At 40.1% G+C, this 104,652-nt stretch overlaps 8 protein-coding genes across 14 annotated transcripts in view; all 8 read right to left on the reverse strand.

Annotated features, from left to right (window-relative positions):
* The window catches only part of LOC119022490 (L-rhamnose-binding lectin SML-like), a 6,148-nt gene extending 3,467 nt beyond the window's left edge, over positions 1–2,681 (reverse strand). For both annotated transcript variants that reach the window (XM_037103444.1, XM_037103443.1), the window contains exons 1-4: positions 825–2,681; positions 564–596; positions 399–461; positions 1–98 (exon numbers count right to left, since the gene is read on the reverse strand). The exon at positions 1–98 is cut by the window's left edge and continues 38 nt beyond it. In XM_037103444.1, coding sequence (XP_036959339.1) covers positions 1–98; positions 399–461; positions 564–596; positions 825–858 — 228 coding nt within the window. In that variant the 5' untranslated portion in view covers positions 859–2,681. The remainder of the gene's footprint in view (positions 99–398; positions 462–563; positions 597–824) is intronic.
* Positions 2,682–2,846: 165 nt separating this feature from the next.
* Positions 2,847–11,212, reverse strand: LOC119022496 (galactose-specific lectin nattectin-like). Its single transcript, XM_037103452.1, has 7 exons — positions 11,194–11,212; positions 6,325–6,368; positions 6,082–6,097; positions 5,100–5,179; positions 3,568–3,702; positions 3,370–3,481; positions 2,847–3,178 (listed from the first exon to the last, which is right to left on the reverse strand). The coding sequence occupies exons 2-7, from the start codon at positions 6,364–6,366 to the stop codon at positions 3,114–3,116; spliced, it is 450 nt and encodes a 149-aa protein (XP_036959347.1). The 5' UTR covers positions 6,367–6,368; positions 11,194–11,212; the 3' UTR covers positions 2,847–3,113.
* Positions 11,213–12,373: 1,161 nt separating this feature from the next.
* On the reverse strand, positions 12,374–15,494 carry LOC119022495 (galactose-specific lectin nattectin-like). The gene is made up of 7 exons (XM_037103451.1): positions 15,427–15,494; positions 14,500–14,543; positions 14,257–14,272; positions 13,420–13,499; positions 13,115–13,249; positions 12,917–13,028; positions 12,374–12,730 (listed from the first exon to the last, which is right to left on the reverse strand). Exons 2-7 carry the CDS (start codon positions 14,539–14,541, stop codon positions 12,666–12,668), a joined length of 450 nt encoding a protein of 149 aa, XP_036959346.1. The 5' UTR covers positions 14,542–14,543; positions 15,427–15,494; the 3' UTR covers positions 12,374–12,665.
* A 4,903-nt stretch (positions 15,495–20,397) lies between these two features.
* Positions 20,398–24,728, reverse strand: LOC119022494 (galactose-specific lectin nattectin-like). The gene is made up of 7 exons (XM_037103450.1): positions 24,600–24,728; positions 23,664–23,719; positions 23,408–23,423; positions 22,305–22,384; positions 22,001–22,135; positions 21,808–21,919; positions 20,398–20,763 (listed from the first exon to the last, which is right to left on the reverse strand). The coding sequence occupies exons 2-7, from the start codon at positions 23,715–23,717 to the stop codon at positions 20,699–20,701; spliced, it is 462 nt and encodes a 153-aa protein (XP_036959345.1). The 5' UTR covers positions 23,718–23,719; positions 24,600–24,728; the 3' UTR covers positions 20,398–20,698.
* Positions 24,729–29,008: 4,280 nt separating this feature from the next.
* On the reverse strand, positions 29,009–32,458 carry LOC119022497 (galactose-specific lectin nattectin-like). The gene is made up of 7 exons (XM_037103453.1): positions 31,890–32,458; positions 30,963–31,006; positions 30,720–30,735; positions 29,876–29,955; positions 29,569–29,703; positions 29,371–29,482; positions 29,009–29,203 (listed from the first exon to the last, which is right to left on the reverse strand). The coding sequence occupies exons 2-7, from the start codon at positions 31,002–31,004 to the stop codon at positions 29,139–29,141; spliced, it is 450 nt and encodes a 149-aa protein (XP_036959348.1). The 5' UTR covers positions 31,005–31,006; positions 31,890–32,458; the 3' UTR covers positions 29,009–29,138.
* Positions 32,459–46,128: 13,670 nt separating this feature from the next.
* acss2 (acyl-CoA synthetase short chain family member 2) lies at positions 46,129–70,476 on the reverse strand. Of its 3 annotated transcripts, none has more exons than XM_037104363.1 (19): positions 69,636–70,476; positions 67,328–67,523; positions 60,740–60,831; positions 60,546–60,649; positions 60,379–60,451; positions 57,752–57,827; positions 56,863–56,965; positions 55,746–55,790; positions 52,598–52,735; positions 52,099–52,269; positions 51,284–51,417; positions 51,018–51,150; positions 50,776–50,832; positions 49,889–49,969; positions 49,668–49,776; positions 49,313–49,381; positions 49,015–49,191; positions 48,802–48,876; positions 46,129–48,602 (listed from the first exon to the last, which is right to left on the reverse strand). In XM_037104363.1, the coding sequence occupies exons 1-19, from the start codon at positions 69,760–69,762 to the stop codon at positions 48,475–48,477; spliced, it is 2,088 nt and encodes a 695-aa protein (XP_036960258.1). In that variant the 5' UTR covers positions 69,763–70,476; the 3' UTR covers positions 46,129–48,474. The 3 variants fall into 3 exon arrangements, with proteins under 3 accessions (XP_036960258.1, XP_036960257.1, XP_036960259.1); XM_037104362.1 differs by having other exon boundaries at positions 55,746–55,793; XM_037104364.1 differs by lacking the exon at positions 55,746–55,790.
* A 1,857-nt stretch (positions 70,477–72,333) lies between these two features.
* On the reverse strand, positions 72,334–86,524 carry mapre1b (microtubule-associated protein, RP/EB family, member 1b). 2 transcript variants are annotated; one of them, XM_037103911.1, is made up of 7 exons: positions 86,337–86,524; positions 84,439–84,572; positions 82,381–82,526; positions 79,078–79,279; positions 78,855–78,964; positions 78,557–78,709; positions 72,334–77,924 (listed from the first exon to the last, which is right to left on the reverse strand). In XM_037103911.1, the coding sequence occupies exons 2-7, from the start codon at positions 84,557–84,559 to the stop codon at positions 77,880–77,882; spliced, it is 777 nt and encodes a 258-aa protein (XP_036959806.1). In that variant the 5' UTR covers positions 84,560–84,572; positions 86,337–86,524; the 3' UTR covers positions 72,334–77,879. The 2 variants fall into 2 exon arrangements, with proteins under 2 accessions (XP_036959806.1, XP_036959805.1); XM_037103910.1 differs by having other exon boundaries at positions 84,439–84,569; positions 86,337–86,522.
* A 1,013-nt stretch (positions 86,525–87,537) lies between these two features.
* On the reverse strand, positions 87,538–102,654 carry LOC119023197. 3 transcript variants are annotated; one of them, XM_037104942.1, is made up of 26 exons: positions 102,461–102,654; positions 100,684–100,824; positions 100,212–100,357; positions 99,941–100,091; positions 98,018–99,531; positions 97,593–97,757; positions 97,292–97,390; positions 96,798–96,996; positions 96,572–96,634; positions 96,364–96,461; positions 95,712–95,849; positions 95,196–95,303; positions 94,949–95,090; positions 94,082–94,603; positions 93,936–93,980; positions 93,536–93,615; positions 93,324–93,436; positions 93,001–93,184; positions 92,111–92,195; positions 91,575–91,720; positions 91,302–91,392; positions 91,022–91,173; positions 90,746–90,831; positions 90,385–90,454; positions 90,107–90,228; positions 87,538–89,815 (listed from the first exon to the last, which is right to left on the reverse strand). In XM_037104942.1, exons 2-26 carry the CDS (start codon positions 100,805–100,807, stop codon positions 89,605–89,607), a joined length of 4,854 nt encoding a protein of 1,617 aa, XP_036960837.1. In that variant the 5' UTR covers positions 100,808–100,824; positions 102,461–102,654; the 3' UTR covers positions 87,538–89,604. The 3 variants fall into 3 exon arrangements, with proteins under 3 accessions (XP_036960837.1, XP_036960839.1, XP_036960838.1); XM_037104944.1 differs by having other exon boundaries at positions 91,022–91,170; positions 102,461–102,652; XM_037104943.1 differs by lacking the exon at positions 102,461–102,654 and adding an exon at positions 101,060–101,195.
* Positions 102,655–104,652: the final 1,998 nt, after the last annotated feature.

Genomic DNA, 104,652 nt, shown 5'->3' on the forward strand with positions numbered 1-104,652 from the left:
CTTTGTATTGGTGAGCTGTTGTGGAGGTCTGCCTTCACTGCAGGTGTCTCTGTCTGCTCGTCCATACAGAGCTGCCTGCACACTGATCACACCGCTGTCTGTTACAGAGAGCGCAAAAAATAAGACTGAAAGGGTGACAGTAATGACTGCATATAAGGAACTATGATCTATGAAAACAGACTTCTTTTTATGTCATAAAATACAAGAATTAAAAGAATATTTTTGGTATGTTGCAACTCCCTTTATCCAGCCCACAGAGCTCTGATCCTGCATATGATCAAGAAAATAAAAGCCACTGTGAAATATTCAACTAGGTTCCTGCAGAAAGTCTCTGCGGGCCTCGACATGGTTTGATTGGTTAATTCAGGTCATCCACCAAATGTACTGTTGAGTCGTACCACAGCTGAGATGTTGAACACTGACTCCGTTGTCACAGCTGATGACACTCTTTGCAGAAACATCTAAAAAATAAATAAATAAAAACAAGTTTGAGTTTAATGATGTTCACTACATGTATGAAAAGAAATATATATATATATCATCATTGTAATATTGATATTTACCTGCTGTCATGAGCAAACAAGTTGTTGCCAGCACTGAAAAAAACACATCATCACTGTCAATCTGTGTTTATCTTGTTTTACAAGACACACACACACACACACACACACACACACACACACACACACACACACTGGACGTCCCATCAGACTCAATGACAAAAAAAAAAAAAAAACATGCCTCCTTTATAGACTCCAATCGTTTATCATGAAAGTATTCATAAGTATTAACATCATCTAAGAAGAATGCAGCCGTGTACTCACACAGTGTGCTGATGGGAAGCCTGAAGCCCAACATGGTGTTTGCAGCTCAGTAGCAGGTAACAACAATGGCAGCTGGATCAGTCACACCTGTATTTATTGTGTACTATATTGGCACCTATCCAGTACATTTCTTTTGTTTTTTAAATGTAAACACACAATCGAGGTCAGATTGTCGGACTTGTTGGGTGTAGCAGACCGTAAGAAAGGTAATGATTTACTTTCTGCTCCAAGATTATCAGAAGGAAGTAAAGACTTCTTGGAAGATCTTTACCACGTTCTCATGAAGGATATTTACAAAGTGCATCACTCACTGCAGATCTCTTCCTGTTATCCATACATTTTCAACCTAATAACCTTTAATGATTCACAGTTTCCTTAAGGAGAGTGTTAACAGACTCTGTCAGGACATGTGCAAGCCTCTGCATGTCTCTCTCTCTCCAGCGTATATAACGGGAACCAGTCTCTGTCTTTCTTTGTATCTACATTTTATTTTCTGTTTCTTATCTTTTGCTGCACTTCTTCCTCCCTTTTATTACCATAGTTATTGTGAACTGAACACCAAATCAAATTCCTTGCATGTGAAAACCTACTTGTCAGTTTTTCTGCTGACTTCCTGGATTATTTGGAAGCACGTGTAGGTACTTTTTCTGTTGACTTTTCCTTGATAATTCACTAGCACTAAAACTTATCTGATAACCTGCTCTGACAGCACTGAGTAGCTCTGCTGGTTCATACCGGTTCATAATCAAAGTGTTGGGAATCGATTGAGAATATTAATTGATTATTGACTATATTAAATTGTTATTTTCAATTAATGAAATGATTTATTAATGAACACGGAGAACCACCTTGAAGGGATCAACAGCGGTGCCCTGTGTGAGGCAGCACACAACAAAAGCTGTGCCAGCAGTCAGATTACAGACAATACGGTCACTTTTTCAAATGGTTCAGGTAACAAAAAACAAAGCCAAGTGGGTGTTTTATTAATTTGCACTGCACTGCCTTAAGCCCTCATTCATATAGAATTATTGTGTTTATAAAATTAAGTATTTTAGTCTTTAGTCTTTAGTCTCTTCATTGATCAGAGTTGTGACTAAAAGCTTGTGATGTCAAAATGAGCGTTTTTCGCCCCAGGAGCCAGTATATTTAATTAGAACATCATCTGTGCAGTGTTAATTTTCAGTCATATTGTTAGTAAATTACAACTTGGGCTATTTAAGACTATATGTTGTTTACAGCTAATAGGGGCAGCTACAGGTTGGCTGCAGGCTTCAGTGTGTTCAGACTCCTATTGATCAGTGATAGAAGCATTTACAGAGCTTCTGACATCTCGGGGAGGAACAATCAGGGTATAACCTTTAAAAAGAGCCTAAGAAAATGGTTTAACAACCAATCTGAATTAACTTTGGGCTGGATGGGGATACACGTTTTAATGTTTTGGATCCAGGACTTTTACTTTTCCTACTTAAAGTCAGTCAGTCAGTTTTTCTTCCTGACTAACACTCAACGTTCTTCCTGAAACAGAGAGTGGGGGTGTGGTCAGTCACTAACATCACTAGCGTGGATTAGCAACATCATCAATATTAGCATGGACAAGCAGCATGAATATTAGCAGGAATAGTGCTAGCTGTCACTCAAACTGAAGCTCTCCTTGTGTATTGACGGGCTGCAGAGTTTATTCATGGTCAAACTGTAACCTGTACTGTACATTTACTGCTACTAGACAACTTGTCTGCTAAAGTTCAACCTCTGCTCTGGTCACTAACACCGGTCTGCTCCAGGTCTCTTGCTTGACCACTAACACACTGCTCACCGCCCTGATTCTTAAAGGAGCTGCACAGCTTTTATAACCCTGTTGGAATGATGTATGACTCACAGATTCTACTACAGTCATATATCATTATTCCATATCAGCAACAGCTTAAATTTAGGGACTTTGAGCACGAAATGATGTTAAGTGTCTACAAACATTTGCATTTAAAGAGACGTATTTTGCTTAAAGAATATTTTTATTTCAGTGTATTTTATTTTTTGTATTGATTGTGATTGAAATGAAAGATAGTGAATATATGACAGTAAATGAGAAAAAAATCAAAAATGTTAAATGATTTCAATTTCCTATGCTGCCATTTACTGATTTGCTGGATTCTGATTTGAAGGATTAAATGAAAAGTGAATCATCAGAGAAAGTTGCTCTTATTTAAGTGTAACATCAAAGACAAAGTAACGTCGTCATGGTGGAAGTGGCATCATGTCGGTACACAGGAGGGCAGATGGAGGACGGAGGCATCAACGTCTCCTCACACAAACAGAAGCATACCTATTGGTACATCGTGTATCATTCCAATAGTTCCCTGTGGAAGGAAAAGAGTGACTGAGTACAATGAATGTCTTTGCAGTTAATGACTTGTTGAACTGATCAGAGTACATTTAAATATAATGCTTGTTCCACAGACAAATAACATGAATACAATTTGTATCAAAACAAAAAAGACAACAACAACAACAACAAAAACATTGTGAAGTTTAGAAATAATATTCGTACCTCTGAAGATGATCTCGGTACAGTCTTCTCTTCCTCTGTCGTTGTTGGGCTCCCTGCGAGCCCAGCGAGTGAACCAGACCCTCGACCCATCCGTCCACATCCACTTTCCCTCCTGGAAGAGAAAGCTGGTTGCTGAACAGCTGCACTGACTGCAGGTTACAGATTTGTCTGTAGTCTGCACGTGTAAAAATGACTCACCTGAATTGCATCAGACAGCCCGATCCAGACACGCGCATGAAAGTGAAGGCCTCTTCTAATCAGACTCCTGATCACGAGGTGTTCCCTGTAGCTGTGGACTGAGGCCAGGTTCCCACCAAGACGGATGCAGTTGAGCTGATAGAGGAGACAATAGGAGAAAACAGAGATACTAAGGCCCCGTCCATACGGAAACGCTCTTTAGTGTAAACACATGTTTTGCATCGTTTTGGCTGATAGTCAACAAGGATCCTGAAAACACACTTTTTTGAAACCGGGTGTCAGGGTGGAAAAATCCGAAAAACTCAACCCTCGCGTTTTCATGTAGACGGCGAATCCGCATACTTTCCGCATTGATGACACCATCGCCCCACCCCTCGACATTTAGCCTTTGACCTCTGAACCCCGCAACAAGAAAAACAATGGTGGACTACAGCTTGTGCTCGTGTTTCTTGCAACTTACTCGCCTTGTAGTTGAGTGTGAGTCGCAGCAGCAGTTCGACCTCATTATCGGTCCACACAAACGATGCTGGTTTCCTTACACTACCCATTTTTGTCTTCTTCTTGTTGCGTTCGGTTTCTCCTTCTACTGCATAGACACATATACATAGATGCTGCATTGACTGCTGCCGCCCACTAGAGCGGCGTGCCTACAGGGCAGCCATCTTGGAACAGGCCCACTTGCTCCTACAGTACGGAATATATATCTACATAGACATAATGTCCATAGACATAATATACGTAGACGCCTCATAGCGTGCTGGAACGTAATCCCGCGTCTCCGCCATCTTGGTTGGGTCTCCTCACTGTAGGCTAGCACCAGAGTCAATCGGAATCAACGGAGATGAGCAACTATGACCGTATTTTGTGCAGTTTATGGTTGCAATAGCCGGCGCAGTGTTGTACCAGATCGTGGGGGATTACCTTTCACAAGTAAGATTTTTTTTTTTTTTTTAATAATCTTTGTGACAGCGCCCTGTGTCATAACTAAATCTCTGCCGTTTGTAACTGTGTGAAAATCCGGTACAAATTTGGGAGGTTATGATTATTGTAGTTGTGGATACACCTTCCTCAGTAGAAATAAATGCAGGGGGGTCGCATTGGAGACCCATCCAAGATGGCGGCCGCGCTGATACGTCAGCTCCAACAGGCAGCGTCAGTCTATGAGGCATCTACGTATATTATGTCTATGTGTATGTCTATGTTCTACTGTCTGTCTTTGTACAGTGCACAAGCTTCACGCGTATGCTCCATCTCTTCTCCGTTTTTGGTGAATTTCAAGCGCCACCTAGAGGCCTGGAATATGAACTACAGCGTTTTGAGTCTTTTTCAGTGGATACGTTTGGATGCAAATATTCTTGAAACGATGTCGAGGAAGATGGAGGAAAAAAAAGACTGTTTTGGTACGTGTGGACGTGGCCTGAGTCAACATGGAAGATCTGTGCACATGTACGCAGAGAAGAATAAGACAGAAGAGAGAAATACAAACAGGTTCTGAAAAGCTAAAATGTGATAAAGAGTTATTAACTACGCACCTCTGCATCAGCCATCGTCAGTCTTCTGCGTTGAACAATGAAACAGCGCGCGCCAAGCCGAGACCAACCAGGAGGACAGGCTGCATCACAGTTTTCATGTTAGACAGACAAACAGGATGAGGCTCAAATCTGAGTCAGAAGTTTCACATCATATTCATTGGGGTTGGCAAGACACTACAGGTGAATTAGATAAATAATTCAACTGATAGACATCACCATGAAAATTCACTTACATCAAAGCTGAAATATGTCAGAATCTTTGTTATTAAACCATTCAAACATTAACTAAAATTATCAACAGAACGTGAAATAATGTTGACATTATGTCAACTATGTTTATGTATTCAATTAGAGAGATCACCAACATTCCCCCAGTTGTCTGGCTAGCTCCATGGCTAACTTAGCTAACACGGCAACAGTATCATGGATGTAACAGAACACAGTTAGCAGCAGTTAGCAGTAACTCTGGTTAGAGGCTGACTGTATTTGTTTGTGCATAAATTGAACAGGTGAAAAATTCTCACATATTGCACCTTTCAGACAATTATTTCAGAGTTTTCAGAAATTGCGGGCTTAAATATGCAAATAATAAAACTATTGTAGAACTTCAGAAATAAATGATACATTTTGGATAAATGGATGAAATTGTTTAACTAATTAATATCACGACAAAACGTATTTTTCTGGAATAATATCAAATTAAACATGCAATAATTTCCATTTAAATGTCTAGAACAGAAATCTGGACTAAAACAGACACATAAATGTGTATTTTAGTTGTTTTGTTTAGTCTGAAAGAAGACATGTGATGGATTAATGTATGAATATATGATGGCTTCTCCTGTAGTGTCTCCCCTTTAAAAGAAATCAACTTGGCGTGGCGTGTTGGTGAACTGCTCTGTGTAATGACTCGAGCAAACCACATGATGTGTTCTGGATGAACTTCCATCACTGGACAGAGCTGAAAGTTGCAGCTACCTACCTGCAGCAGCAGACACCTGTGAACATGAACAAGACATTCATTAAATCAGCTCAGAAGGTGTTTGTTGTTGTTAAATTAAGAAGTAGAAGTAGATGAAGAATTATTACTGTGAAGACAAAAGGGACAAAGTGAGAATGTCATACTGCTGAAGATGAAATAATAATTTCAGAGAAGTAGAAAAGGTTTAATGAAGGTCTAAATAAAGCAAATGGTTTAAAAACTGTAAGATGCATCATCACTTACGGCCAAACAGAGGAGCACAACGAGAGGAAGAGCTGACGCCATCTCTAGAAAGTTACATTAAAGAAGTTAGACTGTTCAGATTTTAACTGTCAGTCAAAATTACAGTAACTGGTTATATACTTCATTTTGTGAAAGTGCTCTCATTAAACTTCTGGTTCAAAAGTTTTATACTGCAGGTAAACTTTGCCTCTTGAAATAGCTCAATATCAACATATGTTAAAGGAAAACTGTAGTTTTGGTGAGGAATTTTAAATCAGAAGAGAAAAATCTGCCTTAACAAACGTAATAATCAAACTCTTTGTTTACTGAATAAACAAACTGACTTTAAAGAAAAAAACACAATTCGTACTGTTTTACTTTGTTTATATGTGGCGGACCCTGCTACCGCTCTAGTTTTACAAACAGTGTTCTGGGACCTTATTTCCCTCTGAGAACAGCTTGTTTATTCACTTGAGGTAAAAATCAATATTTCTGAGATGGTATTTTATCTCAATGTTGTAATATTGAAATTCTGCGTTCCAATTTCTACATAGTGCCCCTTTAATATTTGTATCTATCATTTCATACTTTAAAAGTATCACAATTTATTTAGGTATAATTTTATTTTCTTATACACAAAAAATAACTGGATACAGTGAAACACACATAAAAAATCAAATTCTTAAGTTTATTCTGGAGCAAAACATTAAGTAATATATACGATCCAAATATTTGTAAACTCTTCTATATGCTTGTCAGTATAAACTGAGTATACTTATGTTGTTTTGATACATTTATCTCTGATAAGTGTATGAAAAATAAACTTTTAGTTACTTTTAATTTAAAAGAAGAATATTATTTGCACACTCAAATAAACTTATATCCTGGAAGGGAAGGTAGCACTGTAAATAAGTACAACCTAGAGAGAGATTGCCTCATTAAGTGGACACCATGCAATCAGCTGATATATTTTGTTTTTCTATGACAGGGGTACTCAAATACAAATCTTAAAGGGCCACAACATTTTTTTCAATGATTCAAAGGTCCATGTATTGAGGTCGGTTAGGCCACATGCAATAATGCTGTAATATTCAAAACAAAATGTCCTTTTCATTCATAACAACAAAATATGTACTAAAATAAAATGTCATTTCCATTTTAACATAACTTAAAATACTCAGTTGAATATTTCCTCTTTTTGTTTGTGTCCATCACTTCAGTCATGCATTATTTTATTTCATTGTGTTATAGATGTGACTCGAATCCTGCTTGCAGCTTGATATGACGATTTCAGTGCATTTATTTGTGTTGTGCTTACCTCTGAATTTTGAGGAAATGTCCCTTCAAACGTCCTATGCTTCGTCTCATTTTGCCATTTTAAGTTGTAAATCTCCATCACAGCTTCTCATATTGTAACGCCCCTCGTGGACTGTGGCGCAATGACTCTTGGGTATTCTGTTGGTGTTGGTGTAATTATGGTTCATGAATGTGTTTGTGAATAAGATGATGTGTAAGATGGTTGTGGGTTAATTCACGTCATTTGCTCTGTGATTAAATGGTGCTGAGTTTTAATGTTGGCACCATGAGTGAAAGAGTGTTTACCGGGAGAGACAGTCCGTCTGGTAGGTTGTTGCAAATGAAGTGTATGATCGAAGATTAGGAATGAAGAAGATTGATTTATATAAAATCTAGTATAAGTTATTGCTGATTGGTCAGATAAATGCGCCTCGTCTGCGTCAGAGGGCACGTGAATGCAAACACACAGCTGATTCTTCTGACTGTCACTGTCTACTTTGTTAAAGCGGTTTTACTTTGAACACGCTGTTTTTAATCCCTTACAACCGGCAGAATGTAAATATGTGAACTGCTCCGAAAACGAAAGTGAGAGTTAAAAGTTTCGCTCGCAGCAGTGAGCGACCCAGCTGTCTGTGTATCGTTGGCATGGAAACAAGTCCCGGTGTGTTCACGCACTGACCGAACCGGAACACAGAGTGAAGGAATAACAGTTCTGGGGCCACAAACAGGAGGCCGGCGGGCCGGATGTGGCCCGGGGGCCACTGCTCTATGATTATCTGTAAATCAGCACTGGGTAACTGTCCTTTTCTAACAGTCTTTTCTGTGAAGCTGGTGCTGTGATGAAAGACAAAGTTAAAAACTTACCGTGTTATGATGATCAGATTCAAGTCGCTCGTGCAGCAGCAGGTTGAAGGATGTCTTGACAAGAGAACTCAGCCTTTATATAGTTTTTCTGGGCGTTTCTTTATCTTGTTTGTCATCCACTGACCATGAGGATGTCTATTGTTTTACTAAATATCGTTTTACATATTGCCACAGCCTTGAGTAAATTTGTTCATTAAACAGTTCTATAAAAACAACCTAGTTACTTGAGACATCAGCTCCACTTGATACAGCGTAAGAAACCGTGGTGTTAACCGTCTACAGTTACACATCGGGATGTTTCTTTTGAAATTTGACCCTAATGTCAATATACTTGCAGAGAAAATAAATAAAGTTTCCTCTTCTGGAACAACCTGTTGCCTTTTTCATCATCAGGAAATAAAACTAGAATTACTCCCTTACATTTGTATGCTTCCACGCGCCAGTTAAGTAGCAGTTTACATCCAAGACTTTCCAGACTCATAATATTTTGGGTGAAATAGAAGTTGTCACCGTATTGTTCGAAACCTGTTTTATGACATCACAAAGACATTTGACAGCTAAAGTCAAATCACTTCATCCTTGGGTCCAACTGGACGCTTCTGCCCAATCTGAGGAAATTCCCTGGAGGTGATCATAAGATGTTGGGTTCACAATCACCAGCGCAGGCATAGAAATACTTTCAAATGTAATTCTTCTGGCTTGTCATCAGAATCATCCAAACATGCATCTATAGAAAAAAATTGATATAAAACATTTACTTTTACAAAGCTGGAATCAGAAAATGCGGATTTTTTTTCATGCAGTGAATATTGTAACTCAATGAAGTAGTTTCATCACTGTTTGTTATATTGCCATGTTTGATCCTGTAATCTAGCTGTCTGATCAAACCTTCACTGTCATCACTGCAGTAGACTGCATGCTACTGCAAACACATCATATGAAGAAGAGCATGAAAATGTAAAATATAGTCAAACAAATCAGGAACATGACTACTGTTTGGGTAATGACACACCCATTATACCAGGAAACTCTTTTTACCTGAAAACAAATCTAAAACAAACATATCATGAGTGTTCTGTCCTGGATTCATTCCAAGCAGTCAAAGCTGTTGGCGTACTGTCCTCCCTTATCTCTTAAAGCCATGTTTAATCTTCAGTTCAGTCGTGGCATCTGAAACTAGTCAAATGCTTTTCAGCGTTATTATATTTTTTATATTTCCAGTAACCACTAACAATATATGCCTGTTTCAAATATGGAATATTTGATGAGATGGAATAAACAGATTGAGTATGTGGAACACAACTTAATTGTTTGTTGTTTTCATGCTCTCATTCACATGATGTGTTTGCAGTAGCATGCAGTCTACTGCAGTGATGACAGTGAAGGTTAGTTCAGCCAGTTAGACTACAGGCTCAAACATGGAAATGTAACAAACAGTGATGAAACAAGATTTTTTAGTTACAATGTTCACTGTAAATACATGTTTGGATGATTCTACATCACCACAGCAGATGCTTTGATGACAAGCCAGAAGAATTACATTTGAAAGTATTTCTATGCCTGCGCTGGTGACTGTGAACCAAACATCTTATGATCACCTCCAGGGAATTTCCTCAAATTTGGCAGAAATGTCCAGTTGGACCAAAAGATGAACTGATTTGACTTTGATGGTCAAATGTCTTTGTGACTTCACAAAACAAGTTTCTAACAATAACACTTCAAATGTACGATTTGAAAAGATTTCCCATAAATGTCTTGGGTTACACCTCTGACACCCCCACCTAACCAGAGAAAATGTGCCTCAAAGATTTCAGTTTTCAGACTGAACATGCCTGAGACAGATTGAGGTGCCAGGACACTCATGAAGTTCCACTCAGAAGAGGCTGAGTCATGTACGCCACCTAGTGATAAAATTCTGTATCACTAGTCTGGTTTGGAATTTGGCTTGACGTCAGATTTCTACATTGGGCCAACCCCTCTGTAGGATGGGCAACAAAACCAGGCTCAGCAGCCTCTACAGACATCATGACAGAGATGAAAAGACCAAAGACGACACGATGTCTGAGGAGAGAAAGAGAGTAACCAAGCAAGAGACACGAGTCTCAGACCAGCTGTAAATCATTTGCACAGCTTCGCTGAATAAAAGCCCATTTCAAAAGTTAATCAGCTGTCAGCACGTTAAAGCCAGGTGCGGCTGTAGCAGGTCGACTAGTGATCGGAAGGTCCCTGGTTCAAATCCCGGCTCCGGGCAGGGCTGAGCGGCATGCTGAAGTGTCCTTGAGCGAGATACTGAACCCCACATTGCTCATCAGTGAGGCCCTGTGATGAGCTGGTGACTCATCCAGGGAGCACCCTGCCCTCGCCCTGAGACGAGGCTGGGACTGGCTCCAGCAGCAACACGCCACGACCCCATGGAAAGGGATAAGCGGTTACGGACAATGACATGACATGACATGACATGTTAAAGCCAGATGTTTTGGTCGATGGTTCAGGTTACATTACTATTCTGAGTGAAAAGTTTTTCAAGACATAGCATTGTTACTACATGCTGCTGACTGTTGTTTGTAGTTAGCACGTAAGGTAACATTTCATCTGAAAACTGTTACCATCACCTGGTGTTTGTTTTTCTGACAGGTGTGTTGCACAAAATGGAACAAAATACAACATAATGTTGCTTTAATCAAAAATGCAGCAGCCACATGAGGACATTTTGGACTTCATTGTGCTTACCTCCTCCTGAAGACGTCCACAGTGCCCTGCTGAGAGCACTTTGTACAGGTGAGCTGTTGTGGAGGTCTGCTCTCACTGCAGGTGTCTCTGTCAGACCAAAAAGGGCAACAGCAATTAGTAGATATAACACACTATGATCTATGGCGATAGACTTAAAATACAAAATAAAAAATACAAAAGTTAAAAGAACATTTTTGGTATGTTGCAACTCCCTTTATCCAACCCACAGAGCTCTGATCCTGCATATGATCAAGAAAATAAATGTCACTGGGAAATATTCAACTAGGTTCCTGTAGAAAGTCTCTGCATGCCTCCATATGGATTGATTGGTCTATTTAGGTTGTTCAACACGCCGTCATTTGAATAGAATTATTGTGTTTATGAAATTAAGTATTTTAGTCTTGTTCTTTGATCAGAGTCGTGTATAAAAGCTGGTGTGAGCATGGGGATACACATTGTAATGTAATAATGTTTTGGATCCAGGACTTTTATTTTTCCTACTTAAAGTCAGTCAGTCAGTTTTTCTTCCTGACTAACAGTCAACGTTCTTCCTAAAACAGAGAGTCGGGGTGTGGTTAGTCACTAACATCACTAGCATGGATTAGCAACAACATCAATATTAGCATGGACAAGCAGCATGAATATTAGCAGTCACTCAAACTGAAGCTCTCCTTGTGTATTGACGGGCTGCAGAGTTTATTCATGGTCAAACTGTAACCTGTACTGTACATTTACTGCTACTAGACAACTTGTCTGCTAAAGTTCAACCTCTGCTCTGGTCACTAACACCGGTCTGCTCCAGGTCTCTTGACCACTAACACACTGCTCACCGCCCTGATTCTTAAAGGAGCCGCACAGCTTTTATAACCCTGTTGGAATGATGTATGACTCACAGATTCTACTACAGTCATATATCATTATTCCATATCAGCAACAGCTTAAATTTAGGGACTTTGAGCATGAAATGATGTTATATGTCTACAAACATTTGCCTCATCAACACTGCCAATAAAAGGACTCAAAAATTTGCAAAAAATATCAAAATACGACGGATGGAGGCTTTAAGTTCAAAATACTTGTTACATCACTGCTGTGAGTTTTGTCTGTCATCAACTCTCTGTGACAGTCTGGTCACCAAATACAAGTCTCACACACACACATACAAAATTAAAGAAACGTATTATGCTTAAAGAATATTTTTATTTCTGTATATTTTTATTTTTTTGTACTGATTGTGATTGAAATGAAAGATAGTGAATATATGACAGTAAAAGAGAAAAAAATCAAAAATGTTGAATCATAGTTTAATGAGGCAATTTCCTATGCTGGATTTTGATTGAAGAATTAAATGAAAAGTGAATCATCAGAGAAAGTTGCTCTTATTTAAGTGTAACATCAAAGACAAAGTAACGTCGTCATGGTGGAAGTGGCATCATGTCGGTACACAGGAGGGCAGATGGAGGACGGAGGCATCAACGTCTCCTCACACAAACAGAAGGATACCTGAGATTACAGGGTACGTCATTCCAATAGTCCTCTGTGAAAAAGAAAAGAGTGACTGAGTACAACAAATGTCTTTGCGGTTAATGATTTGTTGAACTGATCAGAGTGCATTCAACATTTGCTTGCTTCACAGACAAATTAAAAAAAAACATGAACACAGTCTTTATCCATGTTTCTTCTCAATTAAAAATACCATTAGGTTTAGAAATAATATTCGTACCTCTGAAGTTGATGTGGGTACAGTGTTCTTTACCACCCTGGTTGTTGGGCTCCCCGCGACCCCAGCGACTGAAGACAAACTTCGACCCATCAGTCCACAGCCACTTTCCCTCCTGGAAGAGAAAGCTGATTGCTGAACAGCTGCACTGACTGCAGGTTACAGATTTGTCTGTTGTCTGCAAGTGTAAAAATGTCTCACCTGAATTGCATCAGACAGCCCGATCCAGGTGAATTCATTGGAGCCACAGGTTCTTCTGACCAATCCCCTGATCCAGTTGTGATAACGGATGTTGTGGATTGAGGCCAGGTTCCCACCACGGCGGATGCAGTTGAGCTGATGGAGGAGACGGTGGGACGAAAACAGAAACATAAAATCAATATGGAACATCTGACAGCATGTATGCAGAGAAGAATAAGACAGAAGAGAAATACAAACAGGTTCTGAAAAGCTAAAACTTGATAATCGACTACCTGAAGGCCAACAGAGAGTTATTAATTACGCACCTCTGCATCAGCCGCCGTCAGTTTTCTGCATTGAACGATGAAACTGCGTGACCCAAACCGAGTCCAGCCTGGACGACAGACTGCACAGTTTTCATGTTAGACAAACAGGATGAGGCTCAAATCTGAGTCACAAGTTTTACATCATATTCATTGGGGTTGGCAAGACACCACAGGTGAATTACATAAATAATTGAACTAATAGACATCACCATGAAACTTCCCCAGTTGATCACTTACATCAAAGCTGAAATATCATGCATGCAAAGCAGCTAGCACTGAGCCTGAAAGCATCTAAAGCTCCTGTGCAGGCGGCGTAAACACCAACATTCCCCCGGTTGTCTGGCTAGCTTCACGGCTAACTTAGCTAACACGGTAACAGTAGCTACAATCATGGATGTAACAGAACACAGTTAGCAGCAGTTAGCAGTAACTCTGGTTAGAGGCTGACTGTATTTGTTTTGTGTAAAACTTAAACAGGTGAAAAATTCTCACATATTGCATATTTAAGACAATTATTTAAGAGTTCAGAAATTGTGGGCTTAAATATGCAAATAATAAAACTATTGTAGAACTTCAGAAATAAATGATACATTTTGGATAAATGGGTGTAATTGTTTAACTAATTAATATCACAATAAATCAAACTGTTCTGAAATTATATCACCAATGAGGATTTATCTATTAAACATGCAATAATTTCCATTTAAATGTTTAGAACAGAAATCTGGTCTAAAACAGACACATAAATGTGTATTTCAGTTGTTTTACTTAGTCTGAAAGAAGACATGTTGAGGATTAATGTATGAATATATGATGGCTTCTCCTGCAGCTACCTACCTGCAGCAGCAGACACCTGTGAACATGAACAAGACATTCATTAAATCAGCTCGGAAGGTGTTCGTTGTCGTTAAATTAAGAAGTAGAAGAAGACGAAGAATTATTACTGTGAAGAAAAAAGGGACAAAGTGAGGATTTCATACTGCTGAAGATGAAATCATAATTTCAGAGAAGCAGAAAAGGTTTAATGAAGGTCTAAATAAAGCAAATGATTTAAAAACTGTAAGATGCATCATCACTTACGGCCAAACAGAGGAGCACAACGAGAGGAAGAGCTGACGCCATCTCTAGAAAGTTACATTAAAGAAGTTAGACTGTTCAGATTTTAACTGTCAGTCAAAATTACAGTAACTTAAAGGTATTGGTGATATACTTCTCTTTGTGAGAGTATTTTCATTAAACCTCTTGTTCAATAGTTTACCTGATACCAAAATACCAACATGAAGGAAAACTGTAGTTTTGGTGAGGAATTTGAATCAGAAGAGAAAAATCTGCCTAAACAAACTTAATAATCAAACTCTCTTTGTTTTCATGACTACAAACAAGATTTGTACTGTTTTACTTTGTTTATATGTGGCGGACCCTGCCATCTTTCTAGCTTCAAACAGTGTTCTTCTCTAATTTATTACAATTCTGCGTTCCAATTTCTTCTCTGAAACGACATTTTGCCCCTTTAACATTTGTTTGTATCACAGGGTTTTATTTAGGTATAATCTCATATTCTTATCCATAAAAAATAAATGGATACAGTGAAACACACATAAAAAATAAAATTCTAATCCAATTCTTGAGCAAAATATTACGTAACATGCATGATTCGAATATTCTTCATCTCTTCTATATACTTGTCAGTATAAAATGTGTATACTCATGTAGTTTTGTTAAGTTTATCTCTGATAAGAGCATGAAAAATAAACTTTTAGTTACTTTTAGTTTAAAAGAAGAATATTATTTGCACACTCAAATAAACTTATATCCTGGAAGGGAAGGTAGCACTGTAAATAAGTACAACCTAGAGAAAGATTGCCTCATTAAGTGGACACCATGCAATCAGCTGATATATTTTGTTTTTCTATGATTATCTGTAAATCAGCACTGGGTAACTGTCCTTTTCTAACAGTCTTTTCTGTGAAGCTGGTGCTGTGATGAAAGACAAAGTTAAAAACTTACCGTTTTATGATGATCAGATTCAAGTCGCTCGTGCAGCAGCAGGTTGAAGGATGTCTTGACAAGAGAACTCAGCCTTTATATAGTTTTTCTGGGTCCTTGTTTCTTTAATTTGTTTGTCATCCACTGACCACAAGACTGTCTACTGTTTTACTAAATATCGTTTTACATATTGCCACAGCCTTGAGTAAATTTGTTCCTTAAACAGTTCTATAAAAACAACCTAGTTACTTGAGACATCAGCTCCACTTGATACAGCGTAAGAAACCGTGGTGTTAACCGTCTACAGTTACACATCAGGACGTTTCTTTTGAAATTTGACCCTAATGTCAATATACTTGCAGAGAAAATAAATAAAGTTTCCTCTTCTGGAACAACCTGTTACCTTTTTCATCATCAGGAAATAAAACTAGAATTACTCCCTTACATTTGTATGCTTCCACGCGCCAGTTAAGTAGCAGTTTACGTCCAAGACTGTCCAGACTCATAATATTTTGGGTGAAATAGAAGTTGTCACCGTATTATTCGAAACCTGTTTTATGACATCACAAAGACATTTGACAGCTAAAGTCAAATCACTTCATCCTTGGGTCCAACTGGACGCTTCTGCCCAATCTGAGGAAATTCCCTGGAGGTGATCATAAGATGTTGGGTTCACAATCACCAGCGCAGGCATAGAAATACTTTCAAATGTAATTCTTCTGGCTTGTCATCAGAATCATCCAAACATGCATCTATAGAAAAAAATTGATATAAAACATTTACTTTTACAAAGCTGGAATCAGAAAATGCGGATTTTTTTTTCATGCAGTGAATATTGTAACTCAATGAAGTAGTTTCATCACTGTTTGTTATATTGCCATGTTTGATCCTGTAATCTAGCTGTCTGAACAAACCTTCACTGTCATCACTGCAGTAGACTGCATGCTACTGCAAACACATCATATGAAGAAGAGCATGAAGATGTAAAATATAGTCAAACAAATCAGGAGCATGACTACTGTTTGGGTATTGACACAGCCATTATACCAGGAAACTCTTTTTACCTGAAGACAAATCTAAAACAAACATATCGTGAGTGTTCTGTCCTGGATTCATTCCAAGCAGTCAAAGCTGTTGGCATACTGTCCTCCCTTATCTCTTAAAGCCATGTTTAATCTTCAGTTCAGTGGTGGCATCTGAAACTAGTCAAATGCTTTTCAGTGTTATTATATTTTTTATATTTCCAGTAACCACTAACAATATATGCCTGCTGAGATGGAATAAGCAGATTGAGTATGTGGAACACAACTTTATAATACTGAAGCATTCAGTTGAGAGGAGTCTGAGTCACTTTGTTTTCTTGTGTTTGTGTGGAGGCATGTGCAGATGGTATGTATAATAAATAAACATATGTAAAGGCTTATGGATACTTCATATGTATGTATATACAGTAGGCATGTGCACCACCATACTAACAGGTTATTTTTCTCATCCCTTTCATCATTTTAGATTTTGCATCATCTTCATTGTTAATATTATTTCTAATAATCTAGAAGACTTCTGCACCAACAATGAAGTATTAAAGAATAAAGCATGTAGAGGGTTTTTCAGAGTACACTGTGGTTCATGAGTCCGACCCATTGTTGTGCAAACACACTGCTCAAGCATTCATTAATGATCATGGGGGTAAGATAACTTGTTAAGCTGTTTCCAAAGCTTTTGGTTGTATCCCATGGCCTTCTTCCATTGATGAAACATGATGACAATCCTCCACTGAGATTCAAGACCAGAGCTGAGACTACTAACCCAACAGAGACTGTTTTCAGACTGGACAGTCAGAAGATGTAGCCAAGATCTCCCAGATCCACTCATGATATGTTTGTTATAGATTGTTATCAGGTAACTTTTCTTCCTGGTACAGTGGCTGTGTCCATAGCCAAACAGTAGTCCTGCATGAGCAGACCTAGCTCCTGTTTTATTTGACTATATTTAACTCTTTCATGCTCTCATTCACATGATGTGTTTGCAGTAGCATGCAGTCTACTGCAGTAATGACAGTGAAGGTTAGTTCAGCCAGTTAGACTACAGGCTCAAACATGGCAATATAACAAACAGTGATGAAACTATTTTATTGACTTACAATATTCACTGCAGGGACGCACCGATCCACATTTTTTCGCTTCCAATCCAATCCCTGAATTTGGATATCTGCCGATACCGATACTATTCTGATACTAGAGCTCTGTTTGCTTTAATGTTATTATCATCATTGTTGTTGATTTCATCTGAAGCTGAAATATACTCCTCTCTTCAAGCAAGTATGACATTGGGCAGACATCTGAAGTGCAAATATCTGTAGTAAAGAAAAGGGCTGGAACTCCTTTTAAGTTCTCAGCTAAACTGGTTGACACTCGGTTGTATAGTTCAGGTAGCGCAGTCACTGATAACCATCTCCTGGATGGTAAACTGTACCGTGGCTGCATGTTTTCCACCACTAATAACAGTTGGTCAAGCTGAGTAACTTCTCGGTATTCCCTTTAGCTTTCATGTTGTCTGTTGGGAGCTCACCTGCTTTTGGAATGAGTCCAGAAGTGATTCCTGGCAGCTCCTTGTGCTCTTTCACGTGATGCTTTTTTTACTACTACTTTTAATAATAATAATAATAATAATAATAATAATAATAATAATAATAAATTTAATTTATATTGGCTCAGGAATGACAGGTGAACAGACAGCTCAACACCTGAAGACCCTGCCAGCAACTGCGGAGCAGCGTCCATCCAACATCGCCGTGAGCCGGGGGTGTCATGGCCTTGTGGGGTGCCCCTGTCATTATGCCCTCATGGGAGTGCAGAGTTCCACCAGTGCACCAGGTGTCTCTCTATTGTTATGTTTCAGGCTGAGTCCAGGTAGGCAGCAGAGCTGGCTGCTGATTGGCTTACACCAAGGGCCAAGTGTAGCCTAACTTTTTAAATCTGAGGAGCTGCCAGTCTTTTCTCTCTCTCTCTCCACCCTGATGCCAGCCTTCTACTTGGTGCCTGGCTGATTGCAGGCCAGATGCTGGCTGGGCTTTTTGGTAATTTACTTGTATTATTCCTCATTTTCCTTAGTTTGTAGATTTACAACTTTTGTACGGTTTATTTTGTAAATAAATTAATCATTGTTATCCCGCAACCCCTCGTGTGTCCTCCCATTTCTGTCCAGTTTATGAGACTATGACTGGGGAGAGACCACAGCAGCAGAGGAGACAAAGGAGTCAGGCGGTGAATAACCCTGAGGTTGTGGTGGAGGGAGGACCAACGGAGCAACGATGGACAGAGCACCGAGCAAGTTGGTTTGAAAGTTAGTGTTGGCTAACAGCTGATCAACGGAGAAAGGTGAGTACATGGGGCCAATTGTTCAGGTGTACAGCCTTAAAAGTTGGTAGCAGAGCTCCGGAGCTTGAAGGGACAACTTGGCTTTCCTTTTTCCACAGAAAAAAGCCGCTTTGCCACGGAATGAGAAGCGCCAATATTCACGCCAGCGTCCTCTCGCATCCGGGTTGCTCAATGCTAGTCTACTAGCTGGCTGCAAACTGTGGAATGGATTTCCTGAACAGGGGCGTGTCTCATAACTCTGTGTCTCATTGAGCCATGCCTCTGTTCAGGAAGTCCATTCCACAGTTTGTAGCCAGCTAACAAACTATCCGACAGGAATCTCTTTAGGAGTCATTTCAGCAGATATTGTTAAAGCACAGACATGGCTCAGAGATCGGAAATCTCTGTGGGTTGGATCAGAAATTTCTGATCCATGAATCACGTTGGTATCGGAGTCGACACTGGATTGGATCAGCCCCATCCCTAATTCACTGTATGAAAAACATTTTTCTGTAGATGCATGTTTGAATGATTTTGCATAACTACAGCAGATGCTATGATGACAAGCCAGAAGAATTACATTTGAAAGTATTTCTATGCCTGCGCTGGTGACTGTGAACCCAACATCTTATGATCACCTCGAGGGAATTTCCTCAAATTGGGCAGAAGCGTCCGCTTGAACCCAAGGATGAACTGATTTGACTTTGGTGTTCAAATGTCTTTGTGATGTCACAAAACAGGTTTCTAACAATAACACTTCAAATGTAAGTTTTGAAAAGATTTCCCATAAATGTCTTGGGTTACACCTCTGACACCCCCACCTAACCAGAGAAAATGTACTTTAAGATTTCACAGTTTTCAGACTGAACATGCCTGAGACAGATTGAGGTGCCAGGACACTCATGAAGTTCCACTCAGAAGAGGCTGAGTCATGTACGCCACCTAGTGATAAAATTCTGTATTACTAGTCTGGTTTGGAATTTGGCTTGACGTCAGATTTCTACATTGGACCAACCCCTCTGTAGGATGGGCAACAAAACCAGGCTCAGCAGCCTCTACAGACATCATGACAGAGATGAAAAGACCAAAGACGACACGATGTCTGAGGAGAGAAAGAGAGTAACCAAGCAAGAGACACGAGTCTCAGACCAGCTGTAAATCATTTGCACAGCTTCGCTGAATAAAAGTCCATTTCAAAAGATAATCAGCTGTCAGCACATTAAAGCCAGATGTTATGGTTGGCGGTTCAGGTTACGTTAGCTTGACATGCTGTTACTATTCTGAGTTGTGTGTGGAAAGTGTGAAAAGTTTTTCAAGACATAGCATTGTTACTACATGCTGACTGTTGTTTGTAGTTAGCATGTAAGGTAACATTTCATCTGAAAAACTGTTACCATCACCTGATGTTTGGTGTACATTTGCCTCCTCAAAACTGCCAAGAAAAGGACTCAGAAATATGCTAAAAATATCAAAATACGATGGAGGGAGGCTTTAAGTTAAAAGTACTTGTTACATCACTGCTGTGAGTTTTGTCTGTCATCAACTCTCTGACAGGAAGTGTGACAGTCTGGTCACCAAATACAAGCCTTAAACACACACACACACGCGCACACACACACAAAATCAAAGAAACGTATTGTGCTTAAAGAATATTTTTATTTCGGTGTATTTTTGTTTTTTGTATTGACTGTGATTGAAAAGAAAGATAGTGAATATATGACAGTTAATGAGAAAAAAATCAAAAATGTTAAATGATTTCAATTTCCTATGCTGCCATTTACTGATTTGGTGGATTCTGATTTGAAGGATTAAATGAAAAGTGAATCATCAGAGAAAATCTGCTCTTATTTAAGTGTAACATCAAAGACAAAGTAACGTCGTCATGGTGGAAGTGGCATCATGTCGGTACACAGGAGGGCAGATGGAGGATGGAGGCATCAACGTCCCCCCACACAAACAGAAGCCAACTTGGAATCACATGTGAAATCATTCCAATTGTCCCCTGTAAGAAGAAAAGAGTGACTGAGTACAACAAACAGGGTTCTTGCAGGTTTCAGTAAGTCAAATTTAAGACCTTTTTAAGACATTTTAAGACCACAAAAATGAAAATGTAAGACCTTCACAACGCATTACCAAAAAAAATTAAAAATCAAATAAATTCTGAAAAAATCTTTTTATTACAATGAGTTCAGTCATTAACAGATAAACAGGCAAAAACAAACTTGCCGTCAGACAGAATATATTTAATTCTATATTAATTAAAAAGCGCACTGCAACTTACAAATGCAAGAAAAAGAAGCAAACACTCACACACTCTCTCCCACACACACACACCGGTAAAGTACCAGTGGAACCACGAAAGACTAAGAGGTCAGAGAATGAACAGATCAAAACAGAGTAAACGGCAGCTATCCGGCCTCAAATCCACCTGCGGCCGCGGCGTCCCCTCCTGCTGCCCCAGCCAGCCGCCCCACACATACTGGCCTACCGCCTGCGCAGCCACGCGAGAGGGGACGGGAGAGCCGTGGACTGCGATCACTCTGAGCAGCACGTGAACTGCAAGAGAATATTTTCTCGCCTTTCCCCTGATGATCTGGATACGTTGCTAAGTGTTTCACTAGTCGCTTTTTAGAAATAAAGTCGTTAAGAGGGTCTGAAAAGTCTCTAAATCTAGCGAGAAAGTTGCCAAGATGGCAACACTGTACGTACATTCCAACACGAATATCCCCCAGAAACTACACACAGCCAGCTTCTCTGTGGATGAACGAGGGTAAAACAGATTTTAGACCTGACTAAATGACATTTAAGACCTCAAATGAAAATGTGGCCCTTCTTAAGACGTTTTAAGGCCTTAAATTTAAGGTTCAGTATTTTAGACTTTTTAAGACCCCGCGAGAACCCTGAACAAATGTCTCTGCAGTTAGGATAAGGGTGAGGGTTAATGTTGTGCTTGTTTAACAGACAAATGAAGAAAATATGAGCACAGTTTTTATCCATGTTTCTTCTCAATTAAAAATACCATTAGGTTTAGAAATAATATTCGTACCTTCGTAGTTGATGTGGGTACAGTGTTCTTTACCAGCTTTATTGTTGGGCTCATTGCGAGCCCAGTGACTGAAGACAAACCTCGACCCATCAGTCCACAGCCACTTTCCCTCCTGGAAGAGAAAGCTGATTGCTGAACAGTTGCACTGACTGCAAGTTACAGATTTGTCTGTAGTCTTCAAGTGTAGACTCACCTGAATTGCATCAGACAGCCCAATCCAGGCCCACACATCAGAGCCAGAGGCTCTTCTGACAATTCCCCTGATCCAGTTGTACTCATTGACATTGTGGATTGAGGCCAGGTTCCCACCAAGGCGGATGCAGTTGAGCTGATGGAGGAGACGGTGGGAGAAAACAGAAACACAAAATCAATATGGAACATCTGAAAGCATGTATGCAGAGAAGAATAAGACAGAAGAGAAATACAAACAGGTTCTCAAAAGCTAAAACTTGACCATCAAGTACCTGAAGGCCAATAGAGAGTTATTAACTACGCACCTCTGCCTCAGCCATCGTCAGTTTTCTGGTTTCAACAATGAAACAGCGCGACCCAAACAGAGACCAACCAGGAGGACAGGCTGCATCACAGTTTTCATGTTAGACAGACAAACAGGATGAGGCTCAAATCTGAGTCAGAAGTTTTACATCATATTCATTGGGGTTGGCAAGACACTACAGGTGAATTACATAAATAATTCAACTGATAGACATCACCATGAAAATTCCCCAGTTGATCACTTACATCAAAGCTGAAATATGTCAGAATCTTTGTTTTTAAACCATTCAAACATTAACTAAATTTATCAACAGAATGTGAAATAATGTTGACATAATGTCAACTATATCAATGTATTCTATTAGAGAGTTCTACTGAAGTTAGCATGTAAAGCAGCTAGCACTGGGCCTGAAAACAAACTCTTTCTGCCAGCAATCTAAAGCTCCTGTGCAGGCGGTGTAAACACCAACATTCCCCCAGTTGTCTGGCTAACAGGCTGTAACAGTAGCTACAATCATGGATGTAACATAACACTATTGTAGAACTTCAGAAATAAATGATGAAACATTGGGTAAATGGGCGTAATTGTTCAACTAATTAATATCACAATGAAACTATTTTTTCTGAAATTATATCACCAAGGAGGATCTATTTATTAAATATGCAATAATTTCAATTTAAATGTCTAGATCAGAAATTTGGACTAAAACAGACACATAAATGTGTATTTCAGTTGTTTTATTTAGTCTGAAAGAAGACATGTTGAAGATTAATGTATAAATATGATGGCTTCTCCTGTAGTGTCTCCCCTTTATAAGAAATCAACTTCCCTAACATACACCCACACCATCAGAATCATTTAAAAGGTGCTGTACTTACTTGAGCTCACTTCATATAATTTGTGTCAGTGGTTTATATAAACAGTCTGATGACATTGTGTAATTTTATCGCTCCGTCTCAGAATGATAACAGCATTTATTTGCATTGATCAGAGTGTTTGGTGGCGTGTTGGTGAACTGCTCTGTGTAATGACTCGAGCAAACCACATGATGTGTTCTGGATGAACTTCCATCACTGGACAGAGTTGAAAGTTGCAGCTACCTACCTGCAGCAGCAGACACCTGTGAACATGAACAAGACATTCATTAAATCAGCTCAGAAGGTGTTTGTTGTTGTTAAATTAAGAAGTAGAAGAAGACGAAGAATTATTACTGATAATTAGTTTGAAGAAAAAAGGGACATAAAGTGAGAATGTCATACTGCTGAGGATGAAATAATAATTTCAGAGAAGCAGAAAGGGTTTAATGAAGGTCTAAATAAACCAAATGATTTAAAAAAATGTAAGATGCATCATCACTTACGTCCAGCAGTCCAACAGCCAAACAGAGGAGCACGAGAGGAAGAGCTGACGCCATCTCTAGAAAGTTACATTAAAGAAGTTAGGCTGTTCAGATATCAACTGACAATCAAAATTACAGTAACTCATAGGTACTGCTTATATACTTCAGTTAGTGAAAGTACTCTCATTACACTTCTGGTTCAACAGTTCAATAGTAGATACTGCAGGTAAACTTGTTTTATTGAAATAGCTCAATATCAACATATGTTAAAGGAAAACAAGAATTTTAAATCAGAAGAGAAACATCTGCCTGAACAAACTTAATAATCAAAATCTCTTCATTTTCATGACTACAGACACAATTTGTACTGTTTTACTTTGTAAAACTAGAAAGGTGACAGGGTCCGCCACATAAACAAACAGTGTTCTGGGACCTTATTTCCCACTAAGAACAGCCTGTTTATTCATGAGTGGACAAAAATCAATATTTCTGAGATGGTATTGTTACTTCATTATTATTACTTTCTTTTAATATCACAGGGTTTTTATTTCAGTATAATATGATGAGTTAATCCTTGAGCAAAATATTAAGTAATATGTATGACCCAAATATTCTTAAACTCTTCTATATACTTGTCAGTATATAAAATGTATACTTATGTTGTTCATTTGCATTTATATCTGGTAAGTGTATGAAAAATAAACTTTTAGTTACTTTAACTTTAAAAGAAGGATATCATTAGCACACTCAAATAAACTTATTTCCTGGAAGGGAAGGTAGCACTGTAAATAAGTACAACCTAGACAGAGATTGCCTCATTAAGTGGACACCATGCAATCAGCTGATATATTTTGTTTTTCTACAATTAACTGTAAATCAGCACTGGGTAACTGTCCTTTTCTAACAGTCTTTTCTGTGAAGCTGGTGCTGTGATGAAAGACAAAGTTAAAAACTTACCGTGTTATGATGATCAGATTCAAGTTGCTCGTGCAGCAGCAGGTTGAAGGATGTCTTGACAAGAGAACTCAGCCTTTATATAGTTTTTCTGGGCGCTTGTTTCTTTATCTTGTTTGTCATCCACTGTCCACAAGGATATCTACTGTTTTAGGTAAATACTGTTTTACATATTGCCACAGCCTTGGCTAAATTTGTTCCTCAAACAATTCTATAAAAACATTCTAGTTGAGAGATCAGCTCTACTTGATACGGTGTAAAGTATCACCATACTTGAGAAGAAAACAAATGAAAGTTTCCTCCCCATGGACAACCTGTCGCGTCTTTCTGGTATTGTGATCATCAGCAAACAAAGCTAGAATCAACGTCTTGTGTTTGAATGCCTCCACGTAACATCTAAGTAGGAGTGTTGACCTTTATGATTCCAGGGAATAACTTCCAGTCAGACACATGCCGTCTACACTTGGAGACCATTTTCACAACTACAGGATTGATAGAGCGCTTCTCCACATGGTGCAACAACAATCACCTGAAAATCAATATGAGCAAAACCAATGACCTTGTGCTGGAACGCTGGGGTATATCTGTTAGTATGTAAGTACATTAAGAGAAAATTCAGTATCTGACAGAATGTGAAACACAATCACCACTTCTTTTCCTGCGTTGTGGCATTGAATATGGGTCCCAAATATCTGTTTTCAGTCTTCTTGATTTTCCAATAATCCATATGAGATGTAATCAGAAAATGCTGAAGTTTTTCATACAGTGAATACTGTAACTCAATAAAGTAGTGTCTAATGCACTCTACTGAGTGCCATTCTAGTTATTTAACTGTCTAATGACAAAGTGTAGCTCATTATCAATATGCACCGATGCATAACTGCTACCCTGAATTCAAATGCAGGACACCTGTCAGGAGCTTCATTGTGTCATGTCGCATGTTGACTGACACTTAAGTGTTTCCACACAACAAACATGACGATGGCTGTTGTATGCAGATTCCTCTCACCTGCTGTGAGCAGCATTTCTTCAGCATGAATAATTTTGTGTCAGTCTTACTGGAAACACACAATAATTACCTGAATTCACTGGAGGAGTTAATAATGCTTTCTTAAATCTTCTGGTCGATGTGTTTATTCATCGTGCTCTTTTTATTTTCACTCTTTTATTTGCTCCGTATACATAACTGACTCCAGGTAAGCAGGTGACTAAAACAACAGAGTTGGAGAACGTTTCCTTGAGCGCAACTCACCACATCGGCCCATTTACTCTGCAGTAACACATTTCTTTCAGCACTTTGCATTTCCTTTCTCCTCTGAATTGCCTCACCTGACTGCCATGATATACATGTTCTTTGCGAGTCTATGTAAAACTTTTGACCACAACTTTATAACCACTAAAAGCAAGCCGACACCCTATGTCTAAGATTGAAATGGTGAATTGTTTTTTTTTGTGAAAACTAAGAAAGGCCATTGTTTTAACACATTTAAATTACACTCATGATATGTTTGTTATAGATTTGTCACCAGGTAACTTTTTTTCCTGGTACAGTGGCTGTGTCGATAGCCAAACAGTAGTCCTGCATGAGCAGACACCTAGCTCCTGTTTTATTTGACTATACTTTACATTTCATGCTCTCATTCATATGATGTGGTTGCATCAGCATGCAGTCTACTGCAATAATGACAGTGAAGGTTAGTTCAGCCAGTTAGACTACAGGCTCAAACATGGCAATATAACAAACAGTGATGAAACAATTTTACTGAGTTACAATGTTCACTGTAAATACATGTTTGGATGATTCTACATCACCACAGCAGATGCTTTGATGACAAGCCAGAAGAATTACATTTGAAAGTATTTCTATGCCTGCGCTGGTGATTGTGAACTCAACATCTTATGATCACCTCGAGGGAATTTCCTCAAATTTGGCAGAAACATCCAGTTGGACCCAAGGATGAACTGATTTGACTTTGGTGTTCAAATGTCTTTGTGATGTCACAAAACAAGTTTCTAACAATAACACTTCAAATGTAAGTTTTGAAAAGATTTCCCATAAATGTCTTGGGTTACACCTCTGACACCCCCACCTAACCAGAGAAAATGTGCCTCAAAGATTTCAGTTTTCAGACTGAACATGCCTGAGACAGATTGAGGTGCCAGGACACTCATGAAGTTCCACTCAGAAGAGGCTGAGTCATGTACGCCACCTAGTGATAAAATTCTGTATTACTAGTCTGGTTTGGAATTTGGCTTGACGTCAGATTTCTACATTGGACCAACCCCTCTGTAGGATGGGCAACATAACCAGGCTCAGCAGCCTCTACAGACATCATGACAGAGATGAAAAGACCAAAGACGACACGATGTCTGAGGAGAGAAAGAGAGTAACCAAGCAAGAGACACGAGTCTCAGACCAGCTGTAAACCATTTGCACAGCTTCGCTGAATAAAAGCCCATTTCAAAAGATAATCAGCTGTCAGCACGTTAAAGCCAGGGGCGGCTGTAGCAGGTCGACTAGTGATCGGAAGGTCGCTGGTTCAAATCCCGGCTCCGGGCAGGGCTAAGCTGCATGCTGAAGTGTCCTTGAGCGAGATACTGAACCCCACATTGCTCATCAGTGAGGCCCTGTGATGAGCTGGCGACTCATCCAGGGAGCACCCTGCCCTCGCCCTGAGACGAGGCTGGGACTGGCTCCAGCAGCAACACGCCACGACCCCATGGAAAGGGATAAGCAGTTACGGACAATGGCATGACATGACATGTTAAAGCCAGATGTTATGGTCGATGGTTCAGGTTACATTACTATTCTGAGTGAAAAGTTTTTCAAGACATAGCATTGTTACTACATGCTGCTGACTGTTGTTTGTAGTTAGCACGTAAGGTAACATTTCATCTGAAAACTGTTACAATCACCTGGTATTTGTTTTTCTGACAGGTGTGTTGCACAAAATGGAACAAAATACAACATAATGTTGCTTTAATCAAAAATGCAGCAGCCACATGAGGACATTTTGGACTTCATTGTGCTTACCTCCTCCTGAAGACGTCCACAGTGCCCTGCTGAGAGCACTTTGTACAGGTGAGCTGTTGTGGAGGTCTGCTCTCACTGCAGGTGTCTCTGTCAGACCAAAAAGGGCGACAGCAATTAGTAGATATAAGACACTGTGATCTATGGCAATAGACTTTAAATACAAAATAAAAAATACAAAAGTTAAAAGAACATTTTTGGTATGTTGCAACTCCCTTTATCCAACCCACAGAGCTCTGATCCTGCATATGATCAAGAAAATAAATGTCACTGGGAAATATTCAACTAGGTTCCTGTAGAAAGTCTCTGCATGCCTCCATATGGATTGATTGGTCTATTTAGGTTGTTCAACACGCCGTCATTTGAATAGAATTATTGTGTTTATGAAATTAAGTATTTTAGTCTTGTTCTTTGATCAGAGTCGTGTATAAAAGCTGGTGTGAGCATGGGGATACACATTGTAATGTAATAATGTTTTGATTCCAGGACTTTTATTTTTCCTACTTATAGTCAGTCAGTCAGTTTTTCTTCCTGACTAACAGTCAACGTTCTTCCTAAAACAGAGAGTGGGGGTGTGGTCAGTCACTAACATCACTAGCGTGGATTAGCAACAACATCGATATTGGCATGGACAAGCAGCATGAATATTAGCAGGAATAGTGCTAGCTCTCACTCAAACTGAAGCTCTCCTTGTGTATTGACGGGCTGCAGAGTTTATTCATGGTCAAACTGTAACCTGTACTGTACATTTACTGCTACTAGACAACTTGTCTGCTAAAGTTCAGCCTCTGCTCTGGTCACTAACACCGGTCTGCTCCAGGTCTCTTGACCACTAACACACTGCTCACCGCCCTGATTCTTAAAGGAGCCGCACAGCTTTTATAACCCTGTTGGAATGATGTATGACTCACAGATTCTACTACAGTCATATATCATTATTCCATGTCAGCAACAGCTTAAATTTAGGGACTTTGAGCACGAAATGATGTTATATGTCTACAAACATTTGCCTCATCAACACTGCCAAGAAAAGGACTCTGAAATGTGCTAAAAATATCAAAATACGACGGATGGAGGCTTTAAGTTCAAAATACTTGTTACATCACTGCTGTGAGTTTTGTCTGTCATCAACTCTCTGTGACAGTCTGGTCACCAAATACAAGTCTCACACACACACATACAAAATTAAAGAAACGTATTATGCTTAAAGAATATTTTTATTTCTGTATATTTTTTATTTTTTTGTATTGATTGTGATTGAAATGTAAGATAGTGAATATATGACAGTAAATGAGAAAAAAAAATCAAAAATGTTAAATCATAGTTTAATGAGGCAATTTCCTATGCTGCCATTTACTGATTTGCTGGATTTTGATTGAAGAATTAAATGAAAAGTGAATCATCAGAGAAAGTTGCTCTTATTTAAGTGTAACATCAAAGACAAAGTAACGTCGTCATGGTGGAAGTGGCATCATGTCGGTACACAGGAGGGCAGATGGAGGATGGAGGCATCAGCGTCTCCTCACACAAACAGAAGCATACCTATCGGTACATGGTATATCATTCCAATAGCTCCCTGTGGAAGGAAAAGAGTGACTGAGTACAATGAATGTCTTTGCAGTTAATGACTTGTTGAACTGATCAGAGTACATTTAAATATTAAGAAAAACATGAACACAGTTTTTATCCATGTTTCTTCTCAATTAAAAACACCATTAGGAAGTTTAGAAATAATGTTCGTACCTTTGTGGTTGATGTGGGTACAGTGTTCTTTATCACGGTAGTTGTCAGGCTGGTTGCGATCCCAGCGACTGAAGACAAACTTCGACCCATCAGTCCACAGCCACTTTCTCTCCTGGAAGAGAAAGCTGATTGCTGAACAGCTGCACTGACTGCAGGTTACAGATTTGTCTGTTGTCTGCAAGTGTAAAAATGTCTCACCTGAATCGCATCAGACAGCCCAATCCAGGCCCACACATTGGAGCCACAGGTTCTTCTGACCAATCCCCTGATCCAGTTGTGATAATGGATGTTGTGGATTGAGGCCAGGTTCCCACCACGGCGGATGCAGTTGAGCTGATGGAGGAAACGGTGGGAGAAAACAGAGATACCAAGTCAATATGAAACATCTAAGGGGCATGTACGCAGAGAAAAATAAGAAAGAGGAGAGACAGACAAATGGGTTCTGAAAAGCTAAAACTTGATAATCGACTACCTGAAGGCCAACAGAGAGTTATTAATTACGCACCTCTGCATCAGCCGCCGTCAGTTTTCTGCATTGAACGATGAAACTGCGTGACCCAAACCGAGTCCAACCTGGACGACAGACTGCATCACAGTTTTCATGTTAGACAGACAAACAGGATGAGGCTCAAATCTGATTAATGAGTTTCACATCATATTCATTGGGGTTGGCAAGACACCACAGGTGAATTACATAAATAATTCAACTAATAGACATCACCATGAAACTTCCCCAGTTGATCACTTACATCAAAGCTGAAATATCATGCATGCAAAGCAGCTAGCACTGAGCCTGAAAGCATCTAAAGCTCCTGTGCAGGCGGTGTAAACACCAACATTCCCCCGGTTGTCTGGCTAGCTTCACTGCTAACTTAGCTAACACGATAACAGTAGCTACAATCATGGATGTAACAGAACACAGTTAGCAGCAGTTAGCAGTAACTCTGGTTAGAGGCTGACTGTATTTGTTTTGTGTAAAACTTAAACAGGTGAAAAATTCTCAAATATTGCATATTTAAGACAATTATTTAAGAGTTCAGAAATTGTGGGCTTAAATATGCAAATAATAAAACTATTGTAGAACTTCAGAAATAAATGATACATTTTGGATAAATGGGTGTAATTGTTTAACTAATTAATATCACAATAAATCAAACTGTTCTGAAATTATATCACCAATGAGGATTTATCTATTAAATGTGCAATAATTTCCATTTAAATGTCTAGAACAGAAATCTGGTCTAAAACAGACACAAAAATGTGTATTTCAGTTGTTTTACTTAGTCTGAAAGAAGACATGTTGAGGATTAATGTATGAATATATGATGGCTTCTCCTGCAGCTACCTACCTGCAGCAGCAGACACCTGTGAACATGAACAAGACATTCATTAAATCAGCTCGGAAGGTGTTCGTTGTCGTTAAATTAAGAAGTAGAAGAAGACGAAGAATTATTACTGTGAAGAAAAAAGGGACAAAGTGAGGATTTTATACTGCTGAGGATGAAATCATAATTTCAGAGAAGTAGAAAAGGTTTAATGAAGGTCTAAATAAAGCAAATGATTTAAAAACTGTAAGATGCATCATCACTTACGGCCAAACAGAGGAGCACAACGAGAGGAAGAGCTGACGCCATCTCTAGAAAGTTACATTAAAGAAGTTAGACTGTTCAGATTTTAACTGTCAGTCAAAATTACAGTAACTTAAAGGTATTGGTGATTTACTTCTCTTTGTGAGAGTATTTTCATTAAACCTCTTGTTCAATAGTTTACCTGATACCAAAATACCAACATGAAGGAAAACTGTAGTTTTGGTGAGGAATTTGAATCAGAAGAGAAAAATCTGCCTAAACAAACTTAATAATCAAACTCTCTTTGTTTTCATGACTACAAACAAGATTTGTACTGTTTTACTTTGTTTATATGTGGCGGACCCTGCCATCTTTCTAGCTTCAAACAGTGTTCTTCTCTAATTTATTACAATTCTGCGTTCCAATTTCTTCTCTGAAACGACATTTTGCCCCTTTAACATTTGTTTGTATCACAGGGTTTTATTTAGGTATAATCTCATATTCTTATCCATAAAAAATAAATGGATACAGTGAAACACACATAAAAAATAAAATTCTAATCCAATTCTTGAGCAAAATATTACGTAATATGCATGATTCGAATATTCTTCATCTCTTCTATATACTTGTCAGTATAAAATGTGTATACTCATGTAGTTTTGTTAAGTTTATCTCTGATAAGAGCATGAAAAATAAACTTTTAGTTACTTTTACTTTAAAAGAAGAATATTATTTGCACACTCAAATAAACTTATATCCTGGAAGGGAAGGTAGCACTGTAAATAAGTACAACCTAGAGAAAGATTGCCTCATTAAGTGGACACCATGCAATTAGCTGATATATTTTGTTTTTCTACAATTAACTGTAAATCAGCACTGGGTAACTGTCCTTTTCTAACAGTCTTTTCTGTGAAGCTGGTGCTGTGATGAAAGACAAAGTTAAAAACTTACCGTTTTATGATGATCAGATTCAAGTTGCTCGTGCAGCAGCAGGTTGAAGGATGTCTTGACAAGAGAACTCAGCCTTTATATAGTTTTTCTGGGTCCTTGTTTCTTTAATTTGTTTGTCATCCACTGACCACAAGACTGTCTACTGTTTTACTAAATATCTTTTTACATATTGCCACAGCCTTGAGTAAATTTGTTCCTTAAACAGTTCTATAAAAACAACCTAGTTACTTGAGACATCAGCTCCACTTGATACAGCGTAAGAAACCGTGGTGTTAACCGTCTACAGTTACACATCGGGACGTTTCTTTTGAAATTTGACTCTAATGTCAATATACTTGCAGAGAAAATAAATAAAGTTTCCTCTTCTGGAACGACCTGTTAACTTTTTCATCATCAGCAAATAAAACTAGAATTACTCCCTTACATTTGTATGCTTCCACGCGCCAGTTAAGTAGCAGTTTACGTCCAAGACTGTCCAGACTCATAACATTTTGGGTGAAATAGAAGTTGTCACCGTATTGTTCGAAACCTGTTTTATGACATCACAAAGACATTTGACAGCTAAAGTCAAATCACTTCATCCTTGGGTCCAACTGGACGCTTCTGCCCAATCTGAGGAAATTCCCTGGAGGTGATCATAAGATGTTGGGTTCACAATCACCAGCGCAGGCATAGAAATACTTTCAAATGTAATTCTTCTGGCTTGTCATCAGAATCATCCAAACATGCATCTATAGAAAAAAATTGATATAAAACATTTACTTTTACAAAGCTGGAATCAGAAAATGCGGATTTTTTTTCATGCAGTGAATATTGTAACTCAATGAAGTAGTTTCATCACTGTTTGTTATATTGCCATGTTTGATCCTGTAATCTAGCTGTCTGAACAAACCTTCACTGTCATCACTGCAGTAGACTGCATGCTACTGCAAACACATCATATGAAGAAGAGCATGAAAATGTAAAATATAGTCAAACAAATCAGGAGCATGACTACTGTTTGGGTATTGACACAGCCATTATACCAGGAAACTCTTTTTACCTGAAAACAAATCTAAAACAAACATATCATGAGTGTTCTGTCCTGGATTCATTCCAAGCAGTCAAAGCTGTTGGCGTACTGTCCTCCCTTATCTCTTAAAGCCATGTTTAATCTTCAGTTCAGTGGTGGCATCTGAAATTAGTCAAATGCTTTTCATTGGTGTTATAATTACCTTACATTAGTCGAGAGGAATTTGAGTCACTTTGTTTTCTTGTGTTTGTGTGGAGGCATGTGCAGATGGTATGTATAATAAATAAACAAAATATCATTTTAACGTTTTGGATCCAGGACTTTTACTTTTCCTACTTAAAGTCAGTCAGTCAGTTTTTCTTCCTGACTAACAGTCAACGTTCTTCCTAAAACAGAGAGTGGGGGTGTGGTCAGTCACTAACATCACTAGCGTGGATTAGCAACAACATCAATATTAGCATGGACAAGCAGCATGAATATTAGCAGGAATAGTGCTAGCTCTCACTCAAACTGAAGCTCTCCTTGTGTATTGACGGGCTGCAGAGTTTATTCATGGTCAAACTGTAACCTGTACTGTACATTTACTGCTACTAGACAACTTGTCTGCTAAAGTTCAACCTCTGCTCTGGTCACTAACACCGGTCTGCTCCAGGTCTCTTGCTTGACCACTAACACACTGCTCACCGCCCTGATTCTTAAAGGAGCCGCACAGCTTTTATAACCCTGTTGGAATGATGTATGACTCACAGATTCTACTACAGTCATATATCATTATTCCATATCAGCAACAGCTTAAATTTAGGGACTTTGAGCATGAAATGATGTTAAGTGTCTACAAACATTGGCCTCATCAACACTGCCAAGAAAAGGACTCTGAAATATGCTAAAAATATCAAAATACGATGGAGCGAGGCTTTAACTTAAAAATACTTGTTACTAGACCTGCACAATATATATCGTTTGAGCATCATCATCGCGAAGTACGTGTGTGCAATAGTCACATCACAGGGCCTGTGATGTAGGAGGTAAATTAACTCATCTAATTTTAACTGTACCTGCTGACTCTGCACGCGCAGCGATCCACCAATCATTAGTTGTAATTCAGTGTGCCGAAGCAGACCACGCCCCTGCAAATGGAGTGAGTCACACGGCTAACAACATTCAAAACTGAGCAATAAGCAAGAGTTAATTGCTGAAAACAAAGACTTGATGCCAAAAAGAAAAGCAACATCGGTTATCTGGAATTATTTGATAGAGACCAAACACGCGTTCTGTGTCGACAGTACCTTGCAGAACTAATTTGTTTGAACATTCACATCAGTACCACACAGTTCAGTACGACAAAAACAGGTAAGATCAGTGCAGGTTAACTGTCCACAAGATAGCAGCAGTGCAGCTTAACATGAAGTGCTATTCACGTCATCTGATGAAAATTCCTGGGTTTTTTTTTTCATATCGCAACATATATTGCAGGGTTTAAAAAATTGCAATGTCAGTTTTTCCCGATATTGTGCACCCCTAATACATATAAATTTTTTTACTTTTTTTAAAATAGATTTTGTTAATTTTTATCGAAACAAAACATAAACAACATACAAGTGCTCTCTGTACTCACAATGATATCAAAACAGGAAGGAAAATAAACCTTTCACCTTTCACCAGAAAGTAAGACAATATGCAACAGAAAAAGAGAGATTAAAAAAACAGGAAGGAGTCCCACCGCCACCCCCAGCTGTTGCATGAGTCACCCTATACGCATACTGTGCCTTCTCTCATCCATGTATAGTGGAAGTAAAAATAGAACTTATACAAGTACAAGACAATAACAGGGTGGATGATGTTAACACAAATAAATAAGTAAAAGAGATTTAAAAAAAAAAACAGATAACTAATAAAAATTTAATTTGTAATACCTAAATAAATTAAATAAAACCATCAGGACATCAAAAATATATATACACAAGTAGATAGTCAAATAAGATCAAAGCAAAATCAGATAAGGGGAAAGACTGGCAATAACAGATATAACAACATAAATCATCCAGTGGAAGTATTCCAGTCTAAAGCAGGACAGTGTCCTGGAGGGGCGGGGGTAAACCTCGGAAAGGCCAACCATGTTCCCTCAAACAAATTATCATCCTCTTTCATTCGCGCAGTAAGTCTTTCTTAGGGTAAAACTTTATACATTTCTTCTTACCATTGTGTGACAGTTGGAGGTTTGTCACTTATCCACTGCTTTAAAATACATCTCCTAGCCAGAATCAGGAGTTTGTAACAAAGTTTAAAATCTGGTCTACTCAGAGATAATGTTTTTGAAGGCAAGCTCAATATGAAGAGGCCAGAATCCTTTGTAACTTTAAGTGAGAAAATTTTACTCAATTCCTGGGCTATATTGCTCCAAAACGTTGCAATCAAATGACATTCGAAGAAGCAGTGAATGTATGTCCCCAAACACAATTTACATTTGATGCAAAGGGGAGAGGTATGGTTATATATCGTATCAAGAATGAATGGTGTAGAGGCTAAGCCAATGCTTTAAGCCACTGAGGCTTTTCAACAGGAAATATTCTTGACGCGCTTACGTTTCCACGACTGATGAATAAAAGTCCACTTGCTTTTCTTTTGCGATGCACAAAATCCATTTATTTCGTATCTTAAACTTGAAGATCACACTTCTAATCAAGCAAAACATGCATCGAGCACAATAGCTGAATAGCGGTCAAAAACTGTTTTTCCTCTTCCGATTGGAAACACCTGCCTAGACACAAAGGTTCCTAGGTTATATAGGCAAAACCGCCAATTAACATCAGACTCACTACAAAACAGTCGACATCACCATAATCTGCTCTTACACACCGGCCCCTAATTGTCATGGCCGCCAGACATGACAATTCAATACAAAACAATAAGAGCAAGATAAATGTATGAAAATGCAGATTCAGTGACACAATTTTACACTTCTTGTACCAGGCAAAGTTTAGTCACAGGTCTCTCAATAACATTGTTTTTAGTCTGTAGCTTCACAGAACGCACCATGCCTTTTGCATCGGGGAAAATCTCCAACACCTTGCCAAGAAGCCAGGAACCACGGGGAGCTGATGAATCCATGATGACAACTACATCCCCAACAGCCAAACTCTGTTTTCTTTGATTCCACTTCTGTCTTTCTTGCAATAGTGGCAGGTATTCCCGAATCCATCGCTTCCAAAACAAGTCTGAAATGTACTGAACTTGTCTCCAGCGACGCTTCACGTACATGTCAGATGGTTTGAAAAGTCCAGGTGGTAAGGCTGGCTTTCCTTTTAAGAGAAGGAGATGGTTGGGAGTGAGTGCTTCCAAATCATTTGGGTCATCAGACAGCTTAGTAATTGGACGGTCATTAAGAATAGCTTCTACCTCACACATGACAGTGTGGAGTCCATCGTCATCAAGTGTCTGCTGGTGCAAAACTGAGTTCAGAACACGCCTCACTATGCGTATTATACGCTCCCAAACTCCACCATGATGGGACCCAGCTGGAGGATTGAAGCTCCATTCAACTCCAGCCGAAATTAAAGCTCCTTGAATTCGCTCATGATTCAGCTCACCCACAGCTTCACGTAGTTCTCGCTTAGCTCCAATGAAATTTGTTCCGTTATCTGACCTGAGACTGACCACTTGACCTCTCCTGCTGATAAACCGCCGTATAGCATTTATGCAAGCATCTGTTTCCAGTGAATGTGCTACTTCCAGATGAACTGCTCGGCTGGCCATGCAGGTAAATAACACTCCATAACGTTTGCAAGTTGCTCTGCCTCTTTTTATCTCCACAGGCCCAAAATAATCCACTCCAACATTTGTGAATGGGGGCAAATCGGGAACAATTCTCTCCTTAGGTAGATCTGCCATCTTTTGTTCCATGGCCCTGCCATTAAGGCGTCGGCAATAGCTGCACTGAGAAATGATCTTCCTCACAGCCCCATTAGCATTAGTTATCCAATATTTCCTCCGGAGTGTAGATAGTATATGATTTCGCCCACTGTGTCCCAGCCGTTGGTGGATATTCCTGAGAATAAGTCTGGAGATATGCTGCTCCTTGGAAAGGATAAGGGGATGTTTTTCCTCTGACGGCATTGCTCCTTTGCTTAATCTCCCACCTACTCTTAAGAGTCCGTTTTCCAAGATAGGATCAAGCTTGTAAATACAACTTTGTTTGCTTACTATACCCTTCTCAGACAACAGTGAGGAAATTTCAGTTGCAAACCTTTGCTGCTGACAGTAGCCAATGATAGCCAGTTCAGCTTTTTCCAAATCCTTTGGTGTCAAAGAACTGCTCCTCAGTTTTACAGTGGCCTTTTCTCCTCCCACTGGACCAGTTCGTGGTCTAGAGGCCTTTCTCTGATGACAGCGCTCCCTCAGATAATTTTTTAGTCTCAGAAACCACGCCACTGACACCATAAGCTTTCTCCAGTCTGAAAAGTAACTGATGAGGTAATCAGTGGCATTCAGTGACTCATGAACAGTGGCATTCACACAGGCCTCCTTCCTGACCTCTGGATCATCCGACTCTACCTTGACATCGTAATTATTTACTGGCCAATCTGCCTCAGACTTCCTGAGAAAACTGGGTCCCTCAAGCCAGCTTTGATTTTTCAGAAAATCGGATACTTTCATCCCCCTGGATGCAGCGTCAGCAGGATTATCTTTGGATCCAATGTGCCTCCATTGAGAGGGGTTAGAGATTTCTCTTATGGCTGAGATCCTGTTTGCAACGAATGTGTGAAACCGCTTGTCTTCATTACTGATATATCTCAAAACTGACGTACTATCCGTCCAAAACACAGACTTATCCAACTGAATTTGAAGCTCTGCCCTTAGCATAGCATCCACTCTGGCAGCTAGGACGGCAGCAGTCAATTCCAATCTTGGAATTGTTACAGCCTTTAAGGGTGTGACTCTGGCTTTGCCCAAAAGAAATGCAACATGAACATTACCTCTGGAGTTCCTCAATCTAATGTAACTTACTGTCCCATAGCCATCTTTGCTGGCATCTGCAAAGTGATGCAGTTGGCTGCCTAGGGGTTCACCAAAGCCTATCGGTTTTAAACAGCGTTCAGCCTTAAATGATGAGAGCAGCTTCACCTCCTGCAACCACATTTCCCACCGCTGCAAGATGTCTGTTGGTATGGTCTCATCCCAGCCACTTTTTCTCCTGCAGAGCTCTTGTTGCAACATCTTAGCAGACAGCGTTACTGGTGCCAGAAATCCCAGAGGATCATACACCGAGCTGGTTATAGACAACATCCCCCGTCGAGTTAAAGATTGCTGTTTCACTTCCATCTTGAACTTGAATGAGTCTGACTCGACGCACCAGAGCAGACCTAAAGCTCTCTCGATGGGAAGTTTGTCTCTATCCAGATCAAGCTCTTTTATGTCCTTTGCCCACTGATCCTCAGCAATGGTCTGCAGTACTGAACGACTGTTGCTCACCCATTTCTCTAAAACAAATCCACCTCTCTTACAGAGAGCGCTGAGCTCTTGGACTCGTTGCATTGCTGCCTCTTCTGAGCTCAGACTCAGCAAACAGTCGTCCACATAAAAGTTCTGTTTAACAGCTAGAACAGTTTCTGCAGAAAAGTCAGCGCTATTGTCATCAGCAGTTTTCCTTAACGCGTAACTAGCGCAGCTAGGTGAGGACACTGCCCCAAACATGTGCACTGCCATTCTGTATTCTGCTAGTTCTTTGCTGAGGTCTCCATCCGGCCACCAGAGAAAGCGCAGAAAGTCTCGGTCTTGTTCTGCAACCTTCACCTGATAAAACATGGCCTGGATATCACCCATACACGCCACAGGCTCCTGCCTGAAACGAGTGAGGACTCCAAGCAGTGAACTGGTAAGATTTGGCCCTTGCAACAGTTCATTATTCAATGACGTGCCTTGATATGTTGCTCCACCATCGAACACCACTCGAAGGGAGCCTTTTCTGGGATGATAGACACCGTGGTGAGGTATATACCACACCTTTCCTGGTCTGCCTTGTGACTGTTCCAGAGGAACCTTTTCTGCATATCCTTTTTCGATGACATCATTTAGAGAATTTGAATACTCCTTGTGAAACTCCGGGTTGCTCATAAACCTTTTCTTCAATCCAAGTATCCTTTGCTTTGCCACTTTGAAGCTGTTGGGCAGGTGAACATCAGGCCTCTTAAAGGGCAACTTAAGGCAATATCTCTCTTCCTGTAGAGTTGCAGAGGATTCCATAATATCCAAAAACCTCATGTCTTCTCGAGACATCTCTTTGTCCTCTGAGGGCCGTTCATTAAAGTCATTCTTATACTGATTGTTCAGCATGACTTCCAAGTTTGACACCGAAATTCTATTTACTGCCACAGAGGAAGGCTTACTTTTGTCAATGCCGCAATTTCCATTTAAAGGCCCATTGATGACCCAGCCCAACACTGTTCTTATAGCGTATGGACCAAATCCATGACTGTTCACAACTTCCCATGGTTCCAATAACCTGGGAGCATTGGATCCTATTAATAGATCGACATTGGCCTCTATGGTAGGGACGTGAACCTTGGACAAATAAGGCCACCTTTCCAAATCAGCAGCAGTGACAATGTTGTCTGGAGTGACTGGTATCTCCTTCTGTGTGAGAATTTCAGGCAAGGGGTAAAAACTCTTTCCTGCAAGACCTGCAACCTCCATTCCAGACACAGCAAAGGTGGGAACAACCTTTTCTTGTCCCATTGTTTTCAAGAGAAACTGAGTTCTTTTTCCTGTGATGTTCAGTCGCTGCATAAGGTATTCAGAGCAAAATGTAGCTGTGCTACCAGGATCCAAAAACGCATATGTCTCAATAATTTCATTTCCTCCTGTGGACTTAACCTGCACTGGGACAATGGAGAGAATGCAGCGGTCATTTCCGGCCCCTGTACATCCACATATCTGGGAAGAAGTTGATGAATCTACTTCAGGTGGCTCACTTCTTTGCTGTGATTCAGTATTGGCTTTTGGGATATGAAGTGCAGTGGGATGCTGTTTATCACAAACCTCACAGACCAAGCGCTTATTACAGTCACGGCTGATGTGTCCAACTCTTAAACATCCAAAACATATTCCTTTTTCTTTTAGGAATCTGATCTTTTCTCTGTGTTTTTTACGTAGGAACTGTTGACATTTCTCCAAGAGGTGAGCACATGAACAGCAAGAACAACACACAAGATCCTGTTTAGTTATGTTATTTGTGTGAGCATTTTCTTCACAGGAGTTGCCAGGCATTACTGTAGTTGCAAAACTGCTTCCTCTCCCTTTGAATGTCCTTGTTTGCATTTTTAATTTGTTTAAGGGTTTTAAAGCCGTTACATTCTGATGTACATGTGCTTCAATATTTCCAAAAATTGGATCAGAAAGAATCCTCACTTGCTTCTCCAAAAATGCAACAACATCAACAAAATGAGCCCTTTGATTGTATTTTTCCATTATATCATGCGCAACAGCTCTCCACCTTTCACGAAGTTTGTACGGCAGCTTATAAACAACTTTTCTCATGTTGCTTGCCATGTCCATTTCCTGCATATGAGGACACTCCTCCATCACATTGAGGCATCCACGTAGAAACAAAGCATAGGCTTGCAAAGATTTAACATCCTCTGACTTTATTGCTGGCCAGGCTAAAGCCTTTTCTATATATGCATTGGCGATCTTATAATCATTGCCAAAATGTTCCTGAAGCAGAGCTTTAGCCACAATAAAGCCACGTTCCGGGTCCATATGTTGACAACTTTGCACTAGTTCCCGTGGTTGCCCTCTGGTGAACTGTTCCAGGTAGTACAAGCAGTCAGCCTTACCTGCTTTATCCTCCACCCCTTGCTCAAATGATTTTATGAAAGCTTGATATTGAAATGGATCTCCCTCAAAGACAGGAATGTCTCGTGGTGGCAAAGATATCAGGCGTTGTTGGTTCACCAAAGAGGCTGTGATTTCGTTTTGTTTGCACATTATACCTACAATATCATCAAGTGAAGTCTGAGCACTTTGTCCATGATTCATGTGTTGCCTCCTGGTTTGTGTTATCCAAGCAGTTGTTTCATCATGCTGCAAACCTTGTGATGTTTCCACAGACTTTGGATTGTGTGGTTTATTATGGTTTGTTTGCATGTCCATTGCGTGTTTATTTTGTTGTATTGAGCAATCCATTTGCTGTTGTGGTTTACCATCTGTAGGCTTATATTCCTTTGCCATTGGGTTGAGTGTTTGTTGTGCCAGCTTCCTTTTTTCCTTTTCAAAATAAGAGTTCATACCATCTGTTGGTGCCTGAGAGCGCCTTTGTCCATCCATAGCCTCCACAACTGCCAACACCGCATCAGATGCAGCAAGTTCAGTCTCCAACTCGAGCTGTTCCTTTTTCCTTTTTATTTTTTGCTCCTGTTCTTCCAGTGCGTGTCTTTCCTTTAAGGCGGCCATTCGAGCCATCACTGCAGCCTTTTCTGCTGCTGCTTTTATTTTTACAGAGGAAGTGGTGCTTGACCTGTGACTTGTGACACTTTTATTTGAATGTTTACCCACATTAGAAATACTGTCATTTGGATTTATATCATCATTTTTAGCACCCATATCACAATTATTTTCAGTTTCAGACACCTGGTTTTCATTACGTTTCACCCATGTTTCAACATCATCAATGAATTCATTATTGAACATCATTTTAGCCTTGAACCATGTTTCATGCCTTTCTTTTTCTTCCTGTGGCAACAAAATCATTAAAGAATCATGCAAACACCTTATTTCGTCACACAATTCAATAAACCCAAGAAGAGAATTTTGTACCTCAGACATCTTAAAACTTTGCATAGAACCCTGTATCATTTTCTTTACAGCACTTGCTTTATTTAATTTAGCCTTTCTACCACTTTGCAGCCGGTCGATCTTATCCGCGAGCCCTTTAACAGACAACTTGACCACTCGCTGACTTGTCCGCGTGTCGCTACCGCCGGCCACAGTGTCCGCATTACCAGTAGCATCAGGCACATCAACACCTGACGACGTGTCAACGTTAAGCACTAAATCCTCCATTTAAAGTCCGACCGTCAACAATAGTCAATTAAAACCCAGTCAAGTTGTTCCACTTCAGCAACCAATGCATTGGAATTACGCCCTTATGTGTGCACACTTTTTAGATTTAGATGGCCATCTATACTAGTGGTAGCGCTACCATACCTATTTCTGAAGATCTTTATCAAAGCTGCGGCCGGTGAAGTCTTCTCGGCGCCCTCACCAGCGTCTCCTCTCCCGGCGTCTTCTCGCCTGGCTTCCCCTCACCGGCGTCTCCTCGCCTGGCTTCCCCTCACCGGCGTCTCCTCTCACCGCTGTCTCCAATCGACAGGTGAGCATTCAGCTGATGCGTCGATTACCGCACAAAGCCTCCACCATATGGCTCTGTCTTCCTCGTGTCCACCATTTACCGCGACAAAAATCCAGTATATTGTTGTCAACCATTCAGACAGTTTTTGACTTGATTTGTAGAGGCTAAGCCAATGCTTTAAGCCACTGAGGCTTTTCAACAGGAAATATTCTTGACGCGCTTACGTTTCCACGACTGATGAATAAAAGTCCACTTGCTTTTCTTTTGCGATGCACAAAATCCATTTATTTCGTATCTTAAACTTGAAGATCACACTTCTAATCAAGCAAAACATGCATCGAGCACAATAGCTGAATAGCGGTCAAAAACTGTTTTTCCTCTTCCGATTGGAAACACCTGCCTAGACACAAAGGTTCCTAGGTTATATAGGCAAAACCGCCAATTAACATCAGACTCACTACAAAACAGTCGACATCACCATAATCTGCTCTTACAAATGGTGTTATGTGGGATCTATGGAGTATCTTATATTGAGTTTCTCTCATTCGAGTTGAAGATATCCATAAAAGTGTTCATATGCAATGTTGTATTTATGTTGAAGCTGTTGAAAGGACCCTGTATACATCCCAAATAAGCCTGATGCCTTTCTTATGCCAACTATCAAACATGCTATTATCAATTCCTGAGGCAAACTCATCATTCCTAGTCACAGACATTAATGCGTTTTCCCAAAAATGCTTTGTAATGTCTCACCAGACAAAATGTTTACTTTTAAGAAGCTGGATTCAGAAATGTTGATTTGAAATGTTTTCACACAGCGACTATTAATAAAGTAGTTTCATCACTGTTTGTTACATTGCCATGTTTGAGCCTGTAATCTAGCTGTCTGAACAAGCCTGAACTATCATTACTGCAGTAGACCGCATGCTTCTGCAAACACATCATACGAATGAGCTATTGGCACACCCACTGTTCCAGAGACAATGTACCTGAAAACAGATCTAAAACAAACATATCATGAGTGTTCAATTGTGGGTTCATTCCAAGCAGTCAAAGCTGTTGGCATACTGTCCTCCCTTATTTCTTAGTAAAGTCTTAAAATACGTGTGCTGCATGAAACCAGATCACAATTTTTCACTTATATCATTAAGTCAGCATGAAGAAACGCTGTTTTGGTGTGAATCAAACAAACAACAGAATAATTTATTGACGGTCCCTAAATCACCTCCAGAGCAGCGCGAGCTTCTGGGAGGCAACTAACCGTCCTCCTGCTGCCAACACCGGGGGAAACTGAGGAAGAGACGCCGCTGGGTGTCTCCGGAGTGAATGTCTGTCCAACATCCAACTTTAAAGTAACTTAACCTTAGCTTAATTAAAAAGATATAGGCTGTTTCATCATTTTATATAGATTATTTGGGCATTTTGTTGAGAGTAACTAAAGCATAGTGTAATGAGCAATGCATTACTCTGCACAGACAGTAATATTGTAACCTGATACACTACTTTAAAATTAAGCTACTTATATGGAATATAGTGCATTTTGAAAGTTACTCGCCCCACACTGCTCACCAAACAAAAACAAATACAGGTCTTACCTGCAGATGAGCTTCTTTATCGACCCTGTGACTGATTTATGAAGTCCTCAAAGTGAACGACCAGCAATGGTAGCGCTGGATGATGTCCCTTGGAAAATCTCCAGTCACCAGCAAAAGTGTTTTTCCTCCACAACCGAAAAGATATTGTAATCCTGTTGTTGATGGCTGGCCATAAACCGATCAACCCTGTCGCCATTTTTAATAGTTTCCCTCCAAATTCCCGCCGTCCAACTGGAGCTGGGTGTTCCTCCACAGTGATCCTGACTCATTACTCTTGCCTTTTTCCATCTCGGTTGCCAACCAAACATCCTCTTTGTCCGAGCTGACAGTCGCTAATGTTTGCTGTGAGGTTTATAATGTTTTATCGTGAAATTACCTTGAACTTCCCGGTGCTGATGGGGGAACAGTACTTATGAGCCTTTACCCTTAGCTTAACATTAGCTAGCAAACCGTTAGAGTTGTGACAGTCCGGTAACTGGAGCTGAACTTATCGTCAGCATTTTAACTGAAGTCACGTCAACATCAGGCAGGTCAAAAATGATGAAATAACAACTCACTCCAACCTGATATAACACCTGGACACAGTCACAGTCACAGATGGAGCCCCATTCAGCTAAATTAACGGGTCCAACCGCTAGCAGACTACCTGTTAACACCATGCCCTCCTGCCGGCAAGGATAAGATGAAACGTCACGCTGTACGTCACTGACGTCACGCGTGCGCTGGTAACGGTTGTAACGGGAGAGAAAACAACAATAAGCATTCTGAAAGAAGTGTCTTCAAAATGGTGGATACATTCTTTTAAACGTCACAATCCCCGCGACATGGCTCGTTTTAATATTCAATAATCAATAATTTGAGCCATTCAGTCCGATAACATTTGGAAGGTCTAGAAGGGCCGTAGAATTAGATTATTTTATCCCCTTTCAAGTTAGCCAAGTTAGCTGAACCGGAACTTGGTTGGGCGCTGACCCGGAAGTTAGCCGCTTTTTAGATTTAAATTAAATTAGAAATTAGAAATTGGCAAAAACAATCATACTATTGAGATATTTCGAATTGATTCCTTTTAGTTTGCAGACCTGTAAAAATGTTTTGGATATATATGGATTTAATATTATTGAATACAAAATAAAATTAAAAACAAGAAGTCCAAGATGGCGCTCCATTTCTTCCTCACTTGGACTGAATTTCCCAGCAGCAGCATTCTTTCGAACTCAATGCTGTCTCCTGTGGCCACAAACTATAATTTCACTTTTGTAACAAGTAGTGGAAAGTAACTAAGTACATTTACTGAAGTGCTTCTGTTTCTCAAACAATCTGTACTTCTGCTTTCCTTTAGTATCTTGATTTTATCCCACTTTATACTTCTACTCCACTACATCTCACAGACAATTATTCTCAGTGTGCTACATTTATTTAATTGCTTAAGTTACATCTCAAATTGAGATTTCAGATTGAATAAGAAAACATAAAGATCAGCTTCTTAAATAGAAATGATTTAACCAGCACCTGGTTTAGTTTGGTCTCACTATAATCTCTCAGATGTTTGAGTTGTTGGTCTTTTTAGTTCCTAACTTTTTTAGGTTTCATTTAAATAACTGTAAATCCCAGAGAAATATATATATATTAGTGTTCAAATGATTTATTCCTATTTTAACAACAAATTAAGTGCCATTTGTTCAGACTCCACTGGCCTAACAATCAGAATCAGTTTTCATTTCTTTTTGCTCAGTCTGTCATTCTAAATGTATTTGGGTGTACAAAGTTTTATCGCATACATTTTTTCATGAATAGATTAACTCTTGAAATTTAGTTGTGACAATCACACCAACAGATCTTACTGATTTCTCAAGAAACAGTGGTTCATCCTCTAACTTCTTGCTCATGATCCTGATGTAAATAAACTGCACTTTTTGGGCCGAACAAAAATTCATGTCAAATCTGTTTAATCCTAAACCGGAGAACTTCAAGAAGTTATTAACCTTCACACATCGTTAACAAAAAACAACATGCAGTTTGGAGATGAAAAATATATATATATATATATATATATATATATATATATATATATATATATATATATATATATATATATATATATATATATATATATATATATATATATATATATATATATATATATATATATATATATATATATATATATATATATATATCTCTCTCTCTCCATATCCAAGAACCTTAGGGGTAAAACAATATTTCTGCAAAAACGCATCAAATTCTCCCGAACAAACATTTTGTTAAGAAACAGCCAGTGACAGAGGATGAGAGGCAGTAGTCATGTCCTTTTACTGTCATTGCATACACGTTGATACAAACAGGGAAATGAAAACAAAACTAAAGATGAACAGAGAGGGGAAAAACAACCAAACAGCAAAATTCTCTTTCCTTCACCCTCATTATTATACAGACAAAAATCAAATAAGCAGCTGCACTGTTTTTTTAAACATTAGATACAATTATTAGCTTTATACAACCCGCTCCACTGTTACTTATGTTGGCACATTTAGACACAAACGGCAACAAATTAATTAAAAAAATAACAACAATAATAATGATGAAAAGCTGATGAAATCTGTTTGATGTCCTGCTTCTGGTTCATGTCAGATGAATCAAATTATTCTCGCAATCACAGACGTCTGCAACAGAAACATTTCCAGGTCCAGATGAGCTCTTAGCTCAGATGTTGAATTGTATTTGATTCATTTTTACGCTGTGAACTGTGTGTTATTTTTAACCTTTTCAAGTACAGAAAAAATGAAGTTTAAGATGTAGATGTAGGCTTTTCATGCAGACACTGGATCTGAAGCCACATTTTCCCTGTCTAAATTTAGAGTATTCCATGAAAGGACCGAAACCAACATTGAATGTATTAAAGTCTGATATATCTTCTTCCTCTGTGCCAAAATCTATTAAAACACACCAGGGAGCTCCACTGTTGTTCCTTCATTAATAATACTCACAAGAGCACCACGTGTGGATTAAAGGGGTATCGCCTCCAGCATTTCCCTCCCAAAATTGTAAATTAAACAGATTAAAACATCAAAAGGTCAGAATCGATGCACCAAGACCAAGATTTCCTGAGAGTTTCAGCCCTACCAAAAAAAAAAAAAAAAAATTAACTATGCATTTGTGAGGTGTTTCAAAGATATACATCTTCACAAGAACCAATTAGTTTTGATCTTTTCATGGAATAATCAAACATTTAAGACGGCACCAACGAGCTTGAATTCACTCTCTGATGTTCTCTTGTCAACAGGCAGGAAAATTATTCTTTTTCACGGAGCCTTAGCTTTGATTTAACAGACTTCATAACATATAATTTTCATAGTACCATATTAAGATCTGACCTTTAGGCAATAAAGAGAGTTAATCTGTCACACATGAGTTCTGTCAACTCCTAACGCTGTGGATCTTTTTAACTCAATTTGTACTTCTATATAATTATGTCAATTTGGGATTAAATTTGGTACCTTTTTAATCAACACCTTTAAGTCTTACTTAAAAATGAAACATGAATAAAAGTCTAGAAGACTCAATCAGAGAAACAGTTTTGAGTCATTGGGTGATGCGTGACAGAATTTTTCCCTTTTCAACATGAGACCTGCAGCTGGTTTTGGAGGTTTCTGTGAGAGGAGCCGGCTGTCTGGTGTCCTGCGCCGCATGAGGCAAAACACTCTTTCCCAGTTTCCATCTGACAGAGGAGCCTAAACACTTCTCTGACACTGACGGAACAAACAAACATAAAAAAAAAAACAACAAAAAAAACATAGAAGCGCACAGACACACAAACGGAAATACCCAAATGAAGCCTACGTCAAAATTAGTTGGAATAAAAACGAGAAAAAAAAAATTACACAAATCTAAATAAAAAAATTACAACAGAAATTAGATCTAGTATAAATGTTGAGCTTTCTCAGATTTAGCTAATCATCCGTGTACATTAACAGTACTATGGCAGCGAGCGAGGGGAGGAGATGACTTGTATGCGTTAACTACAGGGCAGGTAAAGGCAGCACATCACTTCAGCCTTATTCCAGCGCAGGAAAACAGTGACGGAGGACTCACTGTGTTGTACAAGTTAACTTGAGCAGTTAAGTAGCAGATATTGCTGAGTGTTGTCTTAAACTCTGGAATAAAACCAAGTGAAGTGATGCTCTGTTCTCCCTCGTCCACACAGCTGAACTGCAGGACGGTCTTTCACTGAAACAACCTCTGGCTTCTCTCTGTCACACTCACCACTGCCTTGTTTTTAAACAGCAGCAACTCTGTTAAACTCTAGACGACATTTCAGCCAATGACTCATTCATCCCTACACTTAAAATCTGTTACAACTACCTCTACAGGAGTGGGAAGTCTAACTAGTGACCAGATATTGTGTCTCTTGCTGCTGCTGCTGTCTGTTGTTACATATAAGGACAGTGGGGTGATTTTAAATACAGACTCTGCTGCACACCAGCAGTACTCATCAGGAGCTAAAGGTTGTTTGTTGGACAAGACCGAGTTGGTAGAATTCCTCCTTCTCTTCCTCTTCCTCTTCCCTGGTTGTGTCTGTGGCCGCTGGCGTGTGCGGCTGCAGTCGGAGCCTCCCTGAGAGGATGCTGGAGGTCGTCACACCGCGGTGGAGCATCTGTTCTGGAAGAGCTGCTCCACGACCGTGCAGTCGGCCAGCGTGGAGATGTCGCCCAGGTCTCGTTCGTTACAGGCGATTTTGCGGAGCACCCGGCGCATGATCTTACCTGCACACACAGAAGAACACAGGTGATGACAGCGTGTTTGTCTGGGGTGATCAAACACTCAAGGAAGGATGGAGGTGAAGTGAAAGCTTCTATAAAAGTGTAAAAGTGATTTTTGTGTTTGGCTCTTTGGTTTGTCCAAATGATGCAGATTTGCTTTTTGATCTAAACAATCAATTTTCTGTCAGTTTGGTAACTTTACCAGATCGGGTCTTGGGGAGACCTGGAGCCTCCTGGATGTAGTCTGGTGTTGCGATGGCACCGATCTTCTCCCGTACTGCGAACATCAAAAGCAAATCACATCAGAATCCAGTTTAGCAGAAACTGTTTTTAAGTCCATCTTCAGGTAAACCCAGGGAAAAAAAAATAAGAAGAAAATTCTACTTGAGCCATACAAACATCCGCGTTAACCTACCTTGCTTCTTGAGATCTGCCTCCAGCTCGCGGCTGAACGTCACTCCATCAGTGAGCGTTACAAAGCAGTAGAGGCTCTCTCCTTTGACAGGATGCGGTCTGCCCACCACGGCAGCCTCGGCGACGACCTCGTGCTCAACGAGAGCCGACTCCACTTCCGCTGTGCTCAATAAGTGCCCTACAGGGAGGAGAGAGGAGAGGGGGAAGTTATCAGATCCTACACTGTAAATTTATCACGGAGAGAATAAATTCACATTGTGCATTACATTGTTATAAATCAACTCAGCAGTCGGTCTTACCTGAGACATTCAGCATGTCGTCTATCCTCCCTGTTATCCAAAAGTATCCATCCTTGTCCCTACGGCAACCTGCAGATTAACAAATAATAAAAATAAAAGTTGAGGAAAGTGTCATAAACATTAAGCCTACTACACAGAGCTGAAGATCGTAGTTGTACTGGGGGGATGATGTCTTTAAAGCTTAAAAAATATCCAAAAGAAAACTAATAATGCACAGAATGATGTTCTGATAGATAAGAGTCTAAACAGGTAGTTATCATTACAGGATGGTTCAAAACATAACTAAGTGAACAAGAAGGAGAACTCTTATTCTCATGTATCCCAGACAGAGTTTCATCATAACCAGATCTCTCACCGTCTCCCGTCACGTAGTATCCAGGGAACTTCTGGAAGTAGGTGGTTTCGAACCTCTTCTGGTTTCCGTAGACGTTCCTCATCACACCGGGCCACGGCTGTTTGAACACCTGTTTGAAAGGCAGACGACGGCGATCAACACACATGAACAACACAGACATCCTGATCTATACCATTTAAAGAGACGATAATATAAATAATAATAATAATAATAATCCTGACCAGGTATCCTTCACTCGGACCCTCCAGCTCTTCTCCCGACTCATTCAAGATGGCCGGCACGACTCCGAAGAACGGGAACGTCTGTAGGACAGAAAAGGAAAGATGTTTGCCACTGTGGAGAATTTATTTATCATGACACAGAGTTAGACAGTAATCAGAGCATGATTTCAGTTTCATCTAATCTCAGAAGACAAACTTAAGAAGGCATCAGAAAACAATAAAAACTGGCAATTATTCTGAAACGTTAAGCAGAAATGTGTCAGTCATGTCATATTTAATGCATAATGTTCAACAAATCTTTATCACCTTGTTATTCTCATCAACCCGCTGTCCATTATTTTGTCTGTTTTTAAATGTAGTTACATAAATTAACTGACAGTATTTTAGTGAACACATGAACCTCAAATTTTTATTTTTATTTTCATGTGACAAAGTGGCTCATAAATGTTATACTATAGTACTGTACTGTATACTATAATGTTATACTATAGTACTGTACTGTATACTATAATGTTATACTATAGACTTGCTGCCTTGTCAATCTTCATTACTTGTGGACAAGAAGAAGGCTTTAACATAAATCTGGCCAGTGGTTTTTATTTTAAATTGTTCATTAACTGTCCTGTACTTCACAGCGATTATTCAAATAAAGGTACACATGGTTCTTCCTATTTAAGCTACAGTTCTGTAGAATTGTCAGGTTATTAAACATTAAATTATTGCTTTCATATGTGTATTTCATATTTGTTATTGAACCTTTTTAGGTTTTGTTTTATTCCTTTAAAAGATCATTTCTAAGGCACACTGAAACCACCTTGTGTATGAATTCTGCTCTTTGAATTTACCTACTATAAAATGCACAAAGTGTGTGTGTGTTATTTACTCACAGCTGATCCAGGCTTCATGGGTGTGGCTGCAGGTAGAGGAGTCAACACATGTCCACCCTGAAAGGCAAAAAAAACATCCAGTTCAGATTATTTTTAAAATCTCATGTGATGTAACTAACCTGTCTGTCCAGCAGGGGGCAGCACAGCCTGTTACCACTGGTCCCCAGTTAAAGACGGTTCATGGAGGATGATATTAAACACATATTTAATTCTAATTGGAAACTGTGATAACTCTAACTTACAGTTTCTGTCTGCCAGAAGGTGTCGACAATCGGACATTTCTTCTCTCCCACCACAGTGTAGTACCACTGCCAGGCCTCGGGGTTGATGGGCTCGCCCACCGTCCCCAAAACCTTCAGAGACTCTCGCTTATACCTGCAGAGACGATAAGATGGAGAACATCACCTTCCTGTTGCAATGAAAACGGCTTTTGATGAAAATACAGGGTTGTGTCGTAGAATAAACCAAATCACTGGAAGCCATTTTGTGATGTTCAGACACGACTCACTTCTGCACCGGCTCGCTGCCGTATTTCATCAGCAGCCTGATGGCGGTCGGAGCCGTGTAGAACTTGGTCACATGATATTTGTCCACAATCTCCCACATACGACTAACATCTGGGTACGTAGGCAGTCCCTCAAACTGAAACACACACAGAAAAAAATCATCAGAAACAGTTCAGCAAAGACTTTGACGTCACATTTCAGGCTGGGGAACTGGAGTACAGAGCAGCCAACGATCATTTATAAAATGTCAGAAAATGCTGAATAACATCCTTCATGTCATGTTTTTAAAAATGTGTTATCCAACCAAAACACATGAAAACTAAAGCACATTCAAATTATAATAACAAACAGCAGTTGTCATTGTTGTCATCTGAGGGAGGTCTTTTTGCGTAATCAATTCTCTGCACCACAAAAAAATAAAATAAAATAAAAATAAAAGAGATAAGGGGGTGTGCATGGTGTCACCTATGACTCATGTCAAACTTGGTACTATCCAGTCTCTTTTCAAACAAGATTTGAAAATGTAAATACAAATGTCAGGACATAAAACTGATGATCTGGGGCTGTGACCTTAAAATCCAAAGTTAAATTGATTACTGGATCTGGAGAATCGTGGCACCCCTGCGTAACGCTATCGCTCTAAACAAAGATCATAGGACGGATGTATTTTGATGACTCTGCTGGCCTGTATTCTTTAGTTGCACACCATCAGACACCACCTGCAGTCGACCACAATAGAGCTCCAGCAAGCCAAGTTGTCTGAAAGTTGTAAAAACAGGAAGTTGGGTAATCCCTCCATCGCTCAGGCTCCACTCACCAGCACGCTGGTGGCCCCGTTAGCCAGCGGGCCGTAGGTGATGTAGGAGTGTCCGGTGATCCACCCGATGTCCGCCGTGCACCAGTAGACGTCGTCAGGCTGGTAGTCGAACACCAGTTTGAAGGTGGCGGCAGTGTAGAGCATGTAGCCGCTGATGGTGTGAAGAATTCCCTGCAGACGAGACGAGACGAGGACGTGATGAGAATCTTTACAAGTCACCAGCGACAGTCAAGGTCACTGCGACCTCACAAAACACATTTCATAACTCAAGAATTCACACAAAAATTACAATAAAATGTGACATATATATGTCTAACAGGATAAAATGGTTTGGTTATGACATTTGATATCCAACACTTGATACGACAGACTTATCATGTGAGCACCAAGTCTGATACACAATGAACATCTGGGAGTTTAACAAGTTTACAGAAAACAAGCTGAAGAAACTCAAAAAACACACAACTAGTTCTTGTGTGTGTGTGTTCGTGTGTTCTACCTTTGGCTTGCCGGTTGAGCCGCTAGTGTAGAGGATAAAGAGAGGATCTTCAGACTCGCACCACTCTGGTTCACACTCGTCTGATTCTCCACCAACCAGAGTGTGCCAACACAAGTCCACGTCTGGATTCCACGGGACCTGGTATCACACACACACACACACACACACAAAGGAGACACAGACATATACACAAACATGCATGAACACAAACAGATGAACACACGAATCCCCGAGATATCAATGAAATCAGTCACCAAGAAATAAAAACAAACGTCTCTACAATCTAAAACACAAACCAAAGTGGAGTTAGTTAGTTTGACAGACGTGTAGCTGGTAAAGAGTGCAAACAAGAGAAACATGTGAAAATTGTTAATCTGAGTGAACGAGGCACCAAAGAGTTGTTAGAGAAGTTACAGACAAGTAAATGTTATTGTAACTTATTTCCTCTGTGTCAGTCAGAACTGGGTCACTTACTGTTTGATACAAGATTAAAATAAAAACAACAAAATAAAGTCCAATTTTCATGTAGTTTAAAGAAAAATGGGGCAGATTTCTCTTTGTAGACGTGGGTACAACATATTTGGACTAACAATAATAAAAGAGAAGTGAGAGATCAAGATGAGGAGGACAGATTTAGTCATAAAATACATTATGACTGCAAAAAATGTTTCTGAAAGTGCCTCAGTTCAACTCTGAATGATGATAAATTAATATGTATCAAAAATCAAAAAAGAAAATCTAGTGAGCTCAATAAAACAGTAAAGTGACCCAAATCTGACGTCCACTCAGCGTTACACATCTTCCATAAAGCCGCTTTCTTCTTCAGAGCTGAGATCGTGTTGGCAGAGCCTTGTGTTTTCTATCACGACCTCATGTTAAGATGTTTCCAAGTTATCAATATGTTACCGCAGTTTGTTTTCATCTTTAAATGTGACACAGGAGAGAAAACAGCACCACAGTTCTGGAGCTGTGACAGGTGAAGGAGGAGGAGGAGTGATTACTGGAAGTCTGTCACACTGACGCAGGCAGGTTAGATGTCACAGTTTCCAGAAGTGAGGCCGACAGCACGTACAGCACAGAGTAATAATGAGGTCAGTGATAAGAGAAACCACAAGGCTCCACCTCTGCTCCCTGAGACAAAGTCTTGAGGTTACTCAGAAAGAACGAGGGGTCTGTTTGTGTCCGAAACACGAGGAGGAAAGTAAATCTATTTAAACCTGACTGGAGGATCAATAAGTGGAGGGATCTGGGTGATTAATTACACAGTAAAATTATGTATAATATGCAGTGAGGGCTGAAAGCAGTATGATGTTATTAACAGGAATACTTTTCTGAATTTGGCAAATATATGCAAAAATGACATAAAATAATGAAAAGTATGATTTTAAATGCAACTGAATTTGAGTGAGTGATTCAAAGAAAAACCAAGGGGATGAAAATAGGGGTAAATATAATGTGGAGAGTAAAAATGATAAAAATACGTTGAGAAGTGCGGGGCTCTATGTAGATTTGAAGAAGAAATTCAAACCCCAAATTTTAAACAAGCTGTTCTCAGAGGAGAATAAGGTCCCAGAACACTGTTAGAGAGGCGGCAGGGTCCGCCACAAATAAACAAAGTAAAACAGTATAAAATGTGTTTTCCTTAAAGGTCAGTTTGTTTATTCAGTCATGAAAAACAAAGACAGTTTGTTTCTTGAGTTACTTTGTCAGTGAAGATGTTTCTCCTCTCATTAACATTTCTTCCCCAAATCTACAGAATGCTCCTTTAAGTACTTTTTCTTTTGTTTTGTTTTTTAATGATCCACATGATAAATTACTTTGTCTCTGTTTTTGTTTTACCTTTAATATATTGGATGCAAAGGGTGAGGTGATAGTGTTCACTTCAAGGTGCAAATTAGTTTTAGCTGAAAATATTAAAAAATAAACTAAAATTATTAACAGGATGTGAAATCTTGTTGACAGAACAATGTTTGTGTGTACTGCTGCACAGATATCCACTGAAGTCAGCATGCTAACCATGACCTGCCCCGTCCAAAGCTTCTGTGCTACTGCGGTAAAGCGGTCTGGATCGCTGTATGCAAGGCTAACAGAGCTAATAAACTCATAGCAGCTACAGTTAGCAGCTACATTTAGCAGCTACAGTTAGCAGCTACAGTTAGCGGTTTCTCTAATGATACCCCCCTTTTGGTATCAGCCGGCCAAATCTCACATGTTGCACCTTTAATGGTTTTAAATTAGTGCGATCAGGTTAAAAGAAAAAGTGGACGTTGATGAGAGTGAAGTCAACTGAAGAAGAGACACGAGGCCTTGAGAAAGTTGAAAATAGTAGAAGCCAAATGTGTTTAAAAACCAGAAATCTAAATCAAAGTGAGTCTCAACAGCAGACCCCTGGTTCTTTCCTGACTTATGGAGTGTGAAACAGAAACAGCAGCTCATTTCATACAGAAGCTATAAAAAAAATAATTAAAAAAAAGGTGCTCAACTCCTCAAGAGTGCAGTCGACCTCAACACAGTGTTCACAGCAAAAACACAAGGAGGAAAAACTGTTAATCCAAAACACTTACAGAGAATTTACATTTTATTCCAGTGAATCCAGACAGATCGACATCTGAGAACAAAAAATAATATATTCCCTTTTTGGTGCATGGTAACCTTTCAGTTACAGTACAGTTAATTATTCCCAATTGTTTTATTTGATTCGTCTGCAGATTAGAGCCAAAAACTTGAGTCAGTCGTAAAAGTAGTTTTTAAAAGCCGACATGAGGACGTAAACACGAGTTTTATATCGTTTCATTTCAGCAGAAAATTTCAGTTTAGATTTCTTTAACAGGGAAAAATCATTTTGTCATGTTCACAAATGTCACCTGAACTGTGAAAAGACTCGCAGGAATAATAAACTGCTGCTGATGAGTAAAAACAATAAATCAGCAATAATAGATTCTTAATTAGTTTTAACAGCTTAAATATATTTAGGATCATAGATTTCATGTCCAGAAAGACAACGAAATAAATGTCCTGTGACTTTTGTTTATTATTTTTACCGAACAGCAGTGATGATGAAAATGAAAATTCTGCTTGTGTCCTTCAGAAAAGCAAAAACCGAAAAGTGTTATGGGGGTTTTAGTGGAGGGAGAGGGAATGAAAATACCTGCGGAACAGGACGTGTTTTCTTTACTCTCCCTGTCTGTTTCTCCTGCTGGACGGGAGGGAAGAAAGGAAGAGGAAGAGGAGGAGGAGGAGAAGTTAATGAGGGAAAGTGGTTATTTTAAAAACCCAAACTTAACAGGGTCTACAACGTCACCTCGAGTTGACACATTAAGAGAAGTTAAAGAAGTTTTCCAGGACTAATTCAGTAAAAAATAAATAACCATGTAGATGCGACAGGTTCAGTTTCACAGAAAACAAGACCCAGAGATTTTTTTTCTCCACCGAAATAAAACATAAAAAAAGTTGAGGAGAATTAAATACAGCCCTCGATTGTTGGAACAATAACGTCATAATCGACAACATCAGAATTCAGAGGCACAACTGACGACAGAAACGAATATGAAATGGAATATTATTCAAAAGAATCAAGCTGGTTTTGCTCTTCGTTTTTTGTATCGTTAATAAATCACATGAAAAGACCCAAACCAACAGTACGTCAGTCCTTCTGTCAATACTTTGTGACTTCCTCTCTGTGGATCATTGGTTCCTACTGAAGATGCAAAACTTACAAATCACTTCAGTGATTCTCTAAAAACAGCTGCTCACTGTGGTGTCAAATCACACAAACAAACAGGAGGTAATGGCGGATGAATCCACATCTGGTGCTCTGGTGAGCGTTTCTAGACGACGAGCCCTGATTTCTTTACGTTGTGGTTTTCTTAACATTTCCCAGGTTATCACACTTATCTTTATATTGGAGATCTGATCTATCTTGTCTGAGCAGGAACTGTTTGTTTGCTGATGTGCAGCCTGGAGAAGAACAATATTCCAGCTCCAGAAAAAAAAAAGATTTTCGGGTTTTTATCTTTTTCATGTGATTAGTTGAGAATTAAAGAGATCCAGAAAGTCGCCTTTCTAGTCCAATTAGTATTAAATGTTTCATGAAACTGACCCTGTCGAGTTTTATCTGACAAACACACGAGAAGGGAAGCAATGATGTGAACTAAATTAAATTAAATCAAATTACATTAAATTGAATTAAGGGATGCAGCGGGATGAGACTGCATGATATGATGGGACAGTAAAAGCACCGCAGGCCACAGTGACTCTGTGTTTACCTGCAGATCCGGACAGGAGCGTTTGGCTGGAGGAGAACCCAGAGTCTCTTCTGGCTCTTTGGACAAGTGCTTCAGCATTATACACCTCTTTACTAGGAAACCCCTGCAGAGAGACATGAGGGTCAGAACCGTGATGCTCCGGAGCTCAGTGAGCTTTTCTGGCACTGCTCATCTTTTCATGTCCCAACATCCTTTAGTTCCACAGCAGAGAAACACAGAGACACTTCAGATGGTTGATGTGTGGAGACTTTTTCTAAATTCCAGCTCAAGAGAAAGAACCTGAAACAAACATGTCATGATCATATTTGTGTTAGTTTTACCTGAAATAAAACTTTGTTCATTCCGGGATTAGATGAGTGTCACCTGATTTGTTTCTGGATTAATGTCATGCATGTATGGTGTGAAATCTAAAGATTATAGCCTTTTTCAGGGGCCGATACTGATCATTAGAAATCAAGGAGAATGAAAACTGATATTTGGGACTCATATTAGCAGAAAAACTGAAAATCTTTGTGCCAGAATTTGCAGGACAATTTACTGCAGTACTGTTCAGGGACTTTATACTTCCTCTCCACTGTGGATGCATCGAGTTACTTGTTACTTTGCAAACTGACAGAAAAATCTCTGATACCAATAACGGAAAGTGCTGAATATCGGCCCAGATAATCGTTCAGGGTTGATAACCAGTCTAACTCTAAACTAACGAACTGAGTTCTACCATGTCAGTGTTAATAAAACACACGTGTACATTTACATCATATTAAGACAGTTACAGGAAGGGTCACAGGTCAGGAAATGCATTGTGTCAGGGAGGGTCCTCACAAATACAGAAGTGTGCGCGTGTGTGTGTGTGTGTGTGTGTGTGTGTGTGTGTGTGCAGACAGCTTACTTGTCTCTGCATTTCTGCAGTGCTTCGTCAGCTAAGAGCTTCAGGTTGATCAGCTTATCTCCTCGATAGAAGCCGTCTGAAGCGATGACAGATGAAATGAGACACGAACAAAGAGAGAGAGGAAGAGAAAAGGAAAGAGGTGAGATTCATTCTGCGGTCCGAACAGTCTGGACCAGACAAATCTACTCGTTTTGTTCGGGCTAACAGCGGGCGGGACGGGGACAGAATATGAGCAGTGTTATTAAGATGAGCTGCTGGAGGCAGCACAGCTAACAGGCTAACATTCGCCTGATTCTCTCATCAAACATCATCTTAAATCATCAGAAGATCCATACTGGCTTCACCTGAAGCTCAGAATGAGTTTTTGTGTGGTTGTTGTGCTTTAAAGGCATCACTTCCTGGTCAGCTGGCGTGAGATATGAGGGCACGTGGCCACATACAGAAAAGTGCTGAGAAGAGGCGTGAAAACTAAACGCTGCACGTGGCTGTTCTCCATGACAACAGATATTTATCAGCCGTCGCTGTTCGAGCAACACTCGGCCACTGTGCAGTTTAATATCTGAGTTTTTTAAATCGTGACACCAGAGCAGGAGGATGTGGGTGCATGATACAAGTTAAGTGATAAAAGTATGGTGAACATTATCGCCTAAGCCAGGAATACAAAAGAGCAACGACGAACTGACCAGCAGCTTTTTTAAAAAGCTGTTGGGCGCTGCGTCTTTCCTCTGAGCAGCCACCTGCTGCTGCAGACGCTGGAGCTCAGGGAAAAAAATGCTTTGTGGACACGACTAAAGTTCCAAGATTAGGGAGAGAATGATGACACAATAAAACACAATAAGTTGACTGAGGTGAGTTTTCAGAATCGAGATGATAGATTGTTTTTCCCCTGTGATTTTTTTTAATTATTAAAAAACTACAGGGAGGTGAGGTTACCGCTGTTTAATATTTTATTTATTTGTGCAGGAATATTTTCATTTATGATTTAAGATTATCTGAGAGGTTGTTTTTCAAACACACAAATAAATCAATAAAAATATTTGTTTCCGCAAAGAGGGAGAGAGATTTATTATTGAGGAAGAGGAATAAATGTGCTTTTAAGATTTTTTAACAGGGTCATTTAACAAAGTAGAGTGAATCCTCTATATAAAAAAGACACAATAAAACTCCAAATTGAACACAACATAATACAAAAACTAGCTGAGACAGTCACATTTGTGTTATTCATTGCTGTTAGTCACCATGCAGTTTTACAACACGCCTCATGAGTCACTTCACACGAGACACTTTACAAACTTTATCTGCTGTAATAAAACTCAACGAGACCCAGTGGAGCTGCGTCTCACTCTCGTTCCTCTTTACAGCGTAATAAAAGTGCCCAGTCGGTCAGGATGAAACGCCCCGAGCTAAAGACTCTGTGATCCACTTACAGGACTTCTATGAATGAGAAAAATGTGTGTGTGTGTGTGTGTGTGTGTGGACTCCAACTACAGGCCACTAACCCCGCGGATTAACAGATTTATATCACCAGACTCTAATCCGGATAATAAGACTTTGATTAGTGGTCAGAGCCCAGCAGCTCGTCCTGAGGAGCCGGAGGGAGCGACTTGTTCTGCAGAGGACGCGTCACACCACTTCCTGCTCGGTCGCTGGCGTCTCAACCTGAACCGTCTGTTAATTATGTGACAAAGAATTCAACACAATGCCACAATACATCACTGATTATCCAGGTTTCCATCCACCAATCATCAGGAGCTGGCGCCAGTTCTTCAGGCAGAAAAACATTAAACCGTCGCAGAGGAGAAAAATAAAACATGACAAACTACAAACGGTGGAAAACGGTTTAGAGAATACAACCTTTCAAATATTAACATAAGGAAGGTTATAGCAGATCTTTTGAAATTGATTGAATTGTTGTTCTCATCTACTTTTTCTGATGGGCAGCTTTGTTTTTGACTTTCTAATAATTTAATAAATAAATAATTTCATCTCATCATCTCGTCAAGCCGCAACTGTCCATCTGCTGATGGGAACAGTGTCCGTCATCAGTACAATTAAAAGATAAAGTCTGCATGTGTCGGCTGTTTGGGATGTTCGTCACTTCCCGTCTGAGCGCAGAGAGTCTAGAGTTCAGTGTCAGACGGTGAGCTGCAGACACGGAGCTGGTTCAGAATCAGTGTCTTGAGATAAAGGACACGTCAGCAGGTGATATGATTACAGGCTGGACACACTGCCTGTGTGAGCAGCGCGTGTGTGAGCGCTGCAACATCTCGCTTTTCATTTTGGCGTCCATGTTAGCAGGTCGGAGCCGCCACGCCGGCTGACTAGCACGTCTCGAACGCGTGTCAAGCGAGGCTGCGTCTCCAGATCTGGAGTCTCGCATATTAACTGCGGCTCGCCAGCAGCTCTCAACAAAAATAGAGCTGAAAACGACCTGAAGACATCATACCAGCCCGTCTGTATCTGTGAGGAGCAGCAGCTCAGCAGAACACAGAACCATTGTGACCAGTCTGTTAGTGTCAGTACAAGAACAACTCACACAACCGTCCTTCTGTCTCTACGGATGCATTTATGTGGTGATACTCAGAAATACACGTGTGTTAACCTGCGATGTAGATTTGATGACCCACCTGCTGTGACGAGCAGTGAACACTGAGAGTCCATGATCCTCTCGCACAGAGACTCAGAAGAGAAACCTGCAAACTAGAAACAGCAGCACAGACAGTGTTAACACCCATCTTTAATCTCAATCTGACCATAATTCACCGTGCTGACGCTGCGCACGTCTACAACTCACCACTATGGAGTGAACGGCTCCGATACGGACACAAGCCAACATGGCCACCACCAGCTCCACCACCATGGGCATGTAGATGGAGACACGGTCGCCCTTCTTCACTCCTGCACACAGCAACACAAAGAAAGTCCAATCAAGTAAATGATAAAGCAGGACGAATCTTCACCGCCACACTTCAGATCAGGCAGTTTTACCCTGAGACTTCAGGACGTTGGCGAACTGACAGACTCTGTGCAGCAGCTCTCTGTAGGTCACCGTCAGCTCATCTCCAGGCTCGTTGCCTTCCCTGCAACAAACATCAAAACATACAGAAAAGTGTCACACAAAAAGATTAAAACTAGATTAAAATGTCAAATCAATATATCAACAAGGCCTCTAACACGGTTCAAGTCCCGTTTAAATACCTGAGCTGCAACCAAACGATTAGTCAATTAACTGATCTGTCAGTCACAATTAAAACTGCTGCAACCATTTAGATTATCAAATAATAATTTAAGTCTTTTTAAAGGAAAACATGTCAAACATTCTCTGCTCCCAGTTTCTTAAATGTGCAGATTTGCTGCTGTTCTTTGTCATTTATGGCAGTAAATAAAGAGTCTTTGGGTTTAAGACCTGGATCAGACAATAATTTAATAATTCCACATTTTAAAACAAGTCCTCGTCCTCGGGTCGAACAGTTCTGAGTCTTTGCCTGAAGGTGATCGAGCAGGTTGATCCAGTTTTCAACACATGAGTCGACTCGACCACACCGCAAACCACGGTTACAAAACCAAAGCAGCCAACAAACACAAACTGTTGCTGCTGCCACATTTTCATCAGTAAAAACTTCAGCCCACTTATGAAACTCGACCAAACTTTCCCCTTTTTCACAACACAGTTATCATCCTGGGTGTTTCAGGAACTGCTCGCTTGCATCACTGAAGGTCTCACTCACACACACACACACACACAGACACAGACACAGACACACACACACACACACACACACACAGACACACACAGACACACACACACAGACACACACACACACAGGATGAATGAGCTGTGACAGTTCTGCCTCTCCAGGTTATCACATTACAGTCTTTCCTGGAGTGCTCGTCGTCTCGCTCGTCTCTCGGCATCGCAGACGATTAGAAACATGACTGACAAACAGTGATGGGAGGACGGAGGGAGGCTCTGACGCTGTGCAACAAAATATTACATCAAAATATATAATTGATCTGCTTACAAACCCCGGAGATTAAAAGTATAAGTGTATTTCTCTGGACTGGAGACCTTCATTTAAAGTATCCGAACTGTTCGAACTTTAAATTCTGAGTACTTTCACAGGTTTGAGGAATGATGATGATGATATATACTGAGGTAAAGAAATTACATACATGTTTTCTTTTAAACATATTTTCAGGATAAATTCATGTCAATTAGAGTTGAAACTATATCAAATCAACTGATTAGTTTTTCAGGGTGCACAGATTAAATCTATGTAGTTTTAAAAGATGTCTGGAAATAGTGAAAAAGTCTTCAAAAGTGAAAGACATTTCATTCATGAGGGTAGAAAAACAGTGAAGTGAAGAAAACCTTCAGTTGATTTAATTTTGTTGATTGAATTATTGATCATTTGACCTAATTTGCACAACTTGTTTTGCAGCTCTTGCACAATAAATTAAAGCTCTTCACCATTTTGTTCTAACAGGAAATTATGCAACAAATGCTCCAATGCAACTTTCAATTCTCACAGCAAACTAAACTTCACACATGTACTTCCAAACATCTGGAGAACTGGAGCACAGCCTAACAACTAAAAGGTTTAAGTGCACCTGAGGGAAAAATGTGTGCAGGTAGAAGATGGATTGCCAAAAGAAAGTAAGAAGCAGAGTCAATAAAAGAGAAAGAGGGATGAGGGCGCATTAAGATGGTGGTTAGAGGGGGAAAGCCACAAACAGGGACGAGAACAAAGAAAACAGAGAGCGAGAAGTCAAGTTTTAAGTGCATAATATGTAACTTCTGTCGCCATGGAGCTAAATATCAAAACAAAACGAGGGATGTTTGCAGAGTGCCGTGTCGGGCCGACACAGCTGCTCAGCTGCTGAGAGTCCGGATCAGATCCAGACCTTCTGGAGGAATAAACACCAGGAGCTGGTCACCGACAGGATGAGAGCTCAGGGATTTCTTTCTAACTTTTGGGATTTAAACGTGGATTTATCTTCACTCCTGTTGATCAAACCGACTGCAGCAGCGATCAGGTGGTCGACTGGAGCTGGAGGGGTAAATGTATTCAGACGAGAGAGAGAACCAGAACCAGAGTCTCTGCTGGGTGTTCGCATGCTAACGTCATCTTACAGCTAGCGTGCAGTAAAGTAAGCTGCTTGTTTGAGGCCGGATCAACACCGCGTCGTCAGACTCGCTTCACTGTTGATGTATAAACTATCAAACAAACAGCCACTGCTGATGGAAATCTGTCTGACGCGCCTCGGGAACAAGATGATTGCAAAATTTAAAGTTTTATTCATGCAAAGTTTCGTCTCGTTCACCGACTTTCCTCTCCTTGAAGCAGCGACAGGCGACATTTTAACACAGAGATGCAACATGACATATCTTTAAATCTTTAAATGCACCATGAGGAGAAAACTGAGAAGACAGAAAAACAGAGGCTGCAAGATAACAGGACTTATGAGCTTCATGGAATAAACACAAGCTCAAACATGTCCTGAAGAAGCTTCACCGTCACCTCAACTGAACTGTTGTTCTTATGTTTTTTGTTTTTTTTCTGTTGCATTAGCTTGTTCTCAGATCAACCGCAGTGCAAAACCATAAAGTTACTGAGCTGAACTATTTGAGGAAAACAAGTTCAACATGTACCGATCACAGCACAGTGACACACTCCCTCAAGAAACAAGCTGATTTAACACAAAACTCGTCCAACTTTGTCTTTTACTGAGCAGTGAAACATGCAGTGAAATCATATTTAGAGTGACGTGTGTGTTTTTCTTCGCCTTCCTCTCTCTGTAGATGTGGCCTAACCCGTTCTGGTTGATAATGTCAGCATTAGCAGTAGCTTCGCCTTTTCCAGCACAAATCGAAATGCACTTCAGCAAAAACACACGATTGCAAAACATCTCTGTCAGGAGCAATGAGCGAGGATTTCTCAGAAATTCACCAAGAACAGCAGCCAACAGCCAACACTGCTGCCTCAGTGTGTGTGTGTGTGTGTTTGTGTGTGACAGTTGTGTTTCTCAGTAGCACACACTGTATCTGAATGTGTATGTTGGTAGGAGGGGAGGCCGCATAGCTGAAAGGTCTCTGTGACCCACTTGGCACAACAGCTGATGGGCGCTGCATTCACAGAATCACTGACAGTACGACGAGGCTCCGACCTTGATAACCGTTTCACACCCGCACGATATCCGAGCTGCTGAGCTGCGTTCACAATCAGGTCTGCAGACACCGTTTATACCCAGTCTGCCTCCTGCGTTGAGTGGACGCTCGGGGAACATGACGGCGTCCCGATCGAACAGCCGGCTGGTGTACATAAAGCGCCTGCATGTTAATCCTTTCATACGTTTACTAGTTTACTCTTCAACAGCACCACGTATTTATAAAGGAAGCGACTGAGTTCTGTGAATAAACCTGATATAAAACTAATATTTACCACTAAACTTGACAATAGTCCAGAAAGTGATTGCTTCAGTAGAAAACCCAAAAATTCTTCATCTGCTGTCACGAATGATGAAGAAAAGCTGCAAATCCTCAACAGCAAATATTGAAACAATTAACTGACTATAATAATATTTGGCAAATCATTTTCTCTCCACTGACTTATTGTTGCAGCGCTACAAGGAAACCCGGGACGTCGTCAGTTAAAGATAATTAATATTTCTGAGACAGTGTCGTCACGATTCTGGAATTTATAACTTCGATAGAATAACATGAAAAACATCGACAACTGACCCGTTTCTAAAGATGCCTGACAAACCATCTGTTGTGTCACGTAACAGCAGACAAACTCATAATCTCAACAATGTTTATTCCTTTAAACAGCACAAAGCCTTTGTAAATAAAAGTGACTTCATTTTTGTTTTATTTTGTCACCTGGAGTTTTTCTGACACCGACTGTTACACATGCACGTTTTAACGAAGGTCATCCAAGGTGTTTCTTTGCTCGGCTATCCCAGCCGGAAAATTTAAGATAACGGCGTGTACACACATTTATAAAACACACACACACACACACACACACACACACACACTTTCCAGTACATACACCTATAAATACACAACAGTGAAACCCATTTTCAACACTGTGGATTTAAATGTCAGGGACTCATGAGGAGACAAACACACTAAAAATAAACCGGCATGAAAGCAACAAATCACGCAGACGAGACGATGACCTGCAAGACTTTTGTCTCAGAGGAACGAAGTCAGTCGCTCATGTTTCAGGTTTCAGGTTGAGTTTGATGAAGACAAAGTTGTTCTGATTATAACTTTAAATGAAGGAAAATAAATCTAAACTGTCTTTATTTAACTCCACAAGTTCAAACAGTTTTCACCTGAGACTAGAGAAGGAAAACAAAGAGTGTATTTGCCTCGTTCAGTTCAGTTAAGTTTACTTTAAAATTTGTAAGCAGAAAGTCGATTTTAATACTCAGAATCAGGACTGATCGGATCATATTACAAAGGATCAATATTAGCAACAATCAAGCCCCAAAAATATGATGAGTGACTGAAACTAGAGATAAGTTGATTAATCCAGGAGTCGATAATTAATAAATACTTTCAGTTATTTTTTAAGTCAAAACAGTCCGGATCAAGTTTGTTAAATTAGAGGATTTGATGCTTTTCTTTGTTATTTAAGTCTTTGGAGTTTTTTTTTTTTTTTAACAATTAATGGACTGAAAGAAAAAAAACAGATAAAAAAGTGAACATCAATATTTGCTGACTAACTTTCAAAGAAACTTTCAAGCAGATAGAAGTTATCTGGATCTACATCAGTAACCAGAGACGTTTCATTTCTGGTGTCGCTGCTACATTCAATCACGTTTCTCCGTCCTCCCCCGGGATGACCCGGCTTTTTAAAAAGGCTCAGAACGGTCCAACTGCATTCCTCTCTGTGGCTTCACTGTTCACATCAGGACACATCAGCGACTGGAGGCAAGTGACACAAAGAGAGAGCGAGGAGAGCGAGAGGAAGAAAGAAAGATGATGAAAGGAAGTGATGCTGCAGAGAGAGAGAGAGGCTTTCAGGACAAACAGGAACAAGTTCAGAGAAAAGAAAGAAAGTCGGCCTCGAGGAAAAGACGGAAGAATGTGAGCAGGTCTGATGATGAAGAGAGAGAAGAAAGTAAGAAGAGAAATAAATTCCTAAACATCACCGACTTCACCCTGCAGAACAAACACCAACGCAGCAGCAACAATAATTATTAAATATTCAAATCATCACTCGTCTTATCGACTTCTGCTGTTACAGATTAATGATATAAAATCTAACCAATGAATGTAAAGATCTGCAGTTTCTCTGCGTCTTCTCTTAAAATATTTTTTGGATTTCAAAGTTACAGTCGGACAAAAGAAGGAATCAGAAGACGTCACGTTGAGTTTTTACGACAGTACGACTGGAATTATCGATCATTTATTATTTATCGTCAGTTTTTCGCTGGAACATTAACGGTGCTGTCAATCAATGTGTTGCCCTCAAAATTACATGTCTCATGTCACCAGTTCAACAGGCTGAAAGTCAATATTTGTTATTTTTGGTCCATTTTTAAAAATGAAATAATCAATTAATCGACTCTTTTGTGGCTCTGACCGTCATACTGTGGGTGAAGGAGTGTGTTGGTTCGTGCCTACATTCCTCAGTAGAAGAGAAAGTGTGTTTAAAGGGGGTCAGGGATGTATTTAAAGCTCTCCTCTGTGTGTGTGTGTGTGTGTGTGTGTGTTCTTTGTGAGGGGCTCCTCTCTGTGAACACAATAACAGGATTGAATACCAGCGGATCGAATGAATGGAGCTGCACTCATCCTCCCTCCTTTGTCTCTCTCTCTTTCTCACATACTTCATCCCGCCATGATTCCCTCTTTTTTTCTTTCCCTCCAGCTTCGGCTCCATCTCTCACACTTTTGTCTCTCTTGTCCCACATTCCAAAAAAACATTTTTTTTAAAATGCAGGTTATTCTGAACATCTTTGGACTGTATGAGCACCTTGAAAAGCTCCTGTGTGTCTTGATCCCAGAGCAGTTCTATGAACTGATGGTTTTCTGCTTCTGTCCCGGCTTTGTTTGTTTCTGTGCAAACACAGAGGACTCAGGTGATGTGATGCACCTGATCTACTGGCAGCAACAATAAACGCTGCAGTGTGCCAGCAAAGGAAACAAATTCAAGGTGTTTTGATGAGAATATAAACAGATAATTAACGTGGGAGTCTCTGCTCTTCAGAGTGTGTCAGTATTTATCATCGCAACTTAAATTTTTGTTCTGCCTTCTTGGTCTCGTCTCTCCGTGAGCTGTTAATCTCACTGTTTGTTTCGTCTGGTTGAATGAAGGAAGAGAAAAAAGAAACTGTCGATCTTCAGAGAATCTAAACGAGTCGATCCAGTTTAATATGAAACTTAAAACTTCTGCGTCTGCAGGAGAAGTCCTCGTGCTCGTAGACACATGCAAACCAAGTGAAACAGTGAAAACACACGAACACACACTCACTTTAAAACCACTACAAAGGCTTCGTGTCAGCAATCAACCACAGGAATCACACACACACACACACACACACACACACACACACACTAACCAGTAGAAAGCCACTTTGTCGCCCAGTTTCCTCTCGTGGACGTTGCGGTCGAGGACGTTGTAGCAGATGTTGGTCGAGGCTCCCTCCATACACTTGACAAATATTTCCCCTTTGGTCACGTCGAAGTTGTAGTCGAGGAACTGACCCGTGTGTTTGGTCTTCCAGAAGAAATCTTTGGCAATGTCACCCCAGAACTCTGCAGGATGAGAGAGAGAGAGAGAGAGAGAGAAACCTCCTGGTGAGACAATTTCTTCATGAGTAACAGCTGGAGGATGCAGGGCAGCATCTCAGATATATTAACATATAAACACTTCTACAGGTCGCTCACGTCTGAAAATATAAGATTTGATTGATGAAATGTGTCGAAATGATCAGGAGAGGAAATTATCCAAGGCTGCAAATCACAGCGGCTGTCATTTTCATTAAAGATTCAACTTTTAGTTGTTTTTGCAATTCATCAATGAAAAGTTTAACATTCAACACGAAACAACACAACGAACATCGAAACAATGTCTCAGAAAATGTGTCTGTGTTTATATTTCATTAACAACTTTATTTCCATGATTCAGTGATTAAGTTTACAAAATATCTACAAATGGTGAAAAATCTTCAGCACAATTTCTGAGTTCAAAGTGACGTCTTCAAATTGCTTATTTTGTCCTCAAAACTTCACTTCACAAAGAAAAGCAGCAAATCTTCACATTTAAGAAGCTGAAAGCAGCCAATGTTTGACTTTTATTTGTCTGAAATTGACTTTACCTCCGATCGACTAATTGATTGCTCAACATATCATTGCAGCTGGACCGGCAGTAGACTTATCTAATGTCTATTCTTGCAGCTCTAAAAGGACACAAACCAAGTCTGCAGGAGATTCAGCACTAATCTACCAGCAGAGCTCTTAAACTCTGAACAGAGACTGTAAATGATGAACTCAATGAAACTGAACTTAACTGCCAACATGGTGATGACACTCGAGGTTAACTGACTCCATGCTGCAACATTTCCTTCCCGTTAGAACTCACTGATTTCATTATGTGAGACTTTTATTAGACCAACATGTGCTGCTTATCATTAACTCACTATAAGTCACAATAACTCCACTCTACAACATGATTAAACTCTGGTGGATGTAATAAAAACAGCCCTGAGCATCAGCTTCCGCCGGCAGGAGGAACTTGTTCGATTGCCTCTCTCGTTCCACTCCGATGCCGCCGTACTTCACGAGGAAATGACCTGTTTGATAAACAATAGCTGCACAGATTCAGCGTCGAGGCCCGTCCCACCCAAAGGCCTCAGCAGAGGAGCTTCCTTATAACCAGGAACCAAAGATAACTCACTTCACTGAGTACTGTGTCACAGTCTATCAGACCGAATACTGTAGGAGTAAACTGCTTTTTGACAAATCGTGCAACAGAACAGTTATTTTTACAATGGATTAACATTTATATTCTACATCATTACTGAGTCTGTAGAACATTAGAAAGCAGGTAGAAGGGGGCAGGTTCAGTTTCCCAGAGCTCAAAGACGCGTCTGCAGTTTAGGGACAAACTGAGAATCGGGCCGATATTCAGTGTTCTTGGTATCTGTGTTTATCACGTCTGTTAAATCTTAAATACATTTTCTGTCTCACAAACAGTCATAATCATCAGCTGCAGCCTCATTAGAAACATTGAAGCACTTTGTGTTACTTTAAAGTTTGATTGATGTGTTTTTATTCTTTGTTTTTTCCTTTAAAATTCTTCTCTACAGGTAGAAAACTGGAAAATTACAGAGATTTTTTTTTTTTTCAAATTAACAACACGCAGCACATGTTGTAAAGTATCGAGCAGAGACAAAAGATTCAGATTAGAGATTTGAGTTAGAGAGATTTAACCCTCTAATTATTGCACAGAAAAGAAAAAATAACTTAATCGGAGAAACATAAAATTCCTTAAACAAATAAATGATAAGGACTTAAAAGATACTTAATTATACTGAACTGTTGATACAGATAACGAAACCCTTAAAATATAATTATCTCTGTTATTCCACTGAGACTGAACATGAATAATGTTGTCCTGATTTGTGAGAACAGCTGAATGCGGATCTGAGACTCAGATCCGTGTGGAGGGTTTGTACAGTGTTTGCTCCAGATGTTACTGCAGCTGTGCGATATTCTGTGTGTACTGCTGTTTAAAACGAAATGCATTATCTTTAACACAGTATCATACAGCCAGGTGCTGTCTTTACGTCACGTGTGGCAGGTGCACCCATCCACTTAAAGATCTCTATCTCACACTTGATTAAGATTTTACAAATAAACACGTACCATCAGGGTTCTCTATGGACTTCAGGTAGAGCTCTTTATATTTCTCAAAGCTGGTGATATGAGCCTCCTTCTTCAAGTCCTCGGACCCGTGGAAGACGTCCTCCTTCGGGGCTTTGTCGGGAATCATGTCTGAAGCGTTTGTTTGACTCCTCTCCGAGTTAGCAGATGAGAGACGTGGTGGCAGAGCAAACTACCAGACTAGCTCCGATAGATAGCGATCGAGATGTCGACTGTACGCGGAGATCCTCTTTCAGATCATCAATATCAGCACCGAGAGGCTGCACAGACTCCCCCTCAGCTGCAGCAGAGAGCAGCACAATGAAACGGTGCAAGCTGCAGGGCTGGCTAAGTGCTAGCTAGCAGGCTAGCAGCAAAGTTCATCCAGACTTCCTTGTTTTGCAGGATGTTTTTTTCGTGGCGGTTTTGTGAAATCTCTGCGTGCAAAAGTCGCGCTTGGACCCAGAACGTGCAGCTGGAACTGTAGAGTCGGGTTCGGGTCAGGTCTAGTGCAGCTCCGACTGGATCTCCTCGCTCCCGATGCTGAAGTTCTGCACGGACGGACACGGGTGAGTTGAGTCGCTGCTAAGCTAACGGGCTAAGCTAGCTTACTCCAGCGGACGAGGAAAACGAGCGTGATGCGCTTCTCGACGAGGCCCTTCTGTTGTCGCTCCACTTTGTGTCTTTTAGTGATTAAATTAAAGGCTTCTTTTCAGTCAGCAGAAAATGTTTCATGCTGTCCGGGAGCGCGGAGGTGAACTGTTTTCGTCTCTGCGCTGACAGTTACCTGCTCCTCCTCCTTCTTCTTCTTCTGCGCTTTCTTCTTCTTCTTCTTCTTCTGCTCTTTGACAAGGAGAGCGAGCGTGTGGCGCTGAACTCTGTTTGGCCTTGACCAGCAGCCAATCAGAGCGCGCGATGCCTTCACGTACTCACCGAAAGCTCAGAATTCAGAGCATAGTCTGAAGTAAATGCGACATCTTGTGGCGTTCAAGTGCTGATAAGATTGTTTTTATGATGGAGGAAAGAAATAAGTGATTTTCGACCGCAGCAGTCTTCCAAATATTATCTGGAATCATCATGAGAACGTCCTGCTGTAAAACTAACAATTATTTTTTATTCTGAATTAATCTGTAGAATGTGTCCTCAATTAATCGATTAGGTTTTTTGGTCTTTAAATGTCAGAAACTAGAGACAATTTTCAGTGTTTCCTCCTCAAAAGAAGAGAAGATTAATGTAATGTTCAGTCTTTGAGTCTTTGTCAGTCGTGTCTCCCTCGTAGAGTTTAGATTGTATCACCGAAATTAAAAGTTTGAACATGCAATGAATAAAAAGGTTGTCTCCATTTTCTGCTATTTTAAACTTCCACTTAACTCAATTTTGGAGGCAATTGTTGTACATTTATTCCTCTACATGTGTTTGATAACTTGAGTTACTGGTTGCTTTGCATCAGAGCGAAAATATCACATTTTTAGTTAACATGAAAGAAAACACAGATTCTTTTAACCACAAAATACTTGAATTCAGATCTGATAATTGATCAGCTCTTTGTATACAGTAAATACACGTTGATATATACATAATTCACTTTTACTTGCACTCTTCATACTAATGTACAGTTCATATCAGATTCTTTAAAGCTATTGTACTATTGTATGAGTGTTAAAATGTAATATTTTAACACGTTATCTTTATTTCTATTTAGTAATATGACTTCTGAGAACTTTTTACAACAAAGCTGTTGAAGTTTGGTCTGACAAACAGCAGGTGGCGATATTGTTCAACTGTAGAAGTAAACAGCGACAACAAACACCAACAACACGTCTGATTACACTTTATATGAGAACACACACATTCACCAGTAACTAGTTTATTATCAGTGTACATGTCAGTAGCATAATGGCTCTTTATTAGTCATTAAAAAGTACTTATTAATGTTTTATTGTTCACAACTCAACAAATTATAGAGCAAAAATTGTTTGTTTTTCAATATTTGAATGTAGAGTTCTTACATATTATCTGTTTAAGGATCTCAGAGCTGCTGCGTGTCAGATTGAATCCCTCCGGCTCTTTCTGATGTCACCACTCCGGCCCGCTGAAGGTCAGAGGTCAACCACAGGCCTGGACTGAAGGATCATGGGTGATTCACAAGGACTGCTTTGTCTTCTGTGTTCATCCTACATCTGTTGTTGCTCTGACCGGCTGCATGTTTTAGGAGACTCAAGACAAAGTTTTCACCATCACAACTTAAATGATGCAACATTAAGTTTGCAGGTTTTATTTTTATATATTGTCACTTCGTTTGTTTGACCAGCTGTTCATATTAACTTAGATGTTTTATTTTAATCAGGAGTTTTTAATTTTTTCTAAATAAAAAACAAATATGACCACATTTCATTTCAAATATAAGACAAAAAGATAGAAGATAGAAGATCCGGTTTACACGAGTGACCGTGTCAATCAGATTATGATGTCTGAAGGATTAGGCCGACACTGGAACATTTAACATTTTCCAAACTTTGTACAAATCCTGGTGTCAGGGAGGGAACACTGAAGAAATACTTGAGTAAAGATCAGATACCTGAAACATTTACTCAAGTACAGTAACAAAGTATTTGTAAAGTAAGTTTCGCACAGCTGATCTGGATGTGAAATGAAGTGATTTCAAACACACACACACACACACACACACACAGGCCGCTGCTGACGTGGAAATACTGTTTTATTATCTGTACCAAACTTGATTGAAGAAAGTGGAGTTTAACAAACACATCAAAGTCCAGCAGAAACAGAGAGGAGGGAGACTCAGGTGGCCCACAGTGTTCACGCTGATCGGCACTGATCGGCACTGATCGTTGAGAAGGGAAAAGGTCAGAGGTCAGACGAGCACCACGTTACCTTTAAAGCCGTTAGTTCACTGCACAGACAGTTTCAGTAAACACACACACACACACACACGCCTGCATGACGCTCCGGGATGTTCTTCTTTTAAAATCAGCCCTGATTACTGAGAGATAACAGCTACAGACTCCCAGAGCAACCATGAAGTCCTTCAGGTGTGTGTGTGTGTGTGTGTGTGACTGAAAACATAAAGGAACAGTTCAACCAAAGATGAACACTCAGTCTTCCTCTCCTCCCTTCATGCTGACAGAAAGTCAGGTGAAGTTTCGTTGTCCAAAAACATTTCTGGAGTTTGATCACCTGATAAAATGTTTCCATGCAGCTCGTCTGACGAATCGAGAAGCCCAGAGTTCTTTCTTCAAACCAAAAACTTCACTGTAGCCGCTAGGCTAAAGTGTTAGCGTCCACCCTCATCTGAAGTGGTTGAGCGAGTTCGACCACATTTTAAAGTTGTTAATCAATTTCAAATTAATTTCAGATCCCGAGGAGACGTGGATTTTTCTGACTTTGTATTTTATTTTTTTTTTCTGTTCTGTTAAATGATCCATTTTTCGTAGTTGCGCCTGCTCAACACAACAATCCACGTCTGCTTGAGGTCCCAATACTGGGATCTTGGGGCTTCTGGAAAACTTTGATAACACTGTTCGGATCCTTTTTCTGTTTTACTTTTGGTAGTTTTTCCATTTTAAATCAAGTCTCCAGCTGCTTCAGTTGTTTAGCAGAATGCTGCAACTCTGTTTTACTGTGAAGCTCCAGAAATGTTTGGTTGACAACGACACTTCACCTGAATTTCCATCAGCACTGAGGTGAGGAGATACTGACTCAATTTTGCTTTTTGGCTGAAGTGTTCCTTTAAAAGTCTTGCAGCAGAGTTTAATCTCCACCGCCGCACACAGTCCTTCTCAGAAACACTTACAAGAACACATTTCACTACTACCATGAAACCAAACAGGAGCCGACGCACAACTGGAGACAAAACCAGGCGACTGTCGGAAACGCTCCAAACATAATGAAGGAAAAAGATCTCATCATGCTGCAAATCACACTTGACAGGAAGTAATTACAGTAACAGACTGTTGGTGGAGGGAGGAGGTTACATTGGCACTGGGTTCAGTACAGAGGCCACTATGTAAAGGGGGACATCCGCTCCCCTTTGACATTGCATAACGAAAAAAAAGCACTTCTTCACTAAGGCTCGACGACACACACATTGTCAGAAACTGCTAGAAAACAGAGAATTTGCTCTTCTGTCTACAGTGTTCAAGTTTTCCTGCGCTGAGAAGGCTCACAGTAAACAGAGAGAGTTTGTAGAGCGTCCGTCCTCAGTGTGCTACGATTTGTCTCACTGTTAACTCAGCTAAAGAATTAAAATAAACTTTCTTACTCCCAGGATACCTTTAAAGAACTGGTTCATTATTACGCAGAGCGGATGTGAAATGTGGAAATTAACAGCAGCGTTCAGGTCAAATAGCATCAGATGTTCAACTAACCTGCTGTTCTTGTTTCTTTCAGTGAACATATTTTGGGAAGAACACCTAAAATAAAATGATGATTAATCGTTTGAGTCAAACAGCTTCCAGTTTCTAAAATGTCACAATATGCTGTTTTTTTTTTTCCTGTTTTCTATCAACACAAACTGAATTTCTAACCATAACCTTTTTATATTAATAGATTTGATGTTTTTTTTTGTTTGGAACAAAAAAATGTAATTCAGGTCGACGTCCTCAATGTAAAGACATTCAGTTTTCTGTCACAGACGAAGAGAGAAAACAGAAAATATTCACATTTAAGAAGCTTGAATCCAAAGTTTGACCTTAATTTTTCCAGAGGAAAATTAAAAAAAAACGGCTAGCGATTAATTTAAGAGTCGACAATGAATTGATTCATCTTTTGTTTTTAGGCTGTTGGTCAGACAAAAACTGTCAACTTCTGAGTCATTAGAAAAAAACATCATTCTTTAACCTTTTTTCTGACATTTTTAGATGAAACACTTTTAACTGAGACAATATTGAGCAGAATAATTAGCTGCAGCCCTGCTGAGAAGCTCTGCTCACTGCAACACTTCAGTTCAAACGGTTTTCTCGGATCAACAATCCTAAGTTTTAGGTCGGGCAAAGAAAATGTACAAAGATCATCCTGACAGTAAGAATCATTTTGTGAAACCTTGCACATCTATTTCAGTCACAATTTGTGTTCTGCTGCATCTGAACTTCAACAGATTAGATATGAAATTGAAGAATTATTCTGAGATTAAAGTTCTGACTTGCAGCTTTAATTTGATGTGAGGTTATAAAACAGTGTCTCAGTTTTAGGCCACGAAATAAACCTAAATAAAAGTTCTATATGCAGGAAAACACTTGTGAGACATCAGCAGACAGAGATAATGCTCCATCAGATCATTACTTCACATTCAGCTTGTTTTTTCTGCCTTAAGCAGTTTAACACATGACTGAAGAGGTGACTAACTTACAACACTCACTGGTTTAATTGTCTGTATGATAGTTTCTCTGCTGCATTGTTAATAAAACGGCTACGAGTCTGACAGTTTTACGCCAAACCAAGATGAGAAAACTCTCAAATTAAAGCTGAAAGTCAGTCAGAACTCCCGACACATATCAAGAGTTTCATTTGAAATCCAGTGTGCTGGAGGAGCACGGAGACAAAACAACAAAATAAGTTTCTGCACTGTTACAACACCACATGAAGTTAACTGTGCTTTGAAACAAGAAACTCTGGAGTAAAAAAAAAGAAGCATACATTCCAGAAATAAAGTTAGATTTAGAAATGCTAAAACGTCAAAGTAGAGACATATTTTTTGAAGACGTTTTTACTAGAAGTAGAAAAATTAATACCCAGGCACCCTCTGATTTTGTGCAACATCTACTCACGGCAGTGTTGGTTAAAGGCGTGTGAGCTCTGCCAAACACCAGATTATGGAACTACGACGCTTAAATGCTAAATAACCGAGTCAGCGACGGAGAGCTGGTCCATCAGCTGATCCGTTCGTCCAAACAGGAAGATGCTCAACTCGGCAGCCCCGAAGCCAATTCACCTTTAATTTACATCATAAGATTGCAGAAAGAAGAAAAGAAAAGAGAAGACACGTTTTCACCAGATATCCTTGAATTGAACTGAACGTGAAACACCATAAATATGTTTTTGTTTGCTTGGTGAGCGTTTGATGGAAGACAGGTGGTCTGCTGCACCGCGACACATCCCAGCTTCTGTCCAGAATACCTCCAATGTTGTTTATTTTCAGAACACATAAAAAATATGACTAACAGTACAAACATTCGCCCCCAGACAGCAGAGACTTACATTAAGGTAAAACAAACCAAAAAAAAGTTATGAAAAATGTTTTCTTAAGAAAAAAGTATTTTTATGAATAAGGCCATTGATCAAGTGTTTTCCAATAACAAATCACGAGTTACAGGGATGAATCAACATGAGGGTGTCGTTTCAAATTAGGTACAAATGTGTCAGTGACATCTTTACAGAGTACAGTGGAGAAACTGGTCTTAAATTAGATCCACAATACACAATATTAGTATTAAGATTGGTCGATTGGGGTGTGGAGGTAGGAGCAGAGAGACACCTGTCCTGCGTCGACTCGATCACACATATGGTTTTTTTTTTTTAAATCAACTTTGGAAACAACTGAATCCACCTAACATCAGTAATCAGAGCAGAGGATTCACGGTCGACTTTTCTGTGCTCGGCTACATGAAGTGAACGCACCGATCAGCTCACAGTGTTTGTGACGAGGCTGGTCTGGATGTCCCGCCTCCCTTCAGGAATCATTTTTTATTGGCTGGGGGCTGATTAAGGGCCACTGGTATAAAACTGCATGTGCCTGGAAACAGACGCTCCAAAAAGAAACGTACAAAACAATCACTGCCGACTAACAAGTCTTTCTTTTTTTTTTTTGGTGCACTTTTTCCTAAAACCTGGCATGTTGACCACATCTCGCACTGACTCGAAGAGTGAGCTACTTTGTCCTGGAATTAGGAAGTGCACATTTAGGAAGTCTGAAATGTAAGCAACAAGACGTCTCATCTGCTGTTTGCGACATTTGAAACCCCCTTTTCTCTTTCGTCGTGGGTGGAAAAACTAGTTTCTACTCACAAGTAGAATCTTGTGTGATCATTCAGTGAGTGTGAGGAAAACTCAGCCTAGGCAGAAAACAAATGTATAAAGTTGAGAGCATGACTGACAGGTGCCCAAAAACTGGTTTGAAAACATGACAAAAAAAAAGAAAGAAAGGAGATGGAGTGTGGGGGGAGGGGTGGGGGACCATGTGGTAAAACAGTAGCATACATTTACAAAAGCTCTTCTGAAGCTGAACAGGACAAAAATCAGGATGGTGTCGTCGGTGGAGACAACTGGAGAAGACCCGACTGGTGCCTTGTCCCAGACTAAACCCTGAGCCCTTGAGCATCGACGTGACGAGTCGACAGGCTGCATGTTTCCTTATATCAGCTACATCTGACTGGCAAATGATGTCAGCAAACTTCTGAAAATCTGATGATTAAATTTTACTATTTCAAAAGCACAGTCCACAGTTAGCAGGACTAAAACTGTCAAAAATACAAAAAAGACTTCAGATTCAGTTAGAAAATGATGCAAAACTAATTCTTCTAGTTGGGAATGTGTGTTTTTCTTCTTTTTGTTCTCATCACTTCTGTACACGCACCTTCCTCCAAATAATTAAAATTCAGTGTCAACAGTAGAGGCACAAAATGGCGGCGGTGCCATCACACAAAAAAAACAAAAAACAATTGGGGTTAGTTTGGGACAACGTGACCAGACAGCTGGACGTCAGGTCTTCAGAGGAGGTTCTTCATGTTTGATTTGTTTCAAATTGATGTTTAAACACATACAACCAACCACACACACACACACACACTCAAGTATACACAAACATCCACACACAGAGAACATCACCGTGCTTTTCACACTCAAGTCCATTACAAAAACCAGATATGTACTGCTTGATCTGGTTTCAGGAAGGTTGGGTTAGAGGGGTCGGGGTGGGGTCGGAGGATTCTCGCAGACTGACAGGTGTGTAAGAAGAAGAGGCAGTGACCGAGGCTTTGTTGATTATTGGTGAAAGATGTCTGAAGAAAGAGGGAGCTGAGCTGTACGGCGGCTGAAGGCTAGAAGAAGAAGAAGTCCGGTAGGTTTGGATTTGGGTCCAGGAGAGGCGAGTGGGGAGGGAAGGGGGGGTCAGAAGTCGAGATCGAGTTTGGTGTTGGATATAAAACCAAACTGGCCGTGTTGAGGAAGGATCTCGAGGTGGGTTTGTAGACCAGCGCATCTAAGTGAAAAGTTGCTTGCAGTCTTGAAATATTAAAACTCCTCCTGCTCCTCGGCATCCGGTATAACGAAACCCTCCTGCAGAGACGGACGGACAGAGAAGTGAGAGGTGGATGAACAGCAGCAGACAAAGAGGTTCGATCTGAGGAAACCAAACAGGCAACATCTACACTACACAAAGCAATTTGACAGAATCAGTAGAGAGCCACAGTCGACATGTACATCTAACTGGAATTTACATGGTGCCTGCAAAACACAGTGCCACTGAAAGCTGTGAGCCTCAGCGAGCGAGCTGCATGCCATTCCTCTGCAGGAATTTACGCCGGCATCAGCAGTTGTTGACAGCCGAGCAAATGGGCTTTAATCTGGTGCTGAGCTCATAATATAACACACTGGTTTACAGGGGACATTTTAAAGAACAAGGCTGTGGAGGTTTTATGGTTTTACTGTCAATAAGTCACAGGAAAAGACCAAAAATCAACAATGTGTTAGTCCTGACATATTCCCACCAGCTCCAAACCCAACCGCTCCTCCTCAAGACATGTTTCACCTTCCAAGTGTAATTTTTTTAAATGAAGTCTTTCCATAAAACAGCTGCTCCCTGTAGTTTTTAAATGAGAAACCGTATCTCGTCGAGTCTTGACAGGCCACAACACACCAACTCGACCTCTAACTGTGAGCAGCCGTTTCATAAAAGCAGGTGAACTCACGTCTGTGGCGTAGAGGATGTCGATGATCCTCTGCAGTGTGGGGTCGCCCTCTCCCTCCTTCTCCTGGCAGATCAGCTCAATGTTCCGCAGCTTTCCAAAATAAAAGTCTCTCTCCTTCTCCATGTCCTGAATGGTAGATTTCAGCATCTCCACCTGTGGAAAAACCAGCCAAAGAACATTAAGATTTGTTTTTTTTTTTCAGGTGACTCTTTGTATTTGCCGGTTTTAGACTAACAAGTACTTTAACTTTTTCAATCATGACTGTATGAAGCTGGAGATCTTTGTGTGGTGTGCTGACCTCATTCATGAGCTCCACCCTCTCCTCATCGCCTCCGCCCATCCCGGGCTTCCTCGCGCTGACGTTAGCCACCTTGGGTGCTACCTTAGCAACAGGTGGCCTCTGAGGAGCTGAGGAGACAAAAACACGAGGTCATTAACAACAAACGGTCACACTGAGAGAACCCACCGGCACGTTCCTGATCCACATCATTTTAAACTGTTTGACCAACCAGAACTCGGACCTTGACTGAAGGCCTTTTTAGGGGGTTTGTTGAGAGCTGACATGGCAGAGTTGGGTGTGGGCATGGCGTCCTGGCCCTGTCTCGCCTCCACGGGGTCGTACTCCTTCCCATCGTAGTTGGCATCGAAGAACTTCTTAAACCACTGGACAAACTCAAAGTTGTCCTGGAACTTCCCCTTCACCAGTTTGTCTACTGGAATGATCTGAAAGGAAAAAAGAAAAGAGAATCAGGACCTGCTCGCTCCGAGTTATCTGAGCTGTGCTTTCTCTGTCGGGAAAGTCTCTTAAAATACTTTTTACTTTATTTCTTTAGTGTCAAATGCTATCAGCTTAAAAATGAGTGCAAAACCAAATGATTTTTCAGAATCTCTTTGTATTGTGCAGCTGGTAAAACCTGCTGTCTCATGTAATCGCAGCCTGATCTGACAGTGTTCAAGTAGTTGTGTCACAGCTCTGAGGTGAGTCTGGGCTCATTATCCTGCTGCAGGATGAATCCTCCTCCACACAGATCAAACCAGAGGGTGGAGCAAGTCTCTGAAAAATGGCGCGGTGCCTCTCCTCGGTCAGGGTGGAGTCTGAAAACAGCTGCGGACGTGAATCTTCCCACCAACATATTTCACTGTGGGTCTGAACCACTGTGATGTCATTCTCTCTCCTGGTCGCCTCCTTACATTCACCCTTCCTTCTGTTACAACACTAATCCATCGCTGGGATTCATCATCACTGTGAGATTCTGGTATTTCTTAGCCGACCACAAAGGTTTTCCTTATAAACTGTTCCTCTGACACACCACAGTCTTCTTCTAGCAGGACAACTTAAACAAATTCTGTGTCTGTTGCTTTTCTTCTCTCTGGAAACTAAGCTTCGAGCACTGATCTTCTGATCGTGTCGTGGATTCACACTGGACTTCACTGACACTCACAACACACTGATCCACTTTCTACAAAAAGCTGGTTTTAGAGCTCCGAGCACTGGCTCCTCACAAAGATTTAGTCTAGCCATGATTTGAAAGATTCTCATTACAAAGAACAATTTGACCTCTGTCATTGAATTTCTGAATCCTTAAGCTTTCTGATTGTTTCCAGGTTCACGTGACAAATCAGAGGTTGTTAATGCGGCCTCAGACTTTTGGACTCTGCTGTGTCAGAACACGGTACATTAATTACTCAAATTATAAAAAGGCGACTAACACAGACAACTATCTTTAGTATTTATCTACCAATAGCGGATGTTGGTCGCTGCCCCTGCAACCAGTTTTGAAAGGATGGAGAAATAAAAGTTTTCATTTTTATTGTCATGGGGATAAAATCATTTATGAATTATGTTGGAGAGGATAATCGTGACATGGGATTTTTATCTCATTCCAAAGTCCTAAGCGTTGATACCTCAATTGCGTTATATTTATAAAATATTTTGATATCTGGGAAAACCCTTAAAGAAAAAAGAAATAAAAAGGTCCCACTTCATTACAGACACATCAGTACTAAAGAAAGCACTCTCAGAAGTGTCCAACAGGAAGAGGAAGCTGTTAAATGTCACGGTCACTCCGTCTCATAGAGCAGCTACCTCAGATCTGAGCTGACCAGAATCAAAGCCACAGTAAGAGAAAGAGAGCAGCAGTGAAACAAAAAACAGAAGTCGGTGAGAAACGCTCAGCTGTGTCTCTACGCAGCAACAGAGGACGCTGACATCATCAAACATACACACAAAGCACGACCGTCCACAAAGCAGACACAATGCCTGGGACTGTAACCCTGCACAGCCATGAATACACTGATGTGCTCTACAGGTCAAGTATCTGTTACATCGATCTGTGAGAGGAAACACTGTCCAGGCCTTTCAAAACAACACAGATCTGCAATAATGAGGTAAAACAAATGACGGCAGGAAGGAAGTGGAGCCATGAATAAATTATGGCAGCTTTGTCAATAGTCCTGAAGAAGAAGATGACTAAGCTGGAACTGCCCTGCCTTTTATAATGCGTTCGCCTTCTGACAATAGCAAGACTTTAACAAGTGTCCACATCTGCAAGAAGTTCCTTGAAGCAATTACAAATATGTTACAAAGCCTCTGATAGGTCAGCTAAAACATGACCAGTGCGCTGAAGCATTAAAACTCAGAGAAAGGCAAATAAAACACATCATCATCGGACGTATAAAATGGCGTTTCATTCCTTTATGATAGTATTTAATATCCAGAGAGTGACAGGTGAGCAGATCAGCAGAAGCAGCTCAGCTGACTGGGAGGAGACAGTGATGGCGTGTGCATGAGAAGCAGCAGTAAAGAATGATGTGAGGTCACTCTCAAAACATTTTATGATCCAACAACCAACCCGAGCGGTCACAGGACAAAACATTCTGTTTCCTCTTCTTGAGGTAGCAGGGTTGTGTCGCAGTTTCAATTTGAAATCTCTGGACTTCGACTTGTTTGGTGTCACAGTAGAAATAATTATTATTTACAGTTACAGAGTGTTAGCAGAGAGGGTGGGATAGTAAATACAGCTTCACTGCTTCACCACCACAGGAAAGAGAGGGCGGGTTTCCAAGTGTTGCAGACAATATGATTAATGATCACTCATTTTCAGTGCTCCTGATAACGACTGTAAGAAAAAAAAGAAAGTCTGCTGCTGTTCATGTAATCCAAACACTTCCTGCAGCCTCTCAGGATTAAAAGATTTTCATCAGCCAACCAGTGGAAGGTTTTTATTACGAGGCCTGAGTCAGATTTAGACATTTCTGTGTGCAGGTTCTTTCTTTTTATTTTCATTTATATTTTCACAAAGAGATGGTTGACACAGGCAACTTCTTAATAGTAACAGTAATCAGCTGTTCCTCGTCCGCTTTCAACATGATCGACAGAAATTAAAATAGAAACAGGTTGTTGGGCTCAAAATGTCGCTGCGCAGAGTCTCTCATGACCAGTTAGGAAACTTGAACAGGAAACAATGAAATCAAGCTGATCTTGTCACCGACACCCACATAGCATGTGGTTAAGACACAGTGTTACACTGATATTCCTCCTGTGCCACACATTGATCCTGTGCTGAGGTATAATACGAGATGAGGAGCAATCGACTCCTTTTCAAAATATTTTTAGAAGCTTTTAAGCAATCAATATGAAAAAACAAAGAAAATGTGTAAAAAAAAAAAAAAAAAAGTAAAGCCGGACAATATAGAGTAACACAAGATCAGATTATGTTCTTTCAACTCAACTGTGCAGATTCTTTTTAAATAACACAGAAGGAACATGGGACAACATGCAGGTTTCTAAGCATATAATCATCACCCAGAAGCGCCCCACTTACTTTGTCGACTCCCATCTTTTTGAAGGAAACCTGCAGAAGCTTGAAGTTGTGGATGTATTCATGCTCCAGCTTGGCACCGAATTTTACTTTCTTCAGAGGCACACAGGAGGGAAACAGCATGTCCATGAACTGGCAGTAGGCAGCACCTGGACAAAAGACATGACCCAGAAAAACAAGTCCTCTTATGTCTGATATAATCAAAATCAGTGCAGGGATGGAGTGTGTGCTCCATGTTCAAACTCAGTAGAAGAACAACTACAATATGTAGGGAGGGAAAGAGGAACAGACGGACAAAAAACAGAGCCAATCATTTTGAAAGTGAGAACAGAGATAAAACATTTAAATGTACACTCAAACGATCTCTAGACGTTTCGATAAAAACACATTTCGTTTGTACAGTATTACAAGACACTTCTTATGCTTGTCAGGTTTTAGATTTGTTGCACAGTAGGGTTGTCAAAAATATCAATTCATTGAAAATGATTCTGAGATGCTCGTTTCCTGCAGTATCGACACAACAGCACCAGCTGCACTGTCTCAATCTCTTCTGACAGCGAGCTGACACATGCACCGCTGCCGTGCCAACACAACCCGGCCTCCTCCTGAAGTGAACTACCTCAGATGCTGTCGGGTTCAACAACCTTGTGATATCTTATGCCCACAATGTTGTATCAATTTTTCCTTCTGGTAACGAACATCAATATTTCTCAAGGTGTAATATCGAAGACTGAAACTCCAGCATTGTGACAACACTACAGTGCAGTGCTCATAATACCAAGATGAACTCATAACTAATTTTACATCAAATACACTTATTATGCAGGTGCATCACTCAGTATCTCTAAAATACAAGTGTGCAGAACTGGACCTGAACTCTTGAACTGCAGATGAAAATCCAGCTGACTAATATTTCTGTCCACCTGGGATTAAAACAAACTGTGCCTTCATGCACCGTTCTGACACGCCTTTTAATTATACACACAAAACCGGAGGGTAGATGTTAACAAGCCACACAGACAATATGCAGACGTACAACACAAGCATGCACAGGCAGATGGGCGTGAAACAAAGTAGTGAAAGACATTAACTGTTCAGAAGCTTTGGGCAAAAAATACAAAACTGAACCGTCTGAACTTGTGTTACAATCTGTATCTGACAGAAACAGCAGCATTACTTTGTCTTGTTTTATGCCTAATGCTTTAATCTTAATTACATTTATTATTTGTTTGTGGCTACTCAAATAGTCATTTTTATCATGCACCTTTGACAGCCAGCAATTGAAGGCCGAGGTCCCGACAGCCAGTTACCTTCACAGACGACGGGCACAAACACTGCACTCTTTTTAGTGTGTGTGTGAAGAATTAGAACTTCTAAGACAGTAAACATAAATACACTGTTCCTAGTTTGCTTACTGTGCTATTTATTTCAGTTCTAATTTAAGACAGCAGAGTCTGACTGATACACCTGTTCACAAATATATCGTACCAGCGTACATGTTGCTCAATGCAAAAATCTTTTTCTGAGATTATTAGGAAGAAATAAATGCTTTGAAGTTTACAGATTCATTATTGACTGTAAAGATTATGGTTAAACTCTGAAGTAACCAGCCTCAATTACATATCTTTGTCACCAGTGTGTATATCTTACGAGTATGATACTACCTAATGTAACCTAATATTTTCTCAGGCTCTACTAAAAAAATAAAAACAATAGTAATCTATTGAGTGGCTGGTAAAATCTGATCATTCCACAACTTACTGGCAGGTGGAAAAAAAAGCTGATTGAGTACATTGTTATGAGAGTGTTTAAACTTTTATATTCTTACTTACTATTCTACCCTCACATCATCATATTTAGCATCAGTGATCGCTGACTTATTGTTCCACAACACCAGTGAGGTCACACAGTCATGCAAAATATCATGCATGATCACAACTCTATTTACAATGTGAACACTCATCTTGGAACGGTTTCAGTAGGTCTGATAAATGTCTTACAAAACACGCCTTGTGCTCCCGCAATACAAGAAAGGTTTTAAAAAGCTAGCTAATGTGTTACCTGTACACAACATTTCTATCTTGGTGAGGTTCATCTGTAGAGACTCATTGATCCACACCAACATGTCATGACGACTTAAGTTGTCACTGGTCACTGAGGTGGAGTACACGTTCACAGCCATTGTCGGTCACCTGCTGACACAAAGGAGAGAAGTTTAACATGATGACTCATTTATCTGTCTGAGTGTCTTTTAGAGCAGACAAACCAGCTGGTCACAGTTCAGACATCCCAGCACAGAGCTGCTGGGAGATGGTTCCTTTATATCATCAATGCTGCGTCATTATTATGAACCTGATTGTAATTAACGTGACCAAGAGCAGCCTGATGCACAGACACACATAACAACTGTGACAGTTACTTCTGTTCAAGTGAATTCAAAGATAATTTACCCTTTTTTGTGTTTTTTAAATTAAAAGTCTTTCATTGCTACTAAACTAACCAACAGTCACATTTTGATGGACGATTGCAGCACTTTTATCAATTACAACATTTCATCTCCCGCAGTCCCTGCTTGGCCTCATCTGCAGGTCAGGCCTGATGAAAGTTATAGCTGGAGGCTTTTTACTTCACATGGAGCCAACGATTATCTTAAGATTTGCAAAATCTGATCCTGGGAGATTATTTTGAAGTTAAGGAGACAGAATTCTGTCATGAGTTAGTAAAGATATTCAATCATGTGAGTAACCTCACCTCTCATATCAACTGATGCTTCATGCAGGTTTTGTTGCCTATTCATGAAATAAAAACCAACTTATTTTACCTGCTTTTGACATTTTTATTCATATACACACACAAACAACTTAAAAAGATTCACTTAATCGCTTAACTGCGATGCATTGATAATTAACATCCCTAATACATACATTTACTGTCCAACTCACAGTTTCTACAGGACTTCTATGAACACTGAGTTTCTGAGCTGACAGGCCTAAAAATTCACACTGAACTGCAGGTCTCTCACTAATATTACTGCCAGCTTCATAGAGTTGAAACGGTTGTCGGTATCGTTTATTAACCAACTAATCGTTTGTCATAATATATATTCATGTAAAAATTTCCATGTATGACATTCTTCCTCTACTGAAATAGTGTATAACTTTAGGATTTCTCTGTATCAGATCGATGTATTATTATTCATATTGAGGTTTTGGACTGTTGGACTACATCAAGTAAAATTATGACCTCAAATAAAACTCAGATCACATTTTTTAAATAATATTCCTGACTAAATGATAAATCCAGAACATTATCGGCTTATTGTCAGTAATAAAATAATAGTCAACTGGAGCTAACAGGCATCAGTTAGCTCAATGCAACAGGGCCCAGCTGAGAAACTTGGAAAGCTAACGGTAGCGGCAGTTAGCCAACTGGCAAGCAACTTCGGTTAGCTCCCTAAATAGCTAGCTTAGCTATATACGGCTATCCAACACACTGTATGGACAGTTACCCAGCAAGCTGCCATCTGTCAATTTAGTAAATTAGCGGAAAATTAAATTACATGGGCGACGAATATGCAAGTAGAATACGCTTCTTTTATGTCACTGGCTAAACACGAGCGGCTAATGTGAGCGAGTTTATCAGACATTAAGGCGTTTTCCCCGCCCTGAAAATCACCAGGAGCCCCGTTAGCTTAAATTAGCTTGTAACGGTTTATTCGGCTAATTTTGAGTATTGGATTTTGAAAAGCACCTGCTTTGTCCCGCATGTGAACCGGTGTTGAAGGAAGTGGCCTACACTACAAGCCTCGCTAGCGGTGTTTAACTCTACAATCAAACTGGCGCATCCCGGTTATGTTCGCTGTCGTGCGACAGGCTAGCTTCATCGCAGCTAACTTAACGGCGCTTAGCCTCCGCCGCTTCACATGCCGGCTAATAAATGACTCCGTGTTTGAAACCTACCTTGATTTGATTGGCTTTCACAGTTTCTGGACACAATGACTTATGTTTCTCAGCCGTAGCTCTCTGTCATATAAAGCCTATCTGTAATTGTTTCGACGTTATTGCCACTTCTGCTTTTTCTTCGCTCCTTCTTGGCACTTCACGTTCACTCTACCGGCAGCGGAAGAACCCATTCGATGACGTCAGGACGCAACGGGTAACGCCTAAACGTGACGACGACGAGAAACGTCACTATAAACCGGAAACGGAGCGGAAATGAAGATTAATACAAAATAAATGCAATAGTTAGAGATATCGCATGTCTTTTTTAATTTTCAACCACCACTTCTGTTTCCTATGCAAACGTGTTGATTTCCCTGCTTTTAAAAGTATTCAGTAAAAAACTAAATATATTCAGATATATCTTTAAATTATATTTAATCCCATCAGTGTGTTTCTTTGGCAAGATACCTGCAATTTTTTTCCCCTCACATTGATACTGAATTTTCCCTCTTGTAAATGTAATGATAAGATTAAAAATAATAATAATATTGTAATAATACAATACACTACATCAATAAAATGCTCAAAGAATAGAAAAGCTATGAAAACAATGAGCCTTTGTGCCCAATATAACATCTTTATGAACAGATTTATGATTTATGTGCTATAATTAAAAGGAAAGGGATAAAAAAAAAAAAAAAAAGGTTGAATTTATTGTCCTGAGGTCATGAATGTAGTGAACATTATTGCCAGAGAAATAATATCCTGGTCATTTTCTTTATGCTACGAGTAACATATTAGCTATAACATAAAGAGGGTTTCTAGGAAAGCCTGTTCTGCAAGGAATTACATTTAAAATCATGATTTTCTGTCATTGATGCAAATAAAGTATTTTAACTTGTTTTTCATTGTTGGCACACAGATACATTTTATATTTTATTCATTTCACTCAGGACCTACAGTGTGGCCTTACAGACAAATGTTACAATATACGACTGTCAGTCCTTTAAATGAATTGTTTTTATTTTTGAAACCTGTACCCTGACTGACACGGTGATTTAGAATCAGGTATTTAGATTATCATTTTCATTCAGTTGACCGCTCAGTTATATTTTACGTCAATCTTTTTTTTTTTACACATTAAGGTTTAAATGCTGCCGTGATTGTACCAATTAAAAACAAATGGCAGCTGTGGGACACAAATAAAATAAACAGCTCATCTTTTGGATCAGAATTCTTTTCTTTAATTGATCTTGTCAACAAGTAAAAAATGTCTCTCATTTTCAATTTGTCACTTGGATAAATATACAATATGCATTGACAACAGAGACAAAAAGAGTCAATAAAAAGCAAAATTGTATGTTTAAAGATTCATTTTCCAAAAATTGTATGTCCCTCATTAAAATAAATTTTTAAAAAACAGTACAGAAACTATGATCGTGGGCGAACGATCATGTTATGGTCACACAGTTAATGTGCATTAAAACTGTACAACCCAATTTAAAGCTCTTGACCACAAACTGTTATTAAAAAAATGTATGATACAATCATCAAAACAGATCACATAATTAGTATTTACAAACATTTAGTGTAAATTCCATCATTTTTGTGCATTGAACAATAATGTCTTCTACAAAATACAACTAAATAACAATAAAAATGACAGAAATCATTGTGTTAAAAAACACTTATTTGACATTAAATGATTCAAAATTAATTGACAAAGAAAAAATTACTTGTGTTCTTCTGTGTAAAAGTAAAAGTAAAACCTTACAGAGATCAGATCTGAGTTTTTCCAACTCATGTCACTTAACATTAACATTCACAGTTTCTCTGAAGTAAAACATGATACAGATGATCATTAAGCAGCATAAAGAGTCTTGAGGTGTTTGTGTCATTCCCAGCTGTTTGTAAAAGTGGCAGTGCACGTGAGCACAAACACATGTAATTCCATTCAATACAGTTCAATACATATACATACATCCAAATACATACATTTTCTGCCGTTTAAATGTAAATAAAGCTAAGATGAAACAAAATAGTGAGCTAAAAACCTTGTTTCCTCTCAAATAACTGAGTACTCAACATTCACACAACAGTTAGTTTTGGTAAAAGGAATAGAAGAGAAATTAAATGCTTGTACAAAATACATAAAGTTACAGTTGATGTTAATCTAATTGTGAAGTTCAACATGATTCAGACTTTGTAACTCCAAATATTAAAAAAATATTCCAATGTAACAGTGTCAATGTTTACATGCACACACTATTCTGGTGTTTGTGCTTATTCTGGAAAAGACGATATTCCAACTAAGCTGTTTACCTCTCAATAAACAATGCAAATTACACTCATATTCCCGTTTACATGCAGTTGTGCATTCTGTCCTGTTTTAGCACTATGGACGGATCGTGAGGAGGTAACTGTTGCATCATAAATGCAAACCCAAAAACCTGTTGATATCCAAACTTTTCATTAAGATTAAAAGTAGGCACATTTCTCCCTCCAACCAGAAATGTGGTTTCATCTCTTTATCAGAAAACACTACATTTGTAATAAAGCCCAGTTAGGATTATACAATGGAATATGTTGCTCAGACATCTTGTATCAAATTCTGAATGTGTCATATTTGGAATGACAGACTTAAAAACTGTATTTTTATCTGCAGCCATATGAACATATTGATCTATTAAAAAATGTTTAAAAATCTCCAAGACATTTTCCACAAAACAGCGCCGGAGGAAAATCAGCAGAATTTGATATTACATCATCATCCAGCACCATTTACACCAGCACAGACTCTCCTCCTGCAGTTTCTTGCACAGAATGAACCAGATGAAAGTCTAAAAAAGTAAAATAATATATTACCCTTCATGACACTCTGCATCTGCTTTTCAACTGGGAATTTCAACCTTCCAAACTGAAATGTGTTGCTGGTTTCTGGCCACTTTAGCACCACTGCCAGTCACTGAACCTTTGTCGGAAAAAAGGAAGTATTAACTTTAAACTCTTTTCCTCTTGTCACCTGTCTTTACTCTCCAACAGGCGCAGAGTTTCAGGAAGCAAAGCCAACAACCAGAGGACGCCAAAGTGACTGTTGTGCGCATAAATTTCATGTGTGACATGATGCAGATTTGTGTGGCAGGGATGCACAGTAGCCTGTCTGTGAGCTGGCTTTGTCAACGTAGGAGACTGCATAGATCCTTCATGCTCCATGTTGTTCTAATAAAGCACGTGTGCAGATATAAAGCAGTCTGTAGTACGCTGTAGAAAACATAATCAACTTCTCTTATCTCAGTTGCTGTTCTTCTGAAGAGGCAGGGGAGGGCGGAGAGGTGCAGCTGGTCATAGGAGGCAGCTCCTCACAGGTAAAATAGTCCTTGAGGGGAGCGAAGAGGTGACGGATGACCGGGACACTCCAGGCCTTCCCCAGAACCTTCTGTCTCTGCTGCCGGTTCATGTTCCTCACGTCGGTGTAATGTTTGGGGAAACCAAAGATTCTGGTGAAAGATAAGGGAGGAGGGACAAATACCTGTTAGGTGGGTGAAGGTGAAGTAAAGTGAAATAAATTCAGTGTTTCACTGTCTTGTTCCAGATTCTTATATGTGAATATTTGTTGGTTTCAAAAACAAAGACATCACCTTTCGTAATGAACATTTTCTGAGATTTTAGAGACCAATGATAAATCAATTAACCTAATGACAACAGACTTCCTGGCCACAGGAGATTGTGGCCAGATGTAAAATTAATTTCCTACTGACACACTTCAAGACAAGTATCATTATGCCTACCTCTCCAGCTCAGTGATCCAGAGGTTGTCCTCTTGGCCATTCTGGAGGACAGGCAGCACAGACACATTTTTGCCCTGCTTCAGAGAGTTTGGGTTGGTGGTGATCGTCCTCACCTTCGTGACCTGGAACCAAAACAACAACAACACAGTGCTGATTTTTCGTATCTTAATGAACATCGTAATTTGAAAAAAAGACACATTTATCATCTGAAATAGAGAGACTGTTAAAATCATTCAAATTAGACAAATAAAATTGCACCAGCAGGATCAATCACTGACCCTGGCTTCTCTTCCGATCTCTAAACATTCCTGGAGACTCAGCTTGTCATTCTGGGAGGCTGTGATGGGCCTGAAGGGAGACGAGCAGCAGACAAACTTTCTTAATATGACAATATAAAAAACAGAAGTTACAAAATGCTTTACAAAGATGAAGAAACAAGAAAGAGGGAAGTGAGAAAGACAAAGAACACAATACATAACAGCAAGAGGAAAGTGTACAAAACCACACGACAGAGATGTACAGTCCACAGAAAAACTACTTAGTTTATTGATAACACTACTGCTGGTGTTACGGCACAGTATTCTGTCACAAAACAGTCCTTCTACTAGATTTAACATGATGAACTGGATGATGTCTAACCTTCCCATCCCCGGGATGTTTCCCCAGAAGCTGCGAGCTCTGTGTGCAGGACTGACTTTGACTGCATCCACCAGCACCGGGTTGCACTGTCAAAGAATCAGAGAGATAAGTAAATCAAGATAAGTAAATAATAAATCTGTAAAACAACACATGACCATATAACAAGATATTATTATATTGTATGGAATATAAAATATAGATAAAATGTAGTATTCTACTATAACGTAAGAAAAATGGAGCACTCAGGATAAAAGCAAACAGAAGAGGATGTGGAACCTCGAGGAAGCGGCAGATGTTGACTTTGTCATGTGTGTTCATGAAGACCACGTTCTCGAACAGCCAGAAGAACGGCCTGGGGTCTTCTTCTTTGGGCTTCAGCAGCTGGAGGATGCGGTAGTACTCAAAGAACAGCCTGCCGGTGCCCTCTACTGGAGAGAAGCGTGAATTACAGCAAGAGGGTTTGGCATTTGAACGTGATTATTTACTGAATTAATACATGTTAAAATTGTATACAATCCATTTCTATAAAGCTGAAGTGTAAAACACAGTAACGTACCGTAGAGGCCTTTTCTCAAAGGGTTGACGATGGAGAGGTCATTACAGGGGCTGCCACCGATCAGCAGATCAAACGGACCCCACTGCTCGAGCTGCAGGATCAGAGAGGAACAAGCTGCTGGTTATATTTAGTGCGACACTCTGACAAAATAACACTAAAATAAAAACAAATCGATCAGATGGCACGGTCAGCCAAACGCACAATTTCAAACAGAGACTTGGTAGAATAAGAACATAAACATTAATAACTGTGTGCAAGTATGAGTGAACATACGTGCTCCTCTGTGATGAGGCGAGCGTCACCAACATGGTTGATCTTCGCATCATGGTTGATGACCGCCACAGCAATCGAATCCTCGCAGACCTCAGAGGCAACATACTTCTCTACTTTGAAGCCGAGCTCCTTCAGCACCAGGTAGCCTGAGAAAAAACACAAAACAAAACACATACAAGAGCTGTAAGCTTCTGACAGACATCAAATAGACAGATTATTGTACACAATGTGAACTTGATGAGTGAGACAATCAGAGCAGCTGTTCATCAAATTCTGAAACATCATCAGGTGAAGGGCCTCGTTTCACTTTAGATGAATGATGATGAAATCTATTTTAATGAACCTTTTTACTTACGGAGGTTTTCTCTAACGAGTCACAGCTGAGGACACTCTTGTGACCACGGATGAAAAAATAACAGTAAAAGCATCCACATCAAGACTCGCCCCGTGCGTGCCTTCACTCTTAAATGCTGCTTCAGGTAAAACTTTTAAAATAGATCATTACCGGTAAACGTGGTCCCGGTCTGCATGCTCACCTGTTGCTATGCCATCGAACAGCGACAGAACTCGGAGTGGTCTGCGCAGGTTGGCGGGGATGGACGGGTAAACACGATGTGGCTCCTACGAATAAAAAGGTCACAAGAACAACGTTAGCTGAGCTCGTCTGAATCCTCCTCAACTGAAACCTTCCTCATGACTTTAACTGCTTTTAATCTATGAGCGTTCATCTTGACTACACTATCAATAAATAATGGTCTGGATATATTCAAACTCAAGGTATATTCTTGGTTTGTCTTCACAGCCAAATTTAATGTGCTTTATTAACACTTTTCCATCTCAAAAATTCACCATGAAATCTTTTTTAATTAAAAATCAAAATGTATACGTAATTACTTATGTTAAAACCATCTGAATTCTGATTTCAGGACACAAAAACAAAAAGTGTCAAGCTTAGAGAAAAGCAAAAAATAAACATTCAGATACTAAGACCAGAATTCAGAAAATGAAATCCTGTGTTTAATAAAGCAAATGATCAGAGCTGGTCAATTAGCCAGTAAAGAAAATGTATCAACAAAAACATAATCTAATGAATCTTTTAAGCTGTTTTATAAAAAGAATAACTCTGCTGTTTCACTATTTTCTGAAACTTAATAAAATAAAATGATAATTTAAAAAAAAATGTTTACGTTTAAGATAAAAAAAAAAATACAAGTGAACACTTCTAACACTGTTTCTTATCACCAAGAATGTAAACTATGATCATGTCATCCTGTCATTACATAGTCAATAATTATTATTTAGACATGTAACATGTATAATACTTAAGTAAACTCTATTACATCAAAAATATTGTAATATTTGTAATATTTAGAGAGCAAATGATTTTGCACAGTTATGAAACAGTTCATATCCGTTGATCACTCACAAACGCCATGGCGCTGTCGTTGGCGAATAGCGCCTGAACACGAATGCTCCAGTCCTCTCTGGGAACCAGGGCGCCGTGAGGTCGATGAGGCTGACACATGAAGCAGATCCACGGTTCCACCAGCTTCAATGCATCAAACGTCCCCGGACCGACGAGGATGTTCAGACAGTCCCCACAGTAAGATCTGCACATGTAGAGGAAGAGGAGGACCAGGAGAAGAACGATTATTTAACAAAGATAAAAAAAACAAAAACTAAGCTCTCCTGGTTACTTTTGTTAGGACAGCCAGATTGAAGCGTAGAGGAGGAGACGGACAGACGGACCTGCAGCAGCTGTCTTTGCCACACAGTATGACCTCCATTCCATAGCAGCAGATGGTGCAGTAGGACTGGTATCCATCTTCATCGTAACGATACAGAGTTTCTGCAAAGTTGTTCTGCAGAGACACAGACAGCACAGCGCTGAATACTTTAACACACATTCACAGTTACTGTTGGTCACTTCTGGCTGTAAAATGAAGATGATGATTTCTTACTTTGCACTTCAGACAGAGGCTGCCTTTGAACAGAGGGTGGAAAATCTCAACGTTTTCAGTTCCACAACACAAACAGAAGCCTGCAGACAGATTACAGAGACAACAAGGAGGCAGATGAGACAAAGCAAGTGGAAGTTAAATCACATAGTTTAATTAACCGGTGTGCTTATTGTGTTTTACCAGAACAAATGTTAAATACTCAAACTTAAGAATCGCCTAAAAGCTTAATATGACATTCACTCGAATCTGGTTTCATAGTAAACAGCCACAAAATCAGCTCACAGATATCAAGTGGTAAACAATTAAAGGATCATTTTGAAAGTTTTTAGATAAATATTTTTGCATAGAAAGGGAACAGATTCAGAATCTAAATAACACTGACACATGAACAAACACTCACCTTCAATGTCCAGTTTCTCGTCCATGATGTTGCTGATGGTCTCCTCTGCAAGGACAAAAACACACAATAAGTCTAAAAAGTTCAAACTGATGCAGAATGTGTTTGTTTGCATGTGTACGCTTTAACGATTAGCTTCTGTTTGGTACCTCTGAGTTTCTGGTCCGGCTGGGTGTAGACGCTGGTCACCTTATTGTAAGATTTGGTGTAGGGCCTCCTCTTGTGTGGCACAAAGTCTGGTGACATGTCGTCATTGAATCCATCAATCAAGCTGCTCTTCTTCTTCTGAACCTTCCCTCCTTTCCACCCTCCCTTACTTTTCCCTTTTCCCCATCCTGATTTCCCTTTCTCCCATCCTCCTTCTGACTCATCCTTCTCTTCATCCCATCCTCCCTTCCCTTGTCTCCCCTTCTCTGCAGAATATCCTCCTCTGGATCCCTTCATGACCCCTTTCACATTTCCATCCCATGTAGTTTTTCCACCTCCACCTTTGTGGAAGGACCTCCCTGTGGAGTTGCACGTCAGTCTGTTCATGGAGACGGCCACGTCTGTCAGCTCAGAGCTGAAGACACTGCTCTTGCTGCTCATCGGGCTGGAGGAGCTGACAGACTTAGAGGAGTTGGGTTTCAGGAAGAGCTTTTTCTTTGCCTTTGGTTTGTCATGTGTAAAACCTGGACAGGAGACAATCACACTTGAGAAAATCAGGCATTTAACAGAACAGTAACTCTGAGTTTTAGGAGATGTATAATGTAGATGTATAACATATACATATTCGTTAGATCGTCTCCATTCTGACTTGTATCCATGTTGGCTTGTTTGGTCAATTATTATTTATATACTTTCAACAGTTTCCCTCTGAGAAAGTCTAATTTACTCAAATCTGATACATCAGACCTCGTTTGAGATACTATTCTGCAGTTGGTCACAAAAAAGTTCAAGATCTCTTCATAAAATTTACCACCTTGGTCAGACAGTTCTGACTGAATCTATTCAGGCTCTTAATCGGTTGTTCTTACCATTTTTGTTATCCGATGGTTTGAGTGCGTTTGGCCCGTTGGGCTGGAAGCCTTCAAAGGCCCAGTTTAATAGTCGTTTCAGAAGGTCGTCTCTGTCCTCCAGAGATGCAGAAAACTGCTTCTCACACCGTACAGCTGCCTCCTGATAGACACAAATATGAAACAGAATATGCATCACATGTAGCCGCTTTCCAAGTTCAGGTACAGGTAATACGTGAGTCCTGTGTGTGTGAGAAATCACACAGACCTGCAGGGACAGGAAGATGGCTTCTCGGTAGGTCACAAGGATGGCGAAGGATTTGGAACAGAAGTGTTCGGTGAAGGCAGCAAATGGTTTCAGGGCTTTCAAACTGACCTGAAAATTAATATTTATTAGTAACGTAAACATGAACGCAATGTGTGGAAGTTGGTTCAATCGCAAAATCAACGAGCAACATGATATTCCACATCAAAAAAATGACACAACGATAAAATGACAGTGAAACAATCATTAAAAGGCAGCTGAGAAAAATGATTTTGTTCTGTGTCAGAAAAATGTTTGAGATTTAATTATTTACATACATTATTCACAGTCAGTGTAGTGATTGTTGGCTGGGGACTTGTGCAGAACCTGTGCACTCAGCTGGTACCACACAGAAGGATCTTGTTGTAGAAAATGTGGTTTTGTTACTGTGCTGTCTGTCAGTATGTATGTGAAGCATGATATGTGCAATATCAACTCTGACTGCATGAAGTTTAACCTCTGCACCCTCGTTCATCTCACCTGAGAGGACACTCTCTGGCCGTACCACTCCACCATCCTCTTCTCTGGAAATGTATCCTCTCCACTGCAGGGTACGATGATGCCCGGCCATGGAGAGAAGCCCTCCACCTGACCCCAGACCAGCTCCCCAGGTGCACCCTACACAATACGCGATATTAAAAAAGCACAAATACTGACAGTTTCAGACAAAGCATAAGACTTGTCGCCTTTTAGTTCCAGTCCGATTCTTCATCAGTTTCGGTTCACATTTTTAAGAACAACCGCAGTAAACATGGACTGACAGGTGACTCATTCACTGGACAGTTTTAAAAGATGTCAGGGGAAATCTGATTCCTGTGACTGGTCATGCAGCACATTCATTTTCTTTGGTGAGACCAGTGTAAATTAACTCCATACAGGTAAATACACCAGAGTTCATTTGAATGGTAGTAACTGACGAAACACGTGTAGGTTTGATTTATAATTCATGCATTTTCAAACATAATTAACTGCACTAAATTTGCTAACACTGCTGCTAAATGGCTACACTGAGAATAAATCATTACTTTCATAAAATAATAAACTGTGTGTAGATAGTAGATTAGACTACTAGTACGAAAAATAAGTGATTTTAACGCTATGATAATCTCAATAATCTTAAAGGACACTTTACCAGCAGTGCTGTGGAGGGTGTTCTGTTCACTGATTCTGTGCAAGTATCTTCATCACTGCTCACGATGTACACAGACTCTGCTGGTGGAGGACTTTGACCTGCAAGACAAAGACGAGCTTTGCATTTAAAGAACCGGACTGTCACTGTGAGCCCATATATTATATCTAAAATTTTTACTGGACTGTTAACAATATAACACATTTCTTACATTCTGAGTTGATAAATCTGTTGTTCCGAGAAATTTGTGGTATCTGGTCGTCATCCAGCACATCTGATAAAAAAACAGAACACAGTCACATTGTTTATTACCATCAAACATATTTAGAGTTGCTGTTGGCATCACAATAGATTTGACAGAAGTGAAACTTCTGTTGATGAAACTTGTTATATACATATTTAACTACAGTCCCACAGTGCACACTTGACAGTCTTGCCTGAGGAATGTTCTGTGGGGTCCGATTCATCCACATCTTCACTATTGTCTGTGGAAGTGTCTTCATCCTCCTCTTCACTCATATTGTCATCATTAACTGCCTGGACAGGTAGTGTCCTTCTCCGCATGCGGGGTCTTCCTGTCCACCTGCCTGGTTGAAGTGTAGCTCTGGAGGTTTGAGCCTTGATGCTGCTGAATGCCTTGAGACACACACACACATACAGTCACTACAGCAAGTTGCCTCATATAGTTGAAACTTGAGATCTTGTGAGGTGCTGCACTTCATAATATCCTGTAGCGCGTGCAGGTTTAAGATTAGAGACAAGAACATCTGTAAAAATGGTCCTAAAATGTGAGATGCAACCAGAATTCCCAGTTAGGGTGTTAAAAGTCCTATACAGTGAGTCCAGCCTTAGTTAGAAGGCATCTGGACCCTGACCTGGTTTGTAAAAAGAGAGTCAACCTCCTGAAAAAGGCTTAAATTGTAACACTTACCGTAGAAAACACCTGTTTACTGCACAGGGAGCTCGGCAGGGCCAGAAGGGTGACGAGGAGTCTATACAGAAGACAGTTTGGTCTAATTCCACACAACACCTGTGCAGAAAACACAAGATACTCTACATGGGGTCAAGTGCTTTTACCACTGTTAAAACATTATAACATTGGGATGGATTCAAATTCAAGGTCAGAGATTAGTTAAGTACATGTCTGACATGTGATCAGATTAAGTGGTTGGACAGAAAAGGGGATTTTTCCTGTTCATCAGCTACTAATTGATTCAGTGGACTTGGTTTACCTTTGCCCAGCAGGGCCCTTCTTCTGTTCCTCTGGTCAGTTCCTCTTTTACAATGTTAACGACAGTGAGGTAGTCAGATGCAAGTTGATTTATTTCTGAAGACCCAGTGTCACACAGACCCAACTGAAGCCCCAACTCGGACAGCAGGTGTGTGGAACGAGGACCCTGAAGGAAAACAAAGACATCATGAGCAGCAATACACAGGCGGGAATATCAGATCAAGTAGAGCTGCAATCATTTGTCAAGCTAAAATGTCCAGCATTTGTTGGATAGAGCCTCTTAAAATTTCAAGATTTGCTAGTTTTTTGCTACTGATGATCATAATTGAATTGAAGAATCTTTGGATTTTTTAAATATTTGCCTTTGCAGAATCTCAAATTCTACTAAATCCCTCTCTGCGTGAATGTAAAAAAAAACCCTCTTACATCAATGTTTTCAGGATGTTTCAGGACTTCGTTGATATTCTTCAGGGCCATGTCTCCCAGCTGATGAGGAATACATTCCACTAAACTCTGCAGTGCTGCTTTATAGAAATCTGCTGCATAGTTCATGAAGCGGCTCCTCTCATGTTCTCCCAGATCAATGACAGCGGTGGCCCACAAGAAATCTTTCGCACGGGGGCCTACATCCACCTCCTTTTTGGGGAGCAGCTCATTCTTGTTGCGGAGGACCTGAAGGTCCCGCTTCCTGAGAAAGCTCTCAATGACGGAGGGCCGGAGGCGACTGGCTGCGTAGGAGCGAACCAGCTCAGAGGTGAGCTGGAGCTCTGCGGCCACGTCCATCGAGCCGTGCTGCTGCAGTTCTTGGAGAGCTCGAAGGGGCTCCAGAGCGTGGGAGAGAAACAGGAAGTACAGCTTGACTTTATGATCCATCAGCTGGTTTCTGATCCGGTGAGCAGCCTCTGCTGGCATCAGTGATTTAAAATATTCTGCTAAATCCCTCCAGCAGCTCACCATCTTCTGCACCGTCCTGATGATAAATGGACACTGTGCAGAAAGAGGCTGGGCTGGATTAAAGGACTCAGCATCAGCAAATAGCTCTTTCAGATTGTCATTGACGGAGGAGCAGATGGAGTAGTGTTGGTGGATGTCGCCAATAAGGTTGCTCACGCAATGATGAAAGGTGGGCAAGAGTCCAGCCTTGCAGGTTCTTTCTGCAATCCCAGGGAGGCCGCAGAGAGACACCAACCTGGGGCTGAAGGCTTGGAGCTGGGACGCAAACACCTGACTCACCGCAGGGTGTGGTGCGTTGCAGTAAAACGTGGCGAGGTTGGACAGAGTAATGCCTAATCCCTTTAACATACTGATCAAGAGGCGTGCATCAGCATCTGCATCACGTGTGTGTGAGGTAGTGTTTGCGGCGGTTTGTGGATGAAAAGTATCGACACTCATCTGCAGAGTTTGCAGCAGCCTCACCACGCTGATCCCTGAGCTCTGGTCAAAGTAGCCAATCAGGACAACACTTGTGCTCTTTCCTTCCCCCAGCTCTACACCCACATACAAGTAGAGGCAGTATGGCGTTCGACGGCAAGCCTGAACGATGTCTTTGGGGTGGACTGGACTCAAGCCGGGAGGAACTGAAAGGCCAGAAACTAGTTCGTCCTGAGTGCTGTCCACACTATCACCACAGTATCTTCTGATGAAGGGCAATAAAGTCTCACCGCTGTGGGAACTACTCTCTTGAATTTCGTTCTCCACTGCTGCTTCTGCTGGCTCCACCCTCTTTATTACCTGTGCCGCTACAGGCTCTTCCATCACTGTTATCTCCATTATCTCTATTTTCTGCTCCATCTTCACTTCCACCACATCATCTTCATCATCAGATATAAGAACAATGTCATCCGCTTTCCTGTTCACTTTCTCCAAGGCTGGTTCTTGTCTTGGTACTTCCACTGTGCCGCCCTCCATCTTCACAATAATCTCCAGTTTCTGATGAGAATCTGTAATGAAAATAAAAACACATTCACTGCGTTGTAGATACTTAACACATAATAAAGTGACATAATAAAAGCTTTTTTGGCATTTAAACATGGGCCTGCTGCATCATATAAATGTTTCTTATGATCTTTATCAGACATTAAAAGACTCTTGTAGAAAGAGTCATAATGCTGACAAGATGTGTTTGTTTTGGTTTTATTCAGGTACCTCAGTAATCCTGTTTACTAATATAGTTTCTATCATGTGTTAACAAGGTTTCATATTTCTCTTAAAAGCACACCTAAAACAAATGGTTCTGTCTTAACCTAACAGTCTTGGTGCTATGTGAGTCTTACAAATAAACAATGTTAGTTATGTAGAATATCTTTGCAGCCGCTATGTGATTTGTCTGCTGATGCACACTGCTCTCACCTGAGTCAGGAACCATACTCTGTCCATCTCTGGCCTCAAACGCATGGTACTCCCTGCCAGTGTTGTTCTTATCAAAGAAAAGTTTAAACCACTGCAGGAAGGTCAGAGCCACAATTGAGTTCTTCTTGATCAGCGCCTCAGTGGGGATGTACTGAAGACAGAAAAGAGGTGGATTTAAGTCTCAAACTTAACTTTAAAATAAATATACTTCTAAAATATGACATGAAATCGTGATTTACTGGTCCATCACTACTTTTGTTACAATACTCACTCGGACAACTCCAACTGTTCTGAATGCAGCTTGTAGTAAGCTGTAGTTGTGGATGGAGTCCACCATATTACTGCTTTGGAACCGGACCCTGGAAAGGTCCAGGGAACCAGGAAACAGGCAGTCCATCAGCTGGCAATAAGCTGCACCTGGATATTCATACAAAAGCAATCAATAAAAGGAACTGGAGACATATGGTTCAATATTTCAGGGTATATGAAACAGAAATGGGACAGATAAACCAAGACAATTGCAGGGTATTTAGTGGCATGTGATACCACAACCTTTCCCGAGCTTGTGTTAATCTCATCTGTTCTATATTTATGTCTTTGTCTCAAAGGAAATTAATTTTACATGGCATTGTCCAAACTCAAGAGACTGATGAGATCAGACACCAAACACTCGCATGAAAATCCAGTATTGACATACACAAAACATGTAATATAAGAGCATAACACCATGATTGTTGACCTACCTGTGCATACTTGCTCAATCTTGGTAAAGCCAGTCTGTAAAGTTTCATTGAGCCATGCCAGCAGCTCATAATGGTTCACATTTATTGAAGTCACAGTTACATTCTTTGCCACATTCTGTGCCATCTCCAAAAGGGAAGGACCTGCACAAACATCACATACGTATATCGTCAATACAAGACACAGAGAATCCTACAAACAGATCTATTACTAAACAAAGCAATAAGTGTGTGAGAAAGTCACACACAAGTGGGTTACATTGTGTATTTAAAATAATTTGACTTCCCAGGATGTGGTCATGACTTCTGACACTTAATAACAGCACTGAAATCAACACTAGCCATGAATCACTGACCCACAACAAACAGCTCTACTCACATTTCAAAGCCTTGAATCAAACTTTCATTTCTTTCCTTCCAGAAGACTTGTAACATTAACATGGGGGCATGGACATGTTTGAGGATTGTCTGGTTCCTTCTGCACATGCTCACAGAGACGACCACTTTTCCCGCAAAAATGCTGCATTCAAGAATTGCCAATAGTGCCGTTCATCTCAGCTCCAATTGGATGACGAGCAAGTTTCTACCAACGAACTTGCATTGAGGCAATGTTCTCACATTTATTTCACCTCCTTTAGAAGGTTTAGAGGGTAAAATAAACAACAAAGTAATCAATTTCGGTTCACAGCCTTTTAAAATTATCATAATAGTAGCTACTGCTTGTTATTTATGGTTGACACTGGAATGCTAGCCATGCTTAAAAACACAACACCAGTCGTCAAAATAAGTATTTAACAGCTGAACAATGTTGTACACTTGCAAACTGCGTTTTAAACTTTTAATCAAAAAAGTTAATTTAAACGTTTTTACTTTGCGATGAACGTTTTTAACTGTCAGTGCGGACTTGAATACAACCATAAAACGTGTTCCAGTCTCTAAACCAATCAGATTAGAGCGGGTACCGTCCTGGCCAATAGAATCAATGGAATCAGCAGCGATTGCGCGAGACCACAGGGTGTTTCCGGTGACTGATACAGGATCAGAGAAAACACAAGAGTCACGTTGATGAGAAACGCAAGAACCGAGCTCAGATCAGCTGTTTACAGCAAGTTCTGCAAGCTCGACAGAACAAATAAAAACATGCACGTAAGGAGAAGCCATGATGGGACGTTTTAATGGAGGGAACTCCAAACTAATCCAAACACCAGCACAAGCACCGAACAACTGGTTCTAATTTATAATCGCCGAGCATATGCTAACGTAGAAGTGCACTGTGACATAACGTGCACAAATTAACTTTGAATAAATGATCAAAACTCAGTTTTCGATCATATGTCAAAAACGGGTTATCGATCAAAAACTGTTCGCTGTAACTTAATCTACGTAACTGTCCGATTCAGTGCGCAACAAGAGACGAAGCTAACGTTTTTATAAAACTCAACATAAACTTTAGTCAGCCGCAGACAACAGCTAGCTAACTTGTACCCTGCGATTTAGCTAACTTGATTTATTTAGAAAACTGGTTTTAAAGTTTGTTTTGAACAAAGTGAGAACATTAGCCGGTGCGGCTACATAACGCAAGCTACAACGTGAGCTAACGCTAACAACACTACGACGTAAGTTACGCCACGTTGGAGAACAATGACCTAAGCTAAAGCGCGACTTAACTGACGCCATGTTGCGCTAACAAACTCCTGAAACAGCGCCGGTTTAATTTACGTGTAAATGTATAAACGTTTGACAAATAAAGTCGGAATGCGGCTGACAAACATGTACTCACCCTCTCTGTTCTGGTTCCTTGCGAGCCGGGTATCGAAAACCCACCACCCCCCGTCCCGCCTCCGATACAGCCCGCTAACGTTACCGCTCCGCTAGTTCACTGTCTAACAAAGTGCTACTACCGGCAAATTTCTTTTGCGTAAACGGCTCTACGTAATACGAAATTACGTCATAACGTGATGGTGATCAAACGTAAATCACGTAACAACTAACGTTTTTCGCGTGACTTCGCTAACCGGTAGTGTGAACAGGGTTGCCACCTTGTGGAATTTGTGGAAAAAAGACGTTTTGCCGGCTGACAGACTAACACTGCCATTCACAGTCATGCTGCTAGCCTGGATAAAATAAGATAAAAGGTATTTTTTTTTATCAACACTGTTTGTTAATGTTTAAAAAATGTACTAATGGCTAATATGAACAAACACATGTCAATGTTGGTATTGGCCTCAAAAGTCTAGTTTGGGTCAGGCTAGAATCAGAAGAATTTAAACAACATTTCCAAAATTTGTTGTTTACATCGGCAGTTTATTCTCAACCATCCCTGCTCCTGTTTGTGTCCTTCAGTTGCCCCAAACAGAAAGTGGGCTTTGGCTAAGAGAACCTGTTGGGAATGGCTTCGTCAGTAAAGTCACGCCTCATTTTATGGCCAGTCAGATGGTTCTCCCCAGAGCAACAGGCCCAGTTAATATCAGATCTTTCTCTAGAAAGCTGCATCAACTGGACTGGACAGCAAACATGGACGCTGTACACAGGAAAGGACAGAGCCGTCTGTACTTCCTGAGAAGGCTGGGGTCCTTCAACATATGCAAAAAACTGCTGCAGATGTTTTACCAGTCTGTGGTGGCCAGCGTCCTCTTCTACGCTGTGGTTTGCTGGGGAGGAAGCAGCAAGAAGAGGGACGCTGCCCGACTGGACAGACTGGTGAGGAGAGCTGGCTCAGTGGTGGGCACAGAGCTGGACTCTCTGGTGACTGTGGCAGAGAGAAGGACCCTGGACAAACTGCTGTCCATACTGGACAACACCCACCACCCTCTGCACAACACCTTCAGCAGGCAGAGGAGTGTGTTCAGTGGCAGACTGCTGTCTCAATCCTGCTCCACCAACAGACACAATAACTCTTTCGTCCCCCTGGCCATCAGGCTGTACAACAGCTCACAGTGATGTCAGGAAGCACAATAGACAATGGACAAATGCACTCAAATGCACTCATCTTTTATAGCCCAATTTAATTTAATTGTACACCGTCCCCTGTCCCCTTAATACTCTTTACCTCTACCGTCACTTTATATTTTCAATATCACTTTATATTTTTATACAGTTGTTCAAAACATTTTTATAACATTTCTTATTCCATATTTTTATTTCTACTGTTTTTTTTATATTGCATGTATGTTCAATGTATGTTCAATGTTTGTTATTGCTACTGGATGCTTGAATTTCCTCCGGGATCAATAAAGTATCTATCTATCTATCTATCTATCTATCTATCTAACTGATCCCAGTAAAACCTCCGAACCCCCCAGCAGCAACCCTGCTGCTGCTCCTCATCAGTCTCAGGCCAGAAACAGTTGCACGTCAGAAACTGAATATGCTCCTTATTAGTGGCCTGCTGGGCCAATCAGCTGCGGCTAATGTGATGTTGAATCTACATGAAAAGTCCCAGCTCAAACCCCACAGGGACTGGCTCCCTCATATGCATAGAACTTACTGGGCTTAGACAACGCATGAAGGTAGTTACTATGTGGAGCTCGCTGATACATGAAGGAGCATCACCTGGGCTTATTACCTGAGATCTACAGGTAATCTGTACACCTGCCACACCTGTACTGAGCAGGTAACTGTACACATAAAGCAGAGTCGTACAGAACAGTTTACTCACCATGTTCGTGTCGTCAGAGAAGAGCCGCTCAGATCAGAGTGAAGATCCGTTGGTGATTAATATAGGCATATACATTTTTGAAAGCGAAACGTACTAACTTCACGCGGGAAACGAGCGAGACCGCCTCTTTTGGTGAGCACCATTTATTTGTTATTAGTCAAATACTAATGGAATGTAATCAAGTTACGTTACTTTAATATTGTTATCAGGGGAATTCAGGTAATTTGGACACCTCAGCTCAAGTGTTACTGATTTCTGTACTGTACTTTTACCATAAAATGAATTAAATTAAATGTGAATGATGAATTCATGGA

This window comes from Acanthopagrus latus, chromosome 7, assembly GCF_904848185.1.
Source record: "Acanthopagrus latus isolate v.2019 chromosome 7, fAcaLat1.1, whole genome shotgun sequence".
Lineage (NCBI taxonomy): Eukaryota > Metazoa > Chordata > Actinopteri > Spariformes > Sparidae > Acanthopagrus > Acanthopagrus latus.

Coding starts and splice junctions, on each gene's coding strand:
- LOC119022496 (XM_037103452.1), bottom strand. CDS start 6,366: ATGGCGTCAGCTCTTCCTCTCGTTGTGCTCCTCTGTTTGGCC. Junction 3,703..5,099: donor TGACGATGGCTGATGCAGAG/GTGCGTAGTTAA, acceptor CTCCTCTATCAG/CTCAACTGCATCCGTCTTGG. Junction 3,482..3,567: donor GGCTGTCTGATGCAATTCAG/GTGAGTCATTTT, acceptor TTTCTCTTCCAG/GAGGGAAAGTGGATGTGGAC.
- LOC119022495 (XM_037103451.1), bottom strand. CDS start 14,541: ATGGCGTCAGCTCTTCCTCTCGTTGTGCTCCTCTGTTTGGCC. Junction 13,029..13,114: donor GGCTGTCTGATGCAATTCAG/GTGAGACATTTT, acceptor TTTCTCTTCCAG/GAGGGAAAGTGGCTGTGGAC. Junction 12,731..12,916: donor TACCCACATCAACTTCAGAG/GTACGAATATTA, acceptor TCTTTTTCACAG/AGGACTATTGGAATGACGTA.
- LOC119022494 (XM_037103450.1), bottom strand. CDS start 23,717: ATGGCGTCAGCTCTTCCTCTCGTGCTCCTCTGTTTGGCTGTTGGACTG. Junction 21,920..22,000: donor GGCTGTCTGATGCAATTCAG/GTGAGTCTACAC, acceptor TTTCTCTTCCAG/GAGGGAAAGTGGCTGTGGAC. Junction 20,764..21,807: donor TACCCACATCAACTACGAAG/GTACGAATATTA, acceptor TTCTTCTTACAG/GGGACAATTGGAATGATTTC.
- LOC119022497 (XM_037103453.1), bottom strand. CDS start 31,004: ATGGCGTCAGCTCTTCCTCTCGTTGTGCTCCTCTGTTTGGCC. Junction 29,704..29,875: donor TGACGGCGGCTGATGCAGAG/GTGCGTAATTAA, acceptor TTCCTCCATCAG/CTCAACTGCATCCGCCGTGG. Junction 29,483..29,568: donor GGCTGTCTGATGCGATTCAG/GTGAGACATTTT, acceptor TTTCTCTTCCAG/GAGAGAAAGTGGCTGTGGAC.
- acss2 (XM_037104362.1), bottom strand. CDS start 69,762: ATGATTCCCGACAAAGCCCCGAAGGAGGACGTCTTCCACGGGTCCGAG. Junction 52,270..52,597: donor GCTCAACCGGCAAGCCAAAG/GTAGAACACACG, acceptor TCTCGTCTGCAG/GGAATTCTTCACACCATCAG. Junction 49,777..49,888: donor GTCCGAGTGAAGGATACCTG/GTCAGGATTATT, acceptor CCTTTCAAACAG/GTGTTCAAACAGCCGTGGCC.
- mapre1b (XM_037103911.1), bottom strand. CDS start 84,559: ATGGCTGTGAACGTGTACTCCACCTCAGTGACCAGTGACAACTTAAGT. Junction 79,280..82,380: donor AAAAGATGGGAGTCGACAAA/GTAAGTGGGGCG, acceptor TTTTCCTTTCAG/ATCATTCCAGTAGACAAACT. Junction 78,965..79,077: donor TAAAAAGGCCTTCAGTCAAG/GTCCGAGTTCTG, acceptor TTGTCTCCTCAG/CTCCTCAGAGGCCACCTGTT.
- LOC119023197 (XM_037104942.1), bottom strand. CDS start 100,807: ATGGCACAGAATGTGGCAAAGAATGTAACTGTGACTTCAATAAATGTG. Junction 100,092..100,211: donor GAACAGTTGGAGTTGTCCGA/GTGAGTATTGTA, acceptor TTCTGTCTTCAG/TACATCCCCACTGAGGCGCT. Junction 93,981..94,081: donor GCCGGACCAGAAACTCAGAG/GTACCAAACAGA, acceptor TTGTCCTTGCAG/AGGAGACCATCAGCAACATC.